At 36.0% G+C, this 144,179-nt stretch overlaps 2 protein-coding genes across 2 annotated transcripts; both read left to right on the top strand.

The window, feature by feature from the left end:
• Nucleotides 1-48,152: 48,152 nt before the first annotated feature.
• RPL9 (ribosomal protein L9) lies at nucleotides 48,153-140,141 on the top strand. Its single transcript, XM_089816362.1, has 7 exons — nucleotides 48,153-48,255; nucleotides 48,340-48,417; nucleotides 48,520-48,647; nucleotides 80,552-80,597; nucleotides 139,439-139,539; nucleotides 139,707-139,754; nucleotides 139,865-140,141. The coding sequence occupies exons 1-7, from the start codon at nucleotides 48,196-48,198 to the stop codon at nucleotides 139,980-139,982; spliced, it is 579 nt and encodes a 192-aa protein (XP_089672488.1). The 5' UTR covers nucleotides 48,153-48,195; the 3' UTR covers nucleotides 139,983-140,141.
• On the top strand, nucleotides 75,943-80,574 carry LOC149576115 (uncharacterized). Its single transcript, XM_089816365.1, has 4 exons — nucleotides 75,943-76,618; nucleotides 76,785-77,015; nucleotides 77,132-77,682; nucleotides 77,810-80,574. Exons 1-2 carry the CDS (start codon nucleotides 76,530-76,532, stop codon nucleotides 76,918-76,920), a joined length of 225 nt encoding a protein of 74 aa, XP_089672491.1. The 5' UTR covers nucleotides 75,943-76,529; the 3' UTR covers nucleotides 76,921-77,015; nucleotides 77,132-77,682; nucleotides 77,810-80,574.
• Nucleotides 140,142-144,179: the final 4,038 nt, after the last annotated feature.

Below are 144,179 nucleotides of genomic sequence, written 5' to 3'. Positions count from 1 at the left end.
CTGTTGCATCTACTCATAATACTTTACAAGGAATGATAGCCCCTAAATTACATCTACTCCATCCTACATTAGTGGGAGAGGAAAGGTGGCTAGTTAAGGGAGTAGAAGAATAATTGTTGGGTTGCTTTCGTTCCTCCCATCTAACATCTGAATAAATCTCAATAGAAATTTCAAGGATGTTAAGGTTCAAAGCCAAGTTGACATTGTGTCAGCCTCTCTATTTCCATTTCTTTTTATGTGTGAGATCATGTAGACCTCAAAGTATGTTACCTCATCATTGATTGTGGAGATGTAGTTTTGAAGAAGCCATGCCTCCATGTCACCTTTAATATTGTCATTAATAACTATTTGTGAGTCACCTTCAACATGAAAATTTGTTGCTCTTAATTGTTTTGAGACTCTCATTGCCTAAAGATTTGCTTCATCATCTACCACATTATTTGTTCCATCTAGAAGACATTTTCCTTGGCAAGCAATTATGTCCCCCTTTGCATCTTTAATTATCAAACCCACTCCATAAGGGCTAGGGTTCCCTTTAGAGTCTTCATCAAAATTGCACTTCCACCACCCTTCTTGGGATCTTTCTCATTAGACCACCTCAAGAGCAAGGGGAGAGAAGGATTAACCCAAGAATACCCATTTACATGTATTATATTAAATAAAATTATTAATGATATATATATATATATATATATATATAGAGAGAGAGAGAGAGAGAGAACCAAATTCAAACTTTAATTTTAAATATTGCTATTGTAAAAAAATAACAATAGCTATAATTTATATGTACTTAAAAAAATTTCCAAAATAATCTTTTGAAAAATATTGTTGTTTCTTAATTATTTGTTAATAAATAATAATATAGATTAATATATTTTGTATATATACTTAAAATAAAAAAGTCCAAAAAATGCTCTACAATTTTAGTATTTTGGAGTGCTCTGTTAAAAAACTAAAATTTAATTTCAGATACATTTTTAAAATTCTACATAAATTTATATATTGGAATTAATAGGATAAAAAAGGGTTTTCTTATTCCCTTTAAAATGTAAAGTTAGTCACAACTACATATTATATATATTTTTTAATGCTATATTTATTTCAATAGTCGAATATTTTGACTATTAGTAATTTTTGGTCTTCTATTTCTAAGATACATATGTTGAGCTCCTATCTCGGGAACATTCTCACTAATAATGAAAAAGAATAATTTAAAAGACTACAAAGTAGAGAAATAAGTTGAGCTTACTATACACACCATAAGCACCAAAATAACTTCTCACAAATGTACCAAACAAATAGAGAAAAATCAAACTGTCCTCAATAAATAAAGATTGAAAAGTTGGGAGATCGTAGATCAAGTCAAATTTATCATGTCAATCATAGAGAATAAATAAACTCTAAAAAGCACATTCAAAACTCATAAAAATACACATATCAAGTTCATTTCAAGCTAAAATAACAACAAGATGAAGATCATGCAACAACATTTCATAGCAAAACAAACTTAATGACAATACTAAAAAAAATTGACAAAGAATTGTTGAATTGTTCAACCAAAAAAATTCAAATTATTGTTGGAAACTACAATTGGGACAATTTTTGTATTGTCATTGATGTCAAATCTATTGATGAGACATGTTGCTATCTGATCTAAATGTCATATCTATTTGATTGATGAAGAGGATTTGAGAAGTTGCTCAAAAGAAAAGCACCTAGAGGAAAGGTTGAGTTACAAAAAGGAAACTACAATGGACATTTGATTAGTTAGACTTTGATAAGATAAAGTAATTATTTAAATCATGTTGTTGTTGAAGCCTTGACAGTAAAAGTCAAGATATGTCACTAATGTTAAGCTTGACTGAGAAAGAGAGTAAAAGATCAAGGAACTTTGGAGTTCATGGCAAGTGATGCTAGTGTCAAACGAACCACAGTAAATGTCGAGTAAATGTGGTGTTGACCAAGAAAATTGTATTGATGTTGAGCTATAAGTTCTACAAAAACTAAGCAACTTAGTGATGATTGAGTGTCAAAACTTAATAATGGTTGAGCGACAATATTTTTAATACGTATGAGAAATCATGATTCCCAGCCGACTTAGTTGATCTCTTGGGATATGGAAAGCATGTTGAAGATAAGGATTGGTGAGTTGGATCATTTAATTCAAGGAGAGGATTAGGTAAGATACCCAATGAATGTAATTCAATAGAAGTTTCTAAGAAAGAAAGAAGATAAACATATGCAATGAACTTGATGAATCGAATCACAAACCCTAAGATCTATGGTGTTCATGGAAAATGGAAAAGGACTAGAATTACCTATTTAAAGAGGTATAGAGCCAAACTTCAGAGTATGCACATAAAGGGGTGAGAAGAGTGTGAATGAGATATGTGAAGAAGAGAACAGAGCAGAGAATTTGTGCATGTTTCCAGTAAGATGGAGCAAAGCTACTAAGGTTGATAAGAAAATCTAAGCATAAGGCTTAAGTTTGTTGTGTAGAGAAGGGTGAATGCTTGAAAGGTTTCCAAGAGATTCAAGGACAAAGGTGACAAGGAAGGCTTATTAGAGAATCAACACATGAATTAAACATAGATCTAAAACTGCAATGTGATTTTTAATCATACAGATCAAACCCTATTATTTTCTTTCTAATCATTGTAAACAGATTGTGCTAAAATCCTTTTAATCAAAGGTTGACCTATCAGTCATTAAAGGACTTAGCAATCTATGTAAATCCTTTATCAAGGTGGCATTCTAATGGAATGCTCTAAAGTCCTTTGACAAGGCCACTCCTAATAGGGTGATTAAATCCTCTAACTAAGTCACATTTAACAATTTGTATTGTAACCTTTAATAGGGCTCACTTCAAAAGAGTAAAGAAGTGGTGACATGTTGCTGGTGGTTTTTCTCAAATTATGTTTCCACTTTAAATCCTATTGTCAAACTTGTGTTGAATGTCTTATGGTGTTTCATATTTTAAATGTTTACATTCAACAACTATGTTGTCTTAGGACAATGAACTGCTAGTTAACATTGTTATTTAGATTATAGTAGAGATCGAATTAGATAAGGTTAAGTAGGATAGATAATGTTAAATTATTTGATTGTTCAATTGGTACTTATGGACCTTAAGTAACTAATTCAACACCCCCCCACCCCCTCTTAGTTATTCTAAATATTCTAACAATTATATACAAGGAAAGTTACCTGGGGATTTCATTACAATCATCAAATTCTAATCCTACTTACAAAATATGCTTCAATGATAAAGGTAGACAACGATTCTCAACACAAAATAAGATGGACCCAAGAGAAAAATCTTATGTGTTGAACCAATTAGCCTAGGTGGAAGAAATGGTCATTTCTAGAGTGAACATAGAATTGCACAATTAACCCACACTTTTGGAGGCCAATATAAATATAGTGGTTAGACCATAAGCTTTGTACAGGACATGAAAAAGATTACAAAGGTGTTTCCATAAATAATACAAGAATTAAATGTACTCTAGTTCTAATATTGCATATAGCCATGGGCATTACTATGAATACTATGTAAGTTAAAGTCATATTAGGGATGCATTGCAATACACAATAAAAAATGGCCCACATTACAACGATTTAGGAATAGATATTGAATATTTAGCAAAAATCCTTCAAATTGGAATGAATATTTCATGTTTCCTTACTAGCATTGAAACGGATGAAGACATGACCATGCAAAATAATGAGTTGGCAATTAATAAAGACCCGTATAAAAAATAGCATAGATTTCACATTGTCATTCATGTCTAGATCATTGACAAGATCTTGTGAGCTTGAAATTATCAAACAAACATTGGAAGTTGAGGATGATTTAGACAATATTATCAATTGGGATGAAATAAAATTCTCCAATAAATAAATACAATATTGAGGGCTTGCTTGATATGGAATTTCCCACTCTCTTTCTAATGGACCTACACAACACATATGACCACAACTTAGGGAAGTGTAAATCCTTGAGTTTGCATTACACTTGATGAGGTTTCATGACCAAATATTTGGAAGGCACCCTCAATTTTGATATCTTGTCTATAACCTTATGGTTCATCATCACACCTAGAGCCTTGCAACCATATTCATCCAAAGAAATATTGAAGAAAACTTGTCGACCACTATTCATAATCTTTGTGTACACATGAAATATCTCCTAGACACACACCTTGTGAAGGAACTCATGCACTTTGGATATTCTATAAGAGGTGAAAGACCACATCAGACAAGTGCCAGACAAAGCTACTAGACATAATCAACCAAATATGATCAACCTCTTTATACTCCATCTTAAGTGCAACAAACATGAAGTGGCCAAATCTATACTAACTATTATCAATCTCCTTGTTAAAATGTAATTAATCAAGAAATATTTAGAAAATGTAAACAATAAACCTTATAGTACAATATTATACTTGTAGATCAAGAATTCATGATCTTCCACAAAGAAGTGATTAAAAAAATTCTTAGGGAAAAAGACTATTGGTATAGATATGAATGACAACATAGATGTATTGCACATGTACATGGATTTATTTAACTTCCAAATACACTCTATATGGATAAAATTGATTGCAAAAATGATGAAGAGGTTGAAAGAGAAAATAGGTTTTGTGACATGTATGTTAGTTCTTGTAACCCTCATAATGTCAAAAGCAAAAACAACACAAATTTTAGGTCTCTAGTAGATTATTAGTGCTTGCTAGAAACAAATAAGATATCTAATGCACATCATACTAGTGACTATAAAGAGATTATTAACCATGGCCAAAGGAACACAAAGTGTAGACAAGGTACCTACTTGCGAAAGATGGGGGAAAATAGGGTGTTGATATAAAGCTTCATGGATAGAAAAAATGACTCGCCTTGTCATGTGATAATGACATGAATAAAAAATAAAAACTTGCAAGAAATGATGATAGGCCAAACATACATAATTAAGAAATGTTGAACATATAAAGATTCAACATAGGTTACCAACATGTTGTCCCACACACACTTTTAATCTAACTTTGCCAAGTATGCATCGCAAGCAGGGAGAACATCTGATACTTACATCAATATGATAACGATAATATCTATATTGAAACAATAAGATAACTTGACCCTTGCAACATACTAGAAACTCATGATAGATATTATGGTAGAGAGCAATATAGGAGAACAATAAATGTGTCACATGGTCCATAAATTGTCACTTATCATTTGTGGTCTCCTTTTAACATATCTAATTATTGGAAGAAAGGTGTTCCACCAAACAAAAAATATGATAGATGAAAGCCATATTCATTATAGCTACTTACATGCCTACATAGAATGACCTCTAGAGCTAGAGACAATAACACTACTTGAATCTACAATATATTTCTCCTCTTTTGTGAATTGTAAGCACTACAAATGGAAAGAGAGGTGTAGTGCCTACCCCTAGTTCACATTTTTGCTAACATTGTCAAACTCTTTTGGGGCTAGTTTTATGTTGATGGTCAGCAGCGTTGTTTTGAGACTGTCAGATATTGTGCTATGGATTCAGTTGACATGTGATGAGATCACTTAAACTTTACATTTCATGTATGCATGATGATTATTTTTAGTGTTTGTAGTTATTAATGATGATTAGTAAGATTATTTATTATCATATGTGTTTTCTTATGGATACTTACCCCATACTTGCATGTGTATGGTGTGTGTGTTTGTTCTTAAGTATGGTGTTTCTAATGTGGTTAAGGAAGGGAGTCGTAGTCACTTGCTAGTCAGGACCTACATGATGCACCACTTCCTGCCATTGCCTATTTAGTTTAGTATATATTGTGCTTGTACATGCATGGTTTTTATGCAGGTTGCAGGTACCAGGTATCGACTTCCCTGAATTGCTAGGATGAGCGTACCCTATCACATTATCTCAATGGTAAGAGAGGGGAGATAAATTCTCAAGTCCAAATCCCAACCCTTTAAGTCATTTGTCCTAATTGAAAATTAGGACAAGTATCTGAGTTGAGTACCTTCCGAATACGTCGGATGACGTAATTTGTGATATTAACCCTTTTGGTTTGATTTTATATGTGTTTTGCTATGATGGGTTTTCGTATTTTATCTTGTGAGTCTTTGGTGTATTTTCTATTAATTAAGCTTAATTAAAAGATTTAATTAATGGTTTAATTTAATGGAAAATTAATATGGTATTTTAATATTTATTTTATTTAATTAATTAGGAAATTAATTAAATAAAATAATTAAATTTGAAGATAGAAGTTATAATTTTTAAGTTGGAATGTGACAATATTTATTTAAGTTAATAAATATTTTAGCAATTAATTTTCGAAAATAAATGTAAAAGTGGAAAAGATATTAAAATTATTAAAAGATTCTAGATTTCATGTGATTAAAATATAAATATATTAAGATAAAAACTAATGGAATTATTAAAGTTAGTGCATTAGATTTAATAAATTAATTAATTAAATCGTAAAGAGTAAAGTAAATATTATATTAATTAATGTGCATTTTAATGTTTGCTCACATAGGAGTTTGCAAATTCTCGAGAGTTGTCATGTAGACAACATAGGAGGTTGCACTCTAATTATGCATGTGTTGTCAACAACACAGGAATTGGCACACAAATTAAGCACATGGTGTCTACAACCTTCTGACTCATCTAGAAGGTTGGAGAAGACTCATGCTTAGTTGTCATGCTTATCTTCTAGTTCTTTCTAGACACATTCTAGATGCATCTTAGAGGACTTTAAATAGAGGCTCTCCTAGTGTGTTTGGACAAGAGGAGATGCATTTGAGAAGCTCTTATGCTTCAACATGCTCATATACTTCTACAAGCACTTCTAGTCACTTGGAGGTTTCAGTTGGCTTGGATCTTGGAGGAATTGCAAATGTTGGAGAAGGAAGGGATTTTTGTATGGACTTCTGAGGCATTGAAAATTAGCATCAGTGTCCAGGTGCACTCGTGATTTTTGCATAATCTATTTGCACTCTTTCTCTTCCTATCTTCATCGTGTCTATTATATGTGTCTAAATATTCTCTGTGATTGAATCTGCGATTTTGAAATTAGAATCTAGATATTGGTTGAGAAGAAAATAATAGAAAAACCCTAGTTTCAATTTAAGAAGGAAATTAGTTTTAAATCAGGTTTGGGTTCGAATTAGAATCGTATTGAGAAATAGATTTTAAAAAAAAGGTTTCAAAATGTGTAGTTAAATAAAGAGAACAATTTAATTAAAGGTCAATGATGATCAGTTTAATGAGTAAAGTATTTACCCTTAAGTTATTCTTAGAATATTATTTTAAATAATGGAAAGAATAATGCTATCGAGGGAACAAATGGGTTGACTTGTAGGTCAAATGATAAATCTTATATACTTGAACTATACTTGCAAATAGAAACAGAAAACCTCTACACTTAATTCAACTATGTAATTTTAGCAAAACCAAAACATGTGTTTGTATTGTGTTTTCTCTATGCTTCTTGTTTTGGGTTTTGGGTTGACTAGTGTTGACCAATCTTAGGTTGTTACCAGAGGCTTGGGAGTTATTCGATTGTGATGGCATGTTGATGTTATTTGATCTCGATCTTTCTAAACCCAACCATGGTAATGTGATCGTATGCTCTATGAAATGTTTGTATTTAGTGATTGTTATTGCTCATCAGTCTTCATGTGTGAAGCTGGGATGTATGTGTATGAGACACTTGAGCTAATCATTTTTTAGTCATCGATCAGTTATCCTTGAACTACCTTCCATTCATCATGATGGGACTAAAGTGTTGTTTTATTTCTTGATGATGTCATGTTGTGACATGTTTGACTCAACCATTTTGGAGTCTTTGATCAGTATGATTTTGAGATATATTTTGGTTATTGAGAACCAATGGATATTTTTGATTATTAGTGATACCTTCAGTTGCCAATAGAGACCTGTTGTGGTCATGATTACCTATGGATGCTTTTCAGATGCTCATGGAGATTTGATGCTTTTATTGTGGATATTTGATGATTCTTTTTGTGGATTATCTTTTGGTATTTATTTCCAGTTGCTTGCATAGGACTGGGGTGATTTTATGATTCCATGAGCTTAGGGTAGGTTATCTACTTATAGTGTTGGAAAATGGCTTGCAATGGGGGTCGGGGCCCTAAGTGGCTGCCAGGGTAACTCATTGTAAGTTGTGTTAATAAGTGATAATATTTACACTAAATGGGAATTAAATAAAACTAAAAAGATAATTTTTTTGTTCTCGCACATGCCTCGAGTGCTTGTACAAACTAGGATGGGAGTAGAGAGAACGCTTGGTTGTGACCTTGCATTCCATAGTATGCCTTGTCAGTATGAGAGGATACTAATGGCTACATAAGGATCAGTAGGGACCCATGGAGTTGTAAGCTAACTGCCAAGGTAACTTCTACATGGTATATGCGATGACACTTTCCTGCTTGCATAGTAGATTTCCTACATGTCATTGTGTGCCTTTGGGATTAGATGTCAGTTTGTGTTGGAACCTTTGAGTTAGTATACTTTTAGGATTCCTGGACTTAGAGAGTATTTTTATGCTTTTTGATTTGATAGCCTGTTTGGGACTTGAGATTATCTCCTCAGCATGGTGGGAGTGGACCATTTAGGTTTCACGTGGTTGGGAGGTAGTGTTTTTTCCACTCTTATCATTTGAGATCCGTCTGAGACACTGTGGCTAGAATATTCTTGGTTGGTATTTATCTTCATTTTGTTCTTGGATCATTATGATAGATGATATACCCTATGATGGATGTATTTACTGGTATGCTCCTTATATTGATGATTTGCATATGTTAGATGATGTTATCTTATGCTTTACTTTGCATGTTAGATTACTTTCTGGATATGATGTAGGATGTTTTAGGAGTGACATTCATACTATGTTAATACCGATGATCTCTTTGGTGATTTGGAATGTTACACACAGAGGGATGGCTAGGATCCATGATGGTCTAATGATGCTATTAACGGTTGGGAGACCGTGCACTTAGTTATTTATGTTTGATGATTTATGGTTATCTCCTATGATGATGTATCATGTATGGTTTGTGGTTTCATTTATGTTATTGCATCATAGATTAGAGTTAGTATGATGATGTACTTTATTTACATGGATGTATATTCTTTTAAGCCTTTCATACCTTGAGACATGTACAATGGATGATTGAGCAATCTAAAATGTAATTACTAAAAGGACACTTGTATATTGTTGGATGTATCATTGTTATTTCATAAGGATGTGATGTTAGATTATTAGTTATGTTAGATGTTATACAATGTTAGGGGATTCATGAAGAATGTAATCTGTTATGTATGTTATGTTTACTTTTAGATGGACATTGCTATTGCTTCCATTATTATGCATAAGTTGTATATGGTTTTACTTCCATGTCTATTTTTTTTTAAAAATGCTACCAAACTTAGTGAAACTTTAGGTTAATTCTTTGGATATCTTGGTGGGGCATTACAGAGAGATTGGTGAAAAAAATTGGCAATGCTTACCCAAAGTTCTACAACATCCCAGATGAGGACTCTTAAAAATTCAAAATATTATGTTGGTGTAAGTTATAGTTATATAAATATTTTTCGTATAGAAAATGGCATAGGTCTTGTCAAGGATTCAATAATTGCAGATTGGAAAAAATGAATGCAACTAAATATAGTGTATGTCATGTAAATTGCATCACCTAGGAGGAAGCAATCACATAAGAAGAAGAAGAAGAAGAAGAAGAAGAAGAGGGTGATAATGACACAAAAATAGGGGATACATTAGATATGAGTGAATGGAAAATATTTTCACAAATCGAGTTCTCAAATAATGATAGCCTAAATAAACTTGCCATGCTTAGTAGGCACGAGTTTGATAACAATCATAAATCGGACCAAATTATGGTCTAATACATTTCATAAATACAAATTATATATATATATATATATATATATATAATCAAGATGAGACCATGATGCCCAACCCTGACATTCCAAGCTACCCATTGCCAACAAAGCAAGAGATAATGCTTCAAGTAACTACAAACCACAAAAAATGCCCCTAAGCCAAACCACTTTACATGATCATTCAAGGAACAACTAGTAGAGGAAAATATACTTAATAATATTCATAAGAAATGAAATCAAAGAGTAAAATACTTAAAAAAAATCCAACTGCTCACACTAGCTTCACAAGAGTTACTACATTCCACATAAGTGCATTGATTATACATTTAGTGTTCAAAATTCATATTAAAGAAAAACATCTATTACAAGAAAAATTATTGGCAATAGTAGAAGAGGAATTAAAGGACATAAAGTAATTCTTATTAATGAAATAAGCTTCACAAGGCCAAAGTTGCTATTAAAAATAGACAGTAGACTATGTTAGGTATTTCCAAAAAATCAACACCTATGCTTTGGTGGAGTCTCCATAATCTTGGTAGATGACCTCACAAAGTCATCACCCATAATGGATAAGCCTATTTACGCATCACATTCACATGCCATGACATTGTGCGAATAGCTTACAACAATTCTCACCTTATAGATAATGTTTCAAATATACATACACAATTTTGTAAAATACTACAAAATATATGAAATACAAAGCCATACTAGGAAGGTTGGTAACTTTTGATGAATCACTCAAAGAAATATGTTACATTGAACAAAAAGGAAGAATTTGACAACTTGATGCACCTATTGCTACCAATGGTCGAGTATAAATAAAGACAAAAATGTTGAGATTGATAAAGTATCTAGTTACAATAAGGATTATGACCAACACACACAACACAATAGACAATGCAACCAATGATGAACAACTAGAAAAATAGGCATTTATTTGCAAAGGTCAATACATCATGCTCAAAACAAATATATGGACACAAGTAGGGCTTAATAATAGAGCTCTCACCAAAATAATTAACAATTTATAGTCCTAGTTCTAGACCCCCTAATTTTCTAATGTATGTTCTAGCTAGGCTTAAAAATTACAACAATCCACCATAAAACCAAAATGACCCCAAAATTGTACCAAGAATTCCTATATCTCTAGGTAGTTGAAGGCAAATACCACTCATAATAGCATGGATTATAACTATACACAAATATAAAAAACTAACATTATTAAAAAAAAAATTGACATTGGCAAATAGAGAGACATGGTCTCACAATTACAATCATATCCATAGTTAGGTCATTAAATGAGATTCACATTCAACCAATATTCTTCTTTGAACAATACTCCAAAATACAAAACAACCCATTTATAATTGTAAGGAAAAAGAAGATGAATCAAGATTGCAATAAATCTCTCTATAACAAAATAGGGTACATAACTCTTCCCTTTGTCTATCTCACATTAAACAACTAATAATTCCTCTCAAAATTTCTTGGCAACTAAAACATTTTCTTTCATTATGTAGCAGGTTTTGAGGACATGTCATAAAATACAAGGAACATGTACCACTTAAAAACATACCCTCTAAATTAATGCCATTTTATGGAAGGTAATGATTGGAGGAAATGCACAAATGAAACTTGTTGAATGTGTCATTTCAAACATTGAGTAATTAAAATTTGCATTAAACAAGGTTAAGATGTTCAAGGTATCAAATTAACATTGTATTTAATTAGATACCTAATGGAAAAACATTTTTAAAATTAATACTAAGAATTTAAATGCAAGGCTTGGAATTTGGTGGTTTCATGCCTCCATGTTAAGTTTACCCTTGAGATGTTCATTCCAAAATGAACATAGTCAAGCTTCTCTACTAAGATTTTGAATTTAGATTCCTTATTTTTCTTCTACAATATATCATATAGTAGATAATAGTATTGGTATAAACATTGCACCTCTTTTGATGCAAGCACTAGTTTTAAAATTGAAGGAAAACTAATATATGTGAAAGCATTAATCAAACACTATTAAAACCATATGTAATGCATGCATGCATGCAGAAACCATCATTTCAATAGAGCTATACTATTAATCTCTTGTTCAATTTAATTTTTAAAAAGACATTTTTTTTGTCTAATATATTTTACACTAGCAATTGCATATTTTGTTTGTGCAATGATAAGCTGATAATAATAGTTTATTTTGTTGCATAAGGATAATTAGTATAAAATTATTATTGTATTGTGGTACAAGTTCTTAAATATAGAAAGTTTAAGTTATTAACTAATAAATAGATTCACATAATTATGTAGAAATATATGGCCAAAACAAATAAAAAATAGATTACAAAGTTTTTTAACACAAAAAGCTAATATGTAACAAGTAGTTTGACGATAAATAGACAATATAAAATATTCGCAAATAAAAGAATAAAATGTCAAAGAGGGAGGAGAGAAATGAGTAATTTATTTCATTAATGTCACAAATAGTAAGTAAAATAACAATCTATTTCATTGATAAGTAAATGATTGATTTGTTATGTAATCAAGACTATTAATTAAGTGGTTATGTAACCAAGACTTTCAATATTTTATATTAGACAAAACATTCGAATCAAGAGTAATATTAGGATTCACTTAAACCAAATTAAAAAAATGAACTCAAAATTTATCTCCAAATGTTAGTTACTTATTATTAAAGTCAAACTTATACTATAATATAATTGATAGCGAAGCATTAAGAATTTTAAAAATAGTAATTTTTTAAAATCCTATTTCAGAGAATTATTACTATTATTTAATCGTCTCTTATTTACACTATTCTAGTGTTTTCAGATAAAGCAATGACAATGGAGTTGAAGTTTTTGAAAGACATTCTCAATTAATACTTTTAGATTTTTGTTTTAAAGCAATTATGTTGTTTTTTAATTGCTTCAAAAGTAATGCCTTTTTTATCTTAGTGTGGGAGATTTTCTTCCAAATTTTATTTTTTGTGGAAATGTTGTAAGACTGAGCAGAAATGTTGATTTTTTGTTGATGGAAAAAACATTTTTCAAAAAAATTCAAGTTTCCTTTTACCATTGTCAATCTTGAGGGAAAGTTACTAATTTTTATTTCTTTTTCCACAAGTTTCTATTTTTCCCTATGCTTAACTTATATAATTTATAAATTATCATGTACATTGTGAAGGTTGTGGCCTGTTTGCTACAGACTTTGTCATTGATATTACCATTATTTCTAGAATGCTCAAATTTGAGTCATTTTTGTGGCTATGATAAGGGGGTCTATTGTCCTGCATTTCATCACCAAAAAATGTTGGTAATAGCATGAAACTTTTTCAAGCTTAGTTTCGCATTTCTCTGAATTTAGTTCGTTATTTAATTGTTTAGTATTGATTAATCAATCATTACCAATTGATATAATGAATCCTTTTACTGAAGGCCTTTATCAAGTCTTTTTCATTTTGCTTTCTATTGAACCTTTGCTTGATTTTTGAAGCCTTCATCCCCTGTTGTTTGTTTTTGAGTTTGTGTTTGCTTGTTTTTAGTCCTTTGGTTTTGCTCATGTCTTGCCTTTCATTTTTTCCTTTGCTTCAGTCTAACCTAGAAGTCAATCGGAGTCATCAGTAAAGAGTTATGTCCATTTTAGTGCTTCAAAAGTGGACCTTTTGGGTGCAACAACATGAATTAAAGATGTCATATTTTCAATTTGACTTTCACTTTTTAAAAAATATAACTTATATTCATTTTTGGTTATGTTTTTAAGTTACTTTAACTTTAAATTTTTAACTTAAAGTGACTATAGTGCACTTTATGTTATAATTTTAAGTTGAGTTACTTTTTAATTTTTCACTTAAAGTAACTATATAACTATATAGTTTCAATTTAATTTTTGGTTTTAAAAATCAAATATTTATTTAAATGTTACTTTTAAATTATGTTTATATGTTATATTTCTAAATATGATAAATAAATATTGTTTATGACCCATTTTGTAACATTTTTATAAATTTAAGTGAATTAAATGACTTAAAGTTTTCATAAGTAGACATTTTATGTGCAATAATGTGTAAAATCCATCAAAAGTAGAATTTTACATGTCTTTGCATATAAAGTTCAACTTGTTATCAAAAGTGGATCTTTTTGATGTCATTATATCAAAAGATTATCATGTAAGGACCTTTTTGGTGTAATTGCATCAAAAGTGAAGTTTTCATGTCTTTGCATCTAAAAAGTGAGATGTAATTTAAAATATGCAAGTGACCCAAAAAGGTTTGATTTTAACCAAAAACATTTTTTAATATGTGCAATGACCTCCAAAAAGTCCAATTTTGAAGAGGAGCATGTCTTTGCCCTCCAAGAACTCGTTTTTGGAGATTATGAGAGATTTATTTGATGGTTTTGCATGAGATCTTCTCCAATAGGGTCATTTTTGCTTAGTACTAAATTTTTTAACATCAAAAATGGATTTATCTTGCTAAAAAACATTTTTTCAAACTCCCTCCAAGGGCACGTTTTTGGAAAAATCTTCAAAAAACACCATTCTTGTCTCATGTTTTTCCCAAAGAGTAATCAATTTGACATTTTAAGTGTTTGTCATTGCATTGTGATACACAGTTTCAAGTTTAGAAGTCAAAATGTTTTTGTGTCTTTTTATAAATCACGTTGTTGCTTAGAATGTCTAGAAAATTGGGGTTTTAATCCACTTTTTTGCATTTTGAGGTCACGTTTTTGCATTTTGATCCATGTATATACATTTGGGGAAGTCATTTTTGCATTCACAAGTCAAAAAGGACTTTAAAACATGCATTTTTTTTTGCCATGTTTTTACAAAAATGGCTCAGATTTTTGCATTAAAAAGTCATGGTATGCATTTCCAACCCATACCTTTGAGCAAGAGGAATTGTTTTTGACTTTTAAATGCATGATAGTCTTTGGAGACCATGTATTTGACACTTTCATGTCAAATTAGACCCTTCATTGCTCATTAATTTTTGTTAAATGCAAGTATGGAAAAAGTCAAATTATTGTTTCAGAATTCAAATTTTGAGGAGAATTGATCTTCAAACTCTATGATTCTTGCTATTTTGGCTCACAACCTCCAATTAAGTGGACATTTTCAAACTTTCTCATCAATTCATGCTCATCTTGCTATTTTCTATTGGAATGTCTTAATGGAAAGAATGCTTCTGAGAGGGGGGGTGAATCAGAAGTATTAGCTTTTGTCCAGTTTTTAAACCCTGTAATAATATATTATTGAAATGAACATGCATGCATATCAACATTAAGCAATTATGAGAAACACATATGCATCATCACATAACACTTGAGATTTTGGTAACCCAAAAACCCTCCAGGAATAAGAAGGTAAAATTGAGGTGGGGATGATACCCACAAAATCACTACAGCAATAATGTTTGACCACTTATGATGGTCTGCCCTGTTAAAGGCTTTACACTATATCAATAGTGACCTAGTTAAAGGATTTACAAACACTTTACATGAAGTGTTACCCTGTTAAAGGATTTAATCACATATTTAAAAGATTAACAAAATAGCTATTAAGCTAACCTATCTCCATAGGGTTTCCTTTCTAATACGATTGCTAGAGAGTATTAGGTATAATAAACCTGATGGCTTACAATCCTTGATTGCTAAATTCAGGAACTTGATTTGCTTTCTCTAATCTTGATTCTATGAAATCTGATGTCTATTCATATTCCTTACTTAGTTCTAATCAACTGAATATTTAATTGCTGCTCTCTTCCTCTAAGTCTTTTTCTCTTCACTTTGAACTCCACTAGGTTTTTCATTCACTCCTTCATCCATCTACTTGATTCAACAAGATTTCATCTTCCTTATAAAGACATTCAAAGACTTAGGGTTAGATATGGATCTATGATCCATATTGAATCTCTATTTCTCGCTTATTCCTTGCACTTTTATTATTGGTTGTATGCCTTCTCCATTTTTCTTATTGGCTGCATGTAGATTGCATGGAAGATTTGATCTTATCACTTAAATCCTTCGAGATTCGTCATATGTTGGTCATGAAATAGTTTACATCTGAATTAGTGAAGTTACAAACTCATATGTGCATTCAGTGTTACTCGACACTTACTGATTCCTGATGCTCGACATCGTCTATGACTTGGCACCTAAATATTACTCGGCACTTGTATCATTCTTGGCTCCTGAAGTCACTCGGCACTTGATCTTCACTTGGCACCTGAAGGCTACTTGGCACTTGTAGATCACTCAGCACCTGATGGACTTGTTGACTCGGCACAAGCTGTGGCTCAGCATACATAGTGTACTCGGCTTCAATGTAGAAAGTGGTTAAGTTGTCTTGGCACTCAAATGTCAAAACCATTCTGAGACTAATAATCTCCCCCTTTGACATGAGTGGCAAAAATACTTAACTAAGCATTATTCATTTGACCTTATGAGTACATTCACTAATCTACTTGGTATATATAGAGATGTTTAAAAAACTTGATCAAAATTTTGTAACTTATAATATATACCTCAAAATTATTAGAACTCCCCCTGAGTTAATTAAGCCATTATCTATTCTGTCTTTGTGACCAAAATTTTGTTCTGAATATGTCTCTTATACTGATACTCTTTGTATGTTCTCTGTTTACAATTCTCCAAAACATTATATCTCCCTTTTTTATCATTGTCTACCCCTTTACAACTTTATATCTCTCCTTACTTATATATCTCCCCCTTTTTGACACAAATGTCAAAGGGCACTAAGGGTTAAGACCATATTTTTCCAAAATGTACTATTTACATCCATAATCATTTTGAGAGCTGCATCCCAATTATTCAAAGCAATTTCTAATGACTTATGCTGGATGGCAGTCTCTGTAGCAAGGTGAACAAGTCCATCTAAGGTAGAAAGATTAGGATCTTTCTTGAGAATAGTTTCAGCATAGACTTGTTCTTTATGAAGTACTTCCAAATGTGGAGTAATGGAAGATTGGAGCTGCATCAGTTTGGCCTTAATGGTAGCCTCTTCTGCTATTAATATAGCTATTTCCCTTTGGGTGTGAAGCATTTGAGCAAAATGCTTCTCACTTTGAGCTAGATCTTTTGGTAGCTGCATGCTTGAAATATTCAGATTCCTCTCCATGCTCATTATTTTTTGGCTTGTCTCTTGTGTGAAGTATGAAAAGTCACACAACTTTTTATACAATGAGAATATATTCTCAAGTACTCTTTTCACTTTGTCTATTACCTTTACAAGCAAAGCAGTGATAGTTGTAGATGCTTCATCCACATTTACTTCATAACCAAATGGCCTTAGCCATCTCACTCTTGGAGTTGTTGCTTGGATATAGGTGAAATCAATATCGACTAGGAAACATATGTCATTGATGTGTTTTTCCACTAAGGAAACTGGTATTCTTACCCTTTGCTTCATGGATTTCTTGAAATCCTCAAAATAACTTGTCATTTGGGCTTCAAAGTTATCACCCATCTGATCAATGAACTCATTGATTTATGTTATTGCAGTTTTGTTAGGGTCCCAATTCACCTTTCCTATAGAAGGAAACTCTTCCATAACATTAAAGAACATACACATATGAACTGAACCAAATTTGCATTGAGCACCTTTTGATCTCCTTATAGCTCCTAGGTTTTCATTTATCTGTTGCAACATAAGTTCTAACAAATCATATGTGTGATCTTTCTTTACCAGTTTGTATGCTACATCAACAGCTATGCATGGCACACTATTTAATTGATTGGATTGGTAGAATTTATGGGCAATGACTCTAACAGCAAATTCAACGAGAGGATCCTGGATGGTGTGAATTGTCATCCCTCTTTTATTCCACTGGGCACCTGTGTTTTTCTCAATAACCTCCTTGGATTCATTGCATAGGGTCTTAGTCTGATCTAGGGTTGGGAAACCTGTAACCCTATGTACTATCCCTTTTGTAATCTTAACTGGACCTGTTTCCAACCATAAACATCCATTGTGGATTCTGCTTAAAATAATCTGTATCCATTCAATTTTGAATACTATAGGATAAACTAGGGCATTGGTCAAACCCTTTCTCTCGACTATCTTGTATTCATCCTTCAAAATCTTATTCTCGCATAGTTTTTCATAGGCTTGGGAAATTTCAAGATCACCTATAGCACCAATTTTACATTTATAACACTTCCTTACATCCTGCACCATAACTACTTTGGATGGAATAATGGATAATGCATCAATTGGGTCATTTTTGTAGGCGACTTCTAGAATGGGCTTGAATTCAGGTTGTTTGACTTCATTACTGACCAATTGTACTTCATGACTTTCCTTCCCTTTAGTGATTCCTGACCCAAATGCCATTGTTTTCCAAACTAGGGTTTTAAAATATAAACAACCTTTCAAACTCTACTTAGCTCGGCACTTGAATGAAATACCTTTGATCGATGAGATTTATGCTTAATCACTATTGAAAGAAGTTGAAATATGTTTGGAACACTGGATTCTCCGCTATGAAGTTGCTTTGCTCTTTTCTTCTCCTTTGCTTCTGGTTCATGATGAAGAAAAGTGATTAAAATTGTGATAATATACCCTATTTCCATCGCATTGAATGCTCAACTGCACACTCAGCTTCTGAAGGATTTTTAACATTACTCGGCTTGCACTACATTTCCACTTCACTCAGCTTCCATTAGAATTATTTAACTTGGCATCAGTTATCAAGTCGGTCGCTGTTAAGAACTTGGCATCCACCAAAATTTTACTCGGCTTCCAAAGACAACTCGGCATCATCATTTAAAATTTTGTCTTGGCATCTTGTTTCATGCTTATTTCTTCCTTTTAGTACTTCTTTGTCTTGGGACTGATGTATGATGTAACTTTGCATATCAGTCCCATACACCTCTCTTATGCTTAGTTTGATGAAGTGTGATCACTTGACCCATTGGGTGAGGTGATCCCTTCACTTGATGTGTTGTACTCATCTTTCTTCATCCAAGTCTTATTCATTTGTCTTCTTATTTTCTTGACATCAATCTTTTCTTTTCCTTTGTTGGATTCAGTTTTTGGTGCTTTGGACCTTGTAGGATAGTTTTTGCTGATATGACTAGTTTTCAAGTAGCTGAAACAAGTGGTTTGACTTAGCCACTTGCTATAATTCCCCCTGAAGTGTGTCCTTATACAATTTTCAGGAATATGTCCATATTCCTAACAATAATGACAGCTATACCTGGTGTTATAATCCCAATGATAGTGACTTTCATTCCCTTTTGTTTTTGCTAGTTGATTTGATGTCCACATAGGCTTTGATCTGCATTCAAATGCTCTATGTCCATACTTCTTACAATTATGAAAATGTCCATCAAATCTTTGTGTCCTTGTGACTTTGGATCTGCAATCTTGTGTCATATGTCCTTGCATGTTGCACTTGTGGCAGTAACTCTTGCTTTTGGGTGTGTTTAGCTGATTGATTCTTCTACTTCTGCAAACATTAGTAGTATGTCCCTTTTTATTACAGTAATGACAAGTGAGTTTAGAATCCTTACCTTTGTCACTTTTTTGTTCAACATTCTTTGATGATTCCCCTACTTCAGTGCTGTTGTATCTAAGTCCTAATGTATCATGGGCTGATCTTGGGAATTTCATCAACTATTTAAAGTACTTGATGGCTTCACTTGACTTTTTGAGATTCTCTGCTATTTCTTTTTCTCTATTGCATTCATTTTGCAATTGTTCATTTTGCATCCTCAAAGTAGAGATCTCAATATCTTTCATATTAAGTTCATGATGAAGGTTCATCATTTGGGCAAGTGTATCCATCTACATGTTAGAAATCCTTGTTAATTCAATACATTTTTCTTCAAGTCCATTTGCAAGATTTCTTTTGTCATATTCCATCATGACTCTATCCTCAACTGCTCTTTTCTTTTGTTCAGTGATTTCACATAACATTATGGCATGTGATTCACGTTCCATCTTGAGAGATCTTATCTCATCTGCTCGAGCTTTGTTTTTCTCCATCAGTTATGCTATTGTTGCATCAAACTCTTTAGTGTCTCCATTGGTAAACAATTTTGTGGTATCAATCTCCTTGTAGTTTATATCATTTTCAGCTATGGCTATATCCTTCCTTCTTTTCAAGGATTTTCTCAGTTCCTCCCTAGCTTCCTCTACTTTGTGTAGAGCCAATTGCACATCAATCACTTGATTGTCAATAATCTTCCCAAGTTTGAAGACTTCCATATTTAGATCTCTTTCTCCAAGCTGTTAGACTTCTCCTTGTGAGAACCTTGCAGCTCTGATACCAATTGTTGGAATGTCTTAATGGAAAGAATGCTTTTGAGAGGGGGGGTGAATCAGAAGTATTAGCTTTTGTCCACTTTTTAAACCCTTTAATAATATATTATTGAAATGAACATGCATGCATATAAACATTAAGCAATTATGAGAAACACATATGCATCATCACATAACACTTGAGATTTTGGTAACCCATAAACCCTCCAGGAATAAGAAGGTAAAACTGGGGTGGGGATGATACCCACAAAATCACTGCAACAATAATGTTTGACCACTTCTGATGGTCTGCCCTATTAAAGGCCTACCCTGTTAAAGGCTTTACACTGTATCAATAGTGACCTGGCTAAAGGATTTACAAACACTTTACATGAAGTGTTACCCTGTTAAAGGATTTAATCACCTATTTAAAGGATCAACAAAATAGCTATTATTTCCTTTCTAATATAATTTCTAGAGAGTATTAGGTATAATAAACCTAATGGCTTATAATCCTTGATTGCTAAATTCAGGCACTTGATCTGCTTTCTCTGATCTTGATTCTATGAAATTTGATGTTTGTTCGTATTCCTTGCTTAATTCTGATCAATTGAATATTTAACTTTTTCTCTCTTCCTCTAAGTCTTTTTCTCTTCACTTTGAATTCCACTAGAGTTTTTCATTCACTCCTTCATCCATCTACTTGATTCAATGAGATTTTGTCTTCCTTATAAAGATATTTGAAGACTTAGGGTTAGATATGGATCTATGATCCATATTGAATCTTTGTTTCTCACTTATTCCTTGCACTTTTATTATTGGTTGTATGCCTTCTCCATTTTTCTTATTGGCTACATGTAGATTGCATGGAAGATTTGATCTTATCACTTAAATCCTTCGAGATTCATCATATGTCGGCCATGAAAATAGTTTACATCTGAATTAGTGAAGTTACAAACTCATATGTGCATTTAGTGTTACTCGGCACTTACTAATTCCTGATGCTTGGCATCGTCTATGACTCGACACCTAAATATTACTCGACACTTGTATCATGCTTGGCACCTGAAGTCACTCGGCACCTAAAGGCTACTCGGCACTTGTAGATCACTCAACACTTGTATATCACTCGGCACCTGATGGATTTGCTGACTCGGCACAAGTTGTGGCTCGGCATACATAGTGTACTCGGCTTCAATGTAGAAAGTGGTTAAGTTGTGTTGGCACTCAAATGTCAAAACCATTATCAGACTAACAATCTCCCCCTTTGACTTTGATTGTGTAGTATGAATTTGGGAGAAAAGTGAATAAAAGAAGCAATTGGATTCAAAGATTTGACTGGAAGCAATTGTGATAGAGCAAGTTAGAAGCTTTGACTATAATTTGTACCTATTTTCTTGATTCATGTTATTATTGTGTGTTCAATAAAAGAGCATAGTGATTTAAGAAGCAATCAGAGCTGAAGCTTTTATTGAGAGCAGTTGTGGAAATATATAGCTAGAAGCTTTGTCTATAGCTTATACTTTGTAATATCCTCCCCTGATTTGAACTTTGACTTGTAGAAATTTAACTTAAGGAATATTGTCAAACACTTTGTATGCAAACTCATAAAGTTGATTTCCTCAATAAATTGCTTTCCAATGAGTAGATTTACGAACAACTATGAAGTGACATTAAAATGCATAATACACATCATAACATTTTCACAAACACTTGGCACACATTCAACAATATATGAAAAATCTGGAAACTCTTTCAATCTGCTAATAAAGGGTGATTTTTAAATGTAGATGTGCACTTATAGCTGCCTTAAAGGCTACAACAACTATTCAGACTTGTATTCAACAATTATTATGCAAAGTATCAAAATTTGATAGAAGAAACCTGGAATTAGTTGCCGTAGTATTTTGCAGATGTAGTTGGCAGCCTTCCAAACTTCTAATCAGCCGAAAAAACAAGTAAACTTGATACCAACACTGTTCATGCCATACTGTAGCAAAATACTGTTCATGCCGACTCTAGCAAAATACTATTCATGCGGCACGATAGCAATAACTAACTTCAGATCTGCACCTCAAACCCTTGTAAATTTCTTTATGCGAACGCCCCAAATGAAACCCAGTGTGTTTCTTGAAGTGAAAACACCATTGATCCTCCTGACTGTGTCTTCCAACAGCGAAGAGAATGCTAGCAAAGAGGGATTCCGTCCTCCAAGCCCGATAATCAGATATCCAGCAACATAACATTAATCTTCATCCAAGCATACAAAAAAAAAAAAGCTCTTCCATTTCTTTTATAGTTTTCTCACAAGAGCTCAATCCTTCGTTTTCTCAATGTGGGATAAAACATAACTCCCTTTATGTACCTTATGTCTTCAATGTGTTATAAAAATAAAGGGAACTCTTTTAATTTAAATATTTCCCACAAACTATAGTCTATGCATTAATAAAGTTAAATATTTAAATTTAATTTTATAAAATGGCTTTATCAATGCATAACAAATCTTATCAATGATAAATAAGTTTTCCTGTCAATTTTAAACAATTACCATCGACATACCACTGTGACTGAATGTCCGGCCATGTCCAAGATGACTTACTATAAATAGTAAGTATGCCCAAAGTTGCCTAAGAACCCCTCAGAAAAACCTGCAACTGAAACTGTCTAGGCCAAATGGCCTCTAAGCCCCTTCAATGTCCTAGTTAGCCTACGGGACTATGGGGAAATAGGCTAACGACAACATCATGCAATGAATGCTAGAAAGGGGACATTACAGTCCGCCCTTCCCAAAATTGCTTGTCCTCAAGCAATTTCAGCTCTGGATGCTGCAATATCTGCTCATTTTCCCAAGTAGCATCCTCAACAGGTAGGTTTCTCCACTTCACTAGATACTCCCTGATAGTCCTCCTGCGAAGCACCCTCTCCCTGGAGTCAAGTATGGCCTTGGGAACCAAGATAAGCTTTCCCTCATCATCAAGAGGTGGCAATACTACTGAAGGCACCACATTGTGATCCAATGCCTTCTTAAGGCGTGACACATGGAACATATTATGCACTTTACTGTCTGCAGGCAACTCCAACTCATAAGCTACTTAGCCCACTCTCCTGATTACTTTGAACGGTCCATAGTAGCGTGGTTTCAATTTCTTTGCTCCACTCTTCTTGAGAGAGGACTGTCTATACGGCTGTAACATGAGGTACACCATATCTCCCACCTCAAAAGACCTCTCAACCCTGTGCTGATCAGCATATTGCTTTTGTTGATTTTGTGCTTTTTGCAAATTTTCCTTCAAGGATCGCATAATGTCCTGACACTCCTGCAAAGTATCCTTGGCCTTAGGCACCCTACTATCCCTAAATAATAAATCCAAAAAATTAGGAGCATCATACCCGTACAGTGCCATAAAAGGGGACATTTGAATAGATATATGGAAAGAGGTATTATAGCAGTACTCCCCTAGATGTAGCCACTTCACCCAAGCCTTCTGCTCTCCTACAATGTAGTTTCGAAGGTACCCCTCAACCCATTTGTTCACTATCTCTGTCTGCCCATCAGTTTGGGGGTGGTAGCTGGTACTCGGAGTGAGCTCTGTTCCACATAACCTAAACAACTCCTGCCAAAAGTGGCTCATAAATCTACTGTCTCTATCACTGACTATGCTCCGTGGTATCCCATGTAGTCTGAATACCTCTCGAAAAAATAGTTCTGTTGTTTGTGCTACTGAATATGTAGACGAAATTGCAAAGAAATGTGCAAATTTCGTCAATCTGTCTACCACAACAAAGATACAATCCTGACCCTATGCCTTGGGGAGGCCTGTGATAAAATCCATGGAAATGCTCTCCCACTTCTTCTCTGGTATGGTTAGGGGTTGTAGTAAACCACCCAGAAAAGAATGTTCTTGTTTGTTCTATTGACACACAGGGCATTCCCTCACAAATTGAAGCACCTCTCATTTGAGTCCTTTCCAAGTGAAGCACTCTCTCACCTGCCGATATGTCTTAAAGAATCCGGGATGTCCTGCCATTGGTGAATCATGAAATGCCCTCAAAATCTTCTGCTTCATAGCAGACCCGGGTACTAAATAAATCCTTTCCTTGTAGATGATCAGATCATGTACGATAGTGTATCGACTATCTTGAATAGCTCCCTGAATAATGCTAGATGCCCAACTATCCTTAACATATTCTGCCAAGATCATCTCTCTCCAATAATCCATGACTATCCCAACAGCAAGCAAATGAGGCCTTTTAGATAAAGCATCTGCAACAATATTTTTCTTCCCTTTGACATAGGCTATGTCAAAATTATAGGCCTGTAATTTACTCACCCATTTCTGTTGCCTGTCATTAAGGTCCTTCTATCCAAGGAAATGTTTCAAGCTATTATGATCTATTTTTACTGTGAACCGGCTTCCCACTAAGTACTGCCTGAACTTAGCTAGCGCGTGCATGATTGCTAGCATCTCTTTGTCGTAGATGCTATAGGTTCTCTCCACACCTCGTAATTTTCTACTCTTATATGCGATGGGATGTTTGTCTTGCATGAGAACAGCTCCTATGCCCTCTCCCGAGGCATCACACTGCAGCTCAAAGGGCCTGGTGAAATCTAGAATGGCTAAAACAGGACATGTACTCATCAGCTCCTTAAACCTATCAAAACAATCCTGAGCCCTCTCTGACCACTTGAAACTATCTTTCTGTGTCAAATCTATAAGTGGTGCTGCTATCTATGAAAATACCTTCACAAATCTACAGTAGAACCCACAAAGCCTGAGAAATCCCTTGAGTTGTGAAGTGTTCCTTGGTGGTGGCCAATCTAGAATGGCCCTGATCTTGTCTGGGTCAACCCGAACACTTCCTGCACTAATAATATGCCCTAGATAGAGCAACTCTGTCATCCCAAACTCACATTTACTCATCTTGGCATATAATGACTCCCTCTCTAGAATACTGAGCACTGTATCAATATACTTCAAATGTTCCTCCCAAGTACGGTTGTATATCAGTATATCATCAAAAAATATCAACACAAACTTCCTCAACTGATCTCTAAACACTCTCTTCATACAGGACTGGAAAGTGGTAGGGGCATTTGTCAACCCAAAGGGCATGACTAAGAACTCAAAATGTCCATAGTGGCATCTAAAAGCTGTCTTCTCCACATCCACCTCTCTAACCCATATTTGATGGTAGTCGGACCTCAAATCAATCTTGGAGAAGTAGCATGCACCATGCAATTCATCAATAAGCTCATCGATGTGCAGGATAGGGTATCGGTTCTTGATTGTCTTCTTGTTTAGCTCCCTATAATCAATGCACATCCTCATTGTACCATCCTTCTTCTTCACCAATACTACTAAAGAAGCGAAAGGACTTTTTCTTGGCCGTATGTGCCCCGTGTCAATCAACTCCTTAATTTCCTTTTCTATTTCATCCTTACATCTCTTCGGATGGCAGTAAGGTGTGATGATAACTGGCTTAGCCCCTTCCTCTAATTCAATAACATGCTCGATTCCCCTATCCGGGGGTCTCCCTGGAGGTATCTCACCAAACACCTTAGTATGTTTGGTTATTATTTTTTGTACATTAGGTGGATACTCTTGTTTATGCTGCTCTGTCATCTTAGGCATTACTCTAAACTCTGCTGCCCACTACACCTGATCATGTCTAAAGAAACTTTGCATCCGCTTGAGTGACACAACTCGAAGTCTCCCATCTGACAAACCTTTGAGCACTATCTTCTTACCATTTCCCTCAAACCTCATTTCCATTTTCTCAAGGTTAAATGTAAACTCTACCAGAGACTTCATCCAATTCATCCCAAGCACCATATCCTGATCACCAATGTTGACCACAAAGAAATCTCCTGTCATGTCATAATCTCCCAAATGAAGCTACAAGTTGGAGATTTTCTTGGTACATTCAATTTTGAAGCCATCGGAAACCATCACCTTAAATCCCCTATGCTCCTCTGTATGTAGCCCTCTGCGTGTCACAAACTTCTCATCAATGAAGTTATGTGTCGCCCCTGTATTAATGAGTGCCACCACTCTCTGTCCATCCAAAGTTCCCCTAACTCTGAAAGTGACGACCTCCTATATACTTGACAACTGAGCTATCGTGCTATCACTGTGTGCTTCCTCCTATGAAGAACTATCATCATCTCCATTTGATTCAGATGACTGCTCTGAATCTCCATCTACTAACTCTTCGGCTGAAAAGTACTCCATCTGCTTAGCTTTTTCTTTCAATGGACACTTATGTGGCAAATCCCAAGGCTCCCTGCAATGAAAACAAAGCTTCTTCTTCCTGAGATCATTAAGTGTCTTATTGTCCAACCTCTTACTTTCCTCCTTAGCTGGCTGAACCTCTTTATGAAAAGGTTTCCTGTCCTTATCTTTCCTTGAAGGGAAACTCTTTGCCTAGAATTTATTTTTTGAAGATGAAGAGGAATCCATGTCACGAGCTTTCTTAATGGCTTCCTGCAAAGTGGGAGGGTTGAGAGCTTTAATCCACCCTCTCAACGGATCAGCTAACCCATCCATAAATAGAACTAGTATCCTCCATTCAGATACATCTGTTACTAACACTGCAAGTTTCTGAAACTCTAAAATATATGTTTCCAATGATCCCCACTGTTTAAGCTGAGCTAACTCCTTGAAATGGAGTTCTGGATCCTTCCTATCAAAATGTTCAATCAGCCTCTCTGTAAACTCTGCATATGAGGTAATGTGTGCATTTCCCATAGTGACCATACCATGATGCCACCACTCGTGTGCTAACCCATCCAGATGAATTACTGCGTACTTAATAGCTTCTTCCTCAGGCATAGGGTTCAATTGAAAGTATGTGTCAAGCTTTTGAACCCAAGCTCTTGCTGCAGACTTTCCTGAGCCATCATAATATGGTAACTCAAGTCTCCCTACTTTCTTCCATAGCTCATAGCTCTGGTTCCTGTCATGTCCACGTGGCATATGTTTCATCCACACATCCATATAATCCCTAAAGGTAATTGCAGCAATAAAATCTGGCCCTCCGGCTTCCCAATCTCTCCTCAACTGGTCCTGTATATCAGTAATCTGGGGCTCTGGTATGAGCTGCTTTGGAGCTCTAGGAGGAAATGTAGGAATCATGGGCCTTGAACTCACTGTTCTAGCTCGCTAGGGTGCATGATCGAAATTGTTCCCAACTTGTTCATCTCCATTATGTGTCCCATCCTGATCATTTCCATTTTGATTGTTACCATTCTAATTATTTCCTCCACCCATGTTAGCATTCAACCCCATTTGACGAGCCATCATCTGCATCATAAGATCCAATCTCTGATTCTGTTCCTGTGCCCTTTGTTCTGCTACTCGTTGACCCTATACCAAGGTCTCTAATAACTATAAGAATCTTTCCTCTCTAGGCTCTGGACCGGCATTCTCGCCTCCACCTAATCTTGTATTCCTGTCATCTCGGTCACCCATATTGTTGTCTTGATCAAAGAATACCTCCGCTGTGTCTACATGACTGGATTCTATACCCCCCTGTACGGATGAACTAGATTGTTTTCTTTGCAGGTCTGAACTCCTACTTTGTCTTGCTCTAGTATTGCGGAAATTATAAGGCCCCTGTCGCATGCTCAAACATAAATGCTCTGATTTTAGTGTTTTGACATTTCATCAAACACTTTCCCCTCTATCCGCCAGTTCCAAATTTCCTATGAGACCTCCACAGGATGGCAGGACTTATAGCTCTGATACCACTGTAATATCCTCCCCTGATTTGAACTTTGACTTGTAGAAATTTAACTTAAGGAATATTGTCAAACACTTTGTATGCAAACTCATAAAGCTGATTTCCTCAATAAATTGCTTTCCAATGAGTAGATTTACGAACAACTATGAAGTGACATTAAAATGCATAATACACATCATAACATTTTCACAAACACTTGGCACACATTCAACAATATATGAAAAATTTGGAAACTCTTTCAATCTGCTGATAAAGGGTGATTTTTAAATGTAAATGTGCACTTACAGCTGCCTTAAAGGCTGCAACAACTATTCAGACTTGTATTCAACAATTATTATGCAAAGTATCAAAATTTTGACAGAAGAAACCTGGAATTAGTTGTCGTAGTATTTTGCAGATGTAGTCGACAGCCTTCCAAACTTCTAATCAGTCAAAAAAACAAGTAAACTTGATACCAACACTGTTCACGCCGTACTGTAGCAAAATACTGTTCATGCCGACTGTAGCAAAATACTGTTCATGCGACACTATAGCAATAACTAACTTTAGATCTGCACCTCAAACCCTTGTAAATTTCTTTATGCGAACGCCCCAAATGAAACCTAGTGTGTTTCCTGAAGTGAAAACACCATTGATCCTCCTGACTGTGTCTTCCAACAACGAAGAGAATGCTAGCAAAGAGGGATTCCATCCTCCAAGCCCGATAATCAGATATCCAGCAACATAACATTAATCTTCATCCAAGCATACAAAAAAAAAAAGCTCTTCCATTTCTTTTATAGTGTTCTCACAAGAGCTCAATCCTTCGTTTTCTCAACATGGGATAAAACATAACTCCCTTTATGTACCTTATGTCTTCAATGTGTTATAAAAATAAAGGGAACTCTTTTAATTTAAATATTTCCCACAAACTATAGTCTATGCATTAATAAAGTTAAATATTTAAATTTAACTTTATAAAATGGTTGTATCAATGCATAACAAATCTTATCAATGATAAATAAGTTTTTCTGTCGATTTTAAACAATTACCATTGACATACCACTGTGACTGAATGTTCGGCCATGTCCAAGATGACTTACTATAAATAGTAAGTATGCTCAAAGTTGCCTCAGAACCCCTCAAAAAAACCTGCAACTGAAACTGTCTAGGCCAAATGGCCTCTAAGCCCCTTTAATATCCTAGTTAGCCTACGGGACTGTGGGGAAATAGGCTAACGACAACATCATGCTATGAATGCTAGAAAGGGGACATTACATACTTCTTTCTTAATTTGCAAAATAGTTAAGTTATTCTTACTTTTAGGAGTCTTTGTGCCCTAATTGTAAAACTTTTCCATATAGAAGTATGACTAAACTTAGAGCCAAACCAATACATTTTCAGCTAGCCTTTGAGTTAGTGAAGGTTTATCAATATCATTGTTTCCAGCTCTTGAAAGAAGTGTAGTTACTCGCTCTATGAGTAAGTGGATTCTTTCTTGAAAGATAAGAAGAAAGGATATTGATAACACCCATTTTATAAAATCTCTCGAGTTCTTGCTTACCTTGAGTTGATCCAAGGATCAGTGAGAAGGGGGAGCATTCCCTTTAAGGTAGGAGAGACTCTATCTCTATTTTGTGACTAGATTTTTACCCAAAATTGTCAATTGCAAAATATCCACCCATCAGGGTCTTTATTATTTCTATCTACTGTAACTTCTAGCATAGCATTTTGATTCAAAGTGATGTTAAATTTTTTTGTTCTAGAAACCATTTTAGGGGGTGAGCTTTACAGGCAATACTTTTTATACTTTAGGATTATTTGGCATTCAATATTGGGTTCTATAGCATTAATGAAAACTATTTGTATTACGTGAGTGTTATAATGTCAAATTTACGACTTTGGTAAATTGTTTTTTTATTAATTGTCACTTAAGGATTTAAGACTTCTCTTTCTTGAGACTTCAATTTATCCTTTGTATGTTGCTCTCTATTGCTGCCAATACTTGGTTGGACTACATTTTATATCTGGTTTATGTGATTATTTATACTCCTTTTATCTCATCTCCTTCTGATTTTCTCCATGTATTAGTTAGTTGTACTTATTTTATTGGCTCTGTTAAATTAGAATAGTAACAAATCATATGTAAAACAACAATATCACATAGTAATTTGGTTTGGGAAGTTACTAATGAGACAGTGTTGCTAATATATTCCTTTTATTGGTTATGGGTGTACTCTTAATCATTAATTCTCACTAATAAATTATTTTAATAATAACAAAATTTTGATTTAGAGAAATTTTAATTAATAGTGCATTGCTTTAACTTTTAAGAACTTTAGGAATGGTGCATTTTATGATTCACATGTTTGAACTTTAAAGACCATTTCACTGGCTTTCCTTTTGCCTATGTTTTTATTCTCTTTGCTTATTAAGGAATAAATTCTCCTATTTTTTAAAGTTCTTCCTATTCAAACATTGTAAGTTATACGTAGGAGCAAATTAAAAAGATTTATATTTTTTTAATGTAAGATAAAAAAATGTGATTTCTTTGGTTATATTATGGAAATTGTTTTATAGCATGAATTTGAGGTAGGAAGTATTAATTAAGTTGACAGGCTAAATTTTTGAGATTACTCTTCTATTTTTAGATTTTTTATTGATGATGGTATTTAACATTAATATTTTTAAGAATTAATTTAAAAAAAAATCTTTTATTAATCAAATCTTATTTTTCTTATTGTGAACTTTATTCCTCACAATAAATGCAACTTTCTAATTTGTCATTAATATTTGAGTTAGATCAACATTCTTCTTTTGTTACTAATTTTATAGGGGCTAATTTTCTATGTAAGGAGGCTCAAACACATGGAATGCAATACAACCATTGTAGGTTTTTGCTCATTCAAAATAGCCACTTCTAAAGCCTTAAAATCAATTATTCTTTTACTTGCATTCATTTTTTTGAAGTCAACAATTATCAAATCACTTAGAGCTTCTGTACAAATGTTGAATCCTGAAAATGGAGTTACATATCATATTAAGGAGCAAGAGCTTGTAGTTGAAATGGTAGAAAGGTAAACATGTGACATTTGAGACAATTCAAATATTTTTTTGACATTTACATAATATATGGAAATAAAAATTTATATCTTACTTCTTTCAAGACCATAATATAAAATGCTAAATCATAGATTTGTATATTTGTCTTTGTAAAGATAGATTCAATGTATGAAAATATATTGAATTTTAGTTTAAAGCAAAGAAAACAACAATCTTTTATTATTGTTCCATAGCTATTATATTGTGATGGCATTTGATCTTTTCTATAAATTTCAATAGCTACTATGTAGGAGTTTAATTAATTTCAAAATTAATCTCAACTCGTGTGGAACTCAGAACCTAATTGATGATTGTTGGTGATGTGATTCCAAATTGGGTTGATAACAAAAAGAGGTTGGTTGATGGTGCCATCAAGTTGGCTGACAGGGTTTGCCAAAAATGCCAATACCAGTAAGAATGGGAGATTTTATATGGTTAGTGATTCTAATTATGATGACCTAATCAATCCTTGACCTAGCACTCTTGGCCATGCTATTATATATTCAAACTAAGCCTTTCTAGATCATTTTTGAAAGAGACATGGTCATTCATGTTCTCTATTTTAACTATTGATGGTATAGGGGCCAATGTTCATATAGAAAATAAAGCTTGCATTACAATACATTATGTAAACAATATTATCATTTATGGAATTCATAGCCATGACTTAACCTTACAAACTTACAAGAAATAAAAATGTAAGAAGTTCATCCATTTAATTATGGGTTTAGAACTATGAGTGATAAATTTTCTTGTTTATAGCTTTTAACCATCCTTTAGATTCATTTTTTATGCAAACTATTTTACTTTTTAGAAAAATAAAATCTCCTATTGGCTTCCCGTTGTGTGCACAGAAGTAGACAACTGATAGTTAGTGTTTAAGATCTATTAGATTTCCACAATCCATGAGAATGAGATATGTTTTTTGGATTTGATTGTGCAGAGTTTTTTATCATCAACGTTTCAGATCATACTACATGATCCATCATCAGGATGCAGGAGAAGAACATAAAATGATGTTAGTGTTTCTTAACTATTTAACTATGTTGTTGTTAAATCTGAGAGTCTAATTTATATGTTGAACTAAAAAATAAGATTTTTTAACCCGATAGGCTTATATGTGGGAGCTTTGCTCTCATAAATGATATTTTTCTCCTGGATAATTATCAGTCTCTTCCCAATTTTTATTTTTTGACAATAAAAATAATTTAAAAATTTTAATGTAAAATTTCCTTAAACATTAACTAATAGTTCTAAAATTAAAAATAACAATTTACCTTATTAGCCCAGATCTGTAGTCACATAAGGAAAGCCAAATAAAGCCAAATCTGTGAAATTGAGATTTCCCCAAATACCATTGATTTTTGGTATGGGTTAAATCCTCACCATTAGTTAATATTACATATTTTAATTAAAAATGAAAATTATACATAGAGCATTGAAGAATTTTATAGGTCTTGATCAACATATTTTAATTCTAGCTCCATGAGCTCAACATATCTGACTGCCATTGGGTCTTGATCTTCTAAAATTTCTAACTGAAGCACAATTTCCAAAGCTAGAATCTCTATAGATAAGGGTAATCTAGCTTCCTTCCCATAAACCAACATAAAAGGGGAATTTCCAATTGATCTCTTTGGTGTTATACGATCTGCCCACAATGCAGATTTCAACTTAGTATGCCAATTTCGTTGGTTATCTTCTAATGTTCTCTTAATAACCCTTATTAGATTCTTATTTGTGGATTTAGCCAAGCCATTACCTTGAGGGTAATAGTTTGAGGATGTATTCAAATGAATACCATGCTTAATAGCCCAATCAGTGATTCTTAATCCCAAGAATGTCAATGCATTGTCAGATATAATTGATTATGGGACCCCAAACCTGGCTACCAAATCTTCTCAAAAATTTAGAACTGATGTTTCATTAGCCTTCTTTAATGCCACTGCCTCTGTCCACCTTGTAAAATAATCAGTAGCAGTAAGGATCCATTTATGTCTGAAACTAGATGGATGGCTAACAGGTCCTATAAAATCTAACCCCCACCTGACAAAGGGCTGATCCACTTGAATTGGTTGAAGGGGTAATGCTGGCAGCTTGTCTTTCCCAGCAAAAATAGCACATTTGGTACATTTTCTGACCCAAGCATGTGCATCCTTAAAAAAACTTGGCCAGCAGTAGCCAACCCTTAGGATTTTCCAAGCTGTAGTCCTAGGCGCAAAATGTCCTCCTGCTGCTCCATCATGGAACTCATGCAAAATCTTCTCAACCTAATGAGGAGCTACACACTGCAGCAACACACCACTATGATCCTTTCTGAATAGTACACCTCCAAGTAGTAAAAAAGGAATTGACTGCAACCTGAAGTACCTTCTTTCTGCTTTATTCATATCAGCTAGATATGCGCCATGCTGCAAAAAACTTGTCATTTTAGCCATCCAATCACCTTTTTTGATATCAGCCACCTGCTGTTGTCCAGTTTGCAGCATCAAAACATTGTCCATTTCAGTTAAAACAGGGCCTTCAGCTAGCTGCTCACATAAACCTTTACCTCTGACCATCTTGGTAATCTTGATATGCATGTCATATTCCATGACTTTAGTGATCCATCCTGCCCTCTTTTTATTTAAATTCTTGTTTAAGAGGAAATCCTTCACACTAGGATGAGAAACCATAAGATTAATCCTGTTGTTAGACACTAGAGGTTTAATTTTTTTTAAACTTCCAATAATAGCCAGCACATGCTTCTCCACAAAGAAATAATGCTACTCATAGTCATGAAGCCCTTGACTGAAAAAGGTTATTGGTTGTTCAAAGCCATCTTCATTTTCTTGGACCAAAATTGCATAAATACAATCATAGCTCCCATAAGCATAAAGGATAAAAGCTTTATCAAAATTCGGATTTGCTAAAGTTGGAGCTTCACTTAGAGCTTTCTTGATCTCTTCAAAACTCTGCTTTCCCTCTTTTGTCCAACTGAAAACTGCATGTTTCTTGAGCATGGCTATCAATGGTTTGAGGAAATCGGTAATGTTATGAATGAACCTTTGAACAAAATTGATCCTTCCTAAGAAAATTTATAGTCCCTTTTTATGATGAGGTAAAGGCAGCTCCAAAATAGCAGAAACCCACTCAGGATCAATGGTGGTTTCTTCTTTTGACACAATATAACCCAACAATTTGCCTTGGTGAACAAAAAACACACTTTTTTTAGGATTCAAGGATATCCCGAATTCTCTGTAGCATTCAAAAACCTACTTCAAATGGCCAAGATGATCTTTTGCTTCTTTTGAAAATATTGTTATATCATCAAGATATATCAGCACTATCTTGTACATTAGTTTGTCGAAAGGCATATCCATAGCTTTCTGGAATGTTGCTCCAGCATTAGACAATCCAAAGGGCATCTTTTTATAGGCCATAGTCCCCCACTTGGTTGTAAATGTTATTTTATACTAATCCTCATCCTTAACCAAAACTTGATTGTACCTGATATAACCATCCAGCAATGAAAAGCGTTCAGCTCCTAAAACAAATTGCAGAATTTGTTCCATTGAGAGAAGAGGGTGGCGATCCTTCAATGAGGACCTATTAAGGTCTCTAAAATCTACACAAAGCCTAAGCTCGCCATTCTTTTTCCTTACTGGGACTATATTTGAAACCTAGGAAGTATGTTTGATTGGAAAAATTATGTTGCTCTCAATCATTTTGTTAACTTCTTTCTGCATTAAAGGCTCTAATTTGGGATTCACATGCCTTTGTTTCTACCTAACAGGTTTGGTACTAGCTTCAAATTCGATGGTATGTTGTACTAATTTCGGATCAAAACCTTTCAAGTCTCCATACTCCCAGGAAAAAACATCACTAAATTCATTGAAAAGCTGCACAAAAGATGTTTTCTCTTCTACTATACACACTTTTCCCAACTTAAGCTTCTTCCCTGCTGAAACCTCCACCTCTTCATAATGATTTTGCTGTACTTGAATGCTAGATTTAAGCTTTTTAGCTTCATCATCGGTATTAAATACTGATTCAAGGGTAACCAATCCCTTTGGGACTTTGTTGTTTTTCAGCTGTATAATCTGATAATGAAAGAGATGCTGAATTTTATCTTGATTCATCAGAGAGAATTCTGCCTCTTCTTTGATAAAATTTATGATTTTCTGGTCACTGTAAAAAACCTGCCAATGTAAGCTATTATCAGGTACAACTGGTCTAACAACCACCTTAATATGTTTGTTCCAACCTTTGCTACTAACTTCCTTGGGAACATCAAATTCTGCCCCTATGGCAGCCAACCTGTTAGCATGTTTGTTCTGATTTCTTGGAATTGAAATCAGGTTTATGGCATCAAAATCTTCTAACAAATCCCATACTCTATTTCTGTAAGATTTCAGCATATTGTTTTTTGTTGTATTCAAACTCCTCACTTGATTAACCACTAGCTCACTATCTCCATAGATCCTTAAATAGCAGATACCCATCTTTCTAGCCCATTCTAGCCCATGTATCAATGCTTCGTACTTAGTTGTATTATTGGAATAGCTAAAACAAAAGTGACAAGAAGAAGAATAATACTTCTTTCCACTAGGAGATATCAGCATACAACCACCACCAGCCCCAACTTTGCTTCTAGCACCATCAAAATACACGTCCCAAACTTGCTCAACTAACTCCTCATCTTGCTGGTCAACTTCTTTGACCAGATTTGGGATTACGACATTTGGTTTCATCATCATGTAAACTCCAAGGTCTGATTGTTCAACAAGGGCTGAAGTATTTTGTATTTGGTTCTGAACAGCCCATTCATCAGGAAGTATATCTGGAATACCTTCAATCAGAGTTTGACTTTCTGCCCCATTATCCTCTAATTCATTTATTATCAAGTTGGCATTGACAGGGCTAGGATTATAGGGCTCAATGTGATTTTTTGCGATAGGCTTAGACTGGATAGTGACTTTAGTGCCATACCTGGTCCTAAGCAACCTGTGTGACCAATCTGAAGATAAATAACCTCCTATTTTAGCAGTGAAATCACGCGAAAGACACAAGACAAAATAAGGGGGTAACTCAATGATGTAGATATCTTGAGGAATGGAAAAATTTGGACAAGCATGTAGAGTCAAATCCAAACCCTTAATAACACCAATCGTACCTACAGATGTTCCATCTAGCTGAACAACTCCATTTTCCAGAGGCTCATACTTAATTCCTAGATTGTCCACAATTTGATTAGGCATAACAGAGCTGCTAGCTCCTGAATCGATCGTATAGTTATGGACTAGGCTATTTCCAATGATTAAAGACACATAAAAAGGAGGTGGTTTAGGCTGCACAAAAGTTTGAACTGCTGGACTTTCTTCAGAATTAGTCAATATGACTTTAGCACTGTTAGAACTAGGCTCACTAGATAAAGTCAAATCACGCAAAGCTGATTGCGATAAATCCTTTTGCCCCAAAATACTTAAAGAATCCCACAATGACATGGACACATTAAACTTCTTTATTGAATCTAAAATATTGAAGGTAGGGACATTTACTTTGGCACCTTTAGAAGGAATCGTTGGATTATCAGTTGCTGGAACAACAAGTGGCACACTTGGTTTGAGTACATTTGTTGATTGGTTAGTAGTTGGTAAAGGTTGACCCCTTGGTGAAATCCTTTGGTTGGAAGGAATCTGTTGAGCTTGATTTTTAACCATGGCTACTGCTGGTTTATCTGGTACCACAGCTACTTTTTTTGGTATGTTGGCATCCAAAGCTCTCTTTTTGCTTCTCGTGTTATCTGCTATTGTGGAACTGTCTTGGTTAACTCGACAAAAGTCTTCTTTTTTCTAGTTTAACAATGTTGTTTCAAGTTGTTGCTCTACTTGATTGGTTGTTGAAACTTCATTGGCTACAACTTGCTGGCTGCCTAGCATACTCTGAATCATCAGTGCCTGATTGATCATTCCATTCACACAAGTATTCTGATTGTGTGCTTGGTTACAAGGATAGCACCATTCAAAATCTTGTACTAGGTTATTCTGAACAGGAACTATTTCCTTTGAAGTACTGGCAAAATTTGGATTATAGGGTTGAAAAGGTCTATTATTGTATGCTCTTTGATCTTGATTTTGATAGAACATGAGCCTATTCCCTTGGTTTTGCTAAAACCCAAGTTGTATAGGCTGTTGATAAGGCCTATATTTCTAACTTTGTTGCTTTTTAATATTAACTATCTCATTACCAAAGTTCTGCAACAAGCCTTTGATTTCTTGAAGTTCATTTGATTGAACTGAAACATCTATTTGTAGTGCATTCTCGGATGTTCCTAGTGCTGGCAGTGCTGGTATAGTTGGAATGGCCGCTAAAGGAGCCACTTGCAATGGCTCTACTGGAGTTAGCCTTGGTGCAACTAGAAAAATAGGCATTGCAGGCCTTAGGGCTATTTGACCAGCTTGTATCAAATTGTTTTCTGCTCTTATAGCTATTTGATATGCATTTGGGAGAGTATTTCCTCCTAATGATTGAATCATTACAGCAATGTTGCTATTAAATGCCCTTAAGAAGTATAAGAATGCATGCTCAGCAGATGGCCTTAATGTTGCAGGAATTCTTTCCCAAGTCTTTTGGAATCTGAAGTTGAAATTAGATACCTGCTGATGAGGAGCCTGCTTGATAGTTGACAACTGCTCCATCAGAGACAAATGATCTGAGGTGTCCTTGAAAAAGTCACACAAGGTTGTTCCCAGCTGGTCCCAATTTGTAATGGATGTTGCAGCTAACCTTCTATACCATTCTAGAGCTTTTCCTTTAAATGAGGCTGCCAAGAGCCTAACTACAATATTGTCTTCAGTCACATGATGTAATGCACATAAATTAGCTACATCTTGAATATGCTCTGTAGGAGTGGTTTTTTCTTCTCCTGAAAAGTATGGCAAACTTTTCAAAGCAGCCACTAGTATGGCATCATGTTGTGCTAGATTTAAAGGACTCCCCTGGTCAAATGCAGCAAAAGCTCTTGCCATTTTTGCTCTCTTAGTCCTTCTTCTTATGAAAAATAGTAATGGAAACGGTTGTACTAATATTGGACTTGTAGGAGGAGGAATAGATTTTTCTCTTCTTGTCTTGACTAAGCTTTCTTGCACTCTATCAGATGTTCTCCTGCCTCTCCTAGGTGGTGATAGCTCACTGTATTGAAGAGGTGCAGCACTGCTCCTTGTTTGGACTTTACTCATAAATTACTACACTAAAAATACTCATACCGAAGTAATGGAGTCGCCAAGTGTGCTTATTTTGTGCCTTCTGCAGAAAAATATATTGTTGAACACACTAACAACAATATCAGAAAAACACAAAAAAAAGTACATAACTCCTTTTAGTCCCACCAGGTGTACCAAAAACTGTTGTCACCTAAATTTGCACCCTATCAAATTACAAGAGAAACTTGAAAATTTAGGCCAACATTGGGATAGCCAAAGGCTATGGGTAACCTATCAATGGCTGAACCTCCACATTCTAGGCCAGCTCCTTTATGGGAAATCACCTGATTGATTCTTCTAACATTACTTTCTTGTTGAGAAAAGGGCTAAGGAAGATTGCAAAACGAAAAATAAACTACTTCCTAAAAGGTGATGCACCAAAGATGTTTAAAGAAAGATTTCAACAAATAACAACCATCTCACCATCAATATACAGGAAAGCACTAATAAGCACTCAGACTTTATATTGGCCTGCAACAGTGTTTCACATTAAGGTTTTGATTCTCACTCATTAAGAAAAATAGAAATTTTTTACTCAATAAGATGAAAATAAAACAAACACAAAAGGTGACCTGTAGACAAAATACACTCCAGTGACAGGGTAAAAACTGAGACAGATTAACAAGGAACCCTTGGATTCACAGACTAACCTATCAAATAAAAAAAACTACACAATACCATAGAAAAAGATTGAGGCTTGAAAATCTTTTCCAAAATGAACATGTAAAATGCTTGCCATATATTCAACTTTTCTTCAAAATAGTTACAAAAAAACACATAACAATACTTAGGATAAAATATCACTCAATACTATTTTCGCATAACTCATAACTGAACTACAAATGAGTTACAAAACTCAATAATAACCATCCCCACATCCTGGGTCATATGCAGGAATATAGCCTCCAAAACAGGGCTTGGAAACTTCCAAAATGAAGTCCCATTATGCCTAAGACTCCATTAACTCATAACTGACCCCATGACTCATCAAAACCACCCTAAAAACAATCTAACAAGCCATAAAGAATCATAAACCAACATGGCAAAGTTGAATCCGACCCCCTATATTCTCTCCAAATGTTTGCAACTGACCCTTCACTTAAAGACCATAAATACAGAATATCATAATTTATCTCTTTTTGCATTTTAAAATAACAAAATATTAAATGATTCATAAGTATATCATTAAATATTTTGCTTTTACAATGGTATATACTTATGCAAAAAGAAATAAAACAAAATACAAATGGAAATAACAAAGAAGTCCCTCACTTGAATACAAATATAAATATTTGTAAAAGGGATTAAATCCCATCCATATGCCTACAGACTTCAAAAGTGAATAAAAAATGAAAAAGGGCGTTATATGATTTCATAACCCTAAACTTCCTTTTCATTTTTCGCATTCCATTTTTGAGATGAAGGATTTTCGGCCAGGGTTTGATAGTATGCATATGTATTTGCTGGAAGTTGATGTTGAGGGTTTCACTGGACTTTGTGACCACCATTGTTGATGTCGCTGGTCTTCAATGAAGCCGTTATGCATTAAAATTAGAGGTATTTCAAAAGAATTTTTCTGCTTCTTGCTGTTTAAGTTTTACTATACATACCATTATTGAAGCTTTGAACTTTTATAATGATTTTTCCTTCCTCCATTTGCTAGAACTGTATGATATTTGAACTGCTCATTGCTAGAACCTTTTTTTAATATTTTAAATAACAATCTTGTGGGCATTTGCTGTAGCGTTCCTTTTTAAAAAAATGCATTTTTTGATCTTTGCATTCGACATGGGTCTTTGTTGGAATCAAATATGCTTTCATAAAACCCTTTGCTTGCTACCTGTGGTCATTTAAATTTGCCATTTGCACAATTAGATGGGATATATCGTTGAAGTTACTGTTTCTAAAAAATCCCAGATGGGTTTCTTTGAAGAGCATGAATTTGTTTGTTGAGAATTTCATGCTGAAGAATTTTTTGCGTGTTGCTCTTATAGTTTCTTTTATTGCATAGTGAATAAATGCTGCTTGAAGTAAAAATGGTTCACTAGAGGCTTTTGAAAAAAGAACACATTTTTTGGCTTAAGAGGCTAATAAATATCATAGTGTTGAACTTTTTGAAGTATGGTGTTATTCGTAGCAACTGTGTATGTCCATGTTCCATTCTTTCCATTCTTATCACTATGATATTGCTCTATCATATAGAAACACACACCCTACACCAAAGAACCTTCAATCTTAAACTCAATTGCTTCAGCACCATAATTGAGATACTATGATGCACTTGAATCTTTTACTCAGTAAGTTTACGTAGAAGGATTCATTGATTGGACTTGAGCCTGAAAAATTAAATCTATCCACAAGAAACCACTTGGATTTCTCTTCACTTAAACCTGGCCATAACTAACCACGAGCATATGCTGTCATCTGCTTTACCTTAGTTTGTTGTTCATTGTTTCAAGCTCAACTCCTCCCACTTCTATAGTAACAGGGCTATTTTAAAATGTGCTTATTCTTGCTAGTTTCAATAAACCAAAGTATATTATGAGTGCAGATATCTACAACAGGGTTCAAGAAGGCACATACAATCCTGATTTATTAAAGCATTCTTTTACTTTCTATGCTTTGCTTTAAAGAAATGGAAGTGTAGACAGAAAGAGAGGTTGTATTAATAGATGTTACATGTATAACAAACACAATGAATTTGATACATTAGCTTCCAGCTTCAACCATCCTTTCTTCCATTTATGTCTGTAATAAAAAGGCTTTCCTAACCTTGCAAAAGACAAGCTCATGGGATATATTCAGCCATGATACCTGAGTATCAGAAAAAAGCTTCAATTATTATGTTTTATAATGATTTTTATGAAATCATCTGCCAATTACATTTACTGTACTCATTGTTATCCTCATGATTATCCACATTACTTGTCATTCTTGTAGATGAAGATGGATCTCTTTTGCAAATCCCTTAATAATTGAATTTACATGCTGGAATTTGTTTTCAAATAACAATCTTTTGTCTTTGCATGCTGAAACCATGTTCTAAACTCTGATCTAATTTTTTTTTTTATAAAATGTATTTCATGAGGTTCAAGCACGGGCTCGTGACACTCATGAGTAAAATTTATTTCTCTTTGCACATGGCACAAACACATTAGCAATAAAATCACTTGCATACATGGTTTTGATTTTTCAACTCTGATATTGCTATTCCATGATTGATTGAGTTCACTGTTCTTGTTCAAACTAGAATCATGGGTAAATGGTACAAGCGTACATGTATATTTTTACAAAACCAGACATTGCTTAGATCCATATGGATCTAACCTATACCTTTCTTTGACTTTTTTGTAGGAGTTGGATGCTTAAGGAACCAAGGAAAACTGAATTTTAGTAAGTCAACCTTGGGAATGCGGGCTCATACTAGCCATATACCCCCAGGCAATGGCTGGTTCCCTTTCTTATACTCTTGCATGTTCATTTGTATCATTTATTCTGCTTTTTATACGTTCCTTATTTGCACAAGAATAATGAAGACTAAGCTACTCTCACGGCATTGTGTGGGAGATTTTGATCATTTTTTATTCAGTACATGTGCTTTAATTCTTTAATGTATAAACTCCAAACTAAAATTTGTCATTTTTTAATACAAATAAGAACTTTCTCATTTCACCAATGTGATGTACTTTTTCTATTTCTATGATCATTGGCAAATGAAAGCAATTACTAACTAGTAATGAATGTTAAGACAAAATTTCGTAGGTAGTGAAATTTTGATAATAGGTTGTATATGATCAATTAAGGGTTTTTTGAGTGATCATTATTGGGTTCAACATTATATGTTTAAATACCAATAAAGATATTCAGCTCGATTGAATTTTATGAGTAAACGGATTATGAAAAGTAGGTTTTAGAATAGGTTAAGATTTCTTTTTTCGTTATCCTTCATCACATTTTGTTTGATTGGTTTTGAAATGAAGGCTAACAGCAGGTTCTACTGTAGGCCTGTGATTCAGTTTTTTATGGTTGATAATGGGAAGTAAGGTAGTAAGCTTTGTCTACGAATTCCCATTTTATGAATTGAAATTCTAATTGCTCTAATTTGGATGGCTGTGGTACAATCCCTCATTTGTTCGTAAGCTCCTTTTGCCATATCATCTTCCTTATCGAATTTTGTGAACAAGGCAGTTTTCACTGAGATCTTGATTTAGTGCTAAACAAAATTTGGAGATTATTTATTAGTGCTTCATTTAGTGGTATATATTTATTCATAGTGTGGTCAATATTACTAATATTCTCTTATTCCCTTTCCTACTTTGTTTTCATTCTGATAGTTGGGCATACTGTTTTGAGGTAATGACCAAAGTATGCTATTTGGTTTAGAGCATTTTAGGTTTTGCTTTCTAATGGTTTGCCTTTGATTGATATTTATCTTATGAGTTTTGTTATTGTCTTGTCCTCGAGTTGTCTTCTTATCGTTCTCTTATGTTCAGTTTGGTGGATATTCTTTGACTTAGATAGAGGCACTTAAAGGGAGATATTTATTGTTATAATAAGGGTTAAGTTACTAAGAGGTATCTGAGCGGTATTGCTCAGTTTGCATTCTTTTAGGCCTTCTTAGTGATGGATTTTTTATGGTTTCTCCTTGCCTGTTTATGTTACATATTATATGTAAATCCATGATCTTCATAACTTTGGTAAATAAATATCAACAAAGAAAGGAAAGAAAATCCTTTTGGAACCCATGGATGCTTGACTCGTTCTTTTAAATTCTATATGTTTTCTAACATGATTGATTGACTAAGCTGAGTAGGTGGAATGTGAGTTCAGCGTGGGAGGAATGCTAACACACAGGTGGTTTTCGTGTCTAGTTCAAGTGAATCATGACAAATGTGTTAATAATTATAACCAAAATTGATGCAATCTCTTAGGGGTATGCCCCTTTACACATTGCAATTTAATTTTGTATTGAAATTTGGTGATTTAACTAGGGTATGCCCCTTTTAAGATGTAATAATATTGGATGCTTGTCCCGGGTTAGACTGGAGGTTTTCTTCTTCGTTCTTTCCTACCGATGCCTGTTTGAATGGGGTAAAGTTATAGTAATTTTTTATTAAATTAATAAAATAAATCAAGGCCTTGGCCATTTATCGAACAAAAAAAAAAAAAAAAACTTTGTGTTATAATTTTAAAATTGATTTTTTTTTAAAGTTATAGTTTTGATAATAAGATGTGATTTTAATTTCAAAATAAAATATATATATTTTTGTTTCTATAAAAGCAAGTTTCTTTTAATTCATTCTATAATATAATTATAAAGTGATAATATTCTATTATGATGTGATTTTTATTTTAAAAGAATTTCAAGCTCAAGTTTATCTTAATTCATTCTATAACATAATTAGAAAGTGATACTTGTTCACGTGAGTTTCTCTTATTTTTAATATAAAATAATTAGAAAGTTATAATAATTAATTTATAATTTTTTAAGAAATAGAATAAATTGTTCATTTATCTAGCAAGTGAAAATTCATTCTTTACTTGTTCAAATTTTTTAACCAATCTGAAATTAAAATATTAATATTATGTCATGCACTACACCATTTATATAATTTTTTTAAATAAAATTAAAAATTTGTCTTCTTTATCTATAAAAGTGTCATTTGTAAATTTTAATGGTTTGGTAGTTTTCCTTTGATTTACTTAAAAATTTGTAGATGAGAAGGTCGAACAAATTGTACTAATGATGACTAACAGAACAATTTGTAGTTTTTCTTTATGGCCAATGATCTCCCATCACCACTTCAATCAAATAGTTTAAAAGTCATCAAATATTTTGCATTATCATTTGTCTTCTTTAATAACAATGATGTGAAGGGTGAAATAAATAACATGTTGTTTTTTTTCTAAAAATGTTTAATGTATGACAAGTAAAGAATCATAATAAATAATAATAATAGTAATGTCAACATTATATGTAAGGGTTGTTGCCCATAAGGAAAATTCTTCTAAGGGGATGGAGAGCTCTTACCTCCCTTTTAGATATAGAGGATAATGCAGGTCCACACTCAGATGATGAAGAGGAGGTGGCTAAAATCATGAAGGATATGGGTAGGAAGAAGAAAAAGAAGTCTGGGAAAGGAACAAAGAGAAGGATAAAGCAGGAGGTAAACTTTGAGGAGGATTGCAATGATGAGGAAGAGGGGATGGAAATGGATAAGGAGGGCAATGTGAAATAGGTGGGCACTAGTAAGGCTCAAGTAAGTAGGAAGGATGATAGCTCATTCGAAAGGAGAAGGGGTGGTGAGAAGGAAGTTGAGAAGGCACTTGGTAACGGTAAGGAGATCACTATTGAAGCTTAGGAAGATGAAAAAGAGGAAGAGGGCTAGGCTAAAACCACTGTTACTCTTGATGCAAAGGGAAAGATAACTTCATAGAGGAACTTTCATGCTAGCACTGCGAAAATGGGTCTGGTTAGAGAGGAGATCCACCTAAAGGTTTTGGAGGGAAGGGATGACAAAATTTAGTTGGAGGAGCTCATAGACCCAACTTTGGTGATTCTTAGCGACAACACGAGGGAGATGGGGATGAACCTCCTAAACCATGCCCGCAATAGTTTGGTGGACAATTTCCAATCCATTAAATGGATTTTCCATGAAATTGAAGAGATTAAGTTTAAGATGTAGGGGTAGGAAAGGTTAGAAGGGGGGGACAAGAATGTCAAAATTTACAAGTTGGATGCAAGGGTTTCTAAGATTGATAAAAGAGTGGAAAGGATGGAGAGCTCTCTCCACAGTTCGACTAACCAAAGCCTCAACATCATAAAAGATCTTAATGATAATACCATTTAGCTGCACTCGATGATGGAGGAAAGAAAAAAAAAGGGAAGGAGGAAAATGACAAAGAGGAAACTAGGGCGGCTAATGAGGATGATTCTTTGCAGGTTGAGAACTCGAGCAAAAGAAGGAGAGCAGAAAAGAGGAAGAGGGAAGAGGAGGTTTCTCCAGATGATAGTCAATCGAAGACTGACGAGGCTAAGGCCATGGAAGAGCTGGAGCTCAAGAAGACAGAACTAGCCAAAGAATTGGTGCCTTGATTAGTGCTCCTGGTTTTTTGTCCATTCCCTGGCTTTTGGCAATATATTTTTGTCTACATTTGATGGTCAAATTTGGCCTGTTGTTTTTTCTATTGCTTGGTTGTTAGACCTAAAATTTTAGTAGTATTTTGTTGTTAATTGGTGGGTTTCAGGAACCCCTGTAAAAAACCTGTTTTACTTAATCAAAAACATTATATGTAATAGAACTTGCATAAATCATTATCACTACACTCCTCACAAAATGAATCATCTAAGGAACATCAAACATGGTTTAATGGGTAAATATAGATGACTAAAAATCAAAATCACAAGGAAAGAACTCCTCACAAACATGTATTGTATTATCATGTAATACATGACAAAATGAATAATAAACAAAAATAAATATGAAGAGTTATTTATTATCATCATAGCTTGCTATCACAGTCACTATTGCTATGGATAGTCATAAACTAAATGTTTATCCATAGTTATAGCAATTATAAATATAATATAAGGCATTATGCAAAAAAATTGTTGAGCTATAAAAGAGTTTCAAAACAATAAAACTTTGGGTCTATCATATTCCAAGTGATAAGATGAATTTGTAGACTTGTGGAATAAAAATAGTTGAGCCACCAAAGGCAGTTTAATTGATCCACTAGACCAAATATTCATACATTTTGACAATTCAAATATGGATGTGTGCATCCCCACTTCTTCTTCTACTAAATCATGGCCTACCAAATTATTGTGTAGTGAATTGAGTAGCACATAGATGAACTGAGTAGCACATAGATGAACTGATTCAATTGGATGGGTAAGAATTACATGATTTATAATTATTGTTTGGACACTAAAAAGTTTTTATGTGGGCCTCTCCCTATTTATAATTTTCGGACTTTAGTAAAATAAATAAATAAAGCATTTAAAAATAAATTTAGTTAGTATAATTATACTTAATAATAGATTTTTTATTGGGTATAATTTATATCAATTTTATTATTATTTATTTCAAATTTATTATGTATATCATTAATGGTCTATTTTGTAAAAATTAATTTTATTCCTCAAAAATTAAATCTCCTATCGGCTCATCATTGCATGCTCAAAAACATACAATTGCTAGTATACGACTTTACAATATAATTAGGTTTAATAAATATTTATTTATGAAATTGTAATTTACTATAAAAGAAATTGGAACTAGTCTTTTTCTTAAGAATAAAATATTTTTAAAACATTACATAGACACCTCCACAATTTTTATTTATTTATTTCCTTACCAACAATTTATCAAAGAATTAACTTAACAACCTTTGTTCAAGTATACAAATTATTTCTTGCCTCCTTATTTAAATAAAGGACAAAGTAACAAATCAAATTCAATTTGATAAAATTAAAAATAGTCATAAATAGTCATATTTCCTACATTGCGTAGCTACTTAAATCTAAAGGATTTTTTAAGGGATTTGAACAATTTGAAGGTCTGTCCGAAGCATGTGTCAAGATAATAGAAAATTCATACTATCTACACAAAAAATCTAAGCAATCGATAGTGGAGGCAATAAGGTATAATATAGATTAAGTGCTAATTATATTGATTAGTATGTATGTTGATAGGATTATAATTGACTATTATGTAGGAAAGGAGGAATAAATTAGGGCATTGTAATTGAGAAGCAATGGGAATAAGATTGTGCCTACAAAATATGCATCGTTGTTTAAATAAATAAAATGGAAAATGAAAGTATATTTTTTCCATAGACATGTATTACTAAATCTATTAAATTAAAAGCCTAATCTATACTCTTAAATAAGAATGAGAGTTATAACTTTTCAATGAGAGTTATAAATTTTGTGTGAAAAATAGTGGGATTATTATAGTGAAACATGCTTCTCATTTTCAAGTTTATCAGTCTCCATTCGTAGAAATATAGTGCAAAATTCTTCATTTCATTTCATTTCTTTAGAAGAAAACCAAAAACACTTCAAAAAATAAATAAAAATATTTTGAAACTATTTGTGGCAAAAAAAAAAGAAAATTGTGGCCATTAACCTTGTCGGGTAATATTGGAAAAATTTGGCATAGTGGAATTTTTGTTGGACAGAACAAAACCTTGGTAGATGAAACCAAAAAATATAAATTGGAGACAAAATTAGAAATATAGACAATATATGTGAATTAGAAAGTAAACAATTAAAGATTATTGATACACATGGGAAAATATAAAATTAAAAAAAAGGCCCAAAAAAATCCATGAAATGAAGAGGAAAAATATATAAATTGGAGACAAAATTAGAAATACAAACAATATATGTGAATTAGAAAGTAAGCAAATAAAAGAAAGTTTTATTATCAATAAACACACCAAATAATATAAAAAATGGACATAAGATGGAAACGAAAAATTGTAATTTTTAAATTCGAAGTCCTACATATAAGCCCATCGACTTAATAAAAAATAAATTTTATTATTATTAAAATAAAAAATAAAATAAAACTTAAATTTTTTTCCTCAAATTTTTAAAACTGAATCACAATTCATGCCACAAAAAACAAAAAACCAAAAAATTGACCCTCACCTTTTGTAATTTGAATCTTCGTATTAGTAGATTACCCTCCATCAAAACGACGATAATCCAGCCTAAAAGTAAGTAGCCATTCTTCGTTGTTATTTGAGATTCTAGACGACCATTTTCACATTTTCTTAGGTGAAACACTTGCTTTATTTGCCACAAAGGTAAAACATACGGTTCAAACTGAAAGGATAAGAACCAAGTATGCATTTTAAGTGAAGCCGTGGCGAGCAAAGTTGCAGAAAGGAGAAAAAAGGACCGTCTCAATGGCAATATCTTCTTCCCATTGCCTCGGAAATTTAACAGGCCAAACTAAACTAAACCTGGTATGTCCTCTTGTTATTGCTCTGCTAAGTCTTTTGAAAATGTATTCAATCTCCGTGTAAATGACACGACTCTATTTCTCGCAGGGCTTATACAACAAGCCAAAACGCTCTGATTCCTACCCAATTATTATTGCATTCAAGAAAGCGCCCAAGACTCGTCAGGTGACTCAACTGCTTCATTTCTTATTCAACGCGGGCTATTAATTGTTTGTGCATTTCTCAGTTCTTGAATTTTGACGTGTCTTTCTTCTGATATTGTATCAGATTGTATTGACGGAGGATGTATCTAGTGTGGGTCAAAAAGGAGAATTAGTGAAAGTGAAAGCAGGTTTCTACCGCAATTATCTGTCTCCTCGTGGTCAAGCCCAGTTGGCTACTCCAAAATTTCTTAAGTGGGTCTAAACTGTACATTTACTCTTGATTCCAAATTCAACGAAAGGACCTCAATTTTCTTTTATATTTATATTTTTTCAGCTAGGGCTGTTTCCATTGATTGAAATAAACAAAATTTTCATTGTGAAAACTTCTTGTTTGTCAACATTGCTTGCGAATTGTTATAGTGCCGAGCATCTTAAAAATTAGACAGTTGGAGACTTCTGCCTAGAGTGGAGCTTTATTGGAAAGCAAGGGAAATAACTTTTGTTAAATCAATCTTTTAACGTTCATGAAGATACAAATAGCCTATGGGACAGCTAGCGTTATTATATTGGTCTTCTGCACATCAATCCTTTATCTATTGAAAGGGATAATGAGCATCCCTGTCTTGTCTCCTTGCTGAGTAAACTGTGTCAAGAAACAGCTGTCATTATATTAACTTCCATTTTTCCTGATGCCCATGAAGGTATCATGCTCCATAATAACGTGTTCTTCTAATTCTGCAAAAGTTACACGCCCTTTTAAAGTTTTTTCTCATGCTTCATTAGGTTTTTTCCACCTCTCTTTTTAACATCAGAGTTGATAAGAGTTGGTTCTTAATTAATTAAGTAACAAGAATCTTGGCTTTCAACAGAACATTGGCTGCTTTATATGCATTTTGTCAATGATCACACATGGGTTGAACTCTTCAAGATAATACTTCTTTTTCCACCCTAAGACTTTTCCTAATATACATTTGCGAAAGTTATGTAAAACAAAAGCTTTTATGATCTATCTTTTTGCTAGTTGTGAAGCAAGCATTCAAGTAAATATTCCATTTAGTCATCCGTTTGCTTTTCTGTTTCATCCATGCACTTTTTCTTTTGATCATGGTGTCGTTGGATATGACCTTAGGCCATCGACTAACTTCTATTTGTTCAATTCTTTTTAAAATTCTTATGAGATGCACCATAGTAGTTGCTTCAATAGGATCGACCGCCATTTCAAAAAGCATTATCTCATAAGGAATTAAGCTTTTTATTTTGAACTCGCTAGTGATGAGGCTTTTGTGAGCATTTTAAAAAATTTCTACTTTGAGTTTGAGGTGCTACTAGACCACAATTCACACCCACAAAGCACCATGAAAAGCACTAACAGCGCAAAAAGTACCACAATTCACACCCACAAAGCACCATGAAAAGCACTAACAGCGCAAAAAGTATCTGAACAGTTTTCCAATCCCATAACTTTGCCTCACTCCATCTATCTTGTAGAGAAAATAAATCTTTACAGCCTCACAAATTTCTTTTCGTTCTGCAACCCACCCCCCCGCCCAAGCTTGTTGTTGAAGTCAATCTAAAGGTGCTTGTATATGGTCACTACTTCAAGAATGTTGCCTTCAAAGTAGAACTTATGCTGGTTTTGCTTTTTGTTGTTGGAGAAAATCATGATTGTTTTCCTACTGGTAAGCGAAAACAAAATAGTGTTGAAATCAACGCTACTTTTGTTTTTAAACTTTGTGCAAACTCCATATAAAAGGTATCTATTTATTAAGGTCAGAGCAATTTTGATGCCATTCTGATACAAGACATGAATTGAGGAAGTCTATAAGGGCAATCTTTTTCCCTATTTACTTTGTGTATTGTTTGCATAACAACTTATGGGAGTATTGGCCTCATTACCAACATTTGAGTATTTGAAATCTTGCCAATCCATTTGTACGAAGGCATTTTGGTCAATTAAGCAGATATAAGTTGGGTGCAATATGAAATTGTGCAAGAAGTTCAGATGTCTAATGATATAAGTTTAAATGCATTATTTGTGGATCTAATGTTTCTCCTAGTTTGTGGGATGGGGGATAGGGAATGTGGGGATGGCATACTTATAAATTTTCTATGTTCCCCCGAGTTTCCGGTACGGGGACGACGGGGGATGGCGAGACAGGTTTCTAGAATGACAATTTTTTTTTGCGATTTTGGGGATGGGGTGGGATGACAAACGGGGATGGCAATATATATATATATATATATATATATATATATATATATATATATATATATATATATATATATATATATATATATATATATATATATATATATATATATATATATAGGAAAATTTTAAAATGTACATTGAAATTTGCAAATATACATGTCATTCATATGAAACTAAGATATATATATAGGAAAATTTTAAAATGTACATTGAAATTTGCAAATATACATGTCATTCATATGAAACTAAGCACAAAGCATGTCATTTTAATAATAAATTTTAAACACTATAGAACCATAACATACAACATTTGAATGCCATCTAAGAAATAATATCCGATTTCAGTTCTCAATTGTCAAAATGCATATCAATATCAATGAACAATATCATAATGATAAACATGATAAATCTGAAAATCTAAATCTAAATATGCCTAAAGTTATACGCCCAAAGGCTGAAGGGCTGCCATAAAGTAATAAGTATCAATGTATCATAATCATGTTTACGTTCAATATAAAATAAAAAAACATAACATAGAAAAATGAAGCAGACTGCTGCTCCTATTCTACCTCTATCGCATTTGGAGGGGTGGGGCCCACCTTGGCCACCTAGTAAGGAGCCTTAAAATTATTTTTTAATATTCACTTTTTAATTTTTTTGCATTAAAAAAAATATAATTTAAAAAAAAATTGAAAAAAAAATTGGGGACGGCTGGCCATACCCGGTATGGTTGGGGGACGTCTAGGCGTCCCCTCTCCGTACTGGGGACAGCCAGCCGTCCCCCTTTTTTCCCCAGCCATCCCCAAGTTTTGGGGACGTCCCCTGGTAATTTGCCTTTCTTGGGGACGGTTGGGGGACGTTCCATACTCGTCCCCTTGTCCCCAGGATGTCCCCGTTTCTGAAACTCCTGGTTTTAGGCTGGGTATGCATCCTCGGGGAACATAGTAAATTTTTGAGATACAAGAGGGAAGATTTATGTAGAACTTTAAATAATAAATGTGGAATTGAGAATATACTAAACAATTGATAATTGATAGATAATAATTTATAATAATGTGATTAAATTAATGTTTTCATTTAAATATGGGTCTTCTTTCACAAGTTTTTAGTTAATGGATTTGACTAAATATTTTTTGAAGTTTGGTTTTCTAAATACATATATATTTTTGAACATAAAAGTAAGAATTAAAGTGTCGTATGTCATAGAACATCACATACTAAACAAAATCACCTTAAGAAATAAAATAAAAAATATTTTTTTAAATGCAAACTAAAACATCTTGAATGGCACAATAGGTAGTAATTGTTCCAATTGTAATATCAACAATTTAAAATAATATGATCAACAATCAGGCATCATTCAATGCAATCTCTCTTCTTGGTATATTCTTGATTTTTGCCCTACAACGATTCCAACTTACAACGATTCCAACTTATGTTGAGAATCACAATATATTTATTACTATAATTTTGTCAAAACTTTAAACATTTCATTATAATATTCAACTTCAAATTCTAAGAATAATTCAAAAGATAGAACTTATCATGATTTTCCTGCATTAGCTTTCCTCCAGATTGTCTCATCCAAGATTAGTATATTCGGATTAATGAATCATAGCATCATTCATATTGGAATCAATGCATCACAATGTATTCGTCATAACAAATCATATTGTGAATTTCTTATAAATACTTGCAAATATCAATAAATAGCAATATTCAGGTGGGTCATCCTCAATATTTCCTAGAGTATGTAAGGGGGCATCCTCTTTGATCAAACCCAAGAACATGAAGGGTGGACCGTACATTCCACCTCTTGGCCCACAAGTGTTAGATAACTGAGAGGGGAGGGGTGAATCAATTATCCTCAGGTCCTTTAAATTACTTTACACAATCTTAAATTTATATACTTTCAATTCATCAGCTCGGTAAACATATCATACATTACGACCTAAACTGATTCATACTTTGCAATGAACTGTCAATCTTCATTTCCTTCATTTACCATATAACAAATTTAACTTTCAGTTTTTACCAGTTTCTACCAACTTACAACAATAAGCAATAAAAATGAAAATAACATGTAACGTAATAAACATCCACACAATTTGACACAAGTATTTAATGTGGAAACCTTGTAAAGGGAAAAACTACCTAGGAATTGACAACCCAAAAATTTCACTCTTCTGAAGTGAGTTCTGTTAGGAGCCTACCTTGTTAAAGGTTACATACACATCATTACATGTGACCTTGTTAGAGGATTTTCACCAAAGATCACTTGGACCATATCACTTTATGAAACTTCTATAGAGTGGCCTTCTCTAAAGGACTTGAAAACATTACCATTGAATGTTACCATATAGGATTTCATAAGACTGTTAGGTCCATTCGATTAAGAGATTTTTTTGCTACATAGATTAAAATGTAATAGTGAAATGATCTGTTAGGTTTAGCACTACCTTGCTTGTTCAGATCTCTGTTCTGCTCTATATCTTTCTTTTGTCAATCCTTTTGATTTTTTCTCTGGCTGACCCACTCAACTATTCATTCACTTAGCATTTCTCTTGCTTGATCTTCAGAATGCAGCTTACTCGGTTATCCTTTGGCTACCAACTTCTTCCACTTCTTCAACTTGATCAGCAATAATGAACTTTGCATTCACCCCTTATATAGTAATCTTCTAGCTTCACCTTTGCATCTAATCCATCCGTTTTGCCACTTAAACACATTCGTTAGATCGTCATTTAGCTCAGGTTCATTGAATCTAGTCACTCGGTTAATATGCTTCCACCTGAAATTTTGTGCTCACTCTAAAAATAGTAAATCTCCTTCATCAGATCTCACTTGAATTGCTCCAGTTGTTGATCTCAAAACTAACTTCGTCCTTATCATTTAGACCTCTTGAACTTTCTTAATTTTCATCAAATGTCGGCCTTGGATTCCATCTTTTCCATGCTCGTTTAACACTATGTCTTGCGCGGTCAATAGTAGGCTCGGTTAACACTAACTTTGCTTGGTTAACGCTGCACTTCTTTCTCATTTCATTAGGTGCTCGGTGGCAACTGTAGTAGCTCGGTTAATACTGGGATTATTCTTTCACCTAGTTGATTAGTGTAACTTGGCTAGTTGGGTGCAACTTGTTTACACATGATTCCAACACTTAATCAAATCATGTAAAACAATAGATCAACAATATACTATCATAGTCCAACTCATTCAAGTGCCCATTGAATACTATACACTTATCATTACTTACATCATTATACTTTCTTCAAATCCTCTTCATCAATCAAATGATATGGCACTCTTCTAAATTAGCGTAATGTCTCACCAACTAAGGTTTGACATCAATGAAAACATTACAACTGATATGAATTTTTTACATATATTAACAACATTATCAGTAGGGGCTAACAACAAGCATAGAAGTCTGATTGGTCATCCAATCTCGGCCCATCTTGGGTTGGCGTACTTGATAAGAGCATGAGAGGAGGCCATATTCTCACCTATTGTGGACTTTGAAGTTGTGTCATCCTTCCGATATGCAAGACACTCTTAAATTCAAATCTTAATGCTCAAGGAGTTTTCTAGAGTATTGTTGATTGCTTGATTGCTCTTAGTTGGCCTTTCTTTAAGGATTTATGAGTGGATCTTAAATGATGCTTGAATGATTGATGTCTTTGATTGATATTTGATGATTTGATGTTAGATTTTTTGATGTTTGAATAGTTGATGTTGGAATGATAGATGTTTGCATGCTTGATTGATTGAATGAATTGATTATTTATGTTGATGATTTGTTGATTGACTGTATGCTTGATTTGATACTTGATGATTGCTTATGATGAATTCACGAGTGATGATTGAGTGTCGATTCAATGATTGGTGATTGTTGATTTAATGTATTGATGAGAGATAAATGATAAGTGATCCTTGAATACTTGGAATGATTTCTCTTTTATACCTCATTGATGAAACCTTCATAAGACTTGAGTCACCACCCTTTTGCTACATTTTGAGAATAATTTGTTATTTTCCAAATTATTCTCTCTTGCATGTTGTCAAATGAAACCTTCTTCCCTTTATATCTTCCAATGTGAGGGATAGGTCATACCTCTTCATCATGTTTGCCCTTTGAAAGAGCACATTCATGTTGTTATGTGCAGCCTAATCGAACTCAGAGGTTAATTTTTCCCACTTCATTCGACACAGTTTCCCCCTAGATTTTTCTATGAGGGCTTAGGGGCAGCGCCTACATGCTTGGGGTCAAGAGGCAATGCCCTCTACAGGGTTCTGGGGCAGCGCCCAAGGTGCACTCCATGTTGCGATACAGGCCAGGGTCGAGGGGCTATGCCCCCAAAGGCAAAAATGAATTTACTATTGTAAAAAGGCGGCGGGAGTTAATTTTCTATTGGGTAGAATATTCTAGCCCTAATTTTGCAAGTGACATAAATCTAGTATAAAATGCCTTAGGGTTAGGGATTTTTTATAATGTATGAAGATTTAGTAGTTTCTTGCGGCGGTTAGTTACAAGGGGTTGCAGATTGTAATCAGGTTGAAATCACTGGATAATAATATTGGACTTGCTGTTTGGTGGACATAGCCCAAGGATTGGGTAAACCATGCTAAATCTTTGTGTCTTATATTTGCGCTAAAGTAGTCACTTTATTTTTTTACCATTCCTTTCTATTGATCCTTCCTTCATTCATATTTTTTATTGTTTCTTTCTTCCTTGCTTGATAATCTCTTTCCAAACAAATGATCTCATGCTTTTTGACCATTTATTAACTTAATTAAATTTTAATTTATTATAAATAAATCCCATTTTAAAAAGGGGACATTACTGCCCGCCCTGCCCTCCTCAAGGAATGTCGGTTTTAATCTTGTCAACTTAATCTTTTGCCAATATGAACATCCCAATTCACCCCTTGGAGATTTGTAATCCTTAGATCCTCCTCGTAATTAGCTTCTGCTGTGTTACTCTGATATATTTAATGAATTGAAGATTCTGCTCTAGTGATGTTTCTTTAAATATCTTTGTTATGTCCAACTTTGAACTACCATGACTTCCTTGAAGAGTTGTTATTCTCCACATGGTTAATATAGTCTTTAATATCATAAGGTTGACACCATCGTTTAAAGTGCGAGAACAATTTTTTGTCTAGTATTCTTCGGGCTTGTGTGCCGATATTTAATAACTCAGTAATAATTAACTCAAGAGTTGGAAACTGGCCAGTCCATAAGTATTCTCTTATCCTTAGAAAGGACAAAAAGTTATCAATCTGAAAATCGATCTCTCTTTTGGTATCACTTGTACTTGCAAAGGTCCAAATTGACTAAGCAACATTTACATGATATCATGGATATCTCCGAGTCAAAGCAAGGACAAGCTTCCTACATATTAAGATGAGGATTAGAAGCATGACACACATCTACGAATTTAAATGTGAATGTTCTTTCTTGACAGGGTTTTCTTTAGTGGACAATCTTCCTTTATGCATGACTTTTTGCTGTAGGCATAGCTTGAGAAGTGGCTTACACTTTGTTCTCTACTTGATGCAAAGTTGTCTGCAACTTTATCATCGGGAACTGGATATGAGGGAACTCAATACACGACTCTAAATTGTTTTCAAACAACTGCATTGATCTTCACCATGCAAAGGTCCCGTTCTTGGCAGCCAAGAATTACCTTGAATTTGTACGCTTTTCCCATAACTGCAACTACAGTATGTGCAAAAAGATCCATGCACTTCAAAACGATATTATGACAGCTTGCAATAAGTACAAACTATAATGGCCACAATCAACTCCATCATATGATTCTTCAACAGCCTTAGACAAATATTTGCATTGAACGGCTTCTTGATACCCTGAACGTGCAGATGCAGCGGCATTTTTTCTTTGATTGGATGCCACAACATTTGTTTCCTCCATGCATTACATGGCCTTGGCTTTTTGACATCACAATCACACAAAAATGAACTCATCCTTCAAAACTGTGAGTATGGCAGGGATTGCTATCCAACTGTCCTCTTGTTCATTTAATCTCTGCTTAAATTGTACACGTTTCCTATACCTATTATAGTCTTTTGTCTTCATGATTGTTTTAGTTTGTGTTTGACTCTTGAGAACCTCTCTCCATATGTTCTCTGACATTTTGCACGTCTTCTAAATTTATTTAACTCATCTTCTGTTAATTTAAATCTGTAGAGTACTTCGATTCTGCCATGACTACTTAGAGCATACTTATGACTGTCCTTCAATTCTTGTCATCCATCATTTGTATTGATAGTCAGCAATCTCTTTTATTTAATATTTATCCTTGCTCACTGTCTTTCCCTTTGGTAGGTTTTTGTCACACTAGCTCTCTATAAAATTCATGAGCCACTCTATTATCTGCTGTCATTTCTCTTTTATGTGTCTTTTTCATGGGGGCCTGTAATTTTTAATTTCTCCCCCTTTCAACAGTCAGATGATGGTATGCTACATCTCTTTTGAATCCTTGTTAATTGTAAGTATTTATCTAATCTAGAATACAAAGCCCTCTATGGTTTTTTAATCCATAAAGAGCTAAGTTGTGGATTTGGGACTTTGGTACAAGAATCCGGTTCATGGATTCGTGATTTTTTTATCATTATGTTTCATATGGGTTTGTGTTATATATATATATACATATACAAAAAAAGAAGAAGAGAAATATACATAATTATAAAACTAAATCATTTCATAGTATGAATCTATAATGCTTGATCATTAATCAATGCCGAATGCCAGAGATAAACATAAAAAATTTAAATACTTGGTCATTGATCTATGCTCAGGATTCTAAATAAAATTATCACATGAATTATTGAATTACAAAATGAAAATTCAAAATATAGTTCATTAAAGTTTGTTAAAGATGATTCAACATTCATGAATCATGAAAGTGTTCATCAATCATCAAATGGATTATCAAAACTCCGGACCAGTGGGGTCTTGAGCAATTGCAAGTGGTAGATCATCATCTTCATTGGAACCCAAACCGGTTCCACAAGTAAGATGGAGAGAGAAAATGTGAAATGAAATGTGTTTGGAGGCTCCACATATAAGGGCCATTTTAGGGTTTGAGGCAAAAAAATAAAAATAAAAAATAATTGTGATAAAGTTTGGGCCTGCCTTTGTATGCTTTGGCCTGCGGGTCCCTGGGGGCTTGTGCGGGATTCCCTCGGGTCTGCAAGAGGCTACCTGGTTCCATGGCAGATCCAAGCAAGGTCCATGCTTGATCTTGTGGGCCTGTTTGGATCCGCGGATCCACAAATTTGGACAGACCCATAGGGTCAAACATAGACCCTGCTTGAGTCTTCCACGAATTGATTTGTGAATCAAAACCGGTTTTGGACCCGGTTTGAGGGTCCAAGGTACTATTGATGTATGTTTTATGTCTCGCCCAAATATACAACAAAATATCAAGGTATCTTATCCTCTCTTGAATAGAGTCTTGTGTATACTAAGATTGCGAGAAGATCATACGATGACTCCAAGGTTCCTTTCATGCCAGGTCTTGACCATGGATAAGCTTGATGGTCGATGTGATTTGCTGATGATCACACGGGTCCTTACGTATATTCTCTCAGATTAGTGTCAAATCATGTTGGAGTTGGGAGCTATCAAATGATGTTGCAACGAAGTACTTTTTTGGGATTTTTACAGAATAATGCAAAAATGAAAGGGTAAACTATTCGATTCTTAAGGGTAATGATAACAACAGGTTATTCTTTGGTGGACAAGTTCCTCAATTACCAAGCTTTGGTTCGCCAAGTTATACTACAAGTGAACTGGTGCAATCTTTAAAGGTTATGCAAAATATTTTCATACCATCACAAACACCATCATAAAGAACAATTGATGTGAATGATAGAAGTCATACTTGGACTTCAGACTAATTTTGAACAACAATTTAGAATCAGTAAAATGTCAAAAGTATAAACCAAAGGAATCAAAACCGCATCATATTTGCCATTGCAATCACAACACTTTTACTACTAAACCTAATCTAAATGAGGGAATTTAGAGAACGACTAGCAAGCACTAAAATGATTCAAGTATTCACCAAACTTCAATGAAAATTATATTGTCTCAGTAGCTCATAGCAACAATCTCAAAATCCACTGCTTACAAATGAGAAGTGAGGCCTTTATACAGGTCCTCGAATACAATGAGTGGCCCGGATTGAAATAGTAACCGACAGCCCAAATTATGCCACATAAGCCCTAATTAGGGTTAGGGCAAAGAAAAAGAAATCTACATCAAAGCAAAAAGTAATCCACTGCTGTAGTGGGATAAATGCTACTATGTATACTTGCTCAGGAAGAGAGTGGGGTGCAATGAATGACCACTGCACGTGTTCATTGTGCATTAAATGGTCTATCTTCATTGAATAGATTATCCTTGAATCCTTTCCTTGAATGCTGAAATTTGACTGGGAGACCTTTGACTAACCAACGAAGATGTTTGGGTATCGTGATTTCCTCATTTTGTGACCCACCAATCTCCAAGCTTGATCACTTCTCCTTTTGTCAAATTTTTACCTCTATTTACTCACTTAAGGATTCCATCTTTTGAAAATGGATTGCACTTCTTTGTTGATGATTCAGTAATTTAATTATTTCTTTATGTACAACTGTTTGATTATGGTCTGGGAATTTCAGAGAGAATCCAAGACATCACATGCACTTGATCTTGATATTTGGACATTGAATACCTTGAATTGTGTTGCCCAAAACTTTGGATTTCTTTAACATGGAACTGCCATTCTTTGACTAGAGTGTATTCCTCAAATGTCAAGAATTTCTTTGCCTGCAAAATAGAATATACAAACATGAGCACATGCAAGGAATTGAAATAAAAGTCATCCTTACTTCCCATTCAAAACTTCGAATAAAATTTAAACTCATTAGATCCTGAATATAAAACTTTCTCTCTAGAAAGTACCTTTCTCCATTCTGCACCTCATTCAGATTTCAAATCAATGTCATAATCGATTCCTTTAAAATCTTTGTAACTTTTCAAACCTCCCTTCTCTGATTCTTTAAACTCTTTGCAAGCTCATCTCTCTCTCAAAAGACATTTTCTATCCATATAAATTTTCTTTCGATTCAAAACCCTCATGCTTTGTTCATAACTTTACACTACTGCTTGTACTCTCCCAAAGCCACCTTTTATGCCTTCTTTCCTTGTTCAAACATTTATCTTTACCAAGTGGGTTTTCTTCACATAAGCAATTCAATTATTTCCAACATTTTAATTAAATATTGGGCCTTACAATTTAAGTTTATCTTCCAAAAAATTCTAATACCAATTTTGATCCATCTTTAATATTTTTTGACAGTGATTTGAATTTCTTGATCCCTTGATCATTACCGCCTTTTAAACATTACCCAATACTTAATTTAAATAGTTTAACTAAATATTGGAAATAAAATCTCAATATATAATTAATTTCAAAAATAGTTTGAAAAGGCCCAATTTTGACCCATAGCTTAAACCCTCCATTTCCACTTAAATTTCCTCTATTCTCCCCATTCAATGAGTTTTCCATTCACATTCTATTACTTTCAATGCTTTATAAAATTCCAATATCCCAAAATATTGCCTCACAACCTTGTTTCAATCTCTACTAAGGCGTTGGATGTCTTAAACTTCTCAATTGTTTCAGTTTTTCCTTTTAGAAGACCCGCCCAAGTCATCCTAGAATAAGCATCAAGCAACAACATGAAATAAATCAATGTGAACAAGTTACAAATGCCTTTTTGTAGAGTACTCCTTAGATTTGTAGCTTGACCTTGTTTGTTTGCCGCATTGACATTGCTTTTTAAATTAAGGTAAAAACAAGTTTTGAGGAGACCCGAAACCCCTTTACATCATAGACACAAAAGATATTCGAAGAAAGCCCAAACATTCCAAAGGGATCCAAACAAAAGTTATACAGGGATCCAAGTAAGATCTTAAAACCAGAAGCAAGCTAACAAAAATAAACTAGAAAAGAAACCAATAGGAACTCTTAATTGGTCAACCAACAAGGGAATTAAGAATTCCTTTCACCCCCTTTTTGTGGGAGCATAAATTCATATCAAATTGAGGAAGGGCCTTTTTAGATCCTTTCTTGGTAACAAGCATCCACCCCTCCTCCACCATCACAGCCTTAGACTGCTATCGTCAGTAAACATTATGTAGCCGACAGGGTGTAGGTCGTCGGTAAATGCCCCTTCAGGAAGGTTCTTGTTATGTAGCCGACATGTTGTATGTAGCCAACAGACCCCTTCGGGAAGGTTCTTCGGAAAGTATTTATACACCCTCTAGGATCATTGTAATCATGATCATAAGTATAATGTAATGTCTTTGGCATATGCGAATAATAGGAGTTCTGCTGTTACATGTTCTTATTCATTGTCTGTATGCCTTAAACCATTTACCTCGTACGGTAAACATTTGGCGCCGTTGCTCGATGGACCTGGAAAGGTAGAGGAATGAAGACTAATGCTGAATTAGCTGAACACAAATAAGAATAAGTTAAAAGAAAAGGATGAAAGACGCACAGCACAAGGAAACCTAATTTTGACAAAACAAGCCGAACGCAGAAGGAGGTTTCAGAAGATTGCCAACAGACATAGAAGCGCTGAGGAATTGTTGGAGGAGACTCGATAGCGGGTGGAATTGGTGGAAGAATCAAGGGAGGAATTTTTGAATCTGTATTCGCCGAGGGAAGAGAATCCAGACACGAAAATTAACTCGCACGGCTCAGAGTGCTAAGGGAGCACGAGTGTGGAGTGAACTCTTCGTCTGCGATATACTTTTGGAACAGACAAGTTCGCTTGACAAAGACCCTTCACCAGACAACGCACCTGTTGGGAATAAGACGTTTGCCTGAAACAATGTCAGTGTCAGAGTACAGAGCGTTGGTGTTGGAATACGAAGCGTTGGTACCAGAATACAGAGCGTTGGTGTCCGGATACAAACCGTTGGTATCGGAGAGCAAAGCGTTGGTGTTGGAATACAAAGTGTTGGTGTCAGAATACAAAGCGTTGGTGCCGGAATACAAAGCGTTGGTGTCGAGATACAAACTGTTGGTATCGGAGAGCAAAGCGTTGGTGCTGGAATACAAAGCATTGGTGTCGGAATACAAAGCGTTGGTGTCGGAGTACAAAGCGTTGGTGTCAGAATACAAAGCATTAGTGCCGAAGTACAGAGCATCGGCATTGCAGTGCCAAACAACGCCCCTACACAACATCCAGTAATAATGGCAGGACCAAAGGAGAAGTTGCCAAAGTTTGATGGTGATGGAACGACCAATCCAATCAAACACTACAAAACATGCAAAACAATTTGGAGGGCGAATGGCATAATAGATACAAATGAATGGGTTTGACAATTTTTGGCAACCCTAAGGGGGGTAGCAATTGATTGGTTAATTGATACGGATCCCCAAAAATTAACCAATTGGGACAACGTTAAGGAGTTTACCACCAAATTTCAATTGTTGTGCGACAACAATGAGATCGTAGCGGAGATAAACAACATGAAGTAAGGCAAAAATGAAATAGTTCGAGTATATGCTAGAAAATTAAAAGACTTAATAAGCAAGATGGAAAGTAAGCCGGCAGATGGGTTGCAAAAGAGATGGTTCATTGAAGGACTACAGCCAAAGTTACGGAAGAAGATAAGGATCGTGCCGTCATCGTCATACATTGAAGCATACAATCAGGCGATGAATTTAGAAAGTGAGCAAAAAACAAAAAAGAAGAGTAGCTCATCTGAGTCAGATGACGAAGCATCTTCGGAAGAAGAGAGCAGTGATGACGAAAAAGACAGCAAGAAGGTCCGAGCCCTCCAGAAGGATATGATCCGAATGATGAAAGAATTTAAGAACATGCAGAAGGAGACTAAGGGAAATGAGCTATGGTGCACAGATTGCAAGACAAAAGGCCATACGAAGGGATCCTGTCCGAAGAACCAATTCTGCGAAATTTGCCAGATCATGGGACATTCCACAAAGGAATGCCCCTTCAATATAAAAAGAAGAGGACCTCAACAAGTGTTCCTGACACAGGGGGCTTCTGCGTCAAGAGGGAGTGGAAACACTAGTACAGAGGGTGCCACCTTGGGAGGGTACAAAAATAATAGACAAGGGCAAAACAACAACAACAATGCCAATAATAATGGGAGCCACAGTCGAATTCAATACGATGTGAACGAACGGCCTATGGTTCAATGCCGATCATGTAATTTGTGAGGCCACTTTGCTTGAGACTGTACAACGACAAGCGCACCAAAGTTGTTATGCAGATGGTGTGGCCTTGGAGATCATGGAGGTGCCAAGTGCCCAAAGTCAGGAGTAAATTTGATCACCATTGGGATGGATGAAGAGGAGGTTTTGGCAATCGCTCGGAAGCAAGCAAAATTGTACCTTGACCCGACGGAAGAAAAGAAGAGACTAGAGGAAGCACGAGCAGAAATTCAGAAAGCAACACAGGCGGAGAAAGCACATCTGAAGGACACTACCAGTACCTCAGCAAGGAACTGTGCGGAACAGAACATCGTACGATAGATATTACAAACTGAAGTATCGGTCAAGATAAATAATTTTCTGTTCACAATGCCTCAACTTTGGTCAGCACTCACAAACATCGCTCCCATTGCTAAATCATCAGGAGAACAAGGGAGAAGGAAAGTGGAGCATGTGCAGAGGACCCGATGTTGCTAGCCCTCACATTCAAATGACATCCGGCGGTAGTCGAAATGGGAATTCTGGGAACTATTTTGATAGACACAATTGTGGACGGAGGGTTCGGTGTGAATGTGTTACCGGAGGACACTTGGAAGAGGTTGGGACAATTGACACTGTGGCCACCTACGTTCCAATTATTAATGGCAGACTAGCACGAGATCACAAACTGTTGGGAATCCTGATGGCACAACTAGTCACTATTGGAACACAACCATTCCTGCTCGACTTCGTCGTCATCTCGTTGAAGAGGAGAGGATATGACGCCATTTTGGGCCAAGGATGGCTCATACAAGCAAAGGTTAAGCGTGACTGGAAGAAGAATACCCTATCAAAGGAGTGCAGAGGTAGAAGATTCATAATTGACCTGCACACACAAATGGTAGGTGAGGAGGTAGCGTCGTTGGATTCTGAAGGCGAAGGTGGAGAGGATGATGAGGGGAAGAAGAGAATGGAACTGGATGAGGAAGGAGTCCTACGGTTGGAAAGTGGATCGATGGACAATGATTTGGATTCGGTGAACGACCTTTTCCATTGGCAGATGGAGGATTACGAGCTCCTTCCGAGCTATAATATGTTAAGGGTCGACGAAGATGAAAAAGAAGAGGGAAATGAATGTCCGAAGGAACACAGAGAAGCGGAAGAAGGAAAGGTGGTTACGACTGAAGCTGAAGGGAAGAACATATAGTACAAACCCAAAAAAAGGAAAGATCTCACCGTATGATTGCGTAGAAAGAAAATGTTACGACGAACCATTGATATATTAGAAAGGTGTTGGCAGCAAGAAAAACACATCATACAGTCTACACAGGAAACTAAGGCGAAGGGTTTAATAAAAGCTTCAGCAGTACGGAGTGCAAGTTCTAAAATAAAAAATACAGTTATTGACGGCAAGGAGTGGCAGCCGACGGAATTCATGGTACCGAGTGTCGAGAACAAATTGGGGGATATGGAAAACTTAAGGGAGAGATTGTGTAACTTAAATAAACTTGATGAACGACGATTGCAAGCACAATGGGTCATGGAGCTGACATAGAACAGGCGCAAAGTGTGGCATGATAAACACCTGAAACAAAAAAGTTCCAACTTGGACAGTGGGTGTTGAAGCACGACATCGTTCCTGGAAGCATCATTCTGGAGGCAACATTCCTGGAGGCATTGTACATTCTTGGAGGCACCGTACTTTCCTGGAGGCACTGTACTTTCTGGAGGCATCGTACTTCCTGGAGGCACCATCGTACATTCCTAGAGGCACAGACATTCTTGGAGGCACCGTACTTCCCTGGAGGCACTGTACTTTCTGGAGGCATTAATAAAGTCTGCCATATGACGATATAAAATAGTGCTGCAGGCATGGAGTGGTTGCATACCAGAGGTGGAGAGAGCACTGGAGCAAGCCTTTCGAGAGGGATGTTACGCTTTGAGGCACTCGGAGTAGGTGTTTGGACGTGAAGCTGTCTTGGTGGATATATAGAGAGCTCGAGAGGAGCTGATCATCCAGTTGAAGGCAGTTCAGTGACACTTGGCTTAGGGTACCCAGAGTTGGAAGCAAAGAAGGCGGCACGAGTGGCTATCTATGTCAGCTTGACTAGGGAGACAGTATTGTGTTACCAGAGGCTACAGATGCAACGTGGGTTGGAGACCAGTTTGGTGCAGGCACGAGACGAATGTGAAAGTGATGAGGCAGATCTATCTTGTTGTAATTAGTTAGTTAATGTATTTTGTTGGTTAATTTGTCTCAGATATTTTGTAATTGTTTTGAGTTTTGTTGTGTTGTCATCCGGAGACAAGTTTTCTTTTTGGGGGGGATGATGTCGTCAGTAAACATTGTGTAGCCGACAGGGTGTATGTCGTTGGGAAATGCCCCTTTGGGAAGGTTCTTGTTATGTAGCTGACATGTTGTATGTAGCCGACATGTTGTATGTTCTTGTTATGTTGCGAATAGTAGAAGTTCTGCTGTTACATGTTCTTATTCATTGTCTGTATGCCTTAAATCATTTACCCCGTATGGTAAACAACTGCCAAACTTGAGAATCCAAAAATAGAGGGAAAATCATCCAGCTTTAGACAAGGACCAAGTGTCATCACTTTTGCCCTCAGACTGGAGCTAATACCAGTTGTTTGATTACCAATTCCAATAACAGCAGAAGTACAAGCACCAGAGCCAAAAGTGCCAATACTAGAACCAGAAGAAGAAACATTACCAATGCCAGCAGATATATAATGACCTGATCCAACAATCGTAGCACAAGACATCTTACCTTGTCCAGAATTAGCAGTCTCAACTCCAAAACCACTAGAATTACCTCGACCAAAGTCTGCACCAAGAACACCATATTTAACACCTTGACCAAAAATCATAGTTTCATCCTCCTAAAAGGATCCAAGACTATCGGCTGACAAAGCACCAATCCCAAAAGAAACTTGAGCATCGATCTTGGAATCAGAAGCATTCACCATTTGAGAAGGACAAGAAGGAATAACTTCCAATATAGAGGATGGAGCCCCCAACTCTACAGATCCAAAAATCTCATCCATTGGAGCAGATATTTTGACTATTGAATAATGTTGCTCCAATGCACACTTCCACCAAGTGGAGGGTCATTTGTTTTTAGATTTTCCAATCTCGCACTTAGCAGCAATATGTCTAGTACTGAAACATTTTTTACACCTAAAAGGGAGGCCCTCATAATCTAGTGACTGAGTCCAAGAACCCTTTGAATAACTTATAATAATTTCAGCTGGGAGACCCTTTGAACATCAATGTCCACTAGAATCCTAGCATAAGTGGAATGAAAACACTCAAAAGATTGGGAATCAACCAAACAGAAATCCCCTAAAGCATTGCCAATTTCCTTAAAAAACAGAATCCACCCAAAAATGAAGAGGAAGATTAGGAAGCCTTACTCAAGTTGGGATTTTGAGGAAAGACTCGGTTTGAGGGTTAAAATCTGGATGCCATTGTTTAACCATTAAAGGAAAGCGGTTCTCCCAAGAAAAGACCCGATCACAGAGAATGGCCTTCCTATCCTTAGAATTAACGAAAGAAACAAAGAAGAAACCTTTGACCAAAGGGAAGATCTCAACAGTATCCGTAATAGATGATACCACTGCTTCGAATCCATGCATGGAGCTCCGAGAGAGTGGGCCAAAAACCCTTAAAGCGACAAATAATAGAATCCTTGGAGAGATCCCTAGTACGTTACTCAATTTCTACATGCGACTCATCTCCCAGATTAAGCAATATTGGCTTGCAGGTGGGAATTGGAAGAGAGACAAAAGGTTTTGTGGCCTTTTCCAAACCCCCACCCTTGCACAAGGACTGGGCATATGAAAACCCTTTCTTAACATCTGCTGCACTGGCAGCCACCGCATCATTACCATAAACCTTAGCACCAACACCAACGCCCTTGCCAGAATCAGAAGCCACAAAACCAAAGCCAGCGCCAAATACACCATTACTAGAAACCTTGGCACCAACACCAACGCCCTTCCCAGATTTAGAAGCCATCACACTAGTCTTGATCACACCACCAGAACCAGCTACAACCGCACCATTGCCAGAAACCCTAGCACCAACACAAGCACCCTTGCTAGATTCTGAACCAGAATCGACAACCATTGCACCAGAACTAGAGTCGGAAGCCACCTCAACATACCAGAAACCCTGGCACCAGCATGAGCACCCTTGCGAGATACAAAAGCCACAGTACCAAAGCCAGTGCCCAACGTACCATTTCTAGAAACCCTAGTACTAGCACCGGTGCCCTTGCTAGATTTAGAAGCCATCACACCAATCCTGAGCACACCACTAGAATCAGTTACCACCGCATGTAATATCCCTCTAAACATTAATCAAATATAATATTAAATTATAAATGATAGTCATATTTGTAAAAGGTATAATTGATTATTAGATCAATAAACAATTTAATTACTCAATATGTAGATATCATTCAAGTTTCTAATGAAATAAGTATTAAAGTCAAATACATTACTTTATCATATTAGATAAACATGAGTATAAATTAATAATACTAATCAAATGTACCCTATCTCTAAATAAATTATTAAATTGCAAGTTCAAAAAGTAATCAATAAATACACCCGATTAAATTATTGGGCACCCATACACATCAAATGGTAGATAGGGCACGACCCGCCAAGATGGGTGTTGGAAATGTTATAAATAGTGGACATCGACCAAAGATATAAAGGAGGGGGGAACATCATCCCATACACATGCAAAAGGTGAATGCAAGTATTGAGGAAGGAAGGCAGCCAATAAGAAAAGAAAAGGTAAGTATGCATCGCAGGCAAAGAAGTCCACCCACGATTTTATAGCCATGTCACCTCCAAACTGTCACCACCCGTGAGTCGGCATTCCACATAGAGATACCACGAGTAATAAAGTAGCCACCAATCAAAGCAATGTGTGATGATCGGTAGTTTGGAAAGGAGATCGTCTACGTGGAGCATACAAGGAGCGACCATAATATTGAATGAACTGCCACATAACTTGATCAAAGGTCTTTGCATGGAGAAGTAACCAAAATGTCGTGGGAAGGAAACTTTACCACTAAAAGTATATAGGAAGGTAATTAATGATGCAAGTCTCCGATCTCCACAAGGTAAGTCAAGTGTATATTAAGTCGGCTTAATATTATTATTAAATGGTATATGTTTATTTAATGTGGTATATTATTAAATCAATCTATATGCATATACAAATTCCATATATATATATATATATATATGCAAATATTATATGAGATTAAATATATCGGGATTATATATATACATATAAGTAAATGTATTTTCTAAGTAATTATTCGTGGATTTAAGTCATAATAAAATGAAAGAATATAATCATTAACAATACTATCCAAGCATGTCTTGGTGGAGGGCATTCATTGCGAATGTCATGGAATGATCCAAGGTTATCCTTCGTGTATTTTGTATCAGAGATGGGTTCATTCCTATTTGGCGATTACGATGAGGCAAATGGCAAACTCTTAGTGTTAGTATTAGAGATATGTATTACTACTTGTTTGGCTGACAAAACAGAGATGGATGTAATGTTGGTATTAAAGATAAGTAGTATACCTATTTGGCCAACTATTAAGGAATGATTTATGTATTGGTAGCAGAGATAGGTATTATACCTATTTGACCAATTATTAAGGAAGGATTTATGCGTTGCTATTAGAGATAGGTATTATACCTATTTGGCCAACTTTTAAGGAAAGATATGTGTGTTGGTAGCAGAGAAAGGTAGTATACCTATTTGACCAAATACCAAGAGATGTTGATATTGTTATTTTAGTGATCTCTGATAGACAAAACTATTACAGCAGATATGAACAATAATGGATATCCTTACTTGAATAACCGCTGAACCAGAGATGCAAAATTTGTTCTTCAAATGATGATTGTTGAGTCTTTAGCTTTAGTTGACAATGAAGATAGAATATCCTTCAATGAAGATTGCTGAGAATATATATTGTAGAGGAAATATGCAGATCGTCCTTCAATGAAGCATGCTGAGAGTTATCCTGCAAGGAGAATATGCAGATTGTTGGGACTTGTAATTCCGTATATTGATATTGTTCCCAATGATCTGCATGGACATTTATACATTTGTGAAAGGCCATGCCTCCGTAGAGTCATGACTCTACGTGGCCTTTGGCTACGTAGTGTCATGCCTCTACAGAGGCATAACTAACCATTAGTTAGTTTGAGTAAACAATATTATATATAAACAACACCACTGTTTATGCAACTGACGCTAGAACACAAGGCCCCCGATAGTACTATGGAATGTTATGATAATAATCCAAATGTGTATATATATATATATATATATATATATATGCATACGTCTGAAGAACATGATTCACATATCACAATTTATCATTACTTCTACTGATGCTATACATCAACAGATATGTACAGGTGCTTCCACCTATCTGCATACTCGAGGAAATATAATGGTAGAATAAACTAATGATGTCAACATATGCATATGTGAACCTTAAAGGGTGCACTCTAGAAAAGATGGTTGAATAACTAAGGGTTAGGTAACCTGATCTAGAGACATCTTTAAAGTTGGGTTAGGATAAAGGGTAGAATAGTAAGATATATTTTATTATTGTATAAATTCTAACATTAGTTCTGGAGGTATTAATGTCCTAGTTAGTAGGGACATTACACTGCACCATTGCTAGAAACCCTAGCACCATTGTTATTGCTTCTGCAACCAGCACCCTTGCTAGATTTCGTATTGACATTGTTGCAAATAACATCTGAGGACTTTGCTATCATTTACTTGTCCTTTATGGCTTGCTTTTAGCTGATCTTTACAATCTTGTCAAAGTTCAAGTGTCCCATCCTTTTGTGCCACAATAAACTCTTATCTTCTTTCCCAATATAGTATTCTCACTTTTGATTTAATTGCGAATGTACAAATTACCATCTATTCTATAATCATCAGTTGTCAACTTTCCATCTTTCACGATTTTACATCCCCCAAAACAAAATGTGTTTGGGAGCCCTTGATCACACATTTGACTCATACTTAGGAGATTATGCTTATATCCTTCAACATATAAGACATCTTTAGTTTTAGTTCTTCCATTATCCAAAATAAGTGTGCCTTTACCTTTTATGTTTATCGTAGCATTATCTCTGAATTTTAATTTTCCGTCATTCACTTTCTTTATAGCGAGAAATTTTCTTTTGTTACTAGTCATGTGGGTTGAACAACCACTATCAACTTACCATTGGTCTTTCTCATCTTGAGTGTATAGTGCAACTTGTACAACCATGTATCTTTCCTTTATTTGTTGCTCCTTTTTCCAAACTTCGTTTGCTTCATTCTTTTTCTTGTCACAGATATCCTCCTTATTTTTGTTGGAGGCTCAACAAAAGTATTTTTGTAAAACTTTGCTTGTTCCTAAAATTGTACAAAAATAATTTTGCAAAACTTTTCTATGTGCCCAAAATTGTTACATTTATAACATATAATGTTATAAACCATTAGAAGGGAGAATAATTTGAAGTTCCTTTTGGAAAATCCGAAATCATTGTTTATACACACACTACAATTTGATTGCATTCAAAAAACAGCCATGAAAGGAACCATTAAACTTGGTTGTGCATGGCTTTCTTTTGGGATACTATTTGAGGTTTTCATTATTAGTACTATGAGACTTTGTCCTCCTTGTTTTCCTCTTTATTTGCCTTCTTTTTGCTTGCTTCACTAATAATAGAATGATTATTATATTATTATATAATATAATATAATTATTATTGATATTATTATTATATTCTTAATGTAAGATAATATGTAATATAATTATTGTTAACAATAATTATATTATCCCAACCTTTATGTTACTATGTTGGCCTGAAGGAATTCGACCATTGCTACAATAACATCAACATTCCCTCTTAGCTAGGGAGGAATCCTTATATTGATAACTTCTAATTTGTCCGTTAGACACTATCTTCAACAATTAAATTAATTAATTAATGTCTCAAATAATACTTCGTATTACTTACGTCATAATTGTGAATCGGATACGTAAGCCTCCCGAGGCCAACTTCAACATTTTACCTCTTTCTTGGAACTCCACAACATAATATTCACTTTTAGCTTCTTTGAAGTTTGTGAATATTCACAATCAAAACCAAGACCACTTTTGATGGATGGCGTTCTTTGTAAGTTGATAAGGTCTTCTAACATCTCAATACTTTTATCAAACTTTAAGTTCTTGCTGAGCTGATCTTTAGTCTTCTCTAGCTTCTTATCCTTGGAAACACTTTCAGATTCAAGCTTCTCGCACTTCGATTATTTTTCCTATAGCTGGTCTTTTAAGATGCCTTCAATGCATTTCGATTCTTCTGTGTAGATCTTCAATCCACAATCATCCTCTTAGATTTTTCATAGTCTTCTCAATTATAGTCTTCCTATTTGAAATTCTGGTTCTTGAGTCTTTTGATCTTGTCTGTAGCAACAATAAGTTCGTTTTCCAGATCTCCTATGGTATCTTCTTTACTTTCATTCTTTTATTTTCCTTTATCTTTGCACCTTGGAGCTTCTTTTGTTTCCATGGTCATGAAGAGAGTTTCTTCTCTATCACTTTTTGAAAAGCTTTCTCACTTTCTTTAGATGAACTATTACTTTCTCGAGCATATAGGCTTTTCTTGTGGCTTCATCAATTCTTCTTCTCCTATTTCGTCTTGAGTGTACTCTTTTTTGTCTCGACACATTATCCACCTGATTCACAATGTCGGGCCTACCTCGAATCCCAACAACTACAAGACCATCATGATTGGACACATGTCCTCCAAATTTTACACCACATTCCCGCACGCTATTCTTTCTCGGGAGTTGGATTAGAGGCATATTCGGGCTATAGGGAAGGATGGGTTTTGTCCAGACTTTTAGACCTCAAACCATATCCTAAGACCTATCCTTTGATTTTGGATTTCTTTCCAGTTGTTTGGGATAACTATAGTGGTGTCTCGGTTTCTCTTCTTTGGTCCTTGGTTTGGTTTTTGTTGTTCTTGTTCCTTTCCCCAAACACCCTTTGGTGCTCTTGCTGTTGGCTTTCCTTTGGCCTGGCTTTTGTGGTCCCTTGGACCCGTTTGTTGGCCTTTTGTTGGACATTAATAAATTTAATTTATCTTATCTATCTTAGCTTCAATAGTTTCACTTGCAACCTGTGGACATTTGGTGGCAAAATAATTCAAGATGCCACAATAAAAGTACTTGAGAGTATACCTCTTTTTGGTGGATCCTTTCTTGAATCTTCTTGCAAGATATGCTTCCTCTTCCTTGCTTGAACTTCGACTTGAACTGTTTTTCTTTATTCTTCTAGATACTTTGAAGTTTGCTTCCAATTCTGATGGTCTTTCTTCAATCCTCATTTCAAATGCAATGAAGATCCCATGCAACTCATCCTTTTTTATTTTGTCTAAATCTGTCTTCAATCGCTGACACTTTGGAATCGAATCTATAGGGTAAAGTTCTTAGAATCTTTGGAACGTCGTCAGTTGTTTCACCAAGACTCCTATCGTGTTAACAATCTCATCAGCATGAAGTAAATAGGCAGCTATGATCTCATTTTCTTTCATTTCAAGAATTTCAAACTGTTGTCATGGGTCTGCAACTTTTCTTTATTTTATTTTATCGCCTCCTTCATAAATATGCTTCAACTTATATCACGTCTTCACAGAATTGTAATGCATGACTTTTACAAATTCAGATTCGGCTAGACTAGACAATAGTACATTCTTGGCTTTGGCATTTTTCTCACTTTCTCTTTTTCTGGCTTGATCTGTTGGGGAGTAGTGGGTTGTGTATAGCCTCTTTTGACATATGGCCAAATGACGTCACACCCTACGGCATTTAAAAATGTCTCCATCCTTATGCTCTAGAAGATGCAGTTTGTTTCATCAAATAGATGTGCCTTAGTTGACGAGAAATCATATGATTCTTGCCTAACCGTGTGTGCTTTATTAGATCTCCCTTCAAACTCTTAGGCTTTATGAAAGGAAGCTGCTCTAATACCAATTGAAGAAAACACACACTTATACTTGGGGGGAGAGTGGTGAATCAATATACAGAAAATTTCACCCAATTAAACTTACGCAATCACAAGCAAGATCTAGCAATGAAAAACACAAGATACACACGATTTTACATGGAAACCCCTGTGGGAGAAAAGCACGGCAAACATTGCTTTATATATGAATCTTCATACAAGCTTCATAGGCACTGACAAATGGGAGACGCCAATCTTCTCCACTGAGCACCAGATCAGCAAGGGACACTGATCGCTTTGAGTGAGAGGTACCGACTTCTTGATCTTGTAAAACAGAAGGCACCAACCTTTGAAATGCAATATGATAATAATGTTGATTCTGCTCTAGATCCTTCCAAGACTTAAACAAAGTCTGCCTTAAACTCTTATCTTAATTCTACAAGATGCTCCTTCTCAGATCTACAAAAGATCTTCAATAAATGCCCTTAAATCCGAATTTTATCTTCACCAAGAATCTGCATTAGATCTGCTCCAAATATGTCTGATTTTTGCTCTTGAATTAGGAAATATAAGCAATGAATGATTGTAATAGTGATCCACAAACATTTCTTTTCTATATACCTCCAAGATGCTTTTTTACCAACGGTTGCATCTCAATAGATAGGTTGGCCAACGAAGAGATAAAAACTTTTCTTTTTAAAATTAATCGACCTTGAAAATGGGCAATTATAATTCACAAGATCAGCCTTAGCAGCATTCAATATTTATTTATTTGTTTTGCTAGCTCTAGTGAGGTTTTCTCCACCCCCAATAACAAAATTAATTTAACTACCTGTTGTGAAATAATCACATGCCCCATTGCAATTTGTTACCCCAGTTTTTCGGTTTTTAGCATTTTGTTTAGGTGTCCTTTTTTTCATTCTCCGGTCCTCTGCCAGTTCAATGTTTAGACTTTTGCTAGGTTCAAGAGTGTCATAAAAAAGTAAAAGAGAGAAAGCATGATCAAATGAGTATTTTGATGCCACAATGGTGTTCAAAAGGGCCAAGGGTCAAATATCAACATTGCTTGAGATCAATTTTGAAAACTACTTTTTACAAAAAGCTGCTTTTTTCTGTTATGTGTTTTTTCAGAAGTTCATTTTTGGCATTTTGGGGGCAATTCAGGAGCCTTTTTTTTTTGGGAAGTTAACATTTTTTTTAAGAAAGTCTCTTTTTAGAAAGGTCAAAGTTGTGTGCAAGTGTAAAATTCTTGTTTCCAACTTCAAGTTCGTCTAGGAATTTCATGAAAAAGCATGAAAAGTGGTGAAAAGCTCCAGATTTCAAAATGATAAAAAATATTCAAAATTGTGAAAATTATAAGAAAATCCTTGTTTTATTATCAAATTTATCTTGCAAAAGTGAGCAAAACCTATGGAAAAGAACATCAATGGTAGTGTGCTGATTACTGAAATTTGCTTGTTTGAAAATTTTAGGATCTTCCAAAATTCAAAATCTCCATTATAACCCTAGAGATCTGAAACTACTATGAAACATCCTAACTATATTTATATAAAATATAACTTGAAAGTGTAAGTGTCACTTATGCTTAAATGTTATATCTGTATAAAAATTTTGCCCTCCAAGCTTGAAAATCCTCATCAAGGCCCCATCTCTGCCCAGGAATTTGTGGCAAATCCTCAAGTCATAGAAAAGCCCTACTTGTCTAACATGGGAAATTCTGGAAGGCATGAGAAGTCTGACTTGGAAGTCCAAGAAATCCTCATTTGCAAGTGAACTCTTCTCATTTGTAAAGGGATTCAAAGAGATTGTTGTACAAAACACTTCTTAAGTACATTCATTGTTCAATTGTTTGTGAATTTAATATCTTTTGTAAGTTACACGATTTCTTCTCTGTCACTTAAAGTGGATTTTATTTTCAAGTTGTTGAAGTGAGTGAAGAATTTGATGGGAATGTTCATTGTAGAGTCAATATGTTCATACAGTTAATGGTTGGATGGTTTTCAACTATTGTGTAAAGTTAGTCTGAACTTGTTTGAATGTTGGTGAATATCTGTGATGTGAAAATTCTTAGAATACCTTAGAAGATTGCACCATTTTTGTGGAGTAGTTGAATTTGGTGAAACAAGGATAGGCTTCAGGTTCCACTTTTGCAAACTTGTCTCTAAACATTTATAGGTTTAGTTTAGAGTGAGAATTATATTGATTCTTCTCAAACCCTCCTCTTTTGAGCTTTGTGTTAGAAATCTGTGCAAGCATTATACCAGAAAATCCAAAAAAGAAAAAGAAAAAGGAAATTCAAAAGTTGAATGATAAAATCTTGAATAACCACATAAGTCTCCTTGGATGTTTTCAGCAAATCATCCCACCATGAGAGTCTATCCCATAGTTATGAAACTCTGTGAGTCCGAGGCAGAGTTAGCTTTTTTGAGGCAAACAGCCTTTGGACTCGGACTCGGACTCGGCCGAGTCCTGGTAGAGTTCATGTGGACTCACTGAGTCCAGAGACTCGCCAGACTCGCCGAGTCCCAAGCTTAGAACTCTCGCCGATGGCTAAGGCCAAAAGGTGAAAAAAACAATAAAATAAAAAGTTAAGTTGCATTTTTTTTGTTTGTATAACATCTATTTGACCTAAAAAGGTCATTCCACCCCGTGCTAATGCTTGCGATAGAGAGGAAAGAGTTAGAGAAGAGTATTGGGGTTTTGAGAGAGAAATTAGCAAACTGGTTGGCTCTCCCATATTGATTGCTGATGATTTGTGCAACTTTGTAGCTTGCACTTAAGCATTGAGAGGAGCTTAAGGAAGCATTTGGAGAAGGCTTCTACAAACTTACTTGCATTTTTATTGTTTGTGCAAATTTGAAGAAATAAGCAACAAGTTGCATTTCTTTGTGTTGTTTTCTAAATTGTTTTACATTCATATTTTTCAATTTTCATTTTGTTTACATTTGTTTTAGTCTCTACTTTTAGTATCTACTATTTAGATTTATTCTAATTTATCTTGATGACGAACTTGATAAGTAAGAAGGCCCTAAAGTTTAAAAATCTGATTTGATGCTAATTTTTTTCTATTTATAATATATTCATATTGCAGCAGCAAACACATTGACATCATCTCTCATGGTGAGCTTTGTGGAAGTGGAACTTGGGCTGCATGTAACCTTAATGCAGACCTAGCAGCAATAGCAAGGGATAGGGCATGTAAACATGCTATCCCAGGCCACAAAAAGGGAGTTGTTACATGTTGGCATTGCAGTGTAATATATAACAGGGGAAGCATAAATAGATTGAAGTATCACCTAGCGCATATACCTAGGCATGATGCTAGAAAATACAAAGAAGTACCTCAGGATGTTATGCGAGACATGGAAGCCCTTCTAGAAGAAAAAATGGAGAAAAAAGAATTGAAAAAGAAGCAACAAGAAGAAATGGCAAAATTAGCCCAACAATGATTTTCTAGTTTTCGCTCTCCGTTATCCCCTACTTCACCTACTTCTGCTACTGTTTCTACGAGTGTGACCATTGGGCCTCACATTCGTAAGCAAAAATTGACACTTGATTCCATCTTTATTCCACGCATAGCTCCAGGTGCACAACCATTGCTTGAGAGCATGGGTTGGAACAATGACAAGCATGATAATGCAAAATTGGCACTTGGAGACTTCTTCATCTACAACAACATTTCATTCAATGCAGCAAGGTACTTATTTTAATTTTAATTTATGTCTTACTTCTCTTGCTTTCAAGTTTCAAGAGACAATAATATGCTTATTTTGTTTATTTTAATTTGTTTTCAAATTTAATAGTAATAATATAATATAATATACTAATTTGTTTAACTTTAAATTTTATTTAATTTGTTTTAGGTCCCCTTATTGGCAAATTGCAATTGATGCTATTACTGTTTGTGGTCCGGGGTTCAAAGCCCCAAGTGCTGACGAGCTAGGAGGTCCTATTTTGACCCAAAAGGTGGCTGATGTAGAAGGTGCAATCAAGGAGTAGCGTGAGGTGTGGAAGATGAAGGGTTGCACCATCATGACTGATGGTTTGAACTAATAGGAGTAGAACACTCCTCAACTTTCTTGTCTCCTCATCGGGTAATTGTAGACATAAAAATTTAGAAGTTAAACTTGTACTTAAGTGATTAAGTTTATAAATTATGAATTTATGATTGATCATTGATCATTGTACTAATTTGTTTCTTTTTCTTCAGGTGCCACGTTTTTTTTGAAATGAATTGATGCCTCAGGAAAAAAAAAATGTTGAATATCTTTCTGAGGTAATGGATGAAGTGATAAAGGACGTGGGTGCAGAGAATGTGGTGCAGATAGTTATAGATAATGCAACAAATTATGTTGTTGCAGGAAAGCTTCTTATGGAGAGACACCCTCACTTATTTTGGACCCCTCGTGCTGCTCACTGCATTGACCTCATGTTAGAGGATCTTGATAAACTCCCTTGGATAAAAACAATTATAGAGCAAAGGACTGTGTATAAATTTATATATAAAATCATAAATGGGTCCTCAGCTTCATGAGGAAATACGTTGACCAAAAGCAGTTGTCTTGTCCAGGGGTCACTAGATTTGCAACTAATTTTTTCACATTGCTATCTTTGCTTGATTCAAAGGGAGGTTTGCTACGCATGTTTGTAAATGAGGAGTGGATTGCATCATCATATGAAAAAACCACTGCACGGATTGATACAGTTGATCGCATTTGTGATGAGGCTTCTTTTTGGACAGCGATCGCTGATATTGCGAAGGTAATTTTCCTTTTTCTCCTGATTTCAACTTTTCTGTTTATGAAATTATGTTATAAATAATTGTTCATTTTTTAAAGAAAAAACTTAAAGCTGATTGTTTCTCTTCCAACTTTCATAATGATTACAGTTCATAAAGCCGCTTGTTGTTCTACAAATTGTTGATGGAGAGAAGACCTCAATGGGCTACATTTATGAGGGAATGGATAGGGTGAAGGAGGCCATTTATTCTTTTTTGCAGAGAATTGGGATAGGTATGGACCTATATGGGATGTCATTGATAGACGTTGGCACAATCTACTTCACAGGCCTATACATGCAGTGGGCTACTTCCTTAATCCAATATACCAATTCAGCCCACATTTCAAGGCTGACGATGAGGTGTGGAGTGGCCTCTATGATGTTGTAGAGAAAATTTCGCTTGATTCAAGAGTTGGAACAATTGTAGTTCGTGAGATTGAGTTGTTTAAGAAAGCTCAAGGGGGCTTATTTGCATGGGAGTTGTGCAAAAAAAATAGTGATTCCTGGTAAAAATCTATGATTCTACATCCTAATTTCTAATTCTATTACCATTTTAATTTGATAAAGTCAAAGTTATTGAATTGATTTAAAATTTTTTTGTTTCAAATGCGTGGTAGGAAATGTTTGGTACTAAGGTTTTACAGAGGATTGCGATTTGCATCTTGAGCCAACCATTTAGTGCATCAGGATGCGAACATAATTGGAGTCTATTTGAGCATATACACTCGAAGAAACACAATAGGTTGGTAGTGCAAAAATTGAATGATCTTGTCTTTGTTCACTACAACCTTCGCCTTCGTCATAGACAGATCCTGGGCATTGATACATCACCGATTGTATTAGAGAATGTTGATCCACATGTAGAGTGGAACACAAAGATTGCTGATGTTGTCTTTAGTGATGAAGACGTGAAGTGGGTTGATCAGGTGGATCGAGAGGTTGAGGTAGTAGTGATGGCAGTCGAAGAGGCTAGAGCGCGAGGAGACAAAGTGCAAGACACAGATGCTAGGAGTGATGGATCTGAGTTTGATGATGAGGATTATGTGGGTGAGGGTGAGGATGAGTTTCAACCTCAGGCAGAGGGAGAGAGGATGGCTCTACAGTCTTCCATGACTTATCTTAGGCGCACTCGTAAGAGGACATACATAGGCTACTATGAGCCTTAGTCTTCTACTATTCTACACTCTAGTTGTTATTTGATACATGTTTTGAACTTTTGATACAATGGATTTCGTAATCCATGAATATTGTAGAGATTTGACATTGCACTGATACTATGTTTATTACTTTAAGTTTATATTGTAATTTGTGTTATTCAATTTTTTTCCTTCAGAAATTCTCTGTTATACTTATGTGATCTATGCAAAATTGTGTAGGTGTATTAAGTAGCTTCTATTTATCTCAATTATTGTGTATTCGATGTTGATTGACTAAAAGATGGATGAATTTTTTTTTTTTAAATTCTTAAAAATCTTTGAATTTCATGGGTTTTTCAATTTTCCGAGTCCTTGCCAAATCCTTGCTGAGTTTGAGTTCGAGTCAGATTTTGACTTTCCGAGTCAGAGGCGAGTCCGAGTCCCGTAACATTGGTCTATCCTAAACAGCAAAGACCACATGCATTTGGAACCTTGGAGTCATCTTTGTGATCACAAAGTTCATCTGTTTAGCAAATAGAGGATTTTGTTCACTACCCTAAATAAGGGCAGTTCTAAAGGAGGTCAGCCCATGTAGACACAAAATTCAGTTTGCAAATAAACACTCCTTAAAAGTTCTGCCCTGCTGTCATCTTAAATTTTCCCTGCTGTTCTTTTAACTCTGTCCCACTGTCCATTGACACCAATGATATATGCCAACATTTCTGTGTTGCTTTTTGAAACTCTAGTATCAATCTATTTACAACTTAAAATTTAGCAGCGTTTGAGCGTCTTTATGCCATCTTTCAAAACCCTTGGGACCAACAGCTGGCCTTGTTTCTTTGTTGAAAACAATTTGATCAAACTTACAATACTAAAAAATACTGAGTATTTTATGACTTCACAAACTATAGTTTTATAAAGTCAACTTTTGAGACTTGGGCAAAACCAGATGTTGTATACTATAGCTTTTGTTGGCCACAGACCTAGAACACTTTGCTTCGAATAACTAAAAATAATCTGGCATTTTACAGATGTAGAGATCAAAATACCACTGCAAATGTCTTCAACACTCTACAACTGATAAGTTGACAAAGTTTAAGCTTCTAATTCAAGTCTCAACCAGAAGACCTTGAAATATTTTGAGTCCAGTTCATTTTGAAAAATATTTAAATCAAGATTGAAAGTTTAAACATGATATAGTTTGATCAAAATTCTTCAACCCTAATTTGTAAAGTCAAAACTTGTATAAGCTTTCGCCTTCTTCATTTTGCAGGTGTGTACTCCTGCGCTCTTGCTGCTACATGCCCCCTAGGTTGAAAATCTGACATCTCACTAAAATGAACACTTCTACCATATGACCATATCTTTAAGAAGAAAATTGCTTTTAAATTTTAGCAACTAAAGTTATGATCAACATTTGCCAACCAGAAAACAATTGATTATGGTGAAATATTTAGTTAACTCTGTGAAATACTTGATAACATGCCTGAGTTTTTTTCATAAAAACAGCCAGGAAGTTCTTTTCTGAACTCGATCATTTTTTAGTTTCTTTTTTTTTTCTAGTGTGGCAGTTTCTTGTGATACATCCTTAAAATCTGTTGCTTCACATTGATATTATGAACTTTCAAGATATCTTCTCTCTCTTTTGTATTGATATCAGATTGTTAAGTGGTCCATGCAAGTGGCTGATTTATTTTGGTAATCCATTTTGACAGGGAAATCAGACTGGAACAGGAAAGGAAGGAAGCTGAGAAGAAACGAGTAAGTGGGTGAATTTAATCAGAAAAGTTCACCTTCCTGTAATGTGTAAACATGATTTCTAATATGGATGGTATTTGTGAGCGAGGATATATCATACTCAGAATGCATGAAATACACACAGAAGTCAAATTTATTATAATGTAAACTGCAGAGCCTAGAAGTTACATTGTTTAATGATATGCAAATGTTAGATCATAGTTCAAAGCCTTGGACTCGGAAAAAACTTGGCTGATCCAAGTTTTGACTGAGATTTGGGATTTGCAAAAATTTTGTACACTGAAAAACGCAAATTCATAAAATAATATACAAAATGCAAAAATACATAAAACTGAATTTGGAGAATTTGTAAGTAGTTTTCCTTCGCTAATACATGATAAATGAGTTCAATCCACATCATAGTGATATATATTACCCATCGATATTGACAATCTACAATTGTTTTCTTTTTCTATAATCAAAGTTTCTAGATAGCCATATGGGTACTCTCGAATAGGATGGTAATATTTCTTGTCGAGGAACAATATCATTCTCAATAGGAGTTTTAGGTGTAGAATTTGCATATGATGAGGTCCCTATTGATGCCTCTCCTTGTGATAACTAGTTTTTAATTTAAAGTTCTGAATTCATATACTGATTTGTTGTCTAAATTTATGATTGAATGATTTGCTAATTTGATGTTGAAAGATTGATGCTTGACTGTTGATGTTTGAATGATTGATATTTAATGATGGATGTGTGCATGATTGATTGATATTTGAATGATTGAATTGATTGATGAATGGATTTTCTTTTGTTGCATACGGCTTTGTTTGCTTGAGTTCTTGAGGGAATGATGATTGATGATTGCTTGAATGATGCTTCTTTGATTGATGTCCCCTTTTCAGTGAAAGAGTCACCATCCTCAATAAGAATTGAGTCACCACCTTTCATTGCGGCCTTCGCGAATTATAATTTATTTCCAAATTGATTCCTTGATTCCTAACTTATGATTTATATATTACTTGCTTGATGATATCCTCCCAAGGAGAGATTCTCCCTTTTATATTCATTCTTGAGGGAGTCACAACCATTCATGATTTCTGTTCTTTCTAAGAATCACAACTATTTATCCTTAATTGTTGTCGTTTGAGAATAGTTAATTTTTTCGAAATTGATTGATTGCTTCCTTAATGTCCTCTTCTCATAGAATTATCTCTGATTTATACCTTAATCCTTCAATATTCATAACTCTTTATTTCATGCCTTGTGACCATTCATCGAACTTAGTTAATTTCTAATTTTATATTATTTTTGTTTAGTATCAAACCTCATTTGTAAAAGGGGACACTAGAGTTCACCCTTCCCAAATTTGCTTGTCCTAAAGCTATCACAAATTAGGATTCCTTTAGAATTTCTTCTCCTATATGAACCCATGTTCCCTAGTTTGAGTTTTGTGGTATGATTGTACAAAGGCTCCCTCCCTAGATCTTCAATTGTCTTCAATTAGAATACATCTATTTTATCTTTACCCCACTAGGTGGTAGGATTGATGCCCTGATATTAATTATATGTACCCTTTCGGGATATTCTTCTAAATGATATTACTACCCCAAAATCTGCTAATAATTTTATCGAGGATTACAAATGTATGATATATATTTATGTCGATGGATCATAGCACAATACCCAAAGTTGATCAAATTATGATTTCTTCAAAAATACTTTGCATAACTGTTGAACCGAAGAACCCCATCCCTTACTTAAAAGTGACAAGACTAAGGACCCCGTCCTAGCATGCCCCCATATAATTAAACAAAAATAATATAAAATAACTCTTATGTTGGATTGATGATTGCTCACAAGCCTTGAATAATGTTAGTGAGACTATGGAAGCATACTTTGAACTTAACCCCAAATTTAGGAGAAATGCCTCTTTTAGGGATTAATTTGATGCCAAAATGAAAGTTGCCCCAAATAAGGAAACAAAGGGATAACCTAACAATGACCTAAAGGAAAGGGTGAGATAACCCTTCCTAGCTTTGATAAATGGGGGAAAATCGTGACATGTTCATGGGTCCAAAAGTTGAACACTTATCTTTCAGTAAGACCCATGATTGTGGATAATGCTATAAAATTTATTGTGCTCCATTTGATGGGAACAACCCATAAGTTGTGGCACTGTGGCCTTATTACCCAAGGGTGCCAGCACAGAACTACTTATGACAAATTTACACAAAAAATCATCAAGAGATTTGATCGAAGGCATCCACAATGGCACTAAAAATTAACTCAACTAAAGCAGCAAGGAACACTGTAAGAGTTCGCCACTTGGTGCAGGGCATCCAAACTTATCCTAAGGGTCCAAGGAGGCCTTGGGATCTTACAAGTTGTAATAAGGTCTATTACAGACCCTTTTTTATAATGTTGCTATGTAATAAGGAAAAAAGAGCCATTTTGTCACTTGTAATAGACTTTGCTGCTTATAGGTCCCCATGGTCAAACTTGGTCAATGGCCACCCTAGGTTGGTAGGAAGTGTCATATGTTGTTTCATGCCTATTTGGGTCATTTAGAATCATATTGTACTGATTTGATTTGGTTCTAAGCCCAAATGCAACTTTGGACAACAAGTTGTCGATATTGTCAAGAACAACTTTGACAACATTTTGCAAATTTGCTCCCCAAGAGCCAACTAATTCAAATTTCTGTTGGAATCAGTTGGGATAGTTGTAGGAAGGGTAAATAAGACCAGTATGGTTGATTCAAATAGGGTTTTGAGGATTGTTTTAGACATTTTTGGTGCAAATTTCCTTTGTCATGCTTTGGTGCATTCCTTATCTGATTCATTCAAAAATCCTATGCATAGTTGAAAAACTTGGTTTCGGCAATCTCGGGCAGCCCAAAATTTTTGGAAATCTTAGAATTGCCAAAAACTCGGTGAAAAATTTGGCAATAAATGGACACTTTTATCGAACATTTGAAAATCTAAATTAGTACAAAATTAAAATTATATTGTTTATTAAATATTTAATAATCACTAATATACACTCACAAAATAAATAGTATAAATTTTATAAACTGTATTTATTAAACTAATAAATATTAAACATACTGCATAATATAATTTTTTATTAAATTAATGAATATAGTATAATATTATACACTATAGTATACTATATACACCAGTGTAACACGGGGACTCGCACCCCCTCCTAAATCTCGAACTAACTGTCCCATGCTGCCACTGGGATTGCTACTTGAATTTTGATTTTTGAATGTTACTATTGGGTATGTTATATGTTACTAAGTTGAATGTTCAATGGTTCTAATTCATGTTGCAATTTTGCTATATTCAAATATTTTATTTTGGTATGTTCTACTGAAACATCATTTCATAACTAGCATTTCATGTTCTATATGTATACTATACAGCACCCCTCGTTGCATGCACAGACTTAGTTCCTCAGACTTAGTAATTGCCTTGTTCTTCAACTGTGTTTAATCACCTTGTTGTCAGACACAATCGTGTTCTATCGCCTCCTTCTCAGTCACAGTCATGTTCAATTGCCTTGTTCTCCAAAATGCTAGTAATTGTGTTGTGTTCCGTCTAACAGAAACATGGCTCTGTCTAACAAAAATGAAGATCAATTAAAAGATAAAAGGAAAAGTTGGAATCTAATGCGTCTGAATCTTCTAATGTTTTTCAGACTGGTCAAACATAAATGTTGACCGATATTTAAGAGAAAAAAAATTATGATTGGCAATTTTTTTGAGTTATTATCGCTGCGATACAACGGAAGTATCGTTGGCGATTTATTCAGCGATAAAATTGGACAAACAAACTTGAAACAATATATTGCGATATATTTAATATATCACAGATATTTGCAACTATGATCCTATGCATGTGATCGTGTAGTTGAATGAGTTAACATCATTTTGCAACAAATTTTGGGTCATTTGGTGCTCAGATGAAGGAGATCCATTGCATTTAGTGAAAACTGGTGTTTTGAAGATTAAAACCCTAGGTCCTGAACAAAAATGATAAAAGCCTGACATTTCAGTGTTGGTTCTGGACAAATTTGTGGGAAATGTTAGGCCCGAGGATGTATTTGGTTTTGGAGCAGTTCATACAGTCCTCAAATTTTGGCAGGAAGAACTAGGCTGCATCCCAAAGTGACAAGCCTGATTTAGACAGAAAACAAATTGCAGTAGGAGAAATTGATTGTGTGGGCTTGGGGTAAAGGTTGTTTGGGGTCCCTCATGTATGTGCAAACATGTTGGAATGAACGAAAGACCAGAAAACATCAACTGGTAAGGGTTTCTCAGAGACCCTAACCAAGACTAGCCCTTAGGCCTAACAACAAGCATTTTAGGTTGACCCAGTCAACTCCAAGACCTGGATCGTATTTTGAGATTTTGTATATGCCAATATGGGCCACAAGGGTACTCAGAAATGCCATTTGTCTGGGGGCTTGTTCAGGAACTTTCAGAGTCAAAGGCTGAAAACAGCATTGGGAGGGCTTATAGTCATTAGATCTCCTATTAGGCCTAACTGTGCAATTCGGATTTTGAGACAGTGTTGAGTTGGCTCCAAGTGAATAGGATGAGATACTAGGGGCCTGGAGAAGACCCACACAATCTAAACCAACAAGAATGGTAAAACGATCCTAAGGTGCTAGGGTTTAGGGTTGACTTGATTTGTTCTTGGGGTAGGCTTGATGTGAGAAGTTGTATCTCCAAGAGGGAGATTGAATTGCTCAAAGGGTTGGTCATAAGGAGAAGGGCCAAGACCAAGTTGTTGTTGTATTGGAGCCTGTGGGAAAGGCAAGAGGGTTGAACCATTGGATGGTGCCAAGGAGAAGAAGCCTAAATAGTGAAAACCCCTAAGGCAAACTTAGAACAACTCTAGACTCTCTGCATCACCACTGAATTCCAATAGTTAGCTGTAATGGTACTGGAAATCTGTCAAGAGAGACTCAGTTACTGTAATGTCCCTTTTTTGGCTATTTATGAGACACTACTGAATTTGTATAGTTCCTACTTAAATAATTGCTTTATTGATCCAAACTTCAATTTATAAAGTAGTAAATAATGCAATTGATTAAATATACAAATGCATTTACAATTATAATATCAAGGAAATATACATTACTGGTAATTCCAAATGCAAATGCTGAATCTTTGTATAGTATACTTTCAAGAATGTAGTGTACAAATGTGAAGAGGCTGTCTAAGATAACAATGTAGAATGTGCTCAATAACCTGAATGGCTGTCTCTGGTCTTTCTAATTTGATCCATGCTGCATATTCAGGTTGATATGATGTTTACTGGCAGAGATATAGACCGTCTCTGATATTCTTGATTTGTTTATGCACTGATTCTCTGATTGGTGAAGCTGTCTCTAATATAGCAATGGTTGGTTGTGCTTTGACAACGGGTGCTGTTTCTGATATATAATTGAATAACTTGCACCAGCAGTTGCTGTAGCAACCTTCTATACTCTTAACCAAGCACTTACACAAGAGAACATATATGTTATTAAATATCAATTCTCATCTTCCTTTCATTGAACTGATTTTGAATACTTCTATATATTATCAGTGGAGTGATAAGACATGATGCCAAAAGGCATGACTCATGTCTATCCATAACTGCTACTTAAATTGCACCCTTGACTAATTGCTGCTTACCTTCATAATGTTGGTGTGTTAACATACAATTAGTCTTTTACTAATTGATGCCAAGTCACTGCCCAGGTTCATATCATTGATTAATATTCTCTCCTCACTTGTCTTCATGTGTCCATGTGTAATGAAGTGTCCATCACTTGTAATGCAAATTGTATTGTCCATTACATGCTGTCTCTGATCATAAGTGCTGATAACCCTTCATGGATAGTATAGTTTTTTCTTTGAGACTGCGTGATTGTCATTCTATTCCCTCCACATATTTATCGCTGCCAATCATCTCATCGATACCAAATATCATTGAGTGATTTCATGAGGTTTATCATCTTGGTATGGTGTTTGTTCCTGCAGATGCTAAGTGAAATGTCTGTCATCAAACTATAACTCTCATTGCTTACTTATCTTTAAATGATGGTCTCCGTAATTGCTACTATCCACGTGCTTACATTTTTCCTGTCAACTCCCGAACATGTAAACACCACATGGCTGGTTGTTCAACTGTTTGTCTTCTGCGCGATTGATATTGTATAGTCCTCTATCTTTGTCAATATATGAATGGCTTAGTCGGCTACAATGATATACAAACTCTCATTGGTCACATATCTCAGTCATGACATGTTCTTCATTCTTGATGACATAATATTATTACAATATTGACGTGTTGTCTATATTGGTATCCCTCTATACTTGTAAACTGCTATGTATTTGATAAATAAATCTTAATCTTTAATTAAAATTTATTTTAATCATATTTTTAATGTCACAACTTGGGGACATGACAATAACCTATTCGTGGAGGGATTGAAAGAATCGATTCATGTATACTGAGTGCCTTGGAGTTAACAAACTTGGAAGAAGCAATTCAAAAGACAATGTGATTTGAAATTAACCTATCAAAAGATAGATATAGAAATTTGACCTCGAATTCACATTCCAAGTATCCTTGCAAAGATGAAAGGTGTAGGTGGGGATGTTGAGGAAGCACATGCCTCCGTTGTAATGAGGTTTGGGAATACATGCGTGCCAAGATTGAAATGCCCCAAAACAATGAGATGAACTAAAAAGGAAGAACTTGTGATTCAAATGTAAAGAACCATGGGAACATGGACATGTATGTGGGAAGGGAGGTCAGGCCCAAAAAATGGAAGCAACCATTAACAATGAGATCAAAGAAAACCCTAGCAAGAAGGTACGGTTTTAAGATGAAGAGCAAGGAACTTTGCCTCCAAGCACTGCTCATTTAAAATCAAAAGCACCCTCAAACAACATAAGGTTATTACCCTAGTGCATAGTGGGGTGTCCTACAATTTCATTGATGAAAAAATAGTTGCAAGAATGAAGTTGAAGAGTGAAAACTTTATAGGATTCACAACAACCATAGCTATTGGAGCTCTAGTTAGATTTACTAAAACAATTCCTTAATTAAAATCACATTAGTAAAACCCGAAGCACCCCATTAAAGAATATTTCTATGCAGTACCATTAGATGCCATGCAATATTAGACACCCCTTGGTTATACTCCCTGTGATGCTTCATGATTGATCTTTGAACTTGAAAATTTTCTTACAACACGAGGACAAGAAGACACCTTGGAAGGGTTAGCCTATGGATCCCTAAAAGTAGTCTCCAACAAAAGAATGGAAAGAATATTTAGACATGGGAAAGAAGAGTGGGCTGGTCAACCTATGATCCTTGATGAGACTTACACCCATGGAAAAACAATCCACATTCACACTCAACTCATCTTGAGAAAATAAAAGAAAGAATTTGGTGACATTATCCTAGGGCCAGCCTCATAAAGAGGATTTGAGCATCAAGTAGAACTGGAAGAGGGGGTGAAACGTGTGATCACCACACCCTATTAGCGCCCCTGTAAGTTCAAAGAATAGATTTAAAAAATTATTAAGGAACTATTAGAAATGGGAAATATTTAACCTAGTTCCAATCATTTGCATCATTTGTACAGCTACTAAGAAGGATGGTGCTGTAGAACCAGAATCAGTATGCAAAGAACATTAACAAATAAAGTAAACATTCACAAACCAAAAACTAAATTCACATATATGCTTAGACTAAGAAAGAAAATAAGAAGTGCAAACCTCACGAGAGAAAACACTCCATGCTTTCTTGATTCTGTAGATGTGTCCTTTTGCTGTGGATGTATGCTCAAGATGCTCAAAAGTTGCTTCAATGGAGATGGGTAATGGCAAATTGGTAGCTTTGTGAGCTCTCAATTTGGCATTATAAGGGTATGGTTGATGGCTTTGGTTCTCAAAATAGCATGGTAACTTTAGCTCAAAGATTGTTGATGAAATGGCTTGGGATGGGATTCAATTTATAGGCTAAGGGGTAGAGGGATGGAGGGCTTAGATGCAAGGATGGATGAAGGCTTAAGGAGGGCTAAGATGCACTCAAAGGGGAGCACATGGATTGTGCTTGTTTAGCACCAATGGGAAGGTGACACTTGTCACAAGGAGGATGAGTGTGAGAGGGTAGGGTTAAGGGTTGGTTAAGGGCATGATGAGTGGGGTTGAGTATGTAAGAGGGATGTAAGAGGAATGAGTGTGGAAGAGGGAAGAGTGTGGAAGATGGGTGTAAGAGTCTTTATGTTTTGTAAGAGCACTCATGACTTAGTGGTTGGGTTTTTTTGAGGGGAGACTTTGGTTTGGATTAGGAAAGTCTTAAACTTGTTTAAGGAATGTGACAACATTAGGGGGTGGATTAGGCTTGGGTTTAGGATTAGATTAGGGATGTTAGAGATGTGCAAGTGGATGGCATTAATGAGGGTGGGTGAGTTAGTGGCTAAGCTTGGTTAGTATGGGTGGATGGGGTGGATTAGGCTAAATGGAGGATTAGAGATAGGTTAGGGTTTTTTTGAATTTGAGGATTTTATTTATCAAATAGATTTATTTAATAAATGGGGATTTTTGGAATTAGACAGAAGAATAGGATTTAATTGATAAATAATAGGTCATTTGATTTATCAATTAGGACTATAGATGATTTATTAAATTAATCAGCTAGGGGATGGCAAAGGATTAATTAAATAGGAATTTAATTAATGATGCCTTTAGAGATAACTAAATAGGATTACTAAAGCGATGTAATCAAATTTAGGTGTCTACAGGTGCAACTTAATTGACGAACTCAATGAAGCCAAATACTTCTCCAAAATTGACTTACAATCTCAATATCATCATATAAGGATGAGAAAAGTAGACATTCCTTAAACAACTTTTTGATGACATTATGGGAATTTTGAGTTCTTGGTCCTACCTGGAGGACTAACAAATGTCCCAACAACATTTGCGTCATGTATGAATCATAAATTTTATATGACATTATTATCTACAACAAGACATGGGAAGAACATCTCAAATATATTGAGGAAGTCCTAAACATTCCAAAATGCGAGTTTGGCTTGGAAGAGATTCTTCTCCTGGGCCACGGTATCAATGTGCAAGGGATACATGTATATGAAGAAAAATCTAGCTTCTAAGGAAAAGCCAAAAGCCAAAACCCTAACACAAATAAGAGATATCGTGGGAGTATGCAACTACTATAGATGTTTTCTACAAGGATTCTCCAGAATAGCCTTACCACTCACAAACATGACCAAAAAGGGCGCCTTTGTGTTTAGTGAATTGTCTCAACAAGCTTCAAAAATACTAAGGGAAGAAATGAGTTTTGCCTTGTTCTAGCTATCACTGATTTTACCTTGCCCTTCGAACTACAATGTGAGGCTAGTGGGGAAGGAACTGGAGCAATTTTTAATGCAAAATTAGCATCTCGTAGCATTTAAAAGCCGCAAGCTTACATAAACCAAGAAACGCTATTTCATCTATGATAAAGAAATGTTGCCAAATGTTGGTACTACTTGGTTTGTGAAAAATTCAATGTCAAGATAGATCATAATAACTTAAGGTTCTTTATAAACTAGAAAGATCTAAATGACCGCCAATATAAGTGATAAGGAAAATAGAAGCTTACAATTTTGAAATCGAGTACGTAAAAGGGACAAATAACGTGGTAGCAGTCGCCTTGTCTAGATGACCCTATTTGAGCACCATAACAAGCATCCCCAAAGATTGGAATACTAGCATTGTTGCAGCGTATGCCAAAGACCCATAGGCCAGCAAGATATTAGAAGGGTTTTCCAAAGGGTACATAGTAATTGAAGAGATTATCCTATATAAGGATAGGATAATCCTTGTGCCCAGCTCAAGGATGAAGGATAAAATCATGAAGTAGTAATGCAACAATCCGTTGGCAGGCTGTTAGCCGACTGGATGGTTCCGGCGGTATTTTCTAATCTATAGCCAACGGTCCGGCGGTGTTTCGGTATTCTGTAGCCGACGTCGTCAGTAAATAGTTTGTAGCGGATAGAATATTTGTGGCCAACGGACTCCTTCGGGAAGGTTCGGCGGTAGTATTTATATCCCGTCTGGGATCATTGTAAAGGAGGAATAATCTACTATTGCGAATAATATTCTGCTATTATATTCCATTGTCTGTATGCGTTCATTTACTTTACCTGTACGGTAAACATTTGGCGTCGTTGCCGGGGAACGAACCCGGGTCACCCGCGTGACAGGCGGGAATACTCACCATACTACATCGTCAGTAAATAGTTTGTAGCGGATAGAATATTTGTGGCCGACGGACTCCTTCGGGAAGGTTCGGCGGTAGTATTTATATCCCGTCTGGGATCATTGTAAAGGAGGAATAATCTACTATTGCGAATAATATTCTGCTATTCGTGTTCATTGTCTGTATGCGATCATTTTCTTTACTTGTATGGTAAACACAGGCCACCAAGGGTATTATAAAAATTACAAGAAAATATAGGAGAAATATCTTTGGAAAGGTGTCAAGAGAGATGTCCTAAAGCATGTACAATAATGCATGATATTTCAAAGAAAAAAACTTAGCAAAGCCACCCAACGGGTCTTTTATGACCCTTACTTATATGTGATATCCCCTTCTCTGAAATGAGATTTAATAATAATTAATAAGATTGAATAACAAATAAGTATAATAGAATTCAAATATAAAATAAGAATATAAGACAATTACATCAGCAAGGGAATGAATTGTATATCTCATGATTATCTTAAGGTGGATGTGTCTATAGGAATTGATTAAGAGAATCAATGTCATTCGTTCATTGTTGTCTTGCAATAAACTAACTCAAGGTTTCAATTCATGATCAGTATCTAATTGAGATTAATATGCTGATAACATACCATGCAATGATAATAAGTAACTAGGAAAGGTGTGACTTCTGGGTGTATTAAGGCATGCTGTTAGTGCTTAATATCATAGTATTTCTACAAGAAGAGTGTTCTGTTTGATGAAGGACATCGACTAACTATAGAAATCAAGAGATTATCAAATATGAGTACATAAATATTGTTACAAAATGGACACGTACCGATCAAATACTAGTGGAAGTAAGCAACCATACAATATCAATTTAGTAAGGGACATGAGGGCTCAAACAAATGCAATAGCCAAGGAAACCCAAGCCATCATTTATAGCATTGATTAAGGAAGCCATCTTTCAACTAATTGATATTCTTAATGAAAGGACATGATAGAATAGCGATCATAAGCAAAGATTAATCATAATAGAATGAAGGCAATTATCATGTGAAGTTCAAAATACAAAAGTCCAGAGTTGCGATTAGTAATAAAAGGTGGTGAATATGGAGAGGCATAAACCATATCTTAACTGCTGCAACCTTTTAGAAGGATAAAGTATATAATAAATATCAAATCTATCCTCTGAAGAAGGAAAGGATCAGAAGTTATTAAATATATTTGACTCATCAAATTTAAGGATCAGTAAGGAAATTATTATTTATCTTTGGTATTCACTCTTCTCATCAAAAGAGAAAGCATATTATATTATATGGCTGACAAGTATTGTATGCCAGCATACTGATATGTTGTATCTTATCTATGAATTAATACTGAATTATAGAATACTACATTTGAATTCTATTAAAGATAAGGGATCCTTATATGATCTAATATATACATATATGTGTGTGTGTTATATTTTATATATGTATATTATTTTGTAACACACAAGACAATATTATATACTTAGCCAATTCCTTAATCACTCACTAATATCATCGAGAGGATAAGGGGTTTGTGTAGGAGAGGCAGAGTAATTTCGGTCACATGATAGGTATGTTCCAAGATGGGTAAGAACATTGGGGAGCCCACTGGTAGACTAATTCACGTGCTCTATCATAGTAATTTCGTCATCCTTTTTAGGGTGCATTAGCGGAAAAGTAAGGAATTGGGGTGTAGGTATGTTAACTCTCAAATGTATAATGAATTAATAATTGTTTCTTAATTTAATCTGATTTAAATGCATTATGAGGTACGTTAATCAGTGGAAATTGGCAGTGAAGAATGTTATAATTTTGTCATTCCCAAGCACAACAAAAATCCTAGTTGGGAAATTTAGGGTAAATAAAGTGAAGTCTTAGTTGGGGCCATTACCATACTAGATAAAAAATGGGAAAGCATCTCCATGGACTTCATAATAGGGATACCTAAATCTTAGGTGAAGGATCGCATCTATGCTGTGTGTAATGCCCCCTTTTTGGGTTTATATGGTTTATGACTGGATTAGCCTATTATTGGCCCTCATAGGCTAAGATTGATGGTTGGAGGGTCCTAGTTGGCAAAGCAAAAGGTTTTTTTTTACGCCTTTCAGAGATTATAATTGTTTAGGATTGCTTTTTGTTTGGTTCAGATCTGTACACTTACTATTTGTAGTAAGTCATCTAGCCAACATTTCTATATTTGGCAGGGCACCTAGACCAGTCTCAAGTGCAGTGACGGCCCTTGGCAGCATTGACTTGATCAGGTATTCAGGAATTAGTCAGTAAGTCAGTGGTTGATGGAGAGGGACCCTTACTATTTTTAGTAAGACGGTTGCGTAGTGGAAATAGTGGTTGACTTGCAACTTCAGACAAGACAGAGAGATAATGAGTAATCAGTAAGATTTTTAAAATATAATGGCATTAATTATATTATTTATTATGGTTATATTATAAAGTTATTATTTAACTTCACAAAGTGTTATTAAGTGAGGTCCATTATACTTAATGAAAAGTATTCCTTTATTATGACATAATATATTGTCAACATAAAAGCAATTATAAGTGTTAATTATTAAGTCATTTAAGTGAACAATGCCAAGGGACATATTTAATGAAGCATTAAATGACTTATTTTGAGAGGGGTAAAGAAACTTATTCGTGAAGCCTCATGAATCAAACTTTATTGAGGAATTTATGAAGTCCCAAGGAATAAAATTGATCTCAATATTGATGACTTATGCTTTTTGGAATTCTTGCTTGGAGAAGGAACCAGCTAGGGCTTCAACCATATTTGATTATTGGGAACAAAAACTCTCATTGATCTAGCTATCAAAGGTTGCGGAAAATCAGCTGAAGATTGCTTAAAGGATTGGCTACATACTGCGGTCATATTTGAGCTTAATTGGTGAAGTTTTGATGATTTTGGATGAGGTTTTGAGCATATGTTTGAAGGTTTATCAGCTGCAGATGCTAAATATATTATTGCAGCCATTATCAATCAGGTTTCAAGCATTTTTGAGCAGATTTGTGAAGTTTATTGAAGGGTTTTGAGAATACTAATAGCAAATTGAAAGATACATTGGTTTAGTGCAGATTTTTTTAGGGCATTTTCAGAATTGATTGTGGCAGCCATTGCAATTATTACCGGCATTGGATATTCATTACCAGCTGTTATCTATAGGTTCATAGCCATACATTTCCAGATTTTATAATAAAATCTTGAGGATCTCCGGTTATGAATGGTCAGTGGAAAGCATTGCAATTATATATATATATATATATATATATATATATATATATATATAATACTCAAAAAGAATCATTGCAGCTCTATTTCATTTCTAGAATATCTTATTTGTGATATTATTTCTTCCATGGCAATCTATTTGAAAAATTCATGGAAATTCATTAAGTATCAAATTTCAAGACAAACGTTTCATTTTCATAGAAAATTTATGGCTTGGTAAAGTTAGAAACTGTTGTGGTTCTCACATGGTGATAGATCAGCCAACCAAGAATGCACACTTAATGGCAATATGATATATCTACCAAACATCGAGCTCCACAAGTAGCCGAAATATTCTTCAAAAGAACTTCAGATTGCATGGTCTTCTAGATCAGCTCACCAAGTACGCACACTTATGGCAGTATTCACCAAACATCGAGTTTCATAAATAGTTGAAATACTCTTCAAATAAATCTTCAGATTACATGATCTTCCAAGTAACATTGGCAGTACTGATTTTTTAGCTTATTTTGACAAGATCTTTTCCAATTTGCGGGAATATAATTCACATGGTACAAGCTACCACCCTCAAACAGATTGGCAAAGAAAAATTGTTAGCAAGTGGATAGAGGGGTAACTGAGGAATTATGTTACTAGCTAACATAAGACATGGATAAAATGGTTGCATCTTGCTGAATATTGCTACAACACCACACGTTGCATGTCAATCAAGATGAGTTCTTTTAAAGCATTGTATGGGTATGAACCAATGTAATGTCCCCACTCCTTGGGCCAACTTTACCAATGGAATTTATTAGCAACATTGTCTATTAAATTGAATTCTAATGATTGACAATCAAGAAATTCCATTATTTCTACACACCCTTAAAGATCCTTTTAATCATGCTTTCTAACCCTCTGGGAGGATCCTCTGTGTCCCAAGGAATGATCCTCAATTAGTCGGCTTTCCTCCCTAAAACTACCTTTCAAGTCAAGCGTCATAGTCCTCTGTGAGGACCCTTTGTGTTCCGTAAGACGACCCTTGATTAGTTAGCCATCTTCTTGAAGGTTACCTTTAAGGTCTACGAGATTTGTCTATCCAATCTTCTACATTTTATCTTATTTTAGCCTACAATTATTTCTTATAATCATATATATTTATATGGTCTAATTTCTTACTAATATGCAGCAATTACAAGTTCTAATAACACTCCTAAGAATTCTTTCATTTAATTTATGTAATCTAAATTGATAATAATACTATTACTATGCATTAGTAATAATTCTATTATAAAATAGCTAAACACAATATTATATCCACATGTTTCTAAGTATGACATTAATTCTTATCACTAAATATTCCTACACTACACTAACATTGTATTAATACCTTTTAACCTCTATGTGAGATTCCTTTATACCTTTACTATCGATGACGTGAGCCTTAGACACATTGTCTGCTCTGCTTTATATGATTGAACGACCTCCTTGATGAGTGCAGAATATAACTTGCTGGTCGCTTGTATTATCTGATCACCTTTCTTCCCCTTGTGATTGCTCTCTCGATTTGATGTCATAGCAGCTTAAATATTACTTATGGTTTGAGATTATCCTTTCCCGCCAACGTGGATGGTTTTACGTAAGCTCTCGGAATATGTGGATCGGTGCAGGCATGTAATCTCTTTTCTTCGATGTCCTTCGTTATGTGACGTGTGCGTTCTCTTTGTTGTCCTTGGTATATGTGGATTCTCCACCCTCTTAAAATATTGTGCCACCTTCCTTTGACGTTCGCCTATCCTTCCCAATGTCATGGGTGGTTTATGTATGCTTCCTGGAGTACGTGGATCTATGCATCGGTGGTAATGAATGTTTTGCCTTTTTGTCATGCTATCACATTTTTATATGTGATAAGGCTATGGGTTGCAACCGTAGGTTGGAGTAATATAGTTTTAAATGTTGAGTAGACCGATATTCTTACTTTGAATGTTTTAATATGATTTAGTCATTTAATTAAGTAATATATTTATTTAGAGTTTTTTTTATTTGTAAACATATGTGATCATTATTCATTTGTAAACATATACCTTCATAATTGATTAAATGAATATCATTTAAATACTCAATAAACCACAAGTGTATTTTTATTTGTACATTTATAAATTTTGACTATTATTATATTCGATTAATAATCATATTATTTGATACATGATTAACGAAATATTTTATCAATTTGGGTAAATGACAGTCCACCCTTCCCAAATTTGCTTGTCCTCAAGCAAATATTGTGAGTTTAGTGCCTTAGAATAGCTTCCTCCTATTACATACAGGGATAACCCTATATCTATTATCTCACAATGTTTCCATTAGTTGATCACATATTATGTTCTTGTTCATCAATCTTTCTTCTTTTCTTTGGACTTTCATCACCACATCTTTCTTCAATTTGGTTCATTTTCCCTCTCTTACATTGATGGTCATAACTCCAAGGCCCATTGCATTTGAAACATAGATTCTTCTTTAATAGTTCTTCCCTTTCTTGACACTTATGTGCTTGGTTCCACGGACCTTGACATGTATAACATGGCCTTCCTTGATTATTTTTCTTCGATCTTTCACCTTCTTGGAAAATTTTATTTAGGAAGCTCTTGGGTTTCTCCTTTATCACATTAGTCTCGACCTTTTTTGCTTTCCTAATGGCTTCTTCTAGATTTTGGGGCTCAAAGGGTTTCACTTGTGCTTTAATGGATTCTTTAAGTCCTTCTATGAATAAATGAGTGAGTTGACCTGGAGATAGATTTGGAACCATTACAGAAAGATCTTGAAATTGATTTGCATATTCTTCTACTAACCTTGATTGTTTTAGGTGAGTTAGCTGTTGGAAGTACCATTCAAGATCCCTTAGATCAAACCTACTCATCAATCTTTGAGTGAATTCACTATAGGAGGTAATTTTTTTGAGCCCAAGGGAAATTTGGCCATAGTGCCACCATTTGTGGGCTGATCCTCTTAAATGAAGTATGGCAAACTTTATAGAACCTTTTTCTGTCATAGGACTATAGGATAGATATGTATCCAACTTTTGAACCCATGATTGAGCAGTTTCTTCTCTTGACCCATTAAAACACGGTAATTTTACCTTATTCACCTTCTTCTGAAGGTCTTCATCTACATGATGTTTCTTTCTATTCTCCATGAGTTTATATTCATAGTATTCTTTAAGGGGAATAAGTTGTCGAAGATTAGGATCCAAGCTGGCATACATTTGCGCAATTTCTTCCACACTATTGGAGGTCGTTCCATCATCTACGACAGATTCTTTTCTCGGAATGAATGAGGGTAATGTTTCTCGTGGGACTGAACTTTCTGATGAGGGTTCATTTTCCTCATGAGTGGAATGATGTTCCCTCTGTGAGTTAAGTCTCTCATCATCATTATTATTACTGCTTACTTTTTGTATAGCTTCTAGTAGTACCTTAGTCCTTTCAAATCTCTCATTAGTTTGTTCTATAAAGTTCCTTACTTCTTGGGCTAGTTCCCTTGCCATCGTTCTTTAAGGTGTGATAATGCGTGGACTAACCAGTTCCACAGGATGACAGAATTATGCTTTGATACCACTGTATTGTCCCCACTCCTTGGGACAACTTTACCTGTAGAATTTATTAGCAACATTGTCTATTAAATTGAATTCTAATGATTGACAATCAAGAAATTCCATTATTTCTACACACCCTTAAAGATCCTTTAATCATGCTTCCCAACCCTTTGGGAGGATCCTCTGTGTCCCAAGGAACAATCCTCGATTAGTCAGCTTTCCTCCTTGAAACTACCTTTCAAGTCAAGCTTCATAATCCTTTGTGTTCCGTAAGACGACCCTCGATTAGTTAGCCATCTTCTTAAAGGTTACCTTTAGCGTCTATGAGATTTGTCTATCCAATCTTCTACATTTGATCTTATTGTAACCTACTATTATTTCTTATAATCATATTTATTTATATGGTCTAATTTCTTACTAATATGCAGCAATTACAAGTTCTAATTATACTCCTAAGAATTCTTTCATTTAATTTATATAATCTAAATTGATAATAATACTATTACTATGTATTAATAATAATTCTATTATAAAATAGCTAAACACAATATTATATCCACATATTTCTAAGTATGACATTAATTCTTATCACTAAATATTCCTACACTACACTAACATTGTATTAATACCTTTTTACCTCTATGTGAGATTCCTTTATACCTGTATCTTTACTATTGATGACGTGAGCCTTAGTAACGTTGTCTGGTCTGCTTTATATGATTGAATGACCTCCTCGATGAGTGCAAAACATAACTTGCTGGCCACTTGTATTATCCGATCACCTTTCTTCCCCTCGTGACTGCTCCCTATATTTGATGTCGTAGTAGCTTAAATATTACTTATGGTTTGAGATTATCCTTTCTCACCAATGTGGATGGTTTTACATAAGCTCTCAGAATATGTGGATCGGTGCAGGCATGTAATCTCTTTTCCTCGATGTCCTTCATTATTTGACGTGTACGTTCTCTTTGCTGTCCTTGCTATATGTGGATTCTCCGCCCTCTTAAAATACTCTGCCACCTTCCTTCGATGTCTGCCTGTCCTTCCCAATGTCGTGGGTGGTTTATGTATGCTTCCCGGACTATGTGGATCTATGCATTGGTGGTAATGAATGTTTTGTCTTTTTGTCATGCTATCTCATTTTAATATGTGATAAGCCTATGGGTCGCAACCGCAGGTTGGAGTAATTTAGTTTTTAATGTTGAGTAGACCAATATTCTTACTTTGAATGTTTTAATATGATTTAGTCATTTAATTAAGTAATATATTTATTTAGAGTATTTTTTTATTTGTAAACATATGTGATCATTATTCATTTGTAAACATATACGATCATAATCGATTAAATGAATATCATTTAAGTACTCAATAACCACAAGTGTAATTTTATTTGTACATTTATAAATTTTGATTATTATTATATTTGATTAATAATCATATTATTTGATATATGATTAATGAAATATTTTATCAATTTGGGTTCACGACAACCAACCACCCTGAAAAACTTGATTTCACAAGAAAGTCGATTACTAGGGGCAAAAGATTTTATACAACACAATATGAAGTATGGACATTATCAATACCCTCAAAGGCAACTTGCATCAAGCACATAATCAACAAAAGATCCATACTGACTAAAACATCACAACATAAGACATGGATAAAATGGTTGCATCTTGCTGAATATTGCTACAGCACCACTTGTTACATGTCAATCAAGACGAGTCGTTTCAAAGCATTGTGTGGGTATGGACCAACCACCCTCAAAAATTTGATTTCACAAGAAAGTCAATTACCAAGGGCAAAAAATTTTGTACAACACAATATGAAGTATGGACATTATCAATACCCTCAAAGAGAACTTGCATCAAGCACATAATCAACAAAAGATTCATACTGACTAGAACAACACTACGAGGACATTTGAAGTTGGAGATTAGTATTCTTTTGGCTACAACCATATAAGCAATCCTCTATCAAGGTAAGCAGAGTGGAAAAGCTAAAGCCTCAATTCTATGGACCATATAAGATCTTGGGAAAGATACACTAAGTATCTTATGAATCGAAATTGCCCAAGAACAACCATATCCACGCATCTTTCATGTATCTTGACTTGAAAAAGTGCTAGGGAAACTATTCATATTAGAGTTACCCCTGTTTGATGAAAAAGGAAAACTAATCTTGGAAGCAATCTTTATTCTCAACATGAGAGAGAAGGATTAAGGAATTAGACTATTCCCGAATTATTGATTAATGGAAGGGCCCAACAGAGGAAGATGCTATGTGGGAAGGAGAGGAAATCTTCAATCATCCAAACTTCAAATTGCTTAACGACAATCAATCTTGGGAAGGACAGATTGTCACACCCCCAACTTGATGAAACAAGAATAATATAAAATAACACCTATATTGGATAAAAGATTTGTCACGTTCCTTGAAGAAATATTAATCAAACACTTAGCAATAAGGGGGAGAATTATATTGTTATCAAGGGAAAAAAGATGGTCTAAAGAATAATCATCTTAAACAATTACCAACTAGTCAATTCCAAAGAGCCATGTGTTAGTGAAAGGAAGCAATACAATGTGTTGATGGGTATTTTGTGACCATATGTACACAAAATAAAAAACCAAGGTATCTTATTCTTTCTTAAAAAAATCACGTGTATGCTAAGATTGTAAAAAAGCATACAAGTAATTCCAAGGTTCCTTTTATGTGTGGATAAGTTCAATGTTGGTTGTGATATGTTGATAAACAAAGGGACTTACGTTATTTTCATTAAGATGACTCAAAGTTGTGATATGTTGATAACACAAAGGGACTTACGTTATTTTCATTAAGATGACTCAAACAATACTAGTTTTTGGAAGGTTCCGAATGATATGGCAATGAGAGTACTAAGAATCTGAAAGATAGTGATTGTCATACCCCCAACTTGATGAAACAAGAATAATATAAAATAACACCTATATTGGATAAAAGATTTGTCACGTTCCTTGAAGAAATATTAATCAAACACTTAGCAATAAAGGGGGATAATTATATTGTTATCGAGGGAAAAAAGATGGTCTAAAGAATAATCATCTTAAACAATTACCAACCAGTCAATTCCAAAGAGCCATGTGTTAGTGAAAGGAAGCAGTAGGATGTGTTGATGGGTATTTTGTGACCATATGTACACAAAATAAAAAACCAAGGTATCTTATTCTTAAAAAAATCACGCGTATGCTAAGATTGTAAAAAAACATACAAGTAATTCCAAGGTTCCTTTTATGTGTGGATAAGTTCAATGGTGGTTGTGATATGTTGATAACACAAAGAGACTTACATTATTTTTATTAAGATGACTCAAACAATACTAGTTTTTGGAAGGTTCTGGATGATATGGCAATGAGAGTACTAAGAATCTGAAAGACAGTGATTGCTAAAGTGAAATTCACCACTCTTTGCATTGCCAAGTTTAACAACTACATAAAGGGTACAATTTCCAAGGGTTGTGAAAACAATTTTCATGTCACAAATAAACATCATCATGGAATAGTGTAAGTAATAGAAGTTAAGCATCCAGATAAGATGCTTAGGACCAACTTTACATTGCACGTGGAAATCATCTACTAACAAAAGGTATGGGCAAAACAGTTCACTACAACAATAATGTAATCAATCTCACTCAACTAGTAGCTTGAAGGAAAGTCTAAACTAAGTAAAGGAATGAGGAAGTCGCTTAAGCATCAAAACACATTAAGTTAATCTTGGTAGCTCTTAGCAACAATCTCTAACATTCCATCCTCTACAAATGATTGTTGAGGCCCTTATATAGATCCCAAGATTTCAACACATGATCAAAATCAAATTATAATGAGTGGCTAAGATTTCACTATATAAGCCCAAATTAGGGTTAGGGTTAGGTTAAGAGAAGGAAATCTATCATAATTGAGTGGGTCTACATGGACCAATAAAAGGCCACTCAGTGGTAAGTGGTCAAAGCTGACCCATGATGGAATAATATTCCCACTTAATGAATGATCAATCAACCATAGTAGCTTGTGCCTGATTCCTTTCCTTGGATGCAACAAATTTGGAAAGTGCCATCTCCACTTCATCTACACTAACCCTTGGTGCTGATTCTCACCTAAACTCCTGAATGGTTACATCTGTCTCACATGAATAATCTTTGTAGCTGAACGTTCTTTTGTTAAATTTGTCCATGTTGAGGCCACCCAACTTTGTGTCATCAACTTGTTTCCATCTCAACATGACCTTGTATTCTGGAACAAATCCTCTCAACTTGTTCTTGATGAATGCTTTTTCGACAAACTTGATCCTCTGGGATTCTCCATTCTTCTACTTGCAAAATAAAATTAATAAGAATCTTGCAAGGAAATTAAAAAAACAAATCACAAAAAGTTGCTCAAGAAAATAAAAAGGAAATAAAAATTCCTCATTAAAGCTATAGAAAACTAAAAACTTGAAGAGGCCTCTTGGAATCTGAAAATATACTATCAACTTCTCTGAAAAAACTCTCTCCGAATTTCGCTCACCTCATTCTCATAAAAAACTCATGCCTTTCTCTCTCTAGAAACTCGTGCCGCTCTTTTGAATTCTCCAAAATCTGCTTTGTGAAAATGAAATGGAGGTCCCATCTTAAAAAATTCTTCCAAGGATAAGTCTAGTAACTGCTTTCATTTTCTCCACTATATCCTCTAATATATTTGGCCAAGGAATCTTGAGTTGTCCAAAATCTTCTTATTCTTTAAAGCTACATATCATGCCTTTTTCCTTTATTTTTTCAAAGATTCCATTTTGGGCTTTATCGTCATCATCACACTTTACCCATGGGTGCACACTTGAAGGTGGAATTTTAAACACTTGTGCACATTTAGAATATTCCAGCATTTTATTAATTAAATATTGGATGCCATTTTGACATACAATAATTAAATTCCAAATATTTCCAATATCTGCTTGATTATGACTTCGATTTGGTTTTGTACTTGATCAAATTTTAATTCATACCATTCAACGTCTTCTATGGCCATAGCTTAGACAAGGTCAAGAATTTTCAACACTAAAATAAGCTTTCATTATTTCCAATATATTTTGAATCACAACCTTAGGAGAATTTAGAACAAATTACCACCACTTTCAACACTTAATTTGATCACGCCTTTAATACTCCACACTCAATTTTTTTGCTAATTCTCATGATCACACTTTAAGCCTAGTGAATTTTATGCCTTGGGTGGATTCTTTGTATACCATGAAACAACTCCCAAGAGACATACTTTTGTATTTTGACTTTATTCCTTGGCTCTATGAAATCAGCACTCATGGGCACATTTCAGGCACTATGATGGATTTTGATGTTTTTAAGAAATTCCTTGACCTTTAAGAGGTGGATTATTCCCTTTCAAGAAAATTCCTTACCTATAATGAAACAATGCTCAAGGGCAGATATGGAGCTATGTCATGGATCTTTAAAGTTGAAATGTTTTACTTACTCATGTAGAATCTGCACTCATGAGCGCATATGAGAAATGGTGATGGACTTTGCACATCGAGATATTTTCTTTGACTCCATATTCTTGCGGTCGTTCCCGCATCGGGTACTTGTACCCAAGTACCTCCACCTCTGCCATTCTGTAACCATGCTGCCACTTGAATGGATACTTGAATTTCTATTTGAATTTTGATTTTTGAATGTTACTATTGGGTATGTAATATGTTACTATGTTGAATGTTGAATGTTTTTAGTTCATGTTGCAATTTTTTCCATGTTCAAGTATTTTAATTTGGTATGTTCTGCTGAAGCATCATTTCATAACAAGCATTTCAAGTTCTATATGTATACTATTAAAAACCTCTCCCTGCCTCGTCCTCCTCTTGTCATTGCCCCTTGGCCGCTGTCCCCCTGCCGTCCCAAGAATTAGGCCCATTTCGCCCCCGTCCCGGAAACTTGTCTGGCCATCCTGACATACCCTAGTACTGTGGTTACATTGTCTTTTGAACATTCTTATGCTGAGTATAGATTAGCTCTGATCAAGGGCCTCAATACTCACTTTGTAGAGGTCTATGTAAAACTGAATGCCAACAATTAGAACTCTGACATCTTATTTGTAGAAAAGGATCTGTGATTCCCTTAACATCATACTCAGATGTGTATCCACTTGTGATCATAGTCTTCAGTACACAAACTAAATCCTTTGTGTTCCTTCCTTATATCTTGGGTGCATATCAACATGGGAGGAAGATTTCAACATTTGAAACAATTCCTTGTCTGCATAGGATTTGTGCTCTAGAGTGTATTTGAAGCCTTCTCAAGGATTTTGAATACTGTTGGAATTTTCCTTGCCTTGTATGAATATGCGCTCATGAGTGCATATTGAGGTTAGTCAGGGAACTTTTTATACTTAGCCGTTTTCCATGTTCTTAGCATCTCTTTCAATCGACACTTAACCATTTATGCCTTATCTCTGTCTCCTTGTATCAAGACTCAGTCACTTAAACATTTTCAATCAATTTCCTCTCCAACTTGGGTGTTGATGAACTTGGGGTCTCTAGAGTTAGTGAAATTCCATACTTTTTCATCTTTCAGGTGCTTTTTCAAGAATGTTCTTCAGATGTGACCATTTTTAGTGTTTTTTTGTGCTTTTGGATGCTTTTTCAGAGATGTCCTGATTTTTGAGCTTTTTCAGGTCTTTCTACTTTTAGATGTTTTTTCAGACTTCGTACTTTCCTGACCAACTGCTCGACTTGTTGAATTTTTTGGAGTTAGAACTAGACATCGCTGTGCCAAAATAGACTTACTATAAAAAGCTTGTTCAAATGCAATATCAGTGCAAAACGACACAGGGCGAGACTTATAAGAAATAGACATAATAGAAATAGAAATTTCCAAAAATAGCAAGTATGTCAAAAACACTCAATTTCACAGGCATTCCTTCTGGGAGATCGATACTTTTTCACACCTAACCCAATTCACCGTTTTCACAAATATTCATTGTAAGAGCCAGAGGCAGATGTTGACTCAATTCCATACTTTGCCAATTTCAAAACCAAAGGTCGGTACCATTTCATTCCAGACTTGGCCGAAAATCACTCAATTCTCATTTGAAATGCAAAGAACCTTAGGGGATTGATGCCAAAACTAAAAAAAACAAAAACAAAAAAGGCTAAGTGGACCAAAAAGTAGGGGGTCCCATCACAATGGGGCAATGTGTGAAAAGGTCACAACAAGATGGAAATGAGGCCTCACTTGGGATAGTAGCAAAAGACAGGTCCCTCCATCCCTCTTAGGGATTTATATTGGCATATCCTCATTTGTGAAAGGACATTGAATAGGAGCAGAAAAAAAGGAAATAAAAATAGCAGTCTATATTTACAGCAGCATTGGCAGAAAATACATACTCAGCAAAAGGCATTGAGGTGATGTGTGTAAAGGTCACAACAAGATGGAAGAACCGCCTCACTTGGGATAGTGGTGATTGCAGCAAAAGACATGTCCCTCCATCTCCCTTAGGGATTAGTATTGACATATCCTTATTTGTGAAAGGATGTCGAACTAGAACAGAAAAATAGAAATAAAAACAGCAATCTATATTTACAGCAGCATTGGCAGAAAATTACTCAGAAAAAGGCATTGATCAAGAAATCATTGATCCAAAAGAGGCATCAATACAGACTTCCAACTGATACTGGATTCAGCAAGGGGATCCTAAAGGAGTATGGACTTCGAAGTTCGTACAGCACAAACCCTATCATCGATTCATATTTCATATATACAAATATATATTATGCTAACATTCTTGTTCATCATGGCTCTGATTTATATATAATGCTTAAAACTATGTTGATTATCATATATTATTACTGATGACTAAATTGCTTACAATGACACTTACGTGAAGTGTTTTGACTATCTAAAATTCACTTTGTGAGAGAGAAGGCTGAGGTGTAAGAGAAGGATGGCAAGGGGCTTTAAGAAGGCTGTTCTAGTAGGACCTTTGTGGCCTTGGACAAAGAGGGTGCTTACAGAGTCAAGTATTCCCTTACAACCTCCATATGACTCCACAAGATGGCAACTGTCTGTAGGGAGATGAGATCTGATCAGGGAAATAAGGTACAAGCTGCCAAGCAAGAGGGCTGTGGACGACCTCTCTTGGGCTTAGCGAAGAAATGGCTTTGGGTGGATCCATCATGTATTTTCCCCCAATGTGTTTGTAACTTAAGTATATAATGCAGTTTGACCAACTCTAATGCCTAGTTACACACACACATGTATATTGCATATGTTTCTTTCATTTTGTGATTGCAAGATCCAAATCCAGGATCACATTATTGAGGAAAGATTTATTGGGTAAGATTTAACCCTAACCCTAATTTGTTGCAGTAGTGATTGTAGCAAAAATTTGGAAGGTGACATCACACGTCCCTAGTTTGCCAAGGGCATGAAAAGACCCCATTCTACCAACACTTGGCCCACCATGTGAGCCAAGGTCCTGTCCGATTTGTGAATAGTACCTAGAATTGAAACTGATAACTTGATGTATCTGCTAGACTACTGCTAATTTTTATTTCATGATGGAGTGACAATGCAATCCTAGAATAATTCTTGGATGTCCTATGAATGATTCTTGAATGAATTTTCTGCAATTACAGATGATTAAATGACTAGTTTCTTTTTAATATAAAGTTTTGAATGCGTATGCTGAATTGATTTTCTAAATTGATGACCGACTGATTTACCGATTTGTTGCTTGAATGGTTGATGTTTGAATGATTGATATTTAATGATGGGTGTTTGAATGATTGCATTGATTGATGAATGAACTGGTCTTTTTTTGCTTGCTGCATTTTTTGCTTGAATTCTTGAGGGTTTGACGATTGATGATTGCTTGGGTGATGCTTCTTTCATTGATCTCCTCTTTATTGGTGAAACAGTCACCACCTTTCATAAGAATCTAGTCACCGCTTTTCATTAATACCTTTGAGAGTAATACTTAATTTCCCACCTTTTTTGAATTGATAATTGAACTATAAGAACATTAGAGTACGTTGGGGGGAACTGATCAAAATACTATTGGCATAGACACTGGCTCAGCACATAAAGTTCAATACAAAGGCCATCTACATCATATTATATGCCAAATACCACTTAAAAAAGATCACTGAAGATAGCAGATATTGAGGTAAAAAAGATAACATATGTCAAGCACCGTATTAACTTTCACAGAAGACTCAAAAAAATAGAGCATTGCATAAGATCAATATAAGCTTTCACTGTAGGAATCCATGTCATTTCACCCTACAGTTGGCTGAATAGCATAAACCTCCTCATTAGATCTCACAATTTCTTATTTCCCAATTGATTCCTTCATTCCTGATTTATGATTTATTTATACCTTGCTTGATGATCTCCTTCCAAGGAAATGATCTCCCTTATATATCTTATTCTCGAGAAAGTTACAACCTTTCATGATTTCTTCTCTTTGAAAGACCTTAATTGCCGTCTTCTAAGACAAATAATTTATTTCCAAATTGATTGATTGCTTTCTTCATGTACTCTTCTTATGGAATGAGCTTTTCTTTATACCTTTATGCTTCAATAGTCATAACTCTTTATTTCGTGCCTTTAAACCATTCACTAAACTTAATTAAATCAAATTTTATATTTGATTTTGTTTTAAATAATATTCTTATTTATTATTAAATTCCATTTCAAAGAGTGAACATTACGTAAAAAAACTTAGATTTGGCAATCACTTGGTAGATCCAAAAAAACTTAAGAATTTGGAACTTGGCATAAACTTGACAATAACTCAGCAAATTAATTGAACATTCACAAATACGTAAGTTTCTGATAACATTCTTTTAAATTTAAAAGATGGATATCATTGAATTTGTAGAACATATCACTAATTTCCATCATATATTAATCAAAATTAGAGTTCAATATACATTATAGACCAAAAAAGTGGGTTCAACCTCTAGATAGAGATGAACTTTAAGTTTAATAGCGAGAGAAATAATAAATCGTAAAAATCGAGTTAATGTTTACAAGCATTGTGGGCAGTTTCATCATTGAACCATAATTAGATCAATATCGTACTGTTTTTAGATCAACTGTGACAGAGACTCATAGTGACAGAAGACCCTTTCGACAGTTAGAATGTAAGTAGGAGATATTTTCCCTAGCAAGTCAAATTGTGATATTGTTATCAGGATTCAACTGTGTAGTTTTTTGAGTCAAACTCAATGACCTATGTACTGAAATGCTTGACAAAATGTCACAAAACCACACAGTTGAATCCTGATAACAATGACAGTATGACCCATGTACTGAAATGCTTGACATTCTTGACAAAACTACTCAATGACCCATGTACTGAAATTCTTGACCCATGTGTAGTTTTTTGAGTAAAACATGGGTTATTAAGTTTAACTCAAAAAACTACACAGTTGAATCCTGATAACAATATTGCAGTCAGAATATATTTTTTAGATTTATATTATCTGTTTTTCTTCTTTAATTTACTCTTTAGTCTTATGCCTAATTGATTTAATTTGTTAGACATACCTGTTTGTGTACTGAAATGCTTGACAAAATTAAGACGGTGACAAAATAATAATAATTTTTTCGTTTTAATTACTGTCATCAGGGATATCTAACTGTCCCTAGGATGGCCAAGGGATATGTGACCGAAACAACCCCAGCCAAAATGATGACATCCAGGAGTTCTTCAAATGTGTAGATCTTGAGCTAACATTTGTGGGGCATCTCAGTTGCTTTAAAAACAAATTAGGAATGGCTAATGAACATTTGCTTCCCTTCCTCACATATCTGAAACAGGACAGGGATAGGGATGCCCAATAAATCCTTGGGGACATGTCCCCTTGTATCCTTGCCACAAACCTCTTTTGATGGTCTACAGGAAAGGAAATAAGGGAACTTTGCTCTCAGTCTAAGTATTCAATTGGTGCATTCATTCTGAGTGCTTTTCCTATATACACATGATCATTGTCCCAAGGCTTTTCCCTCAAGTAGGAGAGGTTTTGCAGGGCATCTCTTTTGTTTATGTGTTTTTTATTTATCTGTTATCTGTTATGTTATTCTGGTTCTTTAAACTCAACATAGTATTGTTGTGAAGTTTTCACATCATCGCCCCAAAAAATTTTGGGGACCCCCTTTTTCTTGATTACCTTGGCAATTTTTTCGGAGTTGTCCATAAAATTTAGATTTAGAAAATTTTATGCCTTGGATGCCTTTGGGCTAAGAAAGATGTGGTTGGATTTATTTTTTCACCCGGTGCGAAATTTGATTTTTTGAAACATGTAATTTTATCCTTAGGCCAAACGATTTCAAAGACAACATTTTTCAATGGTTAGAACAATTTTTGGCAGTATAAATTTGCAAAATTTTAGACTCTTAACGGATTTTGGAAATTTGATATAATTGTATAAGCTTGAGCGTTTTCAAAATGATTTTTTTTAGATTTAATTGTTTTGGAAAATCTTGAATTTTTTGGTGAAAAAAGAAAATTTTGTGAGAGTGAAATTAAATTGGAAAAATCGATTTTGAATGCTAGAAAAGCTAGAAAAATTGTTTATTTTTGGTAAAAAATTGAAATTGCATTGCAAAATCGAGAATGGATTAAATTGCAAAATTTTGCATTAAATTGGTTAAATTTGCCTTGAAGATTTTAAAAATATATAGAGGTTGGTGAATTAAAATTGAAAATTGATCTCAATCCGATTTTAATGATATCTTAATTATCAAAACGTTATTAAATGAAATTTTTTAACATCTTCAAGGCTTTCTTAATTTTATTGTGCAATTTTTGGTCCTAATTGGCAATTGAATGTGCAAATTTCACTATAGACAAAATTAATTTTGGCTTGGCAATTAAATTGGGACCATTAATGAGACACTAATTTAATTTTCTTCTCCTATAGGGTTAGTCGGCCAGCTTCAAGGAATAAAGGGAGTGTGTTATAAGAGGTTTCCTCCTCTCCCATTATCTCATCCCATCTTAGCTTTGCTTGCTTGGCGATTTTCTCTTGGAGGAGCAGATTTCACATGCTTTGGCGATTTTCTAAGGAAGGGCAGCTTTGTGTGTTTGGCGATTTCTCTTGAAGGGAAGATTTCAACCTTGGCAATGATGGAGCAGACTTGAATATTTTCTATGCTTCGCGATTTTGTTGGGGCAGATCTAAGTGCTTTCCTCTTGCTCGACGATTTTAAGGAGTCTGATTTTCTTGCTAGAGCTGCAATTTCAATTTAAGATCTGAGCAATTTTTATTTTGTAGAGGATACGTGATTAAAGGTCTGATTTTTGGGCAAATGTGGGCAGCTTCAACGAGATTGAAATTCTGATTTTTTTGCAAAGAGGCTTAATTTCCTAAGGTTTGATCCGAATTCAAAAAGAGCCCGACTATTGGTAAAGACAAATTAAGGTAAATTCAATTCATTTTAGAGTTGAAGATTGGTTTAAAAGTGGATTTTACTCCGTGTTCTTGGTTGGTTTCGTTTCCCTTATGTTCTTCTTGCATTCATCATCCACCACTTCATCATCCCATTAATAGGTTGAAGTTTGGAGAGATAAGTGTAGATTTCATGATAGGACACTTGGCGAGGTAGAAATAAGCTAGACCACCCTAGGAATGAAGTTGGGAGATATAAGTGTAGTCCATCCTAAGGTAATGAAGAGACAAAAATAAGTGGTAGTCCCATCCCTAGGTTGAAGGTTGGAGATTGATAAGTGTAGAGATAGGACTTGGCAAGGCAGAAATAAACTAGATTCTATCGATAGAAAGAAGGTTGGAAATCAATAAGGGTAGTCCATATCACTTAGAACGAAGGGGCAAAAATAAGTGTTTAGGATGATAGATGTTAGTGCAAGACAGAACCCCAAGGGAACGAATACCAAGAAAGACAAGGAAGACATGATGCTTAAGACCACCTTCTTCTCGAAAGTGAGGCGAATAAGTGATACCAATATCGACACAGTAAACATGATACAATTGAAGGATAAATTGAAGGAAGGGCAATTCCCCATGGCAAAGAAAATCTACAAAAGCAGAATTGTACACACGGCGACCTTCCCTCCTACCTTGCCTTGTCTAGAATTGGTCATGGAGTGTGCATCCCGATTTGATTTGGTAAGTCCATCATTTTTTATGAAGGGAATAGAGTGTTAGCCAACATCGGCGGACTAATGGTCGAAGAAGCATTTGATATCCCCCAGTACAAAGGCATGACATTAGTAATGATGGAACAGGCGGCTAAGTTAATCCAGGACAACCAGGAGGCTTATTTCATTCATCTAAAGTAAGATTGGCTACACGAGGGCAAGAAGGGAGTTACCAGATCATCAAGGCTAACCATGTTAGATTTCAAATCAGAGTACGGCGATCTCATCATGCTTCTCAGCTGGATCATGGGCCTAGCTCAAGGTATGCGATTCGAAAACTGGAATTACTTATTTATTGATGAAATTGAAAATGGAAAAAGAAGATTTGATTGGGCTAGGATCATAAGCGAAAATTTAGAATTGCAACTTACGACCATACAAAATCAGAAGCAATTCTACATGGGGTCCTATCTTTTCTATCTGATTGCGAGATTGTACGAAAATCCTAGACTTAAGGCCTTAGGAGTAATTGGCAATGAGCCGGAGCAATGTTTGGTGCATGAGTGCTATCCACAGCTTCACTTGCACAACAACAAAAACTATAAGATATTTTGTAACACCTTTGCCATGAAGATAGTAAGGATATTACAAGGGACACCTACTAAGACTCTCATCGGAAGTAGAAGCAAAAATTAAGAAATATGAGAGTTGGTTCATCCAATTTCCGCAATTCACTTACATTAGAGTAGTAGGAAGTACAGTTTGTCTCAAGAGACTTCCAAGGTGCCCACTCAACAAGTTAGTTTTGATGGAATTGGCTAGGCAACTAGACCATTATAAAAAAATGATGAAACTTAAAGGTGAGACAGGGATTACCTTCTCCTTTGGAATTGGCAATGATAGTTGCCCCAATCCTATTGCCTTTGCAACTACGGAGAAAGAATTGGAATGGTATCATCTAGCATGGTATAGAGCAAGGCAAGGATTTGATCCTAATGGTCTTATCAAGGCATCTCATAGAGATACATTTAAACATGTTCCTACTATAGAAGATTTTTGGGCCAATGCCCAGGATGACTTTCATGTGAGAAAGCTAGCTTTCTCAAGATTGTCAGTGAACATGATGAGGGCAATCAGATGGAGAGGCCTTGATATTCCCGATCAATTGGAAGATGATGAAAATGTGCTGAGAGAAGATTGTGACACAGTTAATGGAATGGAGTTGAATCCAGTGGATTGGGATGATCACTAGGATCCTTCCTTAGAAGTAGTTACAAGGATAGTTGATCTGTACACCGAGTCGTGGTACAAGGGGAAGCTAAGGAAATTATAAAGTTAGAGGTTACACCTTACTTATGAGAAGATGAAACCAAAGGAAGGTCTAGTGGAGTGAGTTAGATAGAAGGGTGAAGGAAGTAGCCAACAACAAGGAATGGTTAGAGGCAAGAAGAGAGGTTTGGAGGTTGAGAAAGGAAAAGAACATCAGGAACCTCCAGCAAAGAAACAAAAGGCAGCACTATCAAGGGAGAGCATAATTGAGGCTAGAGGCCAAGAAGATAATACAAGTGGACAAGGGGCTGCCGTAGAGGTGAGGTCTGATTCAGAATCAAGCGGTTACACCGACAGCACCGAGTACTCTCCTCTCTCAAAGAATCAACATGGAGATGACATGGCAGTCAGTAATGAAGAAGAGGATAGGCCAATTAATATCGAGGAAATGAGCCAGGTGCCTAAGGCCGTGGGTGATGCTTTGCTAATTGAACCAAATCCAGATTTGGGGAGATGCACTGCACCACTATGGTTAAGGAAAATGCTTATGCCAAAAGGCGAGGTAGTGACTGTTTGAATAGTTGAAGAAATCCAAGGATTAATAGAAAAGGGTGATAGCGAGAACCAGAGACAAATTGCAAAAATAGTGGCAAAGGTAATTATGAGCGATAGTGATGGTCACCGAAAGGTTCAGATTGCTATACCAATGATTAACAAGGCATTGGATGAGATTGTGGCTTAGGAATATGAGATAGTAGAGCATAACTTGGGAAGAATCACAGATGACATGGAATGTGAGGAGATCCAGGAAGGTATCGTTTCAATCAGAGAAAGGTTAAGGAAGGCAAACAAAAGGATTGTAAAGTTGGAGGCCGAGAACAAGTATTGGAGAGATTGCTAGCCTATCCAACAGTTGCACCAGGCATCCCTTCCTCAAGACAGCGGGAGCAACACAGAAGAGATACAATCCAAGATGGGAGAAATTTCTTTCCTTCCTTTGTCTTGACATTCAGGTCATTAGTGGCTATTAGAGATAAATTTTGAATATTTGAAGGTGAGTGGAAAGATTTCCTTCCAGTCAAGGACTTAACCATTCCTAGGCTATAGGCATTCATTGAGCTACCGGAGAAATATTTGGAAAGAGCCAAGTTGGTGGATGAAGGAGGATTGAGTACGGTGGAGTCTTGGTTTGTTGCCTTGACTATTAGATTGAGAATGCTTGAAGAGGGACAGAACGAGATGGCATAGCACAGCTCAGGCGTTGACACTTCCATTTCAACTATGATGTGCGATGTTGGGATTGCGCTTGATTTTGAAGATATCAAAGAGGAGAACATCAATGAGAGAATTTGGATCGAGATTGATCAAGAAGAAACATTTGGGCACCCTTGCCTCCCTTAATGCCTTTATCGGATACACGAAAGAATATGAAGACTATGAGAAAACACTCCAAGCAGCAAGCAACATGATGAATTCAGTTGAGCTCAAGATGAAACATACACCTTGCCCTCCCATAAAGCAAGTCAATGACAAGCTAGCCAAGTTCATTACTTTGGCTAAAAAGATGAAAGAAAAGGGTAGAACTATATTAGAAGATCATTTGATGTAAGCCCAAGTGGCAAATTCTCCTTCTTCTTGGGTAGGATAGGTGTTTGATTCTGATTGGCTACCATTTTGGTGCCTTCTCATTGGTTGCCACTTTTTTTTTTTTTTTCATGGGTCCATTGATGAGGTGGCACTTTCTCATTGGTTGATGGGGTGGCAACCCTAATTAGGGTTTCTAGGATCCAATCTGGATCGTTGGTTTTGCCTCTTAATCTCTACTGTTGGTTGTAATTTTGGGCCTCTATATAAGGCCATTTGCTCTCATTTGTAAAGGGTCGGAGAAAATTGTTGCTAAGATAATACCAAAATTGCTTCTCTTTATCATTGTTGTGACTTGCATGGTGATTAAGAACATTTGGTGTTATTGCATGGTTTCTACTTCCAATAGTTAGTATTAGATTTTCTTTGAAGCTGTTAAAGTAGATTTTATTTGAGAAGGTTGCTAAGTATGAGTAAGAGTAGATGGATAGTTGCATGGTGATATTAGTGGATGTTTGATAGGGATCTATAAACTAGGCCACTAGCATCCTAGCGGCTGGTTAAGAAGCCTTGTGCGGTAATCTAGTCACTTTCCCTTGAATCATTGCATCTATGGAGGTAGAGCCATTGGTTAGCTTTCATTAGATTCGATCCTCGTCCATTTGCTAATCTTTCCATTCATAGGAGTAGGAGTAGAGCAGTGAGTAGCTTAGTATTTGGAGTTTTGAGGAAAGAAGTTAGGAGAAGCATCATTGGTAAACACACTCCCATCATCACCACCATCTACATTATCTGGCATTCGTATATTTTACAAACCCATTATCATCACCATCATCCCAAAACCCAAATTATCCTTGAATGAACAATGTAAGGATGCCTACGTGATTACCAACAAATCACATCGATAACTGAGTTAGTATCCACAGGTGTAAGGAACATTGAAGTTGTTCTCATGTCGTCATGAGTATTAACTTTTCAAGAGAGGAATTGAGGATTTGATATTCCATATCAAGTGTTCAATTGCTATATGTTATGTAGTGATACAAAACTGACATCAACAAGTATCAAAGCGGGTCTAAGAAAATATTATGAACTAGACTAGGACAATTGGGTTCTAGATGAATCATGTTGTCTAATGGGTGTCAAATATGTTGTTCGGTAAATTGTTGAATATTGAGGGGTTCTTGCTAATCACATGCTGATGAGAATTAAAGAGAAATTAATGTCCAAAGCTTCCAAAGCTTTTATTTTTTGACATCAACAGGTAGAATGCTGTCATGCTTGTCTATGCTTACATGTTTGACATCCATGTCTATGAGGATAGCATCTGTGTCGATGCACAAATTTTTCACTCTTTGCTGAGACTAAAATTTTGTGATGGCGAAAGATCTAGTGATGGATTGAGAGGAAATTTAGGCAATAAAGAGATAACTATGTGAATACTAATCATGAATTTTATGTAGTTAATATTAATTCAGGTTATAACACTTGGAATAGTGTATGCTTTTAGCATTGGTCTTATCTTCATCATAGTTTGACTCTATGAACTATTTCTAATCTCTCTAAAATGTTTCTACGATGGATTGAGGAGCATGTTGAGAGATTGCATTAAGGGGAGAAATAATTTGATGCATTTTGTGTGGAACTCATGCAGGTTGAAGAATGGAGACACAATTTGTTGTCTTAGGGTTGATAACTGAAATCATTGCAGATTGTTTGGTGATTAGTGTCTTCTAAGAAGAGAAATCAAGATTCAGAGGGAGCTTGAGTGGCAGATGTGGAGTGCCAAGTCCTTTGCAGAGGATCAACAAGCTTGTGTAGCAGTGTGATTGCAAAATCTCCTTGTTTCATCACATATTGGAGCTCCTTGGTTCGTCAAATATTGTGATAATTAGAGCTGTGAGAATCCTGGCCCCTACTAAGAGGGAGTCTCGGCTGAGAGGGGGTCTCAGCTTTTAGATGATCCATTATGTGGTATAATGTGTTCTTCTTTGTGAGGGAGAAGTTCAAGGTGCAATCCCTTCTTAATGTCTCTATGAGAGAGGAGTTTGAGGTGCAGTCCCTTGCTAATGAGTTCTTCTCTGTAAGAGAGAAGTTCAAGGTACGATCCCTTGTTAATGAGTTCTTCGTGAGGGAGAAGTTCGAGGTGCAATCCCTTGTTAATGTGTTCTTCTTGAGGAAGAAGTTTGAGGTGTAATCCCTTGTTAATACATTCTTCTCTGCAAGAGAAATTTCAGGTGAAAACCCTTGTTTCATTCTCTAGGAGTAGCCATGGTGGATGTCACATGAAGATTCCATGACTTAGCTCCTATATTTATTCACCCTTTGTTAGTAGCCGTGGTGAACATCATGCTGAGATGACGCGACCATGTTAAGAGAATTCATGATAAAGCTCTACGGTTGGCATATATGGGTGTAGTAATTGTGTTTGTCATGTTGAGAGACTCTGTGACATGAAATCTTTAAATAATTTCTCCTTTGCTAAGAGGGAGTGTTTTTTCTTACTTGAAAAGTAGGTTTAAGGGACTTGAAACACATTTACAAATTAGAGAGAAAGATATAAACATTAACAACCCACATAGAAAAACAACCTAAAACAAAACCACATAATTGGTAGAACAAAATAAAAGGCCAACCCATGACCAAAAAACCAGCAAAAAGCTACACAAAAGACAACAAATTTTTAATGCATATTCTTTAGGAGCTCAATCACTTCCATTTCTAGTTGAGTCATGTGGTTTGCTATAGCTTGGATCCCCTCAACATCTTTTCTGCCCTTCTGAGCTTCCGACAACTTGGGTACCTGCTCTAGTCCTCTTGCTTTAATGTTCCGTTGTTCGTTGCACATCCAAGAGTTGGATTGCCCGTATATGGGCTTGGAGATTGCCAAATTCCACTTCCTGACAATGCCTAGGCCACGTCTCAGAGACTATATAGTATTGCTTGGTTAGGCCGTACAATGTACAATAGATGGAGAATGTAGGGTCGTATAGTATGCAGAGGACTCTATGGTGATGAAGGTGACCCTATAGTGATGGTCTTGGAGGCTGTACGATGATTGACTTGAGGCCGTACAGTCGGTATGGGTGTCCGTACGGTAATGAGTTGTTGGGTAGTACGGTGATTGTGGAATGACCGTACGATCAAGGATGGAAGCAAAAATGATGCTAGAGATAGACCAAATACCCTCTTGACAATACACAAAACAAACTCAGATGTTAATGTATTTTGAACACAAATATATTCCAAAAATTATATGACTTGTAAACAACAATGATTTGGTATTCCGATTTGCCAGATCCGAGCCAAGAAATATAGATAGAATTGGGTGAGGGTTGAATCCCACCGAAATCGGCAGAACCAAATAGGGAAGGTCTTTCACTTTCGAAATGGCGAACAATACTAAACTCCAACAGGAATTCGTAGTACAAAGAAAATAATCCAAATCACATACCAGCTACTACCTACATGTCATGCTTAAATACCCTTTGGAGGAACTTCTCGAGGGTTTACAAATATAGTAGACGGCCCCTACGGAAACAATAAAATAAAAATGGGTCCAAGATATACTAAATGAATCGGCCCATGAACAAAGGTTTGATTAATTAATTACTTTATGATGGGAACATTACAGTCCTTTCGTCCCAAAATTTGCTTGTCCTCAAGCAAATGCAATGCTAGATGCTGCAGAATGTGTTCACCTTCCCAAGTCACGTCGTCCAATGGAAAGTGTTTCTAGCATACCAATATTCTCTCAGGGTACGCTTTCGCAAAGTCTTCTCACGTACATCGATGATCTTGGCCGATTCCAATACGAGCTTCCCTTCTTCATTGTGCGATGGAAGATTTGTAGTTACTGCGATGTTTTGCCCCATGTCTTTCTTTAGACAGAGACATGGAAGACGTTATGGATGCGGCTCCCTTCTGGAAGTTCTAGTTCATAGGCAACTTCACTGATGTGACAAGATACACGATAAGGACCATAAAAACATGGCTTTAATTTTTATTTCCCTTTTGCCTTCAATGAGGATTGCCTGTACGACTGGAGTTTGAGATAGACCAAGTCTCCTACTTCGAAACTTCTCTCGATCTGGTGCATGGCTGTCACCCAACACCATGTCGATAAATGAAAGGGGTTCATACTTGTATAGTGCTTTGAAGGGTGTCATCCCAATGGATATGTGATAAGTGGTATTGTAACAGTATTCCCCCATATGCATCCATTTGACCCATGCCCATTGTTGTACCTAAACGTAGTTCCGAAGGTAGCCTTCTAGCCATTTGTTTACAATCTTTGTCTATCCGTCTGTCTGAGGTTGGTAGCTAGTATTTGGCGACAAGTCTGTTCTTGCCAATCTGAACAATTCTGTCTAGAAAATATTGATAAATTGACCATCCTCATCACTAAGAATGTTTCGAGGTAACCCGTGCAAATGAAGAACTTCTCTGAAAAATAAGTCTGCTACCTGCGCAGCCTGAAAGTCTGAGGGGATGGAGAAGAAGTGTGCATAATTTGTCAGCCTGTCCACCACCACAAAGATGCAATCCTTCCCGTTTACTTTAGGAAGTCCGGTGATGAAGTCCATAGAAATACTTTCCCACTTCCGTTTTGGTATAGGCAAGGGCTACAATTACTCGACAGGTAAAGTGTGTTGGGATTTGTTTTGTTGACAAACTGCACATTCTCGTACATACTGCAATAGATCTTCTTTAAGTCCCTTCCATGAAAACCTCTCCCTGAGCTATCTATAGGTTTTGAGAAATCTTGAGTGTTTGGCCAAGGGTGAGTCATATATTTCCTTCAGGATTTTCTACTAAAGTTTGGATTCAGACACTAAGTATATCCGATCCTTGTAGTAAATGATGTCATACACCACCTTGCATTGGTCATCTTGAGTGTCGCTGTCCATTAGCTTACACGCAAATGTGTTTTTGGAATATTCCATCAATAAGTGTGCTTTCCAGTCAGCTGAGATCTGAGATAGTAAATGGATGGCAAGTTTTCTTGACAAGGCATCTGTAACCACATTGTTCTTCCCCTTCACATATTCAATGTCGAAATCAAAAGCCTGAATCTTACTTACCCATTTTTGTTGCCTTTCATTTATATCCCATTGCTCCAGAAAATATCTCAAACTATTATGATCGGTACAAACGACAAACTTGGCACCTACCAGATACTGTCGGAATTTGGTTAGTACATGCACGATGGGCAACATCTCTTTGTCATAAATGGAATATAGATGCTTTGCTTTTGTAAACTTTCGATTCTGATAGGCTATAGGGTGTCTATCTTGCATTAATACCGCACCAATTCCCTCTCTAGATGCATCACACTCTAGAATGAATGGTTGTGTGAAATCGGGTAAGGCAAGAACTGGACAAGTGCTCATTTCTTCTTTTAACTTATCAAAAGTGTTTTGCGCTCTTTCATTCCATTGGAAGGAGCCTTTCTTAGTTAGATCTGTTAATGGTGTGCTAAGCTGAGAGAAACCATTTACAAACCTCCAGTAGTAACTGCATAGACCTAAGATCCCTCGCAACTCAGAGAGCGATTTTGGTGGGGGCCAATCTAGGATAGCTTGAATCTTCTCTTGGTGGACCTGCACTCCATATTTGCTGACATGCCCTAGGTATAATATTTTTGTCATTCCGAATTCACACTTGGATTGCTTGACGAACAAGGACTGAGCGTTCATGATCCCTAGGACTTCATTTAAGTGTTTCAGGTGTTCTTCCCAAGTTTTGTTGTAAATAAGGATATCATCAAAGAATACCAACAAGTACTTATGCAGTTGTTTGTTGAAGATACAATTCATGCAAGACTGAAAAGTAGCTGGTGCATTTGTTAATCCGAACGGCATGATCGTGAACTCATAATGTCCATAGTGACAACGGAAAGACGTCTTCTCCACATCTTCTTGCATGTGGATTTGATGGTATCCGGAACAAAGATCTATTTTAGAAAAATAAACTGCACCATGCAGCTCATCCAACAATTCTTCGCTCTTGGGAATACGGTATCTGCTTTTTATTGTCTTCTTATTCAGCACACGGTAGTCCACACACATGCGCATTGTCCCATCCTTTTTTACCAAAACCACTGATGATGCAAAAGGGCTAGAGCTGGGACGGATCCATCCTTTCTTGAGCAACTCTTGAATTGTCTTCTTGATCTCATCTTTGAATTTTTTGGGATGACGGTATGGCATGGTGATAACTGGTTTGGCACCAACTTCCAACTCGATGGTATGTTCAAACCCGTGATGGGGAGGTATTGCAGAGAGGAATGTCTATAAAAACTTTATCATAGGAACTCAAAATACTTTGAAGATCATCATCCCAGTGGGGTGTCTGTTGTCCTTTTATAAGTTTCGCCGAAACGAAACAATGTGTAGCCCATGTAATGTCATCATGCCGAAAAATTGCCTCCATCCACTATGCTGAAACTTCCTTCGGTCCCTCATTGGCCATTCCACGGAGAACAACCTTCTTCCCATCGACAACAAAAGTGAAGTCTATCCGTTTGAAGCTTTGAGTGTATTCATCAAATGTCTCCATCCACTGTATGCCCAAAATAACCTCCATATCATCGAGGTTCACTATAAAGAAATCCTTCCTCACAATGTGGTTAGCCATGGTGATACTCAGTTGGGAACAAGGTGCGTACAGGGAAAAGTGTTCCTTAGACAACCTTGACCTGGAATCCCGCGTGCATCTCAATAGGCAGACCTCTTCGTTTCACCAAAGATGAGTTTATGAAGTTTAGAGTGGCTCCACTATTGAGCATCACCATGACCCTTTGTCCTTGAAGGGTTCCCCATACATGAAACACTGTACATCTCGGGCTCCCAGCTAGGGCGATGGTTCCTCCACGTTGTACCAATGCTGCAATTCTCTCCGTATAGTTTAGATTAACCATTTTAGTGTCCTCGTGAGGATGGTTGTCATTTATGGGTAGATCCTCCTGATCGTCCTCATTATTGGATATGACTTCAATGTAGTATATTTTTCCTTTACCGAGGCATCTGTGCCTAGGCTCCCATAGTCCCTTGTAATTGAAGCATAATTTCTTCCTTCGTAGCTCTTGTCTGATAGCTTCGTCCAGCGAAGGCTTCTTCGGTAGAGGTTTGTTATCTGTCTTTTGGAAATACTGGCAGTATGGAGTGTGAGTAACCTTGAGAGGATGATGTCGATGATGATGCCATGCTCCGCGCCTTCTTTATAGCCTCCAAAAAGGTGGCAGGATTGAAACCTTTTACCCAAACCATCAGTGGTTCTATGAGTCCATCAATGAAGAGCACTATCCGTCTCCTTTCAAAAATGTCCGTGACCAAAACAAAGAGTTTTTGAAATTCTGTAATGTACTAGTTGACCGATCTAGTTTGCTTCAGTTGTGCCAATTCTTTAAAATTAAGTTTTGGATCTTTACCATCAAATCAATCTATCAATATTTTAGTGAATTCTGCATAAGTATTTATTTGGTTATGCCCTAGTGTGATGGTGCTATGATGTCACCATTCATGCGCCACACCCTCCAAGTATAGTGCTGCAAATTTGATTGCTTCTTCTTCAGACATTGGATTAAGTTGAAAATAAGTATCAACCTTCATTACCCATGCTTGAGCAAATATGGATCTGGATTTGTCAAATGGTGACAGATTTACCTTACTCAACTTTCTTTTGAGATCATCGTTAAAATATCTTCGATTTTCGCCTCTATAATGTCTCATTCTCAGTTCTGTGTAATCTTTGCAAGATATATCCTCGTCCAAATTTGCATTCTTCTAGTCTTCTTTCAACTGTTCTTGAACTTCCTCAAAGGTTGTCTTCTTTCCTCCGTGTGGTACCTCCGTCCGTGGAGGGAAAAATAACATGGAAGGTCGAGAGTGTGTTGGATGAGGGTTTGCCTTACCCGACATTGAGTCCGCATTGTGACCATTTTATTCACTGGATATTTTATTGTCTACTAATTTCTTGAGAGTTTCTTCCACAAGTTGCTAAGTATCATTGATTTGCGCTTGATTCCTCAAAAGATCTCTTAGTAGCGCCATGAGTTCGGCAGCAGTGGGTTCTTGTTCCGCCATTCTATCAATTGAATGGGATCTACTTCTCTTTCGGCTATAAACCTTCATTCACTGTCCATAGGCTAGCAGGATCTTTGATACCACTGTAATGTTTTGTTAGTCATTGCACATCCAAGAGTTGGATTGCTTGTATATGGACTTGGAGATTGCCAAATTCCACTTCTCGACAATGCCTGTGCCAATTCTCAAAGACCGTATGGTATTTGCCTGGTTAGGCCGTACGGTGTACAATAGGTGGAGAATGTAGGAGTCATACGGTATGCATAGGACCATACGGTGATGGTCTTGGAGGTCGTACGGTGATTGACTTGAGGCTATATAGTCAGTATGGGTGTCCATACGGTAATGAGTTGGGCAGTACGGTGATTATGAAGTGACTGTGTTGGTTATCAAAACCGTTGATTGGAAACCTACGAGCCTTGCCTGCTCGATGTTGGGATATCTAATCAGTTTTGGCCAACTTGACAGGATCAATCAGTTTGAATTGAATCCTCCGCGCTTTTGGCTCCGCAAAACCAAGGCCTGTACATCTAACAACAAAACTTGGATCCAAGATACTCTATAGTGAATAGATAAAATGCAAGGACAACTTCCTTAAGTGGCAAGGTTTTAAGAAAATCCTCCGGATTGCGGCTGATAAATATTATTCGAAATTTTAATGACTTTAGTAGAGTTGTGAATTGCTGAAAGGAAAATTTAAAATGAATTACTAAAACAAATAAGTATCATATCCTTCTAAGAAAAAGATTTTGAAAATCGCTAGCATATGAATTGAGAAATATGGACAGTTAAATGATCAATGCCGAACTTTTAAATGGGCAATAGAGTCAATAGTATATGTTTTCACATACAATGTTATGATATACAGTATCTATAAACAATTCAGTTATCACGATGCATCAAATTATTTCCTTTTATACATATTTAAACTAGTCTATAATGTTTTAACCTATAAAAGGACAAAATAGATGCAAATATGAAAATAATCTTATTTTACTATATTTGTATTTATCAAGTCTAAATAGCAGTGAACAACACGATAATGAATTATTAATAAAAAATAAAATGATTCACAAAAGATGAACTATATAATATTTAACTCTAATGCAAATGAAATTCTTACTGATTATACTGCAAGAAAGTCATGTTGAAGACACCCAATTATTGACGCTCCATTCAACACAATTTCTCACAATATTTGAAATATATGCCCAATAACCTCAATATGCAGGAGCTTAGTTCGACTTCAATCTATCCCTAGGAAGAAATTTAATAACATACGTGCTTTAGAATATGCAGAGCTTTTATTTCTAAAAAATATCTTGAATGATGTCTTTTTAATTTTGTATCATACATACTTATAGAGGATTAAAAGATGTCGGTTGCTCAACCAAACATTGCAACCTTTCATAAATAAAACTAACTAATATTAAACATTTAATATGGTTTAAATATAGTTTGGTTGTGTTATAATATAACTGGCGGTTTAATTATTGGTTTTTTATATTTCTTCATCGGCATATGCTATCCTTTGCGTCTTCCGTGCTTGCAAATAATTCCTGCTTTTTCATGCATATGCATCCATACTTTGATGCCCACAAATGATATTCGTCTCCATGCTCAGACATATTTTGGCATCAACAGATTTATCCTCCTCCTTGCTTGATATAGCCACGTTGCCAATCTGATCTTCTTCTTCACTCGCAGAAGGTCATGTTATGGCCGCAAATGATATTCTGAATCCACGTGGGCTCCTTTTGTCGTCGGTAGAAATTGTGTATCAGCCGACGGGTCCCTTCGGAAAGGAAATTGTGTATTAGCCGACGGGTCCTTTCGGGAAAGTTCTTGTTATGTAGCCGACGGACCCCTTCGGGAAGGTTCTTCGAAAAGTATTTATACACCCTTCGGGATTGTTGTAAAACATCTTATCATTGAAGCATAATGTACTGTTTGGCATATGTGAATAATAAAAAGAAGTTTGATTGTTCGTGTTATTATCGGTGTGCATTTCTTAATTAACCTATATGGTGAACATTTGGCGCCATTGCCTGATGGACCTGGTATGTAGGTAGGTGGATATGAATTAAATGCCGAATTAGTTGAACAAAGATAAGAATAAGCTGAAGGAAAAAGATGACATACGTGTTGCGCAGGAAAATTTAATTCTGGCTCAGCAGACAGAGTGTTGAAGGAGATTCCAGAAGATTGCCGACGGAAACAAGAGTGCGGAAGGATTGTTGAAGGAGACTCGACAACGGCTTGATTTGGTGGAAGAAGCAAAGGAGGAGTTTCTGAACTTGCATACGCCACAGGAAGAGAATCCTGACGGAAGGAGATCGACTCGCACGACTCGGAGTGCCGAGGGAGCACGAGTGTGGAGTGACCTTCGTTCGAGATATACTTCCGGAACGGACAGCTTTGGTGGACGAAACCTCTTCTTCACCAAACAATGCGAAGTCGAAAACAACGCGAGTGTTGAAAACAACGCGGAAGCCGAAAATAGCCGGGTGTGCAGAACAGTGCGGGTGTTCAAAACAACGCGGGTGTGCAAAATAGCACAGGAGTTCAGAATAGCGTAGGTACACAACAAAACCCTCAACATACAGTGATAATGGTAGGTCCGAAAGAAAAGTTGCCTAAATTTGATGGTGATGAAGCAGCTGATCCCATTTGACATTGTAAAACATGTGAAACGATCTAGAGGGAAAATGGCATAATAGATACAAACAAATGGATCCGACAATTTCCCGCTACTCTATGGGGTGTTGCGATTGATTGGTTTACTGATACTGATCCACAAAAGCTAAACAGTTGGGATAACATTAAGGAGTTCATCACAAAATTTCAACTTCTACGCGACGATAATGAAATTGTAGCGAAGATATTCAATACCAAGCAAGGGAAGAATGAAACAGTCCGAGTCTTCGCCAGGAAGTTAAAGGACCTGATCAATAAAATGGAGAATAAGCCGGTTGATGGGCTACAAAAGAGATGGTTCATTGAAGGCCTTCGCTCGAAGTTGCGAAAAAAGATGAAGATCTTGCCACCATCGACATATATTGAAGCATATAATCGAGCATTGAACCTCGAAAGTGAACAGAAGACAAAGAAGAAGAAGAAGACCAGTTCATCCGATTCAGATGACGATGAGCCTTCAGGAGAAGATAGCAGCGACGATGAAGGCAGCAACAAGAAAGTCCATTCTCTTCAGAAGGACATGCTTCGGATGATGAAAGAGTTCAAAAACATGAACAAGGAGACTAAGGGCAATGACCTATGGTGTACGGAGTGCAAGAAAGAAGGCCATACGAAGGGATCCTGCCCAAAAGATCAATTTTGTGAGATTTGCCAGATTATGGGACACTTGGTAAAGGAATGCCCTTTCAATTTGAAAACAAGAACACCGCAGCAAGTGTTCCTAACACAGGAGGCATCCTCGTCAAGAGGGAACGGGAACACCAGTGCAGAAGGTGCCACATCGGGTGGATATAGAAATAACCGACACGGTCAAAACAACAACAATAGCAGCAACAACAATAATGGCGGAAGAAGTCGAATTCAGTATGATGCAAATGGTCGGCCGATAGTTCAATGCCGCGCATGCAATCTGTGGGGTCACTTCGCTCGAGAGTGTACAATGGCGAACACACCGAAGTTGCTATGTCAATGGTGTGGACATGGCGATCATGACGATGCTAAATGCCCAAAGTCTGGAGTAAACTTGATTACCGTCAGGACGGACGAGGAAGAAGTTTTGGCAATCACTCGGAAGCAGGCAAAGCTATACCCTGATCCGACGGAGGAAAATAAGAGATTGGAGGAAGCACGGGCAGAGATCCAGAGAGCAACGCAGATAGAAACGGCACACTTGAAGGACACGCCGAGTACCTTGGTACGGAACTGCGCAGAACAGAACATTGTACGGCAAATATTGCAAGCCAAGATACTCGTCAGGATAAATGATCTGTTGCTTACTATGCCTCAGCTCCGATCGACACTCACAAACATCGTTCTCGCTGCTCAACTACCAAGAGAACATGGAAGGGAGCAGGAGAGTGGAGCAAGTACAACGGACAAAAAGGGGAAGGAAAGTGGCGCAAGTGTAGAAGATTCGATGTTGTTAGCCCATCTCATCCGGACGCCATCCGGCAGTCGTCGAAATGAGAATTCTCGAGATTGTATTGACGGAAACGATTGTGGACGAAGGGTCCGGTGTCAATGTGTTGCCTGAAGACACCTGGAAAAAGTTGGGACAGTCGACATTATGGCCGCCTACATTCCAGTTGTTAACAGCCGATCAACATGGAATCAAGCCATTGGGAGTACTCACAGCGCAACCAGTGACGATTGGAACACAACCGTTCTTGTTGGATTTCGTCGTGATCCCACTGAAGCGGAGAGGATATGATGCCATTCTGGGCCGGGGGTGGTTGATAAAAGCCAAGGCAAAACACGATTGGAAGAAAAATACTTTATCACTTGAAAGCAAAGGCTAGAAGTATGTCGTCGATCTACACACTCAGATGGTTGGAGAAGAAGCTCTATCGTCGGATTTCGAAGGAGAAGACGATGAGAGGAGGCAAAGTATGGAACCCGATCAGGAGGGAGTCCTACGATTGGAAGGAGATGACGATTTGGATTTAGTAAATGGTCTTTACCATTGGCAGATGGAGGATTACGAGCTCTTTCCGAGTTGTAATATGCTAAGGATTGACGAAGGTAAGAAAGAAGGAAATGAATGTCCAAAGGAACACAAAGAAGCCGAAGAAGGAAATAAAGGTTCGAAGGAATATAGAGAAGCCGAAGAAAGAAATGAATGTCCGAAGGAACACAGAAAAGTCGAAGAAGGAAATGAATGTTCGAAGGAACACAGACAAGCCGAAGAAGGAAAGGCGGGTATGACTGAAGCTAAAGGAAAGAACAAATAGTACGAATCCAAAAGAAGGAAAGATTCTACTGTACGACTGCGTAGGAAGAAATTATTACGTCGAACCACAGATATAGCAGAAAGGTACCGACAGCAAGGAAGACACACGATACGGTCTGCACAGGCAATAAAGAGGAAGGGTTCAATAAAAGTTGTAGCAGTACAGAGTGAATGTGTTATTGACAGACAAAAGGGGCAGCTGACGGAGTCCATGGTAGCGAGCTTCGGGAACAAACTGGGCAATATGGAGATGACACAGAACAGGCATAGCAGGTTTCAACCAGGACAGTTGAGGTATGATGGATAGAATGAGATCAACCCAGGCAAGTTCAAAGTTAAGTGGGTCAGACCATATCAAATTCGGGAAGTGGGTGATAACGGAGCAGTAAAACAATGGATGCTAAATAGAAAGGAAGTTGTCGACATAGTGAATAGGTCGAAGTTGAATGTCTGCCATGAAAGAAGTAACGCACCTCCATGGACAAACAACTGAGAGAAGACTGTAAGTACTTTACATATGTAAATATTGTACACAGTTGTTCGGAAAAATTTTTTTTGCAAAAAAAAAAAAAAAAATTGAAAAAAGGCACTGTACGGATTCTCAATCTACTCACCGTATGGTTTTGGAGTTGGTGTTCGGTTTTTAATATTTGAAAGTAGTGTACGGTTTTTATTTGAAGTTGGTGTATAGTTTTTAAGCTTTTGGAGTTGAAGTACGGTTTTTAGAGGCAGAGTACGATTTTTGAAGGCTGCTTACTGGAGCACCGTACAGATTTTTAACACCCTCACTGTACGAAATTTATTGTTTTCTTGCTGTACGATGTACAGATTTTGAAGGTATGACAAAGTAGCGTACGAAAATTCCAATGAAGATGCAATGTACGGTTTTGGCTACCGTACGATTTTTGGGAGGACAGACATTGTACGGTTTTGGAGAGAGTCACTGTACAGATTTCCAAAGTCGAGAATTCTAATGAGGTCCACCGTACGGCTTTTAAGCTTGTGCTCTGTATGGCTTTCTAAATCACACCATACGGATGTTATAAAAGTCTATTTGCTGTACGGATTTTCCAGAGCACATCAAATACAAACTTGGCGAATGGACTTTCCTGGCATACGATTCGCTAGCTATTTTTGCACCATACGGATTTCAATAAGTAGCGTACGGATTTTTTAAAGGCTTGGATTTTGTATTGTACGGATTTTAGGCTTTTGAAGATTGGGATACGGATTTTGGGTTTGGGTTGAAGCCTTGAAGCTGTACGGATTTCGATTGCAGTTTAATAAGATTTCATTATATGCTTGAAATATTGTTGCTGAATGGATTTTGCCTTGTGGGGTTTGAGTTTTGCATAAAATGTTGCACGGGTTTTTATGGCGTATGGATTACACAGGTCTGGGCGTATGATTTTTGCAGGATATGACATTCAGATTTAGTAACATTTGAGGATATTGCATAAGGAGTCAATACGGTGGTAGGGTGTATGGTGTAGCCGTACATTGGTAGCATAGAAGGGTGACAGGAGGCTTTCTAAAAAAAGAAAACGTCGACAAATTAGGAATGCTCAGAATGAGTAACAGATGATGCCACAGGGTAGAGGAAGAACCAACGGTTGCCAAAAAGTGTGGAATAAGAAGAAATCGTAGAAATAGTGTGTTCCATGCAGTTTCAGAGTGCTAATTTGGTCTCGCGGTGAGGGGCGCTGCCCCTCGACCCTGCCGGGGGTGTTGCCCCCTGGACTCCCAGTCGTTGCGAATATTAGTCGTGGGAGTCTGACCAATTGAGCAGACTTGGAGCTGCTGCAGGCATGTAGTGTCTGTGTACCAGAGGCACTGAGAGTAGGTGTTGGCTGTGAGGCTATCTTGGTGGATGCGTAGAGAGCTTGGGAGGAGCTGATCATCCAGTTGGAGGCAGTGCAGCGATACTTGGCTCAGGGTACCGAGGAGTTGGAAGCAGAGAAAGCAACACAGGTGGCTATCAAGGTCAGCTTGAGGAGTCAGTATTGTGTTAGCAAAGGCTATAGATGCAACGAGATGAATGTGAAAGTGATGTGGTAGATCAATATTGTTGTATTAGTTGTTTGAGTTTTGTTCTGTAGTCGTCAGGAGACGACTTTTCTTTTTGGGGGGGATGATGTTGTCGGTAGAAATTGTGTATTAGCCGACGGGTCCCTTCGGAAAGGAAATTGTGTATCAGCCGACGGGTCCCTTCGGGAAAGTTCTTGTTATGTAGCCAACGGGTCCTTTCGGGAAGGTTCTTGTTATGTAGCCGACGGACTCCTTTGGGAAGGTTCTTCGGAAAGTATTTATACACCCTTCGGGATTATTGTAAATCATCTTATCATTGAAGCATAATGTACTGTTTGGCATATGCGAATAATAATAAGAAGTTCGGCTGTTCGTGTTATTATCGGTGTGCATTTCTTAATTAACCTATACAGTAAACGCCTTTGATATACGAGGCTTCCTGCAACGAACACATAACAATATTTGATACTGATTGGCAATTAATAAATAAAGAGGAAACACAAGAACTACTGAATATGGAGAACACTTAGGCGGTGGGATTCCAATATATTCAAGGAAATTTTAGTGGGGAAATGCTGCAAATCATGACATTGAACTGCTGATGAAAAACTTCCAATAGACACTCAGGAGTCTTCAAACTTCAATCGCTTATCCTCTGGAGTCAAACTCTCGAATGTATAAGGTATACTGAGTTCCGTGCTATAACTTACCAGCCTGTTCACACTATAACCACCTGTATACTCTAACGTGCAACCAAAACTGGCATATCCATTGTCCTTCTGAGATGTTGTGGCTTATAGAAAATGTGCCCAAACCACTGGAAATATATGCAACTTGAATGAATGATCCTCCATGGATATCTGAACACAGAGGTATGTGAACAGCATGGCTGAGACTACACAAAAAGTCCTCCTTACCCTGAAAATGTGATGAATGTTATCAATTTGCCATATTTGTTTGCTTGTTACTATATACATATCTAGGAAAGATGTGACTTTGGTGTGGATCACTGTCTTCTGATGTGAACTCTATGTTACTGGCAGTGATAGCTTCCACACTTGCCTATCTTTTGCATAAATGTGTTTATCAATGACTCTGAAACATGTATCCATCCTTAATCTGTGAATAGCAGTGTGTATATTTATTTTTTATCATAATCTTCAGATATCTTCATACACATGACTCTCCAATCGTGTTTTCCTTGCATAGAGACACTCTTTTTGTACAATATATGTGTCATATCTGTACAAAATTAATTTATCATTCACTTGACCTGTCGTTCCTTATCTATGCCAGATACATATTCTGCCACTGCTAAATAAAATCATTGAATAATTTGTTATTTGAAGAATCCAAAATATATGAACAATCATAATTTGCTTGAAATTTTCAGAATAGTGAGATAAGTGTCTCTGCTGCATTTTCCAAATATAATGCTCATATCCAATGGTTGATCTGGAACTTCAACGTCTAACACTAATAACTTGCTTTCTTTACATATTGTTGCTTCACCGAGATATAAAAAGGACCCATTTGACAACATAATCTCATAAATGGAAGCACAAAATTTTTGGGCTCCATCAGACCGTATGGTCAAGGATGGAAGAATAAATGATGCCAGAGATAGACTAAATACCCTCTTGCCAATACACATAACAAAATCAGATGTTAATGTAGTCCGGACACAAATCTATTCCAAAAATTATATGACTTGTAAACAACAATGATGCTCCGATTTGCTAGATCCGAGCCAAGAAATACAAACAGAATAGGGTGAGGGTTGAATCCCACCGAAATCGGGAGAACCAAATAGGGAAGTTCTTTCACTTCCGAAATGGCGAACAATACTGAATTCCAATAGGAATTCGCAATACAAAGAAAATAATCCAAATCGCATACCAACTACTACCTACATGCCGTGCTTAAATACCCTTTAGAGGAACTTCCCGAGGGTTTACAAATATAGCCGACGACCAAACCTACGGAAACAATAAAATAAAAATGGGTCCGAGATATACTAAATCAATCGGCCCATGAACAAAGGTTTGATTAATTAATTATTTTATGATGGGAACATTACAATGAGGTGCCAATTTTTCACCCTGACTGCCCTCCTTAGCATCATCAATTTGCACAACTACTTTCTCTTAAGGCCCTTTGTCGAGCTTGTTGACCAAGATCCTTAGGTGTTGGGTTGAGGATTTCAAAATCTAGTTACTTTGATCACCAACCTTCCTCAAAGTGTCCTCAATGCCAGCCACCTTCCCTTCCAACACAACAACCTATTATCCACATTCCACTTTTTTGGCTTCTTGGGCCATGAGATCCTCCATCCTTCCCATAGTGTCCATGAGCTCCTTGATCATATCAGGGAAGGTTGAATATGTCTCCAGCCTGATGTTATCCCAACAATCAATTCTTGCATTGATGGCCCTTTGTTTAATCTTGACCTCCTTGATTTTGTGGAAAATCCACTTCACGACCTCGTAGTAGCCCAAAGCCCCTCTCTTCGCCTCCTGCAGAACACTGAAACCCTCATCTTTGTTGTAGGAGTTGAGCCCGAGGATAAGGCCTCCTCCTCATGTTGAACATTGGTATCCACAACCTTAGCCTTATGAGTATTCTCCTTCCTGTCCTTACTACCATCTGCATCCATCTGACCAATATCCTCTACAGAACCACCATGAGAGGACTCCCTAATCTCCATTTTAGCCACAGAGAACAAAGTACACACCAGGGGAGTCCTTTCCTGAGAATTAGAGGGGGAACCAACTAGGGGGCTGGGCTGATCAACATTCACAACTCTAGTGAGGGAAGGGGAGGAGAAGCAGAGGGGGAACCATCATTGCCCTCGGCCTCTATATCAAAATCTTCCACATCAGAACCCACCTCTTCCCTAACCTCAGAGTCAGATGAATCCTTGACAATTTTCTTTCTTTTCTTACCAGCAAACGACTGCTTATTCTTTACAACCCTAGATGAGGAAGAAAGCTTGTCACCAACACTTTTCCTCTTGGACAAAACACCCTTTTTAGGAGGGGGTTCCATAATCTCCATTTTATCAGAATCAAACCCCTCGTCATCCTCAGTTTCCTTAGCTGAGGTATCCTCTGAATCCACTTCCTCAGTTAAGGGCTTTTCCACAGTGTTCACCTTGAAGTACTCATAAACGAGGACCATAAGACCCTCATGAAGAGCTGGATTACTGGTGGGATTATCCCAAGATTCAACAATAGTAGTGCTTGAAGAACTAAGCAAATAATGGTCCAGAAGGATGAAATGGTAGCTGTATGCCCTTTTAAATCTTCCATCCAGGGTGATGTACTACATAATCGCCTTAAGGACTTTCCTTCATATTTTCTTTATGCCATCAGTAGCGGAATAGCTCTTGTTGACCCTGACCATCTTCCCTCTCATCATCGTCCTTTGGGAATCGCTTGACAGCAATGTCCAAAATTTTCATGTCTGTAAAATTTTGTCCCCACCATAGGGAGACCCAAAACAGCAGCAAGAAAACTTTCATCAATTGTGACATCTCTGCCACAAAGCTCAATATTCTCATCCCCTGATTCCTTCTTAAACATTTTTGTCACTGAGGGATTCCTACCACGCAATCTTTTCATGTATTCAGTTAATCTTCCCATCCTAAGCCTTCGCCAAACCTTGGGCTCCAGTTGCCACTCTTCACAAGAGACTCTTCTCCTACCACTGCCCATACTGGTAACAGCTGAACAAAACCCCAACAGCAGCAGAAAAATGCAGAGAAACTTGCCAAATTTGAAAAAGAAAAGGCTTTCAATAAATTTAGTAACCCAGAAAGTGTGCTAGTGCCAAAGGGAGTAAATGCAATGAGTGTTCAACACTTTGCCACCATTAAATGTCATTATTGCAGGTTTATTCAGCATCATTGAAGTTGATGTTCCAAAAAACCCATTTTCACGTGAGTGCAGTTTTTCTCAAGGATCGCCTTGGCATCTTTGCAGAGGTCCTACTCACCATGCCACTTCACATACGTGTCAGCCTTGACCCCAATATTGGTCAGCCAGTTAACCATAGAATTGATCTCTCTATATCCATGAGATTGAACATTTTTAAAGGATTTAATATTCTCTTTGAAAGAACCATCAAATTTGAAATAGAGGAGGGGCAGCAAACACCTTTTAAGCAATTGATTATATTATGAGAGTTCCCCTCTACCCAAAATTTTCTGCAATTCAAATTTGTCCCCATGGCCTCAGCTAGGTGATTATTTGAGTACCCTAGGGGAGCGCCACCGCAGCTAGACAATGACCATTATTATCTCTTAACACTCTCCCACACCCAGCTGGCCTAAGATTACCTTAGCCACCCCATCAAAGTTAATCTTTAACCACCCTCAAAGGTGGTAGGTCCCAAGTACATTCTTCTCTACTTCTTTTAGTCCTGGTAGGAGGAAGATTTTCCACCTTCTCCCAATTAGTGATTTTCTGCCAAGAAGGTTTCACCACTCTAGCATTCTCCAAGATGACTCTTTTAACTTTCTCACTCACAATATCTGGGTTTAAGGCTTTGTCCCTCAAGAACCAATTGTTTCTTTCCTTCCAGATGTTAGATTATGGTGACTGATCAGGAAAGTACTGTACATACTTCATAATTAGTGGGGTTCGGGGCATCGCCCTGAAATTTTTTTTTTTTGTACTATTTGCCATTCGTAGAAATATTTTTGATACTATTTGCCATTCGTAGATTCGCCACTAAAGTTATGGCTAATTTATGGCCGACATGTTATAACCCTAAAGCGGTTTAATACTTGTATAAAAGGGTTTAGGGTTGGGTATTTTTTTTTATATATTATGTTGTGATGTGAAATTGGTTCTTGCGGCAGTATTGAGCTGTAAGGGATTACGGATTGTAATCAGGTTGTAATCATTGGATTGTAATAAGATTGGACTTGCTGTTTGGTGGACGTAGCCCAGGGATTGGGTGAACCACGTTAAATCTTGGTGCCTTGTGTTCATTTCTGTGTGATCTATTATTTTCTGTTATTGGTTATATTTGCATGTAGTTTTTATTTCTGTCCGTGGTTTATCCTAACAAGTGGTATCAGAGCCTAGTTGTTTTTCAATTATCCTCTACAAGAAAGTTTCACAGTTGAATGGGAGTCTCACGGTTGAGTGGGAGCAATGGCAAATGAGGGTAAGCTGAGAGTTGACAGGTTTAATGGGCAGAACTTTTCGTTATGGAAGATGCAAATGGAAGACTATCTATATCAGAAAGATTTATGGAAGCCGTTGGAAGGCGAAGCCAAGAATCAGGGAACTATGTCAGAGGCTAAATGGGATCTTTTGGATAGAAAGACACTCGAAAGCATTCGGTTATGCTTGGCACCATCGGTGGCATTTAATATTATAAAAGCAAAGATGATAGAAGATTTGATGAAAACCCTAGCGACACTGTATGAAAAGCCCTCCGCTTCAAACAAGGTATTTCTCATAAAGCGTTTATTTAATATGAAAATGGCAGAAGGTGGATTTGTTGTAGATCATTTAAATGAGTTTAATACTATTACTAGTCAGTTATCTTCTGTGGGTATCAATTTTGATGAAGAAATTAGGGCTCTCTTGATTTTGTGTTCTTTGCCTGAAAGTTGGAATGGCTTGGTAATGGCGGTGAGTAATTCTATTCCTGATCTAGTACCCTAAAATATGACAATGTGATCGGTGTTGTTTTGAGTGAGAAAACTCGTAGGAAATCCTCAGGTGGATCTACATCAGGAAGTGCTTTGAATGCACAAAGCAGGGGCAGAACGACTAAGAGAGGAAGTAACTTTGGAAATCGTGGGAAATCAAGAGGAAAGTCAAAGGGGAGGATGTCTCAATCGAGAGGACCAAACGATTGCTGGTACTGTGAGAAACCAGGGCACAAAAAGAAAGATTGCTGGAATCGAAAGAAAAATGAAGGAGATAAATTAGATGGAGACAAGGAGGCAAATGTGGTAAGTAACAAATCCGAAGAGGATGCTTTGCTTCTGTCTTTAGAAAGTGTTGATGATTCATGGGTTTTAGATTCTGGTGCTTCATTTCATGCTACACGTCATAGAGGTTATTTCATTGATTATGTCCAAGGGGATTTTGGGCTTGTTTATTTGGGGGATAATGAACTCTGTCAGATTGTTGGAAAGGGAAAAATTAAGATTAAGTTGCAGAATGGGAATCATTGGCTATTACATGAGGTAAGACATGTTCCAAGGCTGAGTAGGAATTTAATTTCTGCAGGGCAACTCGGTGATGAGGGTTGTGTAGTTACTTTTAATGATAAAAATTGGAAGGTTTCAAAAGGTTCTCTTGTAGTAGCAAAAGGTGTGAAAGTAGGCACCTTATATCTTTGTACAGGTCATATTGTTCCTTCTACTTTGATTGTTTCAAAGAAAAATGAATGTTCAGGAACAATTGCTGCAGTTGAGCAGGGAGAACAAATAGCTGCTGTAGATTCTGATACAACACTGTGGCACAACAGACTTGGGCACATGAGTGAGAAAGGTATGAAAGTACTTCATTCAAAGAAAGTTTTACCAAGTCTGAAATGTGTTAATATGGATTTCTGTGAAAGTTGTGTATGGAAAACAAAAGAGAGTGAGTTTTGTAAAGACTGGGAAGGAAAACAAAAACGAGAAATTAGAGCTGTGCATACAGATGTATGGGGACCAGCTCAGGTATCTTCCCTTGGTGGCTCTCATTATTATGTTACATTTATTGATGATGCAACTAGAAAAGTATGGGTTTATTTCCTTAGACAAAAATCTGATGTATTTCAAACTTTTAAGAAATGGAAATGCTTGGTTGAAAATGAGACTGGTAAGAAATTAAAATGTCTTAGATCTGATAATGGTGGTGAGTATTGCAGTTATGAATTTGAAAATTATTGCTCCACTAATGGTATTCGTAGACAGAAAACTGTTCCAAGGACTCCACAAGAAAATGGAGTGGCTGAATGCATGAATAGGACTATAATGGAGTGCGCAAGGAGCATGAGGTTGCATGCTGGGTTGCCCTTACACATGTGGGCGGAGGCTGTCAATACTGCAGTATATTTGATTAATAGAGGTCCCTCTACTCCTTTGGGCTGTGGTATTCCAGAGGAGGCATGGACTAGTAAGAAGGTGAGTTATTCTTTTCTCAAGACCTTCAGTTGTGAAGCTTTTGCTCATATAGACTCTAAAAATAGAACCAAGCTAGAAGCAAAATCAAAGAAATGTGTCTTTGTTGGATATGGCATTAATGAATTTGGTTATAGGCTTTGGGATTTTGAAAATCATAAAATTGTTAGAAGTCGGGATGTCATATTCAATGAGAAAGTGTTGTACAAAGATCTGTTGCAGCAACATGAGAAGAAAGAAGATGATTATGTAGTGCTGGAGGATATTCCAAAAGCTGATGTTCCAGCCATTCCTCATGATGTGCAACAACCGCAATAACAAATACCACCCACACCAGTGAATGTTAGACGGTCAATGAGACAAATTAGACCTCTACAAAGATTTTCTCCCTCTTTGTATTCTATTTTACTTATTGATGCTGGTGAACCTGAAAGTTATGATGAAGCTGTGCAGGTGGATACTAAGATTCAGTGGGAGTTTGCAATGAAAGATGAAATGGACTCTTTGCTCAAGAATAAGACATGGGATTTGTGCAAGTTGCCTGCAAGTAAAAAGGCTTTACAGAATAAGTGGGTTTACAGGTTGAAAGAAGAGGAAGGAGGTAAGCAAAGATTTAAGGCCAGGTTAGTTGTAAAAGGATTTGCACAGAAAAAAAAATTGATTTTGATGAGATATTTTCTCCTGTTGTTAAAATGACTTCTATCCGTACTGTTTTAAGTCTTGTGGCTACTGAAGATTTGCATTTAGAGCAGTTGGATGTTAAAACAGCCTTTCTTCATGGTGATTTGGATGAAGAAATCTATATAGCTCAGCCACAGGGATTTGAGGTCAAAGGTAAGGAGAACTTAGTGTGCAAATTGAAGAAAAGTTTATATGGCTTGAAGCAAGCACCTCAGCAATGGTATTTGAAATTTGACAGGTTTATGCATGAGCATGGCTATAACAGGTTTAATTCAGATTATTGTGTTTATTTTAAGAGGTTGGATGATGATAGCTACATTATTTTATGTTTATATGTTGATGATATGCTTGTAGCTAGGTCTAACATGGATCATATTAAGGGGCTGAAATGCCAGTTAGCACATGCATTTGCTATGAAGGATTTGGGGGCAGCAAAACAAATCCTTGGTATGAAGATTTGTAGAGATAGGAAGAACAGAACATTGACGCTATCTCAGGCTGATTATGTTGAGAAGGTGTTGCAACGTTTCTCTATGGAGAATGCTAAAGCTGTCAGCACACCTTTACCTGGTCATTTGAAATTGACTAAGGAGATGTGTTCTAAGACACAGGAAGAGGAGGATAAGATGTCCAAGGTACCCTATGCTTCAGCTGTAGGAAGCTTGATGTATGCTATGGTATGCACTAGGCCAGATGTTGCCCATGCAGTGGGAGTTGTTAGCAGGTATATGAGTCATCCAGGATTTGAGCATTGGAATGCTGTCAAGTGGATTCTCAGATATTTGAGAGGAATATCCAATAAGTGTTTACACTTTGGGGGCTCTACTACTGATTTACAGGGCTATGTTGACTCAGATTTGGCAGTGGATATTGATACCAGGCGAAGTACTACAGGTTATGTCTTTACTGTTGGTGGGGCAGCCGTGCGTTGGGTTTCTAGGTTATAGAAGATTAATGCTCTATCCACTACAGAGGCAGAGTATGTTGCTGCTACAAAGGCAGAGTATGTTGCTGCTACAGAGGCAGCCAAGGAGATGATATGGCTTCAGTTCTTCTTGGAAGAATTGGGACACCCTCAGAAGGATAATTATTTGTTTATAGATAGTCAGAGTGCCATTCATCTTGCAAAGAATTCAGCTCTGCATTTTAAGACCAAACACATCTAGTTGCGGTACCATTTCATTCGGTCAGTTTTGGAGGATGGACAGTTAAAGCTAGATAAGATCCATACAAATGACAATCCAACAGATATGTTGACAAAGGTTGTAACAAGGGAGAAGCTGAACTCCTCTTCAGCTTCGGTTGGTATTCTAGACTGAACATGAATAAAAGAACAGAAGAGTCCAGGGTGGTTTGATCCAGTGGGAGCCCCATGCGGTAGTGGTATTGCTACAAGATCAGTCTCCAAGTGGGAGATTGTTGTTTAGTGTGGAGCCTGATCAGTCCCCAAGTGGGAGATTGTTAGATTATGGTGACTGATCAGGAAAGTACTGTACATATTTCATAGAATTTTTTTTTTTTTTTTGTACTATTCGCCATTCGTAGATTCGCCACTAAAGTTATGGCTAATTTATGGCCGACATGTTATAACCCTAAAGCGGTTTAATACTTGTATAAAAGGGTTTAGGGTTGGGTATTTTTTTTTAATATATTATGTTGTGATGCGAAATTGGTTCTTGCGGCGGTATTGAGCTGTAAGGGATTACGGATTGTAATCAGGTTGTAATCATTGGATTGTAATAAGATTGGATTTTCTGTTTGGTGGACGTAGCCTAGGGATTGGGTGAACCACGTTAAATCTTGGTGCCTTGTGTTCATTTCTGTGTGATCTATTATTTTCTGTTATTGGTTATATTTGCATGTAGTTTTTATTTCTGTCCATGGTTTATCCTAACACCAGATCCCCTAAAGCACATGGGGAATGACAAGACCCTACATAGGCTGACACTTAATCTTAACCAAGTTCTGCAACTGTGAAAATATCCTGGACTGTAGAAGGAAAGACCCAAGAGAGATTGAGATCCTGCAAAAGCTTACTTCAAACAGAAAAATAAAAATGACAGTGAATAGCCTTGGTAAGAGGGAGTGTTAATGTTTTTTCGCTTCAGCAGAAATTATTCATAGGTTCCTGTTTCAGTTCTTCATCGTAACTGCTGCCAACTCTTGTGCCAACATGATTATTTCTGTGCCTCTGTCTTGCAATTTCACTGCGTTTCTCTCTTTATTTGGGCGTTATTTATTATTGTTCGAAGTATATGTGTGTAACCGTAGCATATTGATTATGTGTCGTATAGAATGGAAGTGTCGTCAGTTTCCTTGGTCTCTTCATATTCCCATCGAAATGCTGACTCTCAATGGTCTATCTTTTGTATATTTGACGATGGTCTTTATGATAAATATTCTGCTGTAGAAGAGCAAAGGTTTATTAGTTTCCGGTGGTCTTTTGGTATTCACAGTTTTGATACGTTTTATTTAGCAAGCATAGTTCTGCGTTGCTGCTATCATGGTTACGAGGATCAGGTGTATTGTCATCCATTATTGGATATGATTAGTATTTATGGGTCTATTTTCTGAGACAATAATCACTGGAGTCATCTTCTGTTTTATTATAGAAATTGTTCATATTCTGAAAATGTCTGTTATATGATAACAGCCTTGACAAAGAGGTCATTTATCTGACATAGCTTGTGAAGCATTGTATTGAAGTTTTGATTATTCAATAAAGATCAAATTTTGGTGTGGCTGGGTTTTTCCCTCGAGCAGGAGGGTTTTTTCTGGGTATTTCAGGTGTTTATGTGTGTTTTATTTATTTGTTATCTGTTATGTTATTCTGGTTCTTTAAACTTAACATGTTTAATGTGTGTTTTCAATTTGGTTTGTATCAGGTCAGGGCAGAATCTGAATCCCTTGCAGTGCTGCTGGAAACTGCTGGAGCTTTTAAGGTGAAGCGTAAGACTGTAGGAAAGGGTAAACAAATATTTGGACGGTAAGTTTCATCTTACTGTGACTTTTAATTTATTGCATCTCTGCATCCTTTGACCTTTGAAACCTCTCCGTTGTATAGATATTTAATGTGTTTATGATTGATGGCTGCACAGCTTCAAAGTTTGTAGTTAATGAAAACAAATCATTTGTCTTCTTCAATGTTTCCAGTGTAAATGAGCAAGATCTATCAGATATCATCAAGGCACAACTGCAGAGGTAAGTGTGGTGTATTTGGGTGTCTTTTTTAAAAGGCAAAAATATCAGTGGGGTTTTCTCATGGAACACCTTTCAAATCTTTAATAAGAATACATTTTCTGTTTTGACAGGGATATAGACAAGCGAATTATTTCCATTCCTGAGATCCGTGAACTTGGCATTTATGTTGCAGAGATTAACCTACATCCTGAAGTTACAGCTCGAGTACGGATAAATGTCATAAGCTAAATGATCAAATTGTTGTTTGTTTTGATGTTTGACTATACTCAATTTAATGAAACTCCGTGAGCTGTTTCTTCGCAACGATAATTCAAACTGTATATTAATTTTTTGATTTATCAAAAATGATAAAACTCTCTAATATATCCAAAAATAAATGTTTCCTCAGTTGGCTTGAAAGTTAAATATAGTCTTTCTTGATTTCAGTCCAAAATCTCTCATGGTTGAAGGGCCCTTGTAAAGGCTACTATTAAAAAAGGTTGAGAAAGAGTTCTTAAAATCCAATAATTGATATGAAAGTTAAAAGAAAATTTGATCAGGAAAAATCAGAATGTATGTTTTTAGAGGTTAAAAATAGTCTTTCTTCATTTCAGTCTAAACTTTATCATGGTTAAAGGGCTCTTCTAAAGACTACTATTAAGTAAAAGTTAAAATAGAATTCTTAAAATCTAAAAATTGATTTGAAAAGTAATTAAGAAAACTTGATCAGGAAAAAATCAGAATGTATGTTCTTAGTGGTGCTTTAGTAAAATGGTTAAAATTCTTTTTTCCAAGTTTTGGATGGTACCATGTGGATCATTTTAAGTATCATAATGAAGCCCTTGTACAAGAGGTATTTACAACACAGATGACTCATATTCACCCAGGTCACCGTTCTTATGTCCAAGTTTATTAAAATGATATTAATGGTTAATGATTTAACATAAATAATCGAAAATTGATGAGCTTAAGGGGTTTTCTAATGAATGGTTCATAAGGCACAACACTTTGTGAAGGTTTTGCATATGGGGTTGTGAGCAGAGTGGGTTTAACCATGGAGGAAACTCCGTAGTTAAGCACGCTCAAGCTGGAGTAGTATTGGGATGGGTGACCTCCCAGAAAGTCTCGGTGCTTCATTTCTATTAGCATCACCTCGATCCAATGAGCGTTAAGTGTTCCATTTATTCTCATGAGAGATGGATTCATGTTGAATCACTACTCATGAAACATGGGTCAATGAGTTTGACTCAAAACTATAGTTAAATCCGGATAGCAATATCATTGTGAAAATATCTTCTACTTATCAATTTATGAAAAAGAAATCATTCTTTAAAAACCTGTCGTGCTTATGTCTTACAACCTTAGTTGAAATTAGTGATTTCTTCAATAAACTTTGAATGATCTTCAATAGAATGAATATGAAGTGATTTTTAATGTTGCTTATTCTTTGCCAATACCCTGTGGTGGTTGTCTACAAATGTCCTCAGTTGCGCAAATTAAGATTTTTGGCACATGGGCCAATGGGCTACTAACATTCAAAAAATTTAGCAATGATGTGAGATTTGGAAGTTGAATAAGGTGGAGTAGGTCATATCTTGTGGCCTATTTATGGATTGGGTTGCCCCGTGCAACCTAGTCCTTGGATGAAATGTGTTAGGAATATAATATAATTAAGGAGGATCTATAGTGGTGGTTGGCTAGTGGATTATAGTGCAGGAGTTTAGATAATTTACCAAGTAGATAATGATACTATTATCAAATTTTATACCTTGGAGAAGCTTGAGACTTCAAATGAGGATAAAGTTGCTTCTAAGGCTCTTGACTCTTCTTAAGAGATAGTTGATTCACTTTCACTTCCATTGACTACTCCACATTCATTTGAGACTTCCATAATTCCTAAAGAGTAGGAATGCGATTGTCTTTTGGAATCAGTTAAAAGGAAAACTTTTAGTGCATCATTGCATCAGATAACAATTTATTGTCTTTATTGGGGTTACTATTTGCCAAATATTGACTCATTGTTTGTGGAGACCTACAATTCTAATTTGGGGGGCACATTTGAGGGTTTATCTCTCTTATTTGATGACATTTGTGATGTATTAGTTGTTACTTTGCCCTTGGATCTTGTTCAATATTAGTTTCCAATGTTTCCTTGTTCCTCACCTTCTACTATGATTGGTCATATACCTAATTGGTTCATGACATCATATTCCAAGGTCTTGGAGACACACGAGAAGATTTCAAAGGCACCGTCATCCTACATTTGATCCACTTCCTAATTCCTATCCAAAATGAGAAGCATTTTTGCATTTATACTTGCTTTATCTTCTTTTGAAGGGGAGAAATATCATGGGTAGATATTGGACTATGCTTTGTCTTCAAACACTTACAATCTTTGTAGGGCATTATTCATTATTGGGGGGCTATGTTGTTTCCTTTCTTCCTTCCTATGGGGGGATATTTGATTGTATATACATAATGTATGTGCTCCTTGGGGATGTGATTGAGTCCTTTGTCCATTAACCTTGTTTGTTTCTCTCTTTTGGAGAGGAGTTTTGTCCCATGTGATTTTCTTCTTTTCTTCATTTTGTGAGAGATCTATTGCATTGCATTTGCCTTGTAAATGGGTACCTAAAATGGCCTACTTCTTGGGACCCAACATCAACAAGGTTGGGGGAGGGGGGCGTTGGAGTAAATTCATAGTAACTCTTTCTTAACTTTCACTTAGGTAGACGTAAGTTGTCATTGCATCTTTCAAAGTGCATTCCATTTTGTAGTTAGGTTTTTTAATTCTAGTCGTCTTTACCTACTCTCATATCTAATTGGGACATGCCATTTCTTGTGCCCTCAATTCTCTAGCTCTTAACAAAAAACAAGTGCACACAGAGTTAAACAAAAAATATACTGGTGAAAACCCTTTTAGGGAAATTCAAAATGAATCACATCACCCCTTTAATATTACATTTGACATATGCATAGGTTACTCTAACGTTGATCTTGCATCTTCAATCTGATGCCAATTTAATATAATTATTCCTAAAAAAATGTTTTCAAACAAAGCTATATGTTTGTTTTATAAGCAAAAGACATATAATCAACTATTTGATGGATTTGCAATCATGTATTCAGGTAGTGCACCTCATGTATGTCAACGTTTCTTATAATATTCCTTCACCAACAATTTTTAGTTGATCACTATTTCAATGCACTTAGTAATTCCACTAATTGATGCTTTTACAATGTAACCCTCACGCCATAGATGCCATGCTTACAAACCTTGTGAAGAGAAGTTAGGGTTCTAAAAAATAAAATAAAGTGAAGTTGCAAACTTTACGAGTTAGGGTGAATTTAGAATTATAAGCTTGGAAAATTTTCATGACATAACCCCATTTAAGATGTTTGATGCAAACAAGTAGAAACTCGAATTAATTAAAAAATTGTTGCGAGATTGCATTGATGTATTAAATATTCATAACTTTATAATATAGAAAAAAAAAACCTATAATATGTGTAAATGACATTTTCAGAAACACATTGTGTTTACACCACTTTCTTAGGTGTCTTGAGCTCTATGAAAACTAAAGCCTTACTATAAAATTGCATGTACATATGTAACATAAGGAAATGGGGCCTGACATTTTATTGTGTTCATATTTTTGGAATGTTGTTATTATCTCGTCATTGATGTCACAGGTTTTCCTGCACCTACTGTGATAGTTTTTGATAGATTGTAGGTCTATGTTTTGTTTGGTGTGTTCCTCCACAAGAAATGATATCATCATAAGAATTTGTTAACACGTTTTTTATGTTATGGAAGAATGTCTATTCAATATTTCAAATGCCAACTTTACATGACAGTGAAGATATATGTCAAGATACTATGTTTGTCAAAGTACCCTATTTTTCTACTAACAAAACATATCATGTCTGCATTCCATCATTTGGTCATATTTTCTATGCTATTTTGTGGATTGATTGTGTGTGCATAAAAGCAATTTTGCAGAGATATTCATTTGATTTGCCTGACTTAGTTATTAGTTAAAGCAGTTAAACCTGCTCTCATATGACCTCCTAGTGGTTCATTCATTTGACCATAAAGCAGAGCTGATTTGGATTCTGATATATTTTGTTCATTAATGACTCCCGATTCTTTCATCTCCTTGTAAAGATCTTCTCCTTCAAGGGTAAATAGCCAATGTATCTGAACAAACTTGGAATTGTATTTGAAACAACGAGGTCTGCTCTTGTATTTGCACCGATTGCTCTTGCTCCTCACTTGTGTGCATCTATTTCAAGATAAAATGTGGAATTTTTTTTTGGCAGACTCATTTTGGGACACCGTATGTATGTTTGGGCTAACATATTGTATGTGTAGATTGGTATATATGTATATATATTTCACATCTTTAATATTATTGGACACGCAAATTATGTTATGACATTTTT

Source organism: Cupressus sempervirens, chromosome 1 (genome assembly GCF_028749045.1).
Source record: "Cupressus sempervirens isolate cs-2001-9-10 chromosome 1, ASM2874904v1, whole genome shotgun sequence".
Taxonomy (NCBI): domain Eukaryota; kingdom Viridiplantae; phylum Streptophyta; class Pinopsida; order Cupressales; family Cupressaceae; genus Cupressus; species Cupressus sempervirens.
The sequence above is the reverse complement of the archived record's forward strand: the minus strand, read 5'-3'. Positions and strand labels throughout refer to the sequence as shown.

Coding starts and splice junctions, on each gene's coding strand:
- RPL9 (XM_089816362.1), top strand. CDS start 48,196: ATGGCAATATCTTCTTCCCATTGCCTCGGAAATTTAACAGGCCAAACT. Junction 80,598..139,438: donor AGGAAGCTGAGAAGAAACGA/GTAAGTGGGTGA, acceptor GGTTTGTATCAG/GTCAGGGCAGAATCTGAATC. Junction 139,755..139,864: donor ATCAAGGCACAACTGCAGAG/GTAAGTGTGGTG, acceptor CTGTTTTGACAG/GGATATAGACAAGCGAATTA.
- LOC149576115 (XM_089816365.1), top strand. CDS start 76,530: ATGGGTTGGAACAATGACAAGCATGATAATGCAAAATTGGCACTTGGA. Junction 76,619..76,784: donor ATTTCATTCAATGCAGCAAG/GTACTTATTTTA, acceptor AATTTGTTTTAG/GTCCCCTTATTGGCAAATTG.